The following is a 143,634-nucleotide window of genomic DNA, read 5'->3' on the forward strand; positions in this document are numbered from 1 at the left end:
AGCTAGTAGTATAGTTACAGTAGAGTTGCTGCAATACACTTAGCACCGAGGCTAAAATAGGGAAAAAAAACTCCTCACTCCACTCTTGACAAACTAAGCCAATTCCCCAAAGCAACGCACTGTTTTGGGAAAGATTAAGGGATAAGGATTAAGTCGACAAAAAATAAAAGACCAGCCTTCACTACTCGTTCCAGTGCTTTCGTTGAATCCTTCATCAAATTATAGTCTAAAATTTGAAGGAATATTTTTTGTTCGACCAATATTATTTAATTCGACCACTCCCACCGCTCCAAACTGAGTGTGAAGAAAATATGCGTATCTGAATCACGGGCAGACAAGCTTCATGCTATTGGTTCCCCGGGGATTTACCTGGAAATGGGAGTGCCCATCATCATCATCATCGTCGAGATGAGTTGTTCCTTCTTCTGATCCCTTGTAGAGTCCGTTGAAGAATTCGATTGGGAATAACTGAATCAACGTTCCCAGGACTCCAAGCATGGAGCCTATAACGTCGTGGAGCAAGGAGAGAGTAAGCGACTGGCTCAAAGGTAGGCTATTAACGGCGCCTTTTGTGTTTGCCAGGTGCGTTTAATTCGGTTTGCACGCAGGTAGTCGTAAGTAAAACATCCACAAATCCGCTTGGAAGGGGAGGTGTAGGTGGAATGAGGAAGTGAAGTTGAATGGCCATTTCATAAAGTGATCGTATGTTTTGTACTTTTGTCGACAAGGAGGACACGTTGACCAAAGCGCGAATAGGCCTACAATATTTCACGTCCTACATGTATCAGTTATTGATTATGTGTAACTAATGTGCGGTTTTATTAAAGCAGCCAAACGAGTCTAAATCACACCAGATACTGAGCTGTCATTTGCAGCGAGTAGAAACCGGACCAGTTACTCAACTGTTTCTGACATTATTAGAAACTACCACCATTTGTTATTACAGTTCAATCCTGTAAAGCTACACGGCTTCAAAGTGTCTTTCATTTGCTTGCACATGTCATGGCAGAACAATCGCCACTTAATTGATGCAAATAATCGTGATAGAGATCTGTCAGGTAAACGTACTTTACTGTTAACATTTTAATCGAGGTTTTTTGGGGGAAAGTCTTTGTCTACCCACAAGCGCGGTTATCATTCGTATCGCGAGCTGGCTACATACAGAGTAATAGACGTGCGTGCATTTTAACAGACAAACGGGCAATAAAACTGTACATTTGTTTGCAGATATTGTGTAACGTTTGTCTTTTTAATCCAATAGTGTAGTCGCTTACCAGGGGTGGGATATTGTCAATGTGGCTTTGAATGGATAGTAGCTGGGAAGCTTGATGTTTAATGACAGTTTGCGATGGAACACATACAATATGTACGTACTTTCAGAATTGATTGGCGGGCTACTGGTAGCTCGCGATCTACCTGTTCCAGACCTGGTGTAGAACATGTGATGATATGCTTGTTGTACCAGGAAACAGAGAGAGATCTTTAACACTCCAGATAGCCTTTGACATTTGAAAGCAACTCCTCCTCCAGTGTATGTTGTGTGATTTTGTACACTGCTCAAAAAAATAAAGGGAACACTAAAATAAACACATCCTAGATCTGAATGAAATATTCTTATTAAATACTTTTTTCTTTACATAGTTGAATGTGCTGACAACAGAATCGCACAAAAATTATCAATGGAAATCAAATGTATCAACCCATGGAGGTTTGGATTTGGAGTCACACTCAAAATTAAAGTGGAAAACCACACTACAGGCTGATCCAACTTTGATGTAATGTCAACAGGTCAAAATGAGGCTCAGTAGTGTGTGTGGCCTCCACGTGCCTGTATGACCTCCCTACAACGCCTGGGCATGCTCCTGATGAGGTGGCGGATGGTCTCCTGAGGGATCTCCTCCCAGACCTGGACTACGTGGCGTTGGTGGATGGAGCGAGACATGATGTCCCAGATGTGCTCAATTGGATTCAGGTCTGGGGAACGGGCGGGCCAGTCCATAGCATTAATGCCTTCCTCTTGCAGGAACTGCTGACACACTCCAGACACATGAGGTCTAGCATTGTCTTGCATTAGGAGGAACCCAGGGCCAACCGCACCAGCATATGGTCCCACAAGGGGTCTGAGGATCTCATCTCGGTACCTAATGGCAGTCCGGCTACTCCCAAAGAAATGCCACCCCACACCATGACTGACCCACCGCCAAACCGGTTATGCTGGAGGATGTTGCAGGCAGCAGAACGTTCTCCACGGCTGTCAGGCACGTGCTCAGCGTGAACCTGCTTTCATTTGTGAAGAGCACAGTGGCGAATTTGCCAATCTTGGTGTTCTCTGGCAAATGCCAAACGTCCTGCACGGTGTTGGGCTGTAAGCACAACCTCCACCTGTGGACGTCGGGCCCTCATACCACCCTCATGGAGTCTGTTTCTGACCGTTTGAGCAGACACATGCACATTTGTGGCCTGCTGGAGGTCATTTTGCAGGGCTCTGGCAGTGCTCCTCCTTGCACAAAGACGGAGGTAGCGGTCCTGCTGCTGGGTTGTTGCCCTCCTATGGCCTCCTCCACGTCTCCTGATGTACTGGCCTGTCTCCTGGTAGCGCCACAGCAAACCTTCTTGCTACAACTCGTATTGATGTGCCATCCTGGATGAGCTGCACTACCTGAGCCACTTATGTGGGTTGTAGACTCCGTCTCATGCTACCACTAGAGTGAAAGCACCGCCAGCATTCAAAAGTGACCAAAACATCAGCCAGGAAGCATAGGAACTGAGAAGTGGTCTGTGGTCCCCACCTGCAGAACCACTCCTTTATTGGGGGTGTCTTGCTAATTGCCTATAATTTCCACCTGTTGTCTATTCCATTTCCACAACAGCATGTGAACTTTATTGACAATCAGTGTTGCTTCCTAAGTGGACAGTTTGATTTCACAGAAGTGTGATTGACTTGGAGTTACATTGTGTTGTTTAAGTGTTCCCTTAATTTTTTTTAGCAGTGTATATCAAAAGTTGGGCCTTTGGGTTAACCTCTTTGTCTGCATGGTCAATTGATGCCACCCTATCTTTTTCTAATTTGGGTTCAGATTGGACATTTGTACAGTGTCCTTTGACTTAACTTACCCGCTGTTGACTTACCATTATGGCACCTGTGCTAGTGCTTATTACAATGTAGCATTAGGATAGCTGGCTGCCCCCAGAGCTTGCATCCGTCCACTTAGCTAATTAGACCAAAGCAAGCGAGTGCTGATTGGCGTAAACAACCTGATGTATGACCAGTCATTATGATGGAGTCCCAGGCTGTTTTGAATGTCTGTCCGCCGACCTTTAAGTAACCCCACAGCCTTTTAATTTGATTAGCATTAGCACACCAATTAGCCACCGACGGCGTGAACAGTTCCTGTTTTACCATGCGTGGAACAGGTAATTATTATAATTGGGTTACTACCGCAATACTGGACTAAGTAAATCATGAGGCATCCTCTCCTCTGTGATGAAAATAATGACAATGCTGATGACAATGACGATAATGGCAATCAGTTCCGGCCCTAGCCTTTTGGTGGCCCTAAGCAAAATGTTGTTTGGAGGCCCCCCACCTCGCCGGCAAAACATTTTAAATGGCCCCCCTCTTGACAGCAGAGAGGATAATTGAATTTGTAGAGTTTCCGGCAATTCTACACATTTTTCCATGGGGCTCAGAACATTTTTGCAGTTTTAAAGCAAGTTTGCTGACATTCTAAAAAAAAGTTGTCATGGGGCAGGAAGAAGATATGGCAATTTTAGAATCAATTTCATGCAATTCTACTCATTTTTTCATGGGTCGGTGAGAAAAATGTGCAGTTTTACAGCTAATTTCCTGCAATTGTACACATTTTGTCATGCAATATGCCATGTTAATATGATATCTGAGTGAGAATGACTAATAAAATCAATGGGGGCCCCCTGGAGGTCAGCGCCCCTAGCGGCCAGTTATGACCAGGGCTGGCCCTGACGGTGATGATGAGGATACAGATAATGACCCCGATAATGCTGTTGTGATATGGACAGAGATGGGTAACACTTTATTGGAGGGTCTGCTGGCTCATATTAAAAACGTGATTACTAGTTCAGGGCATTTCCATGTAAACGGACCTACGAGCACCAACATTTTAAAGTTCGTAAGAGCATGTCAAGTGAAAGCAAAGAGTCTATATTTTTGAGAAATTAAGGCATATATATATATATATATATATATATATATATTTCTTTTTTTAAACCATTTGATTTCTGATCGAACAGATGGAAAAAGGGGTCTTAGAAAACATCTACCACAAAGTCTTAAAGTGTATTAGAAATAGATCAAAACAATAATGTTGACGTAAAGACCCCTAGCAACTAATATCAAACACTTATTTTTCGTTTTTGATACATTATTTGCCTTTTTTAATGAAACCAATCATAGATGTCAGTTTCATAAGTTTGGTCAGCAAAGTACAGTAGGCCTACATTAGAAAACAGTAGAGTAAAACACAGCACAGTTGAGTACAGTCAAGTTTAAACAAGTTGATTAGAGTATAGGACAGTCCTGTGCTTTAGAATAGAGTTTAGTACAGAAACGTAGAGCACACTAGAGTTGAGTATAATGTGCTGTACTCTACTGTTCTGTGCTGTACTCTACTGAGCTGTAATGTGCTCTACTTTGATATCCAAGCTCGTGAAACATAGACTTGTTCAGATTTGATTTGGTCCGGACCAACCAAAAATTGGTTGATTAGTTGAATCAAGTGTGTTAGTGCTAGGGCAAAAAACTCAAATGTACACTAATGTTACTGCACATGTGTCACTTGCGTTTTTAATAAAAGTTTGAAAAATGATACGATTATCCATGTGTGGTCTCCCTCCAGGTCTGGACGTCCCTCTCCAGCAGTACCCCTTCACAGAGTGGCAGGTGACTGGTTTGGAACTGCTGCAGCTCTCCTCCCAGGACCTGGAGCGTCTGGGCGTCCATAAGATAGGCCACCAGGAGCTCATCCTCGAGGCCGTGGAGAAGCTCTGCTGCCTGGTGAGGCCTGGGCTGTTGCTCATAATGGTCCTCTATAGCCTAGTTGGTACTGTAGAGCGTGGTGCGTGCAACACCACGATAGTGGCTTCGATCCCCTGGACCACCCAAACATAAAATGTATGCATGCGTGATTAAGTCGATTTGGGTCAAAGCGTCTGCTAAATGGTATATATTATTGTTATTATATATTGTTAGAGGGCCCAATACTAACTTGAGATATGCATAGAGTTGATGTCTTGGTCTAAACTAATTCCAGGAGATAATACAATTGTTTTGACCTTCTTTGCATTTCACATCATTTTAATTAGGCACTAAATTAATCTCCCATTACAGCTCCACTGCTTTCCAGGTGCTAATGGCTATTTGTGGAAGGAGGAGATTGGCAATAAAGTCCTGATCCCTCCCAAATCTGCCATTGACATCCATGCATTGATGTTTCTTAAGTTAAGATTCAGCCTAGAAAGGCCATTTGCCATAGGGGATACTACTATAGATTCTTTTTGGGTTCTATAGTAGGTCAGGGCTGGTGGTGACCATTTTTGTGTCTTTTTTTTGTTTTTTTTGCGCTGATCGTCACTTTTTTTTCGTACGTTGAAATCACTAACCTTGACATACTAATCACCCGGGAACCAGGCCCTAATCCCCAACACTCGGAGGTGGAAAAGACGACGATATAGCGGGCGACGTGGGGAACCCTGATGAAACAATGGCGCCGAGTGAGTAAACTGCCTTTGCCCTCTGTTCTGTTGGCAAATGTACAATCACTGGGGAACAAACTAGACAAACTCCGTTTGAGACTATCCTATCAACGGACCTGAAGAACTGTAATATCCTATGATTTACAGAGTCGTGGCTGGACGAGGACACGGTTAAAAATAAATCTAGACTGGTTTTTCTCTGCATCGGGCAGGATAGAGCGGCAGTGTCTCGTAAACCTACATGTTTCAAGCAGACCACCAATTTAAAAGCAATGCTACCAAATACTGAGTGTATGTAAATTTCCGACCCACTGGGAATGTGATGAAAGAAATAAAAGCTGAAATAAATCATTTTTCTCATCTATTATTCTGACATTTCACATTCTTAAAATAAAGTGGTGATCCCGGCTGACCTAAGACGGGGCATTTTGACTAGGATTAAATGTCAGGAATTGTGAAATGGAGTTTAAATGTATTTGGCTAAGGTGTATGGGGGGGAGGTACTACCTAAAATTAGTACTTCCGACTTCAACTGTAGCCTTGTTACTTTCTACTCCCTATATATAGACATTTTATTTTTTATTCGTTACTCACTGTGCCACTATTTAAATCTGATCTTTAACTCTGCATTGTTGGAAAAGGACCCCTAAGTAAGCATTTTACTCTTAGTTTATACCTGTTGTCTATGAAGAATGTGACGAGTAAAATTTGATATGACGGGAAGCACTAGAGGGACCTTGAGCTGAGTGGAGGAGAGCAACACCTGAGAGCTTCACTCTACAGCTCAACTTGCTACTCATGTACTTTATTTGCTTCAAGGGTCCTAAACCGGATCTTGAACATTAAGTATCCATGTGAGTCCGTTTGTTAGGTAAAGCCAAGGTTGTGTTCATTATGGAACACCGCATCTAAACGCTTTACACTGGAAAACGAACACAACCTTGGCTTTACCTAACAAACGGCCTCGTATGGATGTTCAATGTAATTGGACAATTTTAGGTAGTACCTCCCCCCATTTTGGACAATTTTCTTACACTTCGTGCCTACTGAACAACATTCTTCCAAGTATGGCATACAGTGGGGTATTTACAGCGGAACGGCACCATTTTCATTTGGGCAAAAGAAACAGAGCTGTAGCAGCAGCAGAAACACTACTCTGGGCCTGTACCAGACCAAATAAGCAAATGGTTTTATTTTAACCTTACAAGTACTCCTCTGACATTCACCAACTATTTCTAGATTACACCACAGAGTTGAGTTAAGTTCATGCTCCCTCTGGTGATTTAATATCTTTTCATTATTCTCTGACTTTGCTTGCAGTGAACTGTGTGTGTGTAAGCGAGCGCTGTGTGTAAGCGAGCGCTGTGTGTAAGCGAGCGCTGTGTGTGTGTCTAAGCGAGCGCTGTGTGTGTGTGTGTGGTGTGTGTGTGTGTGTGTGGTGTGTGTGTGTGTGTGTAAGCGAGCGCTGTGTGTGTGTAAGCGAGCGCTGTGTGTGTGTGTGTGTGGTAAGCGAGCGCTGTGTGTGTCTAAGCGAGCGCTGTGTGTGTGTGTGTGTGTGTGTGTGTGTAAGCGAGCGCTGTGTGTAAGCGAGCGCTGGTGTGTAAGCGAGCGCTGTGTGTAAGCGAGCGCTGTGTGTGTGTAAGCGAGCGCTGTGTGTGTAAGCGAGCGCTTGTGTGTGTAAGCGAGCGCTGTGTGTGTAAGCGAGCGCTGTGTGTGTGTAAGCGAGCGCTGTGTGTGTGTAAGCGAGCGCTGTGTGTGTGTAAGCGAGCGCTGTGTGTGTGTAAGCGAGCGCTGTGTGTGTGTAAGCGAGCGCTGTGTGTGTGTAAGCGAGCGCTGTGTGTGTGTGTGTGTAAGCGAGCGCTGTGTGTGTAAGCGAGCGCTGTGTGTGTAAGCGAGCGCTGTGTGTGTGTGTAAGCGAGCGCTGTTGTGTGTGTAGCGAGCGCTGTGTGTGTGTGTGTAAGCGAGCGCTGTGTGTGTGTGTGTGTGTAAGCGAGCGCTGTGTGTGTGTTGTTGTGTTGTAAGCGAGCGCTGTGTGTGTAAGCGAGCGCTGTGTTGTGTAAGCGAGCGCTGTGTGTTGTGTAAGCGAGCGCTGTGTGTGTGTGTGTAAGCGAGCGCTGGTGTGTGTTAAGCGAGCGCTGTGTGTGTAAGCGAGCGCTGTGTGTGTGTGTGTGTGTGTAAGCGAGCGCTGTGTGTGTAAGCGAGCGCTGTGTGTGTGTGTGTGTGGTAAGCGAGCGCTGTGTGTGTGTAAGCGAGCGCTGGTGTGTGTAAGCGAGCGCTGTGTGTGTGTGTGTGTAAGTGAGCGCTGGTGTGTGGTGTGTGTGTAAGCGAGCGCTGTGTGTGTAAGCGAGCGCTGTGTGTGTAAGCGAGCGCTGTGTGTGTGTAAGCGAGCGCTGTGTGTGTGTGGTAAGCGAGCGCTGTGTGTGTGTGTGTAAGCGAGCGCTGTGTGTGTGTGTGTAAGCGAGCGCTGTGTGTGTGTTAAGCGAGCGCTGTGTGTGTGTGTAAGCGAGCGCTGTGTGTGTGTGTGTGTAAGCGAGCGCTGTGTGTGTGTGTGTGTAAGCGAGCGCTGTGTGTGTGTAAGCGAGCGCTGTGTGTGTGTGTGTAAGCGAGCGCTGTGTGTGTGTGTGTAAGCGAGCGCTGTGTGTGTGTGTGTGTGTAAGCGAGCGTGTGTGTAAGCGAGCGCTGTGTGTGTGTGTAAGCGAGCGCTGTGTGTGTAAGCGAGCACTGTGTGTGTGTGTGTAAGCGAGCGCTGTGTGTGTGTGTGTGTGTAAGCGAGCGGCTGTGTGTGTGTGTAGCGAGCGCTGTGTGTGTGTGTGTGTGTAAGCGAGCGCTGTGGTGTGGTGTGTAAGCGAGCGCTGTGTGTGTAAGCGAGCGCTGTGTGTGTGTAAGCGAGCGCTGTGTGTGTTAAGCGAGCGCTGTGTGTGTTGTAAGCGAGCGCTGTGTGTGTGTGTAAGCGAGCGCTGTGTGTGTGTGTAAGCGAGCGCTGTGTGGTGTGTGTAAGCGAGCGCTGTGTGTGTGTGTAAGCGAGCGCTGTGTGTGTGTGTAAGCGAGCGCTGTGGTGTGTGTAAGCGAGCGCTGTGTGTGTGTGTAAGCGAGCGCTGTGTGTGGTGTGTAAGCGAGCGCTGTGTGTGTGTGTAAGCGAGCGCTGTGTGTGTGTGTAAGCGAGCGCTGTGGTGTGTGGTGTAAGCGAGCGCTGTGTGTGTGTGGTAAGCGAGCGCTGTGTGTGTGTGTGTGTAAGCGAGCGCTGTGTGTGTGTGTGTGTAAGCGAGCGCTGTGTGTGTGTGTGTGTGTAAGCGAGCGCTGTGTGTGTGTGTGTGAAGCGAGCGCTGGTGTGTGTGTGTGTAAGCGAGCGCTGTTGTGTGTGTGTGTGTACGCGAGCGCTGTGTGTGTTGTGTGTGTGTGTGTGTAAGCGAGCGCTGTGTGTGTGTGTGTGTAAGCGAGCGCTGTGTGTGTGTGTGTGTAAGCGAGCGCTGTGTGTGTGTGTGTGTAAGCGAGCGCTGTGTGTGTGTGTAAGCGAGCGCTGTGTGTGTGTGTGTAAGCGAGCGCTGTGTGTGTGTGTGTAAGCGAGCGCTGTGTGTGTGTAAGTGAGCGCTGTGTGTGTGTGTGTGTAAGCGAGCGCTGTGTGTGTGTGTAAGCGAGCGCTGTGTGTGTGTGTGTAAGCGAGCGCTGTGTGTGTGTGTGTAAGCGAGCGCTGTGTGTGTGTAAGTGAGCGCTGTGTGTGTGTAAGCGAGCGCTGTGTGTGTGTGTGTGTGTAAGCGAGCGCTGTGTGTGTAAGCGAGCGCTGTGTGTGTGTAAGCGAGCGCTGTGTGTGTGTGTAAGCGAGCGCTGTGTGTGTGTGTAAGCGAGCGCTGTGTGTGTGTAAGCGAGCGCTGTGTGTGTGTGTAAGCGAGCGCTGTGTGTGTGTGTAAGCGAGCGCTGTGTGTGTGTGTGTGTAAGCGAGCGCTGTGTGTGTGTGTGTAAGCGAGCGCTGTGTGTGTGTGTGTGTAAGCGAGCGCTGTGTGTGTGTGTGTGTAAGCGAGCGCTGTGTGTGTGTGTGTGTAAGCGAGCGCTGTGTGTGTGTGTGTGTAAGCGAGCGCTGTGTGTGTGTGTGTGTAAGCGAGCTGCTGTGTGTGTGTGTGTGTAAGCGAGCGCTGTGTGTGTGTGTGTAAGCGAGCGCTGTGTGTGTGTGTGTGTAAGCGAGCGCTGTGTGTGTGTGTGTGTAAGCGAGCGCTGTGTGTGTGTGTAAGCGAGCGCTGTGTGTGTGTGTGTAAGCGAGCGCTGTGTGTGTGTGTGTAAGCGAGCGCTGTGTGTGTGTAAGTGAGCGCTGTGTGTGTGTAAGCGAGCGCTGTGTGTGTGTGTGTGTGTGTGTAAGCGAGCGCTGTGTGTGTAAGCGAGCGCTGTGTGTGTGTAAGCGAGCGCTGTGTGTGTAAGCGAGCGCTGTGTGTGTGTAAGCGAGCGCTGTGTGTGTGTGTAAGCGAGCGCTGTGTGTGTGTGTGTAAGCGAGCGCTGTGTGTGTGTAAGCGAGCGCTGTGTGTGTGTAAGCGAGCGCTGTGTGTGTGTGTGTAAGCGAGCGCTGTGTGTGTGTGTAAGCGAGCGCTGTGTGTGTGTGTGTGTGTGTAAGCGAGCGCTGTGTGTGTGTGTAAGCGAGCGCTGTGTGTGTGTGTGTGTGTAAGCGAGCGCTGTGTGTGTGTGTGTAAGCGAGCGCTGTGTGTGTGTGTGTGTAAGCGAGCGCTGTGTGTGTGTAAGTGAGCGATGTGTGTGTGTAAGCGAGCGCTGTGTGTGTGTGTGTGTAAGCGAGCGCTGTGTGTGTGTGTGTGTGTAAGCGAGCGCTGTGTGTGTGTGTGTGTGTGTAAGCGAGCGCTGTGTGTGTGTGTGTGTGTGTAAGCGAGCGCTGTGTGTGTGTGTAAGCGAGCGCTGTGTGTGTGTAAGCGAGCGCTGTGTGTGTAAGCGAGCGCTGTGTGTGTGTGTAAGCGAGCGCTGTGTGTGTGTGTGTGTAAGCGAGCGCTGTGTGTGTGTGTGTAAGCGAGCGCTGTGTGTGTGTGTGTAAGCGAGCGCTGTGTGTGTGTGTAAGCGAGCGCTGTGTGTGTGTGTAAGCGAGCGCTGTGTGTGTGTGGTAGCGAGCGCTGTGTGTGTGTGGTAGCGAGCGCTGTGTGTGGTAGCGAGCGCTGTGTGTGGTAGCGAGCGCTGTGTGTGGTAGCGAGCGCTGTGTGTGTGTGTAAGCGAGCGCTGTGTGTGTGTGTAAGCGAGCGCTGTGTGTGTGTGTGTAAGCGAGCGCTGTGTGTGTGTGTAAGCGAGCGCTGTGTGTGTGTGTGTAAGCGAGCGCTGTGTGTGTGTGTAAGCGAGCGCTGTGTGTGTGTGTAAGCGAGCGCTGTGTGTGTGTAAGTGAGCGCTGTGTGTGTGTAAGTGAGCGCTGTGTGTGTGTAAGCGAGCGCTGTGTGTGTGTGTGTGTAAGCGAGCGCTGTGTGTGTGTGTGTGTAAGCGAGCGCTGTGTGTGTGTAAGTGAGCGCTGTGTGTGTGTAAGTGAGCGCTGTGTGTGTGTAAGTGAGCGCTGTGTGTGTGTAAGCGAGCGCTGTGTGTGTGTGTGTGTAAGCGAGCGCTGTGTGTGTGTGTGTAAGCGAGCGCTGTGTGTGTGTAAGCGAGCGCTGTGTGTGTGTGTGTGTGTGTGTGTAAGCGAGCGCTGTGTGTGTGTGTAAGCGAGCGCTGTGTGTGTGTGTAAGCGAGCGCTGTGTGTGTGTAAGCGAGCGCTGTGTGTGTAAGCGAGCGCTGTGTGTAAGCGAGCGCTGTGTGTGTGTGTAAGCGAGCGCTGTGTGTGTGTGTAAGCGAGCGCTGTGTGTGTGTGTAAGCGAGCGCTGTGTGTGTGTGTAAGCGAGCGCTGTGTGTGTGTGTGTAAGCGAGCGCTGTGTGTGTGTGTAAGCGAGCTCTGTGTGTGTGTGTGTAAGCGAGCTCTGTGTGTGTGTGTGTAAGCGAGCTCTGTGTGTGTGTGTGTGTAAGCGAGCTCTGTGTGTGTGTGTGTGTAAGCGAGCTCTGTGTGTGTGTGTGTAAGCGAGCTCTGTGTGTGTGTAAGCGAGCGCTGTGTGTGTGTGTGTGTGTGTGTAAGCGAGCGCTGTGTGTGTGTGTGTAAGCGAGCGCTGTGTGTGTGTAAGCGAGCGCTGTGTGTGTGTAAGCGAGCGCTGTGTGTGTGTGTGTGAGCGAGCGCTGTGTGTGTGTGTGTGTGTGTAAGCGAGCGCTGTGTGTGTGTAAGCGAGCGCTGTGTGTGTGTGTGTGAGCGAGCGCTGTGTGTGTGTGTGTGTGTGTAAGCGAGCGCTGTGTGTGTGTGTAAGCGAGCGCTGTGTGTGTGTGTGTGTGTGTGTGTGTGTGTGTAAGCGAGCTGTGTGTGTGTGTGTGTAAGCGAGCTGTGTGTGTGTGTGTAAGCGAGCTGTGTGTGTGTGTGTGTGTAAGCGAGCGCTGTGTGTGTGTGTGTGTAAGCGAGCTGTGTGTGTAAGCGAGCTGTGTGTGTAAGCGAGCTGTGTGTGTGTAAGCGAGCGCTGTGTGTGTGTGTAAGCGAGCGCTGTGTGTGTGTGTGTGTGTGTGTGTAAGCGAGCTGTGTGTGTGTGTGTGTGTGTGTGTAAGCGAGCGCTGTGTGTGTGTGTAAGCGAGCGCTGTGTGTGTGTAAGCGAGCGCTGTGTGTGTGTAAGCGAGCGCTGTGTGTGTGTGTAAGCGAGCGCTGTGTGTGTGTGTGTGTAAGCGAGCGCTGTGTGTGTGTGTGTGTAAGCGAGCGCTGTGTGTGTGTGTGTGTAAGCGAGCGCTGTGTGTGTGTGTGTGTAAGCGAGCGCTGTGTGTGTGTGTGTGTGTAAGCGAGCGCTGTGTGTGTGTGTGTAAGCGAGCGCTTTGTGTGTGTGTGTGTAAGCGAGCGCTGTGTGTGTGTAAGCGAGCGCTGTGTGTGTGTGTGTGTGTAAGCGAGCGCTGTGTGTGTGTGTAAGCGAGCGCTGTGTGTGTGTGTGTAAGCGAGCGCTGTGTGTGTGTGTGTGTGTGTAAGCGAGCGCTGTGTGTGTGTAAGTGAGCGCTGTGTGTGTGTAAGCGAGCGCTGTGTGTGTGTGTGTGTGTGTAAGCGAGCGCTGTGTGTGTGTAAGCGAGCGCTGTGTGTGTGTAAGCGAGCGCTGTGTGTGTGTAAGCGAGCGCTGTGTGTGTGTAAGCGAGCGCTGTGTGTGTGTAAGCGAGCGCTGTGTGTGTAAGCGAGCGCTGTGTGTGTAAGCGAGCGCTGTGTGTGTGTGTAAGCGAGCGCTGTGTGTGTGTGTGTAAGCGAGCGCTGTGTGTGTGTGTGTAAGCGAGCGCTGTGTGTGTGTGTGTAAGCGAGCGCTGTGTGTGTGTGTGTAAGCGAGCGCTGTGTGTGTGTGTGTGTGTAAGCGAGCGCTGTGTGTGTGTGTGTGTAAGCGAGCGCTGTGTGTGTGTGTGTGTAAGCGAGCGCTGTGTGTGTGTGTGTGTGTAAGCGAGCGCTGTGTGTGTGTGTGTGTGTAAGCGAGCGCTGTGTGTGTGTGTGTAAGCGAGCGCTGTGTGTGTGTGTAAGCGAGCGCTGTGTGTGTGTGTGTGTGTGTAAGCGAGCGCTGTGTGTGTGTGTGTGTGTAAGCGAGCGCTGTGTGTGTAAGTGAGCGCTGTGTGTGTGTGTGTAAGCGAGCGCTGTGTGTGTGTGTGTGTGTGTGTGTGTAAGCGAGCGCTGTGTGTGTGTAAGCGAGCGCTGTGTGTGTGTGTGTAAGCGAGCGCTGTGTGTGTGTGTGTAAGCGAGCGCTGTGTGTGTGTGTGTGTAAGCGAGCGCTGTGTGTGTGTGTAAGCGAGCGCTGTGTGTGTGTGTAAGCGAGCGCTGTGGGTGTGTGTGTAAGCGAGCGCTGTGTGTGTGTGTGTAAGCGAGCGCTGTGTGTGTGTAAGCGAGCGCTGTGTGTGTGTGTGTGTAAGCGAGCGCTGTGTGTGTGTGTGTGTAAGCGAGCGCTGTGTGTGTGTGTGTGTAAGCGAGCGCTGTGTGTGTGTGTGTGTGTAAGCGAGCGCTGTGTGTGTGTGTGTGTAAGCGAGCGCTGTGTGTGTGTGTGTGTGTAAGCGAGCGCTGTGTGTGTGTGTAAGCGAGCGCTGTGTGTGTAAGCGAGCGCTGTGTGTGTGTGTGTGTAAGCGAGCGCTGTGTGTGTGTGTGTAAGCGAGCGCTGTGTGTGTGTGTGTGTGTAAGCGAGCGCTGTGTGTGTGTGTAAGCGAGCGCTGTGTGTGTGTAAGCGAGCGCTGTGTGTGTGTGTGTGTAAGCGAGCGCTGTGTGTGTGTGTGTAAGCGAGCGCTGTGTGTGTGTGTAAGCGAGCGCTGTGTGTGTGTGTAAGCGAGCGCTGTGTGTGTGTAAGCGAGCGCTGTGTGTGTGTAAGCGAGCGCTGTTTGTGTGTAAGCGAGCGCTGTTTGTGTGTAAGCGAGCGCTGTGTGTGTGTAAGCGAGCGCTGTGTGTGTGTGTGTGTAAGCGAGCGCTGTGTGTGTGTGTGTAAGCGAGCGCTGTGTGTGTGTGTGTAAGCGAGCGCTGTGTGTGTAAGCGAGCGCTGTGTGTGTGTGTGTAAGCGAGCGCTGTGTGTGTGTGTGTAAGCGAGCGCTGTGTGTGTGTGTGTAAGCGAGCGCTGTGTGTGTGTGTAAGCGAGCGCTGTGTGTGTAAGCGAGCGCTGTGTGTGTGTGGTAGCGAGCGCTGTGTGTGTGTGGTAGCGAGCGCTGTGTGTGTGTGGTAGCGAGCGCTGTGTGTGTGTGGTAGCGAGCGCTGTGTGTGTGTGGTAGCGAGCGCTGTGTGTGTGTGGTAGCGAGCGCTGTGTGTGTGTAAGCGAGCGCTGTGTGTGTGTGTGTAAGCGAGCGCTGTGTGTGTGTGTAAGCGAGCGCTGTGTGTGTGTGTAAGCGAGCGCTGTGTGTGTGTGGTAGCGAGCGCTGTGTGTGTGGTAGCGAGCGCTGTGTGTGTGTGGTAGCGAGCGCTGTGTGTGTGTGGTAGCGAGCGCTGTGTGTGTGTGGTAGCGAGCGCTGTGTGTGTGTGGTAGCGAGCGCTGTGTGTGTGTGGTAGCGAGCGCTGTGTGTGTGTGTAAGCGAGCGCTGTGTGTGTGTGTGTGTGTGTGTAAGCGAGCGCTGTGTGTGTGTGTAAGCGAGCGCTGTGTGTGTGTGTGTGTGTGTGTAAGCGAGCGCTGTGTGTGTGTGTGTAAGCGAGCGCTGTGTGTGTGTAAGTGAGCGATGTGTGTGTGTAAGCGAGCGCTGTGTGTGTGTGTGTGTGTAAGCGAGCGCTGTGTGTGTGTGTGTGTGTGTGTAAGCGAGCGCTGTGTGTGTGTGTAAGCGAGCGCTGTGTGTAAGCGAGCGCTGTGTGTAAGCGAGCGCTGTGTGTAAGCGAGCGCTGTGTGTAAGCGAGCGCTGTGTGTGTAAGCGAGCGCTGTGTGTGTAAGCGAGCGCTGTGTGTGTGTGTAAGCGAGCGCTGTGTGTGTGTGTGTAAGCGAGCGCTGTGTGTGTGTGTGTAAGCGAGCGCTGTGTGTGTGTGTGTAAGCGAGCGCTGTGTGTGTGTGTGTAAGCGAGCGCTGTGTGTAAGCGAGCGCTGTGTGTGTGTGTAAGCGAGCGCTGTGTGTGTGTGGTAGCGAGCGCTGTGTGTGTGTGTAAGCGAGCGCTGTGTGTGTGTGTAAGCGAGCGCTGTGTGTGTGTGTGTGTGTGTAAGCGAGCGCTGTGTGTGTGTGTAAGCGAGCGCTGTGTGTGTGTGTGTGTAAGCGAGCGCTGTGTGTGTGTGTAAGCGAGCGCTGTGTGTGTGTGTGTAAGCGAGCGCTGTGTGTGTGTAAGTGAGCGCTGTGTGTGTGTAAGCGAGCGCTGTGTGTGTGTAAGCGAGCGCTGTGTGTGTGTGTGTAAGCGAGCGCTGTGTGTGTGTGTGTAAGCGAGCGCTGTGTGTGTGTAAGTGAGCGCTGTGTGTGTGTAAGTGAGCGCTGTGTGTGTGTAAGTGAGCGCTGTGTGTGTGTAAGCGAGCGCTGTGTGTGTGTGTGTAAGCGAGCGCTGTGTGTGTGTGTGTAAGCGAGCGCTGTGTGTGTGTGTGTAAGCGAGCGCTGTGTGTGTGTGTGTAAGCGAGCGCTGTGTGTGTGTGTAAGCGAGCGCTGTGTGTGTGTGTAAGCGAGCGCTGTGTGTGTGTGTAAGCGAGCGCTGTGTGTGTGTAAGCGAGCGCTGTGTGTGTAAGCGAGCGCTGTGTGTGTGTGTAAGCGAGCGCTGTGTGTGTGTGTAAGCGAGCGCTGTGTGTGTGTGTAAGCGAGCGCTGTGTGTGTGTGTAAGCGAGCGCTGTGTGTGTGTGTAAGCGAGCTCTGTGTGTGTGTGTAAGCGAGCTCTGTGTGTGTGTGTAAGCGAGCTCTGTGTGTGTGTGTAAGCGAGCTCTGTGTGTGTGTGTAAGCGAGCTCTGTGTGTGTAAGCGAGCTCTGTGTGTGTGTGTGTAAGCGAGCTCTGTGTGTGTGTAAGCGAGCGCTGTGTGTGTGTGTGTGTGTAAGCGAGCGCTGTGTGTGTGTGTGTAAGCGAGCGCTGTGTGTGTGTGTGTAAGCGAGCGCTGTGTGTGTGTAAGCGAGCGCTGTGTGTGTGTGTGTGAGCGAGCGCTGTGTGTGTGTGTGTGTGTGTAAGCGAGCGCTGTGTGTGTGTAAGCGAGCGCTGTGTGTGTGTGTGTGAGCGAGCGCTGTGTGTGTGTGTGTGTGTGTGTAAGCGAGCGCTGTGTGTGTGTAAGCGAGCGCTGTGTGTGTGTGTAAGCGAGCGCTGTGTGTGTGTGTGTGTGTGTGTGTAAGCGAGCTGTGTGTGTGTGTGTGTAAGCGAGCTGTGTGTGTGTGTGTGTAAGCGAGCTGTGTGTGTGTGTGTGTAAGCGAGCGCTGTGTGTGTGTGTGTGTGTAAGCGAGCGCTGTGGGTGTGTGTAAGCGAGCGCTGTGGGTGTGTGTAAGCGAGCGCTGTGTGTGTGTAAGCGAGCGCTGTGTGTGTGTGTAAGCGAGCGCTGTGTGTGTGTGTGTGTGTGTGTGTAAGCGAGCTGTGTGTGTGTAAGCGAGCTGTGTGTGTGTGTGTGTGTAAGCGAGCTGTGTGTGTGTGTGTGTAAGCGAGCGCTGTGTGTGTGTGTGTGTAAGCGAGCGCTGTGTGTGTGTGTGTAAGCGAGCTGTGTGTGTGTGTGTAAGCGAGCTGTGTGTGTGTAAGCGAGCGCTGTGTGTGTGTGTAAGCGAGCGCTGTGTGTGTGTGTGTGTGGTGTAAGCGAGCTGTGTGTGTGTGTGTGTGTGTGTGTGTGTGTAAGCGAGCTGTGTGTGTGTGTGTAAGCGAGCTGTGTGTGTGTGTGTAAGCGAGCGCTGTGTGTGTGTGTGTAAGCGAGCTGTGTGTGTGTGTGTAAGCGAGCGCTGTGTGTGTGTAAGCGAGCGCTGTGTGTGTGTAAGCGAGCGCTGTGTGTGTGTAAGCGAGCGCTGTGTGTGTAAGCGAGCGCTGTGTGTGTAAGCGAGCGCTGTGTGTGTGTGTAAGCGAGCGCTGTGTGTGTGTGTGTAAGCGAGCGCTGTGTGTTGTGGTGTGTAAGCGAGCGCTGTGTGTGTGTAAGCGAGCGCTGTGTGTGTGTGTGTAAGCGAGCGCTGTGTGTGTGTGTGTAAGCGAGCGCTGTGTGTGTGTGTGTGTGTAAGCGAGCGCTGTGTGTGTGTGTGTGTGTAAGCGAGCGCTGTGTGTGTGTGTGTGTGTAAGCGAGCGCTGTGTGTGTGTGTGTGTGTGTGTAAGCGAGCGCTGTGTGTGTGTGTGTGTGTGTGTAAGCGAGCGCTGTGTGTGTGTGTGTGTGTGTAAGCGAGCGCTGTGTGTGTGTGTGTGTGTAAGCGAGCGCTGTGTGTGTGTGTGTGTGTGTAAGCGAGCGCTGTGTGTGTGTGTGTGTGTGTGTGTAAGCGAGCGCTGTGTGTGTGTGTAAGCGAGCGCTGTGTGTGTGTGTAAGCGAGCGCTGTGTGTGTGTGTGTAAGCGAGCGCTGTGTGTGTGTGTAAGCGAGCGCTGTGTGTGTGTGTGTGTAAGCGAGCGCTGTGTGTGTGTGTGTGTAAGCGAGCGCTGTGTGTGTAAGTGAGCGCTGTGTGTGTGTGTGTGTAAGCGAGCGCTGTGTGTGTGTGTGTGTGTAAGCGAGCGCTGTGTGTGTGTAAGCGAGCGCTGTGTGTGTGTGTGTAAGCGAGCGCTGTGTGTGTGTGTGTAAGCGAGCGCTGTGTGTGTGTGTGTAAGCGAGCGCTGTGTGTGTGTGTAAGCGAGCGCTGTGTGTGTGTGTAAGCGAGCGCTGTGGGTGTGTGTGTAAGCGAGCGCTGTGTGTGTGTGTGTAAGCGAGCGCTGTGTGTGTGTAAGCGAGCGCTGTGTGTGTGTAAGCGAGCGCTGTGTGTGTGTGTGTGTAAGCGAGCGCTGTGTGTGTGTGTGTGTAAGCGAGCGCTGTGTGTGTGTGTGTGTAAGCGAGCGCTGTGTGTGTGTGTGTGTGTAAGCGAGCGCTGTGTGTGTGTGTGTGTAAGCGAGCGCTGTGTGTGTGTGTGTGTGTAAGCGAGCGCTGTGTGTGTGTGTAAGCGAGCGCTGTGTGTGTAAGCGAGCGCTGTGTGTGTGTGTGTGTGTAAGCGAGCGCTGTGTGTGTGTGTGTAAGCGAGCGCTGTGTGTGTGTGTGTGTGTAAGCGAGCGCTGTGTGTGTGTGTAAGCGAGCGCTGTGTGTGTGTAAGCGAGCGCTGTGTGTGTGTGTGTGTAAGCGAGCGCTGTGTGTGTGTGTGTAAGCGAGCGCTGTGTGTGTGTAAGCGAGCGCTGTGTGTGTAAGCGAGCGCTGTGTGTGTGTAAGTGAGCGCTGTGTGTGTGTAAGCGAGCGCTGTTTGTGTGTAAGCGAGCGCTGTTTGTGTGTAAGCGAGCGCTGTGTGTGTGTAAGCGAGCGCTGTGTGTGTGTGTGTGTAAGCGAGCGCTGTGTGTGTGTGTAAGCGAGCGCTGTGTGTGTGTGTGTAAGCGAGCGCTGTGTGTGTAAGCGAGCGCTGTGTGTGTGTGTGTAAGCGAGCGCTGTGTGTGTGTGTGTAAGCGAGCGCTGTGTGTGTGTGTGTAAGCGAGCGCTGTGTGTGTGTGTAAGCGAGCGCTGTGTGTGTAAGCGAGCGCTGTGTGTGTGTGGTAGCGAGCGCTGTGTGTGTGTGGTAGCGAGCGCTGTGTGTGTGTGGTAGCGAGCGCTGTGTGTGTGTGGTAGCGAGCGCTGTGTGTGTGTGGTAGCGAGCGCTGTGTGTGTGTGGTAGCGAGCGCTGTGTGTGTGTAAGCGAGCGCTGTGTGTGTGTGTGTAAGCGAGCGCTGTGTGTGTGTGTAAGCGAGCGCTGTGTGTGTGTGTAAGCGAGCGCTGTGTGTGTGTGGTAGCGAGCGCTGTGTGTGTGTGTAGCGAGCGCTGTGTGTGTGTGGTAGCGAGCGCTGTGTGTGTGTGTAGCGAGCGCTGTGTGTGTGTGGGTAGCGAGCGCTGTGTGTGTGTGGTAGCGAGCGCTGTGTGTGTGTTGTAAGCGAGCGCTGTGTGTGTGTGGTAGCGAGCGCTGTGTGTGTGTGTGTGTGTGTAAGCGAGCGCTGTGTGTGTGTGTAAGCGAGCGCTGTGTGTGTGTGTGTGTGTGTGTAAGCGAGCGCTGTGTGTGTGTGTGTAAGCGAGCGCTGTGTGTGTGTAAGTGAGCGATGTGTGTGTGTAAGCGAGCGCTGTGTGTGTGTGTGTGTGTAAGCGAGCGCTGTGTGTGTGTGTGTGTGTAAGCGAGCGCTGTGTGTGTGTGTGTGGTGTGTAAGCGAGCGCTGTGTGGTGTGTGTAAGCGAGCGCTGTGTGTAAGCGAGCGCTGTGTGTAAGCGAGCGCTGTGTGTAAGCGAGCGCTGTGTGTGTAGCGAGCGCTGTGTGTGTAAGCGAGCGCTGTGGTGTGGTGTGTAACGAGCGCTGTGTGTGTGTGTGTAAGCGAGCGCTGTGTGTGTGTGTGTAAGCGAGCGCTGTGTGGTGTTGTAAGCGCGCTGTGGTGTGTGTGTAAGCGAGCGCTGTGTGTGTGTAAGTGAGCGCTGTGTGTGTGTAAGCGAGCGCTGTGTGTGTGTGTAAGCGAGCGCTGTGTGTTTGTGTGTAAGCGAGCGCTGTGTGTGTGTGTAAGCGAGCGCTGTGTGTGTGTGTAAGCGAGCGCTGTGTGTGTGGTGTAAGCGAGCGCTGTGTGTGTGTAAGCGAGCGTGGTGTGTAAGCGAGCGCTGTGTGTAACGAGCGCTGTGTGTGTGTGTAAGCGAGCGCTGTGGGTGTGTGTAAGCGAGCGCTGTGTGTGTGTGTAAGCGAGCGCTGTGTGTGTGTGAAGCGAGCTCTGTGTGGTGTGTGTAAGCGAGCTCTGTGTGTGGTGTGTAAGCGAGCTGTGTGTGTGTGTGTAAGCGAGCGCTGTGTGGTGTGTGGTGTGTGTAAGCGAGCGCTGTGGGTGTGTGTAAGCGAGCGCTGTGTGTGTGTGTAAGCGAGCGCTGTGTGTGTGTTAGCGAGCGCTGTGTGGTGTGTGTGTGTAAGCGAGCGCTGTGTGTGTGTGTGTAAGCGAGCGCTGTGTGTGTGTANGTGTGTGTGTGTGTGTAAAGCGAGCGCTGTGTGTGTAAGCGAGCGCTCTGTGTGTGTGTAAGCGAGCGCTCTGTGTGTGTGTGTGTAAGCGAGCGCTGTGTGTGTAAAGCGAGCGCTCTGTGTGTGTGTGTTTAAGCAGCTCTGTGTGTGTGTGTAAGCGAGCTCTGTGTGTGTGTGTGTGTGTGTGTAAGCGAGCGCTGTGTGTGTGTGTAAGCGAGCGCTGTGTGTGTGTGTAAGCGAGCGCTGTGTGTGTGTGTGTAAGCGAGCGCTGTGTGTGTGTGTAAGCGAGCGCTGTGTGTGTGTGTAAGCGAGCGCTGTGGGGTGTGTGTAAGCGAGCGCTGTGTGTGTGTAAGCGAGCGCTGTGTGTGTGTGTAAGCGAGCGCTGTGTGTGTAAGCGAGCGCTGTGTGTGTGTTGTAAGCGAGCGCTGTGTGTGTGTTGTGTAAGCGAGCTGTGTGGTGTTTGTGTAAGCGAGCGCTGTGTGTTGTGTGTGTAAGCGAGCGCTGTGTGGTGTGTGTAAGCGAGCGCTTGTGTGTGTTTGTGTAAGCGAGCGCTGTGTGTGTGTAAGCGAGCGCTCTGTGTGTGTGTGTGTAAGCTAGCTCTGTGTGTGTGTAAGCGAGCGCTGTGTGTGTGGGTTGTGTGTGTGTGAACGAGCGCTGTGTTGTGTGTAAGCGAGCGCTGTGTGTGTGTGTAAGCGAGCGCTGTGTGTGTGTGTAAGCGACGATGTGTTGTGTGTGTAAGCGAGCGCTGTGTGTGTGTGTAAGCGAGCGCTGTGGGTGTGTGTAAGCGAGCGCGTGTTGTGTTAAGTGAGCGCTGTGTGTGTGTGTAAGTGAGCGCTGTGTGTGTGTGAGCGAGCGCTGTGTGTGTGTGTGTAAGCGAGCGCTGTGTGTGTGTGTGTGTAAGCGAGCGCTGTGTGTGTGTAAGTGAGCGCTGTGTGTGTGTAAGTGAGCGCTGTGTGTGTGTAAGCGAGCGCTGTGTGTGTGTAAGCGAGCGCTGTGTGTGTGTGTGTAAGCGAGCGCTGTTGTGTGTGTGTGTAAGCGAGCGCTGTGTGTGTGTGTGTAAGCGAGCGCTGTGTGTGTGTAAGCGAGCGCTGTGTGTGGTGTGTAAGCGAGCGCTGTGTGTGTGTGTGTAAGCGAGCGCTGTGTGTGTGTAAGCGAGCGCTGTGTGTGTAAGCGAGCGCTGTGTGTAAGCGAGCGCTGTGTGTGTGTGTAAGCGAGCGCTGTGTGTGTGTGTGTAAGCGAGCGCTGTGTGTGTGTGTTAAGCGAGCGCTGTGTGTGTGTGTAAGCGAGCTCTGGTGTGTGTGTGTAAGCGAGCTCTGTGTGTGTGTGTGTAAGCGAGCTCTGTGTGTGTGTGTGTAAGCGAGCTCTGTGTGTGTAAGCGAGCTCTGTGTGTGTGTGTAAGCGAGCTCTGTGTGTGTGTGTGTAAGCGAGCTCTGTGGTGTGTGTAAGCGAGCGCTGTGTGTGTGTGTGTGTGTGTAAGCGAGCGCTGTGTGTGTGTGTGTAAGCGAGCGCTGTGTGTGTGTAAGCGAGCGCTGTGTGTGTGTGTGTGAGCGAGCGCTGTGTGTGTGTGTAAGCGAGCGCTGTGTGTGTGTAGCGAGCGCTGTGTGTGTGTGTGTGTGAGCGAGCGCTGTGTGTGTGTGTGTGTGTGGGTAGCGAGCGCTGTGTGGTGTGTAAGCGAGCGCTGTGTGTGTGTGTGTAAGCGAGCGCTGTGTGTGTGTGTGTGGTGTAAGCGAGCGCTGTGGTGTGTGTGTAAGCGAGCGCTGTGGGTGTGTGTAGCGAGCGCTGTGTGTGTGTAAAGCGGCGCTTGTTGTTGTGTAAGCGAGCGCTGTGGTGTGTGTGTGTGTGTGTAAGCGAGCTGTGTTGTGTGTGTGTGGTAAGCGAGCTGTGTGTGTGGTGTGTGTGTTTGTGTAGCGAGCTGTGTGTGTGTGTGTGTGTGTAAGCGAGCGCTGTGTGTGTGTGTGTGTAAGCGAGCGCTGTGTGTGTGTGGTGTAAGCGAGCGCTGTGTGTGTGTGTGTAAGCGAGCTGTGTGTGTGTGTAAGCGAGCGCTGTGTGTGTGTGTAAGCGAGCGCTGTGTGTGTGGTGGTGTGTGTGTGTAAGCGGCTGTGTGTGTGTGTGTGTGTGTGTGTGTAAGCGAGCTGTGTGTGTGTGTGGTAGCGAGCTGTGTGTGTTGTGTGTAAGCGAGCGCTGTGTGTGTGTGTGTACGAGCGCTGTGTGTGTGTGTGTAAGCGAGCTGTGTGTGTAAGCGAGCTGTTGTGTGTGTAAGCGAGCGCTGTGTGTGTGTGTAAGCGAGCGCTGTGTGTGTGTAAGCGAGCGCTGTGTGTGTGTGTAAGCGAGCGCTGTGTGTGTGTGTGTGTGTGTAAGCGAGCGCTGTGTGTGTGTGTGTGGGTTGTAAGCTGCGTCTGTGTGGGGTGTGTGTGTGTAAGCGAGCGCTGGTGTGTGTGGTTTGTAAGCGAGCGCTGTGTGTGTGTGTGTGTGTAAGCGAGCGCTGTGTGTGTAAGTGAGCGCTGTGTGTGTGTGTGTGTGTGTAAGCGAGCGCTGTGTGTGTGTGTGTGTGTAAGCGAGCGCTGTGTGTGTGTAAGCGAGCGCTGTGTGTGTGTAAGCGAGCGCTGTGTGTGTGTAAGCGAGCGCTGTGTGTGTGTGTGTGTGTAAGCGAGCGCTGTGTGTGTGTGCGAGCGCGTGTGTGTGTGTAAGCGAGCGCTGTGTGTGTGTGTAAGCGAGCGCTGTGTGTGTGTAAGCGAGCGCTGTGTGTGTAAGCGAGCGCTGTGTGTAAGCGAGCGCTGTGTGTGTGTGTAAGCGAGCGCTGTGTGTGTGTGTGTAAGCGAGCGCTGTGTGTGTGTGTAAGCGAGCGCTGTGTGTGTGTGTAAGCGAGCTCTGTGTGTGTGTGTGTAAGCGAGCTCTGTGTGTGTGTGTGTAAGCGAGCTCTGTGTGTGTGTGTAAGCGAGCTCTGTGTGTGTAAGCGAGCTCTGTGTGTGTGTGTAAGCGAGCTCTGTGTGTGTGTGTGTAAGCGAGCTCTGTGTGTGTGTAAGCGAGCGCTTGTGTGTGTGTGTGTGTGTAAGCGAGCGCTGTGTGTGTGTGTGTAAGCGAGCGCTGTGGTGTGTGTAAGCGAGCGCTGTGGTGTGTGTGTGAGCGAGCGCTGTGTGTGTGTGTGTGTAAGCGAGCGCTGTGTGTGTGTAAGCGAGCGCTGTGTGTGTGTGTGTGAGCGAGCGCTGTGTGTGTGTGTGTGTGTGTGTAAGCGAGCGCTGTGTGTGTGTAAGCGAGCGCGCTGTGTGTGTGTAAGCGAGCGCTGTGTGTGTGTGTGTGGTGTGTGTGTAAGCGAGCTGTGTGTGTGTGTGTGTAAGCGAGCTGTGTTGTGTGTGTGTAAGCGAGCGCTGTGTGTGTGTGTGTGTGTAAGCGAGCGCTGTGGTGTGTGTAAGCGAGCGCTGTGGGTGTGTGTAAGCGAGCGCTGTGTGTGTGTAAGCGAGCGCTGTGTGTGTGTAAGCGAGCGCTGTGTGTGTGTGTGTGTGTGTGTGTAAGCGAGCTGTGTGTGTGTGTGTAAGCGAGCCTGTGTGTTGTGTGTGTGTGTGTGTGTAAGCGAGCTGTGTGGTGTGTGTGTGTGTAAGCGAGCGCTGTGTTGTGTGTGTGTAAGCGAGCGCTGTGTGTGTGTGTGTAAGCGAGCTGTGTGTGTGTGTGTAAGCGAGCTGTGTGTGTGTAAGCGAGCGCTGTGTGTGTGTGTAAGCGAGCGCTGTGTGTGTGTGTGTGTGTGTGTAAGCGAGCTGTGTGTGTGTGTGTGTGTGGTGTGTGTAAGCGAGCTGTGTGTGTGTGTGTAAGCGAGCTGTGTGTGTGTGTGTAAGCGAGCGCTGTGTGTGTGTGTGTAAGCGAGCTGTGTGTGTGTGTGTAAGCGAGCTGTGTGTGTAAGCGAGCTGTGTGTGTGTAAGCGAGCGCTGTGTGTGTGTGTAAGCGAGCGCTGTGTGTGTGTAAGCGAGCGCTGTGTGTGTGTGTAAGCGAGCGCTGTGTGTGTGTGTGTAAGCGAGCGCTGTGTGTGTGTGTGTGTGTGTAAGCGAGCGCTGTGTGTGTGTGTGTGTGGTGTAAGCGAGCGCTGTGTGTGTGTGTGTGTAAGCGAGCGCTGTGTGGTGTGTGTGTGTAAGCGAGCGCTGTGTGTGTGTGTAAGTGAGCGCTGTGTGTGTGTGTGTGTTGTGTAAGCGAGCGCTGTGTGTGTGTGTGTGTGTGGTGTGGTAAGCGCGCTGTGTGTGTGGTAGCGAGCGCTGTGTGTGTGTAAGCGAGCGCTGTGTGTGTGTAAGCGAGCGCTGTGGTTGTGGTGTGGTGTGTAAGCGAGCGCTGTGGTGTGTGTGTGTGTTGTAAGCGAGCGCTGTGGTTGTGTAAGCGAGCGCTGTGTGGTGTGTGTAAGCGAGCGCTGTGTGTGTGTGTGTAAGCGAGCGCTGTGTGTGTGTGTAAGCGAGCGCTGTGTGTGTGTGTGTGTAAGCGAGCGCTGTGTGTGTGTGTGTGTGTAAGCGAGCGCTGTGTGTGTGTGTGTAAGCGAGCGCTGTGTGTGTGTGTGAGCGAGCGCTGTGTGTGTGTGTGTAAGCGAGCGCTGTGGTGTGTGTGTAAGCGAGCGCTGTGTGGTGTGTGTGTAAGCGAGCGCTGTGTGTGTGTGTGTAAGCGAGCGCTGTGTGTGTAAGCGAGCGCTGTGTGTGTGGTGTAAGCGAGCGCTGTGTGTGTGGTGTAAGCGAGCGCTGTGTGTGTGTGTAAGCGAGCGCTGTGTGTGTGTGTAAGCGAGCGCTGTGTGTGTGTGTAAGCGAGCGCTGTGTGTGTGTGTAAGCGAGCGCTGTGTGTGTAAGCGAGCGCTGTGTGTGTAAGCGAGCGCTGTGTGTGTGTAAGCGAGCGCTGTGTGTGTGTGTGTGTAAGCGAGCGCTGTGTGTGTGTAAGCGAGCGCTGTTGTGTGTGTAAGCGAGCGCTGTGTGTGTGTGTGTAAGCGAGCGCTGTGTGTGTGTGTGTAAGCGAGCGCTTGTGTGTGTGTGTGTAAGCGAGCGCTGTGTGTGTGTGTAAGCGAGCGCTGGTGTGTGTGTAAGCGAGCGCTGTGTGTGTGTGTAAGCGAGCGCTGTGTGTGTGTAAGCGAGCTCTGTGTGTGTGTGTGTGTGTAAGCGAGCGCTTGTGTGTGTGTGTAAGCGAGCGTGTGTGTGTGTGTAAGCGAGCGCTGTGTGTGTGTGTAAGCGAGCGCTGTGTGTGTAAGCGAGCGCTGTGGTGTGTGTGTGTGTGTGTGTGTGTGAGCGAGCGCTGTGTGTGTGTGTGTGTGTGTGTAAGCGAGCGCTGTGTGTGTGTGTAAGCGAGCGCTGTGTGTAAGCGAGCGCTGTTGTGTGTGTGTGTGTGTGTGTGTAAGCGAGCGCTGTGTGTGTGTAAGCGACCTCTGTGTGTGTGTGTGTAAGCGAGCGCTGTGTGTGTGTGTAAGCGAGCGCTGTGTGTGTGTGTAAGCGAGCGCTGTGTGTGTAAGCGAGCGCTGCGTGTGTGTGTAAGCGAGCGCTGTGTGTGTGTGTAAGCGAGCGCTGTGTGTGTGTGTGTGTAAGCGAGCGCTGTGTGTGTGTGTGTGTGTAAGCGAGCGCTGTGGGTGTGTGTAAGCGAGCGCTGTGTGGGTGTGTGTAAGCGAGCGCTGTGTGTGTGTGTGTAAGCGAGCGCTGTGTGTGTGTGTGTAAGCGAGCGCTGTGTGTGTGTGTAAGCGAGCGCTGTGTGTGTGTGTGTGTGTGTAGCGAGCGCTGTGTGTGTGTGTGTAAGCGAGCGCTGTGTGTGTGTGTGTGAGCGAGCGCTGTGTGTGTGTGTGAGCGAGCGCTGTGTGTGTGTGTGTAAGCGAGCGCTGTGTGTGTGTGTGTGTAAGCGAGCGCTGTGTGTGTGTGTGTAAGCGAGCGCTGTGTGTGTGTGTGTAAGCGAGCGCTGTGTGTGTAAGCGAGCGCTGTGTGTGTGTAAGCGAGCGCTGTGTGTGTGTGTAAGCGAGCGCTGTGTGTGTGTGTAAGCGAGCGCTGTGTGTGTTGTAAGCGAGCGCTGTGTGTGTGTGTAAGCGAGCGCTGTGTGTGTGTAAGCGAGCGCTGTGTGTGTGTAAGCGAGCGCTGTGTGTGTGTGTAAGCGAGCGCTGTGTGTGTAAGCGAGCGCTGTGTGTGTGTAAGCGAGCGCTGTGTGTGTGTGTGTGTAAGCGAGCGCTGTGTGTGTGTAAGCGAGCGCTGTGTGTGTGTAAGCGAGCGCTGTGTGTGTGTGTGTAAGCGAGCGCTGTGTGTGTGTGTGTAAGCGAGCGCTGTGTGTGTGTGTGTGTGTGTGTGTGTGTGTAAGCGAGCGCTGTGTGTGTGTGTAGCGAGCGCTGTGTGTGTGTAAGCGAGCGCTGTGTGTGTGTGTAAGCGAGCGCTGTGTGTGTGTGTGTAAGCGAGCTCTGTGTGTGTGTGTGTAAGCGAGCTCTGTGTGTGTGTAAAGCGAGCTTTGTGTGTGTGTGTAAGCGAGCGCTGTGGTGTGTGTGTAAGCGAGCGCTGTGTGTGTAAGCGAGCGCTGTGTGTGTGTGTGTGATGTGAGCGAGCGCTGTGTGGTGTGTGTGTGTGTGTAAGCGAGCGCTGTGTGTGTGTGTAAGCGAGCGCTGTGTGTAAGCGAGCGCTGTGTGGTGTGTGTGTGTGTGTGTGTGTGTGTAAGCGAGCGCTGTGTGTGTGTAAGCGAGCTCTGTGTGTGTGTGTGTAAGCGAGCGCTGTGTGGTTGTGTAAGCGAGCGCTGTGTGGTGTGTGTAAGCGAGCGCTGTGTGTGTAAGCGAGCGCTGTGTGTGTGTGTGTGTAAGTGAGCGCTTTTGTGGTGATGTGTAGTAGTAAGCGAGCGCTGTGTGTGTAAGCGAGCGCTCTGTGTGTGTGTAAGCGAGCGCTCTGTGTGTGTGTGTGTAAGCGAGCGCTGTGTGTGTGTAAGCGAGCGCTCTGTGTGTGTGTGTGTAAGCTAGCTCTGTGTGTGTGTGTAAGCGAGCTCTGTGTGTGTGTGTGTGTGTGTAAGCGAGCGCTGTGTGTGTGTTGTAAGCGAGCGCTGTGTGTGTGTGTGTAAAGCGAGCGCTGTGTGTGTGTGTAAGCGAGCGCTGTGTGTGTGTGTAAGCGAGCGCTGTGTGTGTGTGTAAGCGAGCGCTGTGTGTGTGTGTAAGCGAGCGCTGTGTGTGGGTGTAAGGAGGCGGTGTGGTAAGCGAGCGCTGTGTGTGTGTGTAGCGAGCGCTGTGGTGTGTGTGTAAGCGAGCGCTGTGTGTGTGTGTAAGCGAGCGCTGTGTGTGTGTGTGTGTGTAAGCGAGCGCTGTGTGTGTGTGTGTAAGCGAGCGCTGTGTGTGTGTGTGTAAGCGAGCGCTGTGTGTGTGTGTAAGCGAGCGCTTTGTGTGTGTGTGTGTAAGCGAGCGCTGTGTGTGTGTAAGCGAGCGCTCTGTGTGTGTGTGTGTAAGCTAGCTCTGTGTGTGTGTAAGCGAGCTCTGTGTGTGTGTGGTGTGTGTAAGCGAGCGCTGTGTGTGTGTGTAAGCGAGCGCTGTGTGTGTGTGTAAGCGAGCGCTGTGTGTGTGTAAGCGAGCGCTGTGTGTGTGTGTAAGCGAGCGCTGTGTGTGTGTTGTGTGTGTGTAAGCGAGCGCTGTGTGTGTGTGTGTGTGTGTGTGTGTAAGCGAGCGCTGTGTGTGTGTGTGTGTGTGTGTGTAAGCGAGCGCTGTGTGTGAGCGAGCGCTGTGTGTGTGTGTGTGAGCGAGCGCTGTGTGTGAGCGAGCGCTGTGTGTGTGTGTGTGAGCGAGCGCTGTGTGTGTAAAGCGAGCGCTCTGTGTGTGTGTAAGCGAGCGCTTTGTGTGTGTGTGTAAGCGAGCGCTGTGTGTGTGTAAGCGAGCGCTCTGTGTGTGTGTGTGTAAGCTAGCTCTGTGTGTGTGTAAGCGAGCTCTGTGTGTGTGTGTGTGTGTGTGTAAGCGAGCGCTGTGTGTGTGTGTAAGCGAGCGCTGTGTGTGTGTGTAAGCGAGCGCTGGTGTGTGTGTAAGCGAGCGCTGTGTGTGTGTGTAAGCGAGCGCTGTGTGTGTGTGTAAGCGAGCGCTGTGTGTGTGTGTGTGTGTGTAAGCGAGCGCTGTGTGTGTGTGTGTGTGTGTGTGTAAGCGAGCGCTGTGTGTGTGTGTGTGTTGTGTGTGTAAGCGAGCGCTGTGTGTGAGCGAGCGCTGTGTGTGTGTGTGTGAGCGAGCGCTGTGTGTGAGCGAGCGCTGTGTGTGTGTGTGTGAGCGAGCGCTGTGTGTGAGCGAGCGCTGTGTGGTTGTGTGAGTGAGCGAGCGCTGTGTGGTTGTGTGAGTGAGCGAGCGCTGTGTGGTTGTGTGAGCGAGCGAGCGCTGTGTGGTTGTGTGAGCGAGCGAGCGCTGTGTGGTTGTGCGAGCGAGCGCTGTGTGGTTGTGTGTGAGCAGCCAGGTCACCCGTGATACAAGTCAGTACTCAATGTCAGTCCATGTCTGAGGATGTCGGAAGATGATGTGGAAGCTGGCCACTAGGGGCAACAGTAAGCGCTGTTACTTTCAAGTAGGTTTTCGGTTTTGCTATAGTGTTGTGTATGGGGATGGAGGATGGGCGTAAGCATCTGCCTCTGGTGGCAAAGGTTCGATGTTCAAATCCAGTGATGGAAAGTTGTTTTTTATATTTTTGTTTTAAGCCTATCCCAAGCCTTATCCCTTACCTTAACCATTCAGAATGAATGCCTAAACTTAACCTTAAATAATTTGACATATGAAGTTTTGAACAATTTCGAAATGTGATGTTTGAGAAACATGGATGAACGTCTAATTCTGACGTGAGACTCTGAGAGCTTGTTGTGTGTTTGTGTAGACACGCTTCACCTGCCATCAAAGGCGATTATTCCCCCGAACACAAAAGAAGCAACCGCTTCATACTTCTCATGCAAATTATGGGGAAAGTTTGTTGTCATTGGCAAACCTTCACTTCCTCCTCTTCTCTCTCTTTTTAAGATGCTCTTCATTCTCTTGCTCCTCAAATGTTGGTATAATGAATTTGGCATTGTCTCCTTCCTCTCTCCATTTCTCGCTTTTTATTTCCGAATACTTTCTGGGGAGTCACTCTCAGGACACTAATGTAAACAGTGTGTTGCACCACTTCCAAGCTCCAGCATGCTTTTGTTTCCCCTGGGTGGATTAATTGACAGGCGGTGCCAGGGCCTGTGGGTTTGAGTGGCGTAACCACCGATGTCACCGGGGGCTAAGCTGTTGATCTGCTTGTAAAAGTCTGTTGCAGAAATAGGTTTCTGGCCTTCATGTGTTAATGAAGTGGTCTCCGAGAAGGAGTGCTGATCTAGGATCAAGTCCCCCCCCCCCCCCTGTAACCTTATTATTATGTACATTATTAACTAAAAGGCTAAACTGATCCTAGATCAGCACCCTAGATTCACAGGCCCAGGGGCTGTATGTATCAAGCATCTCCGAATAAGAGTGTTTTTCTAGCATCATGTCTCCTGTCGTTGTGATGCTATTCATTATTATCTCAAAGGCCAAACTCATCCCAGTTCAGCATTCCTCCTCATTATGAATATAGACCCTGGTCTTTCCTGTGGTCTGAATAAATGGACCCAGCATGTAGTGATTGGTAAGGTCTGACCAGCTCTTGGCAGGTATTTACTGTAATACTGTTATGGCTTATGGTTAGCCTAATGGAGGTACATTTTATGAACTACAAAGGACTCATCTTGAGATTAACAGCTACTATGTTAACATGTAGTGTGTGTGTGTCCGCGCGGTTTCTTGCTCTCCACTTTTAGTCTGCATTGGGAGTCTGGGCTGCATCATGTTAGCTCCTCGCTCATGCTGCACAGAAGTTAACACACATTACTGTTTGTAGAACACCTGTAAAGCTAAAAGATACCGGTAGCTTACAGCTATCATCAATTCATTACCCTGCTACTTTGTTTTTGATAATATGCAAAATAATACTGATTTTCAAAGCTGATTGCCACCAAAACGTCATTCATTAACTTAATCGGTCTCTCTCACATGCCTCTCCCAAACATTTATCTATTGCAACGGTAATTTTCAAGGCTGAAATCTTTAAATGACCTTAGCAATCAGGGCTTTCGAGTTATGGATTTTTTAATCCAATTTGCTTTTCCCATTGTAAACGATGTGGATGGAGAAGGAAATGCTTTGCTTTACAATTACCATCAGGGTGTACCCTTTCCATGCATACTTACATTGAGTGTACAAAACATTAGGGACACCTTCCTAATATTGAGTTGCACCCCCTTTTGCCCTCAGAACAGTGCGTGTGTGCGTGCAGTGCATTCGGAAAGTAGTCAGACCTCTTCCCTTTTACCATTTATTTTGTTTCGTTACAGCCCTATTCTAAAATGGTTAAAATAAATAATCTACACAGTACCCCATAATTACAAAGCGAAAACAGGTTTTTTGAATTATTTGCAAATGTAATAATAAAAAATAAAAAAACGTATTTACATGTATTCATACCCTTGGTTATGAGACTCAAAATTGAGCTCAGGTGTATCTTGTTTCCATTGATCATCCTTGAGAAGTTTCTACACCTTGGGAGTCCACCTGTGGTAAATTCAATTGATTGGACATGATTTGGAAAGGCACACACCTGTCTGTATAAGGTACCACAGTTGACAGTGCATGTCAGAGCAAAAACCAAGCCATGAGGTTGAATGAATTGCCCGTAGAGCTCCGAGACAGGATTGTGATGAGGCACAGATCTGGGGAAGGGTACCAACATTTTTCTGCAGCAGTGGGGACTTTCCCCAAGTGGTCTCCATCATTCTTAAATGGAGGAAGTTTTGAACCACTAAGACTCTTCCTAGAGCTGGCCCGGCCATACTGAGCAATCGGGGGAGAAGGGCCTTGGTCAGGCAGGTGGAACCAAAAATCTAAATTTTGGACTCATCAAACCAAAGGACAGAATTCCACCGGTCTATTGTCCATTGCTTGTGTTTCTTGGCCCAAGCAAGTCTCTTCTTCTTATTGGTGTCCTTTAGTAGTGGTTTCTTTGCAGCAATTTGAGCATGAAGGCCTGATTCACACAGTCTCCTCTGAACAGTTGATGTTACTCTGTGAAGCATTTATTTGGGCTGCAATCTGAGGTGCAGTTAACTCTAATGAACTTATCCTCTGCACCAGAGGTAACTCTGGGTCTTCCTTTCCTATGGCGGTCCTCATGAGAGCCAGTTTCAACATAGCGCTTGAAAGTTTTTGCGACTGCACTTGAAGAGACTTTCAAAGTTCCTATTATTTTCCGTATTGACTGACCTACATGTCTTAAAGTAATGATGGACTGTCATTTCTCTTTCCTTATTTGAGCTGTTCTTGCCATAATAGACTCTTGTCTTTTACCAAATAGGGCTTCTGTATACCTCCCCTACCCTGTCACAACACAACTGATTGGCTCAAACCCATGCCTTTGTGAAATGTCTTTCCTTCTTAACTTTTAACAAGACACACTTGTTAATTGAAATGCATTCCAGGTGACTACCTCATGAAGCTGGTTGAGAGAATGCCACGAGGGTGCAAAGCTGTCATCAAGGCAAAGGGTGGCTACTTTGAAGAATCTGAAATATAAAATATATTTTTTATTTAACTTCTTGATGCACCCATCCCGTTAGCGGGATCATTTTCGTCAACCACCGCTGAATTGCAGAGCCACAAATTCAAATTAAATGCCTAAAAATATAAAATGTCACAAGTGCAATATAGCAAAACACAGCTTAGCTTGTTGTTAATCCACCTGGCATGTCAGATTTCAGTAAAGCTTTTCAGCGAAAGCACACCAAGCGTTTATGTAAGGACATCTCAGTAGACAAAATATTACATACAGCTAGCAGCCAAGTAGATTGCTTTTCTGACTTTTGTGACCAATCAATTAAATCGCTTACCTTTTGATCTTCGGATGATTGCACTCACGAGACTCCCAGTTACACAATAAATGTTCCTTTTGTTCCCTAAAGATTATTTTTATATCCAAAATACTTCCATTTGGTTGGCGCGTTTTGTTCAGAAATCCACAGGCTCGAGCGGTCACGACATCGCAGACAAAAATTCCAAATAGTAGCCGTAATGTTCGTAGAAAAATTTCAAGCGTTTTTTTATAATCAATCCTCAGGTTGTTTTTACAATATATAATCGATAATATATCAACCGGGAATGTAGCTGCTTCAATAGGAGAGAGAGAGAAAATGGCTTCTCCAAGCTGTTGTGCATAAAAAACGCTGCTGGCACCCAGCCATACAATGACGCGATGTGATCTTTCTTGCTCATTTTTCAAAATAAAAGCCTAAAATTGTCTAAAGTCTGTTCACACCATGGGGAAGCCATAGAAAAGGAATCTGGTTGATATCCCTTTAAAAGGAGCGAAGGCAGGCTATGGAACATGGAGCTTTCAAAATAGAGGCCACTTCCTGGTTTGATTTTCCTCAGGTTTTCGCCTGCAATATCAGTTCTGTTATACTCAGACAATATTTTGACAGTTTTAGAAACTTTAGTGTTTTCTATCCTAATCTGACAATTATATGCACATTTGAGATTCTGGGCCTGAGAAATAGACCGTTTAATTTGGGTACGTTTTTCATCCAAACTTCAAAATACTGCCCCCTACACTCAACAGGTTAACACTTTTTTGTTTACTACATGATTCCATATGTGTTATTTCATCTCATGCAAGACCAATGGAGTAATCTATCTCGTCACCTGTTCATGTGGAAAAGCCTATGTAGGACAAACGAAAAGAGTGTTGTATAAATGCATAGCTGAACACTGCAGCTCAATCAGGTGTAAGAACATGGACTATCCAGTAGCAGCTCACTTTGTTGAAGCTAACCATCCCATCTCCTCCCTCAAATACACAGGTATTGAGCATGTTGCTCTACCAAGGAGAGGAGGTAACATTGAGATCCTACTACTACAAAGACAGGCTTACTGGATATCCTATCGAAAAACATTGACCCCTAGTGGTCTGAATATTGACTTTGATCCTCAGCCCTTCTTATGAGCACTTTTTTTCCCTCTTTTTATAAAATGTAAACATTTATTTTCTACAGATTATTAGCATACACCTAATATGTTCCCCCTCCTGATGATTCTCATTATACTTTAAGGTTGAACCAAAAGATTAAATGTAACAAAAATGAAATTGAATGAATAAATAATGTATGTTGACGCTAATATAATGTACAGTATTCCATTAAGTTTCTATATGATAACAATAGTATCATATATATATATATTTTTTACAGTTTCACTAATTTTAATTAACTTAATCATTATGACACACCCCTCACCACTGTCATTGGTTACACTAATTGCACTGTGTCTACATAACCTGGTTCAAGTATTCATGACATTACCCTGAGGAAGACGTAGTGATGCAGAAACATTGGTGAATACCCATTAAATTGCTGGGAGATTATACATGGAGTGTGCGACTTTCTTCATTTTGATGGTTTATTCGCCGTTAGTCAGCACCTCCACACAAACTATTATTCTGGGTGTGCGCCAGGTTATGTTTAATTATTGTAATTTTTTTTACATAGTTTTGATGCTGTCACTATTATTCTACAATATAAAGAAAAACCCTTGAATGAGTAGGTGTGTCCAAACTTGACTGGTACTGTGCATACATTGAATTCGGAAAGTATTTAGACCACTACTTTTTCCACATTATGTTACGTTACTGCGTTATTGTAATTTTGATTTAAAAAAAGAAATACCTCATCAATCTACACACAATACCCCATAGTGACAAAGCAAAAACGTTTTTATAAATTTGTGCAAATTTATAAAATATTAACTGGAATATCACATTTACAGAAATGTTCACACCCTTTACTCAGTACTTTGTTGAAGCACCTTTTGGCAGCGATTACAGCTTCAAGTCTTCTTCGTTTTGAAGCTACATGCTTGGCACACCTGTATTTAGGGAGTTTTACTAATTCTTCTCTGTAGATCCTCTCAAGCTCTGCCAGGTTGGATGGGGAGCGTAGCTGCACACCTGTTTTCAGGTCTCTCCAGAAATGTTCGATCGAGTTCAAGTCCGGGCTCTGGCTGGGCCACTCAAGGACATTCAGAGACTTGTCCCGAAGCCACTTTTGCGTTGTCTTTGCTGTGTGCTTAGGGTCATTGTCCTGTTGGAAGGGGAACATTTAGGGTAATTTAATCCATCTAAAAATCAGGCTGTAATGTTACAAAATGCGGTAAAAATTATGGGGTCTGAGTACTTTCCGAATGCACTGTGTGTGTGCACATACATACAGTTGAAGTAAGAAGTTTAAATGTATTTGGCTAAGGTGTATGTAATCTCAGTTTTTCACAATTCCTGACATTTAATCCTAGTAACAATTCACTGTTTTAGGTCAGTTTGGATCACCACTTTACTTTAAGAATGTGAAATAAAAGTAAAGTGATTTATTTAAGCTTTTATTTCTTTCATCACATTCCCAGTGGGTCAGAAGTTTACATACACTCAATTAGTATTTGGTAGCATTGCCTTTAAATTGTTTAACTTTGGTCATATGTTTCGGGTAGCCTTCCACAAGCTTACCACAATAAGTTGGGTGAATTTTGGCCCATTCCTCCTGACAGAGCTGGTATAACTGAGTCAGGTTTGTAGGCCTCATTGCTTGCACACGCTTTTTCAGTTCTGCCCACAAATCTTCTATGGGATTGAGGTCTGGGCTTTGTGATGGCCACTCCAATACCTTGACTTTGTTGTCCTTAAGCCATTTTGCCACAACTTTGGAAGTATGCTTGGGGTCATTGTCCATTTGGAAGACCCATTTGCAACCAAGCTTTAACTTCCTGACTGATGTCTTGAGATGTTGCCTCAATATATCCACTTAACTTTCCTTCCTCATGATGCCATCTATTTTGTGAAGTGCACCAGTCTCTCCTGCAGCAAAGCACCCCCACAACATGATGCTGCCACCCCCATGCTTCATGGTTGGGATGGTGTTCTTCGGCTTGCAAGCCTCCCCCTTTTCCCTCCAAACATTACGATGGTCATTCTGGCCAAGCAGTTCTATTTTTGTTTCATGAGACCAGAGGACATTTCTCCAAAAAAGTACGATCTTTGTCCCCATGTGCAGATGCAAACCGTAGTCTGGCTTTTTTATGGTAGTTTTTGAGCAGTGGCTTCTTCCTTGTTGAGCGCCTTTCTGGTTATGTTGATATAGGACTCGTTTTACTGTGGATATAGATACTTTTGTACCTGTTACCTCCAGCATCTTCACAAGGCCCTTTGCTATTGTTCTGGGATTTATTTGCACTTTTCGCAACAAAGTACGTTAATCTCTAGGAGACAGAACGCGTCTCCTTCCTGAGTGTTATGACGGCTGCGTGGTCACATGGTGTTTATACTTGCGTACTATTGTTTGTACAGATGAACGTGGTACTGTCAGGCGTTTGGAAATTGCTCCCAAGGATGAACCAGACTTGTGGGAGTTCTTCATTTTTGGCAGATTTTTTTTTCTGATTTTCCCATAATGTCAATCAAAGAGGCACTGGGTTTGAAGGTAGGCCTTGAAATACATCCAGAGGTACACCTCCAATTGACTCAAATGATGTCAATTAGCCTATCAGAAGCTTCTACAGCCATGACATAATCTTCTGGAATTTTCCAAGCTGTTTAAAGGCACAGTCAACCTAGTGTATGTAAACTTCTGACCAACTGGAATTGTGATACAGTTAATTATGAGTGAAATAATCTGTCTGTAAAAAAATTGTTGGAAAAATGACTTGTGCAATGCACAAAGTAGATGTCCTAACCGACTTGCCAAAACTATAGTTTGCTAACAAGACATTTGTGGAGTGGTTGAAAAACAAGTTGAAATGACTCCAACCTAAGTGTATATATATTTCCGTCTTGACTTTTACCACATTTTGTTGTGTTACAGTCTGAGTTTAAGATGGATTAAATTGACATTTTGTGTCACTGGCTTACACGCAATACCCAAAAATGTCAAAGTGGAATTATGATTTTAGAAATGTTACTAATGTTTTGTACACTCAGTGTAGATGTTTGCACTTTTGGTGACTTGACCTACATTGTATGAGTTATGAAAATGACTAGCTCATGATTCATGGCTTTAATGGTGTGTGGGGGTGATTCTTATTACATTGACAGCAGTAAGATTTCAGTTTGATTTCACCCGATACTTTGACTGTAGCTTTCAAATTATATTTCACTTTCTATTTTCTGACAAAACAACCACTCAGAGTTCAACAGTATGAGGCCAACAGTATGACTCCATCTGACCATCTATTCTTCTTTCCCAGATTGTATTTTTGGCTTTTGTGGTTTCAGTTGGGCCTCTGTGGAACTTAATGAAGTAGTTTATACACAGTGAAAAATGTTTTGGAAGCAGTGTAATATTTTGGCAGCTGTGCAATCTTTTGGAAGTGGCGTGTACCAGCTGTGCGTTTGTTTGCCATGTTATTAATGCTATTGTAGGTTGAGTTTACATGTGATCATTTGTGTAGACAGGCACTCTCTCTTAGATGTCATTGTGCATCATGGCTTTATGATAACAGATGCACTAAGACCTACTGTACTAGGCCTACTTTTCAAGTTGAGTAACTGTGTGTGTGTGTGTGTGACTTGTGCTTGTGTGCAATGCGTGTGCATGTGAACTCCCAGCAAACTTGGCCCCTGGTTGTCTCACTCTCAACAGCCTCCCACTGTTTTCCCCTCCCGGTCTCCCTCCCCAGACATACGGTATGGGTGGAGAGAGCCTGCGCTGCCTGACAGAGAAGCTGCGCATTGTGGTCCACTCCCTGACCATGGGCATCCAGGTCCGCTGGAGGGTGAACCCCTATGACGGGCAGACTGCCACCAGGCTACCGGCCAGCGTACTGCAGGTGGTGCTGGAGCTCATCACCTCCGCCAAGGGCCTCTTCTCTCTGCTCAACAGGTACATTAAAAAAACCTGTTTTATATTTGGCCAATTATTGGAAAAAGAGCTGATCCGATTGGTCAAAACACCAATTAGTGGGAAACAATAGACATTTAAAGAGACATCTTCATCGTCTTGTGCTCACTGTCTGTGTCCAGGTACCAGTTTGCCCAGCTGGGTGCTTACACGACCAGTAGGAACATCATCACCCACTGTAAAGAGCTGGGGACCACAGTACACAAGGTACGTCTACTGCTCCAATAGGCATCAAACAAAACAGACAAAATCCAGGAGAAACACTTGTTTTTATGAAATAAGAAATAGTTGTTTTCGTTTGGCTACAGATATTAAACTGTAGCAGCCGCACATGTGATGAGACAACGTTAGTCCCGAAAGCGTCCGTGCAGATAGTCCGGGTAGCTATTTGATCAACTATTTAACTAGCAATTTTGCAGTCTTTCAGGCATGGCTGTTCATGTTTTTTTAGTGTAGGCACTTACTGCTTTATACCAATTTGAGTAATGTCATTTACCTAATAGGTAGGAGTAAGCTAACCAGGAAAAACTCTAGGCCTTATAAAACATTTTTTGAAAAATTACACATTGAATGAGTGGCCTAAATCTTCTAGTTTGACCAAACAATACATAGCAGAATTTTTTTTGTTTTTAGAGGAAGTGTACACGGGGCAGGCCAGCTGCTTGTGGGTTAAAATGCATGCCGCCAACTTCCAAAGAGGAACCACCACTGTGTTTGTTTGGTTTGCTAGTTTAATCAGCCACCTAACACGGCACGACAACAGTAATCTCACTCCTCTGCTATTGTGGAACTCTTGTATAAGCACCGACCATGCATGCATTCTTTATCTCCAGCATACTTGGAATAGTTTAGGTTCAGGCACCTTGAAGAAGCACGGGTTGACTGCCGAAGGAGTCTATTGCTGTTGTTGATATTCCGTGTTTGTTATTTTTGTGATGGGAAATGTTGTACAAGTGGGGAAGGTGGATGAATGTGTTAAACTGGTTACTTGTGACTCGTGAGAAAGACGGCCCTGGATCTTTCCGTAGATAGTGCCTGGGGGAGGAGAGAGTTGGCGACCGGGGGAGGGAGTGAGAAGCAGGGACAGAGGCGAGAGAGCTGATGGAAAGGTTTACTGAAACTCAACTTGTGTAATTCCCTGTAGTTCACCTGCTGTGGCCTGCAGTGCAGTCGTGAGACACCGATAGATAGACAGACAGAGGGAGAGAAAGAGGACCTCAAGGTATTATATTTAGTGCTCTTACTTATAGCCCTATTTGCAACTCTGGATTGTCTCCAGCCAAGGTAGGTAATTGCTCCTCTGTAGCTGTTTTTCATTCTTTCTTTATTGCAGTAGCTAACTTGTTTGTCTGCTTGTTTGTGGTGCGCACAGTTTGTGTGAATTTAGACCAGTCTTCCATCATTGTAAGTTTGTTTTCTTGTAGAAAATTGCTTTGCTTTTAGTTTGCTCTCTCGCTTTTTTTGTGGTCCTCTTTTAGTTGTTGACATTAAAACTTAAGAGACGTGATAATAGACTCAATACAAAGCTCTTTAAAACGGACTCAAAAGCTTTGCGGTGTGCACACTCATTCGGTACATTCACTGTGCTCCAACGGTAATAATAGCACATTGTTGAAGCCAATTCATGAATATGACTGACTTTCCCTTGAGTAAAGCAGCATAGAAATATAATCGACAGTCTACTCACACTATTTCTATGGTAAGAACCCACTTACCCCTCAGAAGGGAAGGAAGGTTGGGAAGTGAGTGTGTGATGGGGTCTGCATTAGAACAATGAAGGCCCTTGAGGGATGTTGATGCTTTCTAAGGGTATTTTGTCCAGCCAAATGCTGGCTTGTTGGTTTTTGTATGAAGTCTGTCCAAACATGAGACTTTTTAAAGTAATTAGTGCGTGAAACTTTGTCAGACTTTGTCATTAGGCCAGATTGTTTTGACGGTGGATTGTTCTACGCTGAAGTTACTGGTCATTGTTTGGTTGGTTCCTGTTTTTGGACCCAGTGAGCAACCACTGGGACCCAGTGAGCAACCAAACCTGCCCGCTTCTATTGTGTGTTTTAGGGGTAAGTTGAGCCCTCCTTGTTTCTAGGAAACCATACACAAAATGTATAATTTAATTTTAAAAGTACAAAGTGTTGGTTAGGTGTTAAGCCTGTGTTAAAAGATGCTTAAAATGATTGATTCAGACAAAAAAAAAGCGATTTGTGTTGAATTATGTTTGGGGAAATAAAGATGGTTTATTAGACGTAGACATGGGGTTTTAAAAGTGACTGGGAATATTTTAATTCCGTATAGAAATGTGTCGGGCAACCTAACTCACCCTGTCCCACGGCTCTCATTACCCCACACCTGGGGTAAGTTGTGCCTAGAGACTGCTTTTGTTGGACAAGCTATGGTTTTAAAAATGTTTACTTGAATTCTGATTATTTCCAGGGATACACAACCTGCAAAATATATGTACACATTGTTAGAAAGAATACTATATTTCCCATGACGGAGTGATGCTAAATGTAAAAAAAATTTTTTTTTTAAACTTACCCCACTCTCCCCTAAATAATAAATATATAGGCCATTTTAGCAAAAGCTTATATCCAAAGCAACTTACTGTCCACGCATGCATACATTCTAGGTACCTGTGGTACCGGGAATCAAACCCACTATGCTGGTGTTGCAAGAGCCATACTCTACCAACTGAGCGACAGAAGACCTATAGTCATATGCCTCTATCATAGGTAGGAATATGTGTATCATTGAGAGATGCTGGATATTAAGGGGTCGGGATCCAAGACTCGGGTGCTTGCGGAAGGCAGCTTTGTAAGTGCAATCACTTGAGTCTCAAGGCAAGGTAGCTGAGAGTTAAGACAAAGGGCCGAGTGATGTCCTTCACAGCAGGTTTTGTACAGCGGTTTTGTCGTTGGGGAAAAAAAAAAATAAGCGTACAGCATATGTCTGAAGTTTATAAGGAATTTCTATTACACTCAATAAAAATAACGTAGGACATCCAGACAGGTGGGTTGGTCCTCTGTCCATCTCTCAAGGCATCATTTATCAAGTTGATAGCTCTAGTAAGGTTAGCAGAATACACGCTCACACACACCCCATCCCCCTCCTCTGCGTACAACAAAGTTAGCCCTTGGCAACAAACACAAATGTCAAATCTAATGTGACCTTGTTTCAGAGACTGATGCTTTCAATGATTATTACTTTGCTTGTTTCTAGAGAATTGGTTAATCTGTAACAAGAACAAGGGCCAGACAGATCGTCCCAAAAGACACCCAATTCCTATATAATGCACTACTTTTGACCAGAGCCCTATGGGCCATCCTTGTTTCCTTGCTATGTAGGGAATAGGGGTGCCATTTGGGACGCAAACCACGTCTCTCAGGGTCCTCATAGAAAATAAAGGACTCTCTTTCATTTCCGGCATGTATGAAATGTATTTATGGATGTGTGGTGCATTCATGTGTCTTTGTGGTGCATTCACATGTTTGTGCTCGTGTGTGTGTGTGCGCTCGCTCTCTCTCGCTCTCTCTGTAAGTACGTGTCCACCCGCCTCCCTCCCTCCCCACTCACAGGGTTTATTTTCCTTGGTGCCCTGAAGGATTTAGTTGGGCCAGGAGTAAGCTGCTGTGATCCTATAGTGCTCCACTAACTAGTGGCTCTGTAGGAATCTAGTGGATAGGCTCAATCGGTACTCTTAACTCTGTAGGACTGGAGAGTACAGGACAAGATCGGACTGGAATCGGTTAGAGCAACAGCAAGCAAAGTCCACTACAGAGAGCGGTACATACTAGACAGAGAGAGAGCGAGAGCGTGTGTGTGTGGGGGGGGGGGGGGGGGGGGGGAGAAAGAGAACAGATTCTCAATTCAGCTAATTTAAACGTGGAGAGAGGATCAAGCAAGAGTTGCTTGAAGGAGTCGTATTGAGGTATGTGAGAAGGAGATGGCTAACATAATGCAAAGCCGTTAGTGTTTACATCTACGTTTCCAATGGCCTGATGGTAATAATACAGAAGCGTGACAGTATATAGGCTACTGTAGTTTAGAACATTGAGTATGGCTTCTCTAAGATGTTATGCAGCGTGGAGCTTCTTACTACGGGGAAATGGGGATACCTTAGTTAGTTGCACAACTGCATTCAACTGAAATGTGTCTTCTGCATTCAACACAACCCCTCGACATCAGGGAGGTCTGGTTAGTGGTCTGGTTGACATACTACAGTGCATTCGGAAAGTATTCGGACCCCGTGACTTCCTCCACATTTCGTTACTTTACAGCCTTATTCTAAAATGTATTTGTCAATCTACACTGTCACAATGACAGTGAAAACAGGTTTCTAGACATTTTAAACGGATACCTTAATTACATAATTATTCAGACCCTCGAAATTAAGCTCAAGTGCATCCTGTTTCCATTGATCATCCTTTGTTTCCACAACTTGATTGTAGTCCACCTGTGGTAAATTCAATTGATTGGATATGATTTGGAAAGGCACACACCTGTCTATGTAAGGTCCCGTAGTTGACAGTGCATGTCAGAGCCAAAACCAAGCCATGAAGTCAAAGGAATTGTCTGTAGAGTGCTGAGACAGGATTGTGTCGAGGCCCAGATCTGGGGAAGAGGGCCAAAACATTTCTGCAGCATTGAAGGTCCCCAAGAACAGTGACCTCCATCATTTCTTAAATGGAAGAAGTTTGTAACCACCAAGACTCTTCCTAGAGCTGGCTGCCTGGCAATCGGGGGAGAAGGGCCTTGGTCAGGGAGGTGACTAGAGTTCCTCTGTGGAAATGGGAGATCCATCCAGAAGGACAATCATCTCTGCAGCACTCCACCAATCAGGCCTTTATGGTAGAGTGGCCAGACGGAAGCCACGGCTCAGTAAAAAGCACATGACAGCCCGCTTGGAGTTAGGCACCTAAAGGAATCTCAGACCATGAGAAACAAGATTCTCTGGTCTGATGAAACCAAGATTGAACTTTTCAGCCTGAATGCCAAGCGTCACGTCTGTAGGAAACCAGGCCTACAGTGAAGCATGGTGGTGGCAGCATCATGCTGTGGGGATGTTGTTCAGCAGCAGAGCCTGGGAGACTAGTCAGGATCGAGGGAAAGATGAACGGAGCAAAATACAGAGAGATACTCCTCCAGAGTGTTCAGGACCTCAGACTGGGTTGAAGGTTCACCTTCCAACACGACAATAACCCTAAGCATACAGCCAAGACAACTCGGGATTGGCTTCGGGACAAGTCTCTGAATGTCCTTGAGTGGCCCAGCCGGAGCGCGGACTTGAACCCGATCGAATAGGACTGTGGGCTCTCCTCCGTGGTCGACGTGAGTAAGACATTTAAACATGTTAACCCTCGCAAGGCTGCCGGCCCAGACGGCATCCCTAGCCGTGTCCTCAGAAGCATGCACAGACCAGCTGGCTGGTGTGTTCATGGACATATTCAATCTCTCCTATCCCAGTCTGCTGTCCCCACATGCTTCAAGATGGCCACCATTGTTCCTGTACAAAAGAAGGCAAAAGGAACTAAACTAAATGACTATCGCCCCGAAGCACTCTCTTCTGTCATCATGAAGTACTTTGAGAGGCTAGTGAAGGATCATACCACCTCCGCCTTACCTGTCACCCTAGACCCACTTCAATTTGCTTACCGCCCCAATAGGTTAACAGACAATGCAATTGCCATAACACTGCACACTGCTCTGGACAAGAGGAATAACTATGTCAGAATGCTGTTCATTCACTATAACACCATAGTACCCTCCAAGCTCATCATTGAGCTCTGGGTCTGACTTCCTGACATACCGCCCCCCAGTTGGTAAAGGTAGGAAACAACACTACTTTTCTGATTCTCAACACAAGGTCCCACAAGGGTGCATGCTCAGCCCCCTCCTGTACTCCCTGTTCACCATGACTGTGTGTCCACGCACGCCTCCAACTCAATCATGAAGTTTGCAGATGACGCAACAGGTGTAGGCTTGATTACCAACAACGACGAGACAGGGAAGAGATGAGGGCCCTGGCGGAATGGTGCCAGGAAAATAACCACTCCCTCAATGTCAACAAAACGAAGGCGCTGATTGTGGACTTCAGGAAACAGCAGAGGGAGCATGCCTCTATCCACATCGACGGGGCCGCAGTAGAGAAGGTGGAAAGCTTCAAGTTCTTCAGCGTACCCATCACTGACCATTTGAAATGGTCCACCCACACAGACAATGTGGTGCAATAGCACCTCTTCAACCCCAGGAGGCTGAAGAAATTTGGCTTGGCCCCTAAGACCCTCAAACTTTTACAGATGCACAATTGAGAGCATCCTGTTGGGCTGTATCACCGCCTGGTATGGAAACTGCTCCGCCCGCAACCGCAGGGCTCTCCGTAGGGTGGTACGGTCTGTCCTGCCGGGGGCAAACTGCCTTGAATGAGTAGGTGTGTCAAAACTGCTTGATTCTTCACAAAAAAATACAGTTTTATATCTTTATGTTTGAAGCCTGAAATGTGGCAAAAGGTCGCAAAGTTCAAGGGGGCCGAATACTTTCGCAAGGCACTGTACATAGACATGGAATCCCTGGCCACTTTAATAGTGACCCAACACTTTAACGAGTCACTCTAATAATGTTTACATGCTGCTTTACTCACCTCATATGTACAGTACCAATCAAAAGTTTGGACACACCTACTCATTCAAGGTTTTTTCTTTATTTTTTAAAATGTTTTACATTGTAGAATAATAGTGATGACATCAACTATGAAATAACATATATGGAATCATGTAGTAACCAAAAAATACATTTTATATTTGAGGTTCTTGAAAGTAGCCACCCTTTGCCTTGATAACTGCTTTGCACACTCTTGGCATTCTCTCAATTAACAGGTGTGCCTTGTGGAATTTCTTCCCTTCTTAATGTGTTTGAGCCAATCAGTTGTGTTGTGACAAGGTAGGGGTGGTATACAGAAGATAGCCCTATTTGGCAAAAGGCCAAGTCCATATTATGGCAAGAACAGCTCAAATAAGCAAAGGGAAATGACAGTCCATCATTACTTTAAGACATGAAGGTCGGTCAAAACGGAACATTTCTAGAACTTTGAAAGTGCAGTCGCAAAAACCTTCAAGCGCTATGTTGAAACTGGCTCTCATGAGGACCGCCACAGGAAAGGAAGACCCAGAGTTACCTCTTGTGCAGAGGATAAGTTCATTAGAGTTAACTGCACCTCAGATTGCAGCCCAAATAAATGCTTCACAGAGTAACATCTCAACATCGATTCGGGCCTTTATAATTGAATTACTGCAAAGAAACCACTAAAGGACACTTGCTTGGGCCAAGAAACATGAGCAATGGGACCGGTGGGAATCTGTCCTTTGGTCTGATGAGTCCATATTTGAGATTTTTGGTTCCTACCGCTGTGTATTTGTGAGACGCAGAGTGGGGGTGCTTTGCTGCTGACACTCAGTGATTTATTTAGAATTGAAGGCACACTTAATCAGCATGGCAACCACAGTATTCAGCAGCTATACGCCATCCCATCTGGTTTGTGCTTAATGGGACTATAATTTGTTTTTCAACAGGACAATGACGGACCACACCTCCAGGCTGTGTAAGGGCTATTTAACCAAGAAGGAGAGTGATGGAGTGCTACATTTTGGGGCGGCAGGTAGCCTAGTGGTTAGAACGTTGGGCCAGTAACTTAAAGGTTGCTAGATCGAACCCCCGAGCTGACAAGGTAAAAAATCATTCCAGATGAAGCTGGTGGAGAGAATGCCAAGAGTGTGCAAAGCTGTCATCTAGGCAGCTATGCGCTTCAACGCTTGGCAGTCCAGTTCTGTGAGCTTGTGTGGCCTACCACGTCGTTGCTGAGCTGTTGTTGCTCCTAGATGTTTCCACTTCACAATAACAGCACTTAGTTGACTGGGGCAGCTCTAGCAAGGCAGACATTTTACTAACTGACTTGTTTGAAAGGTTGCATCTTATGACGGTGCCACGTCATGTTAAAGTCACTGAGCTCTTCAGTAAGGCCATTCAACTGCCAATGTTTGTCTATGGAGATTGCATGTCTGTGTGCTTAATTTTATATATCTGTCAGCAACGGGTGTGGCTGAAATATCCGAATCCATTAATTTGAAGCGTCCACATCTTTGTGTGTATATATAGTGTGTATGCACCTTAAACTGACGGATTTAAGTGTTTTTTAATTTATTAAGTTACATTTTAAACCGACACCAGTGTCAACGTTGACTCCTCACTTTGATCACTCATGCTACAGTATACAATGAAGGGAAATGAGACATTTGAATTTAAAATATGAATTGTTTCCCGATTTAATGCAAAGCTTTCTAGAGCCTTTGCCTTACATCATAAATTAGCATTTGTAGTTCATTAAGGTGAAAGTTTTATTGTATTTAGTATTTGGAGTAATTATCAAATATAGAGCAAGGAGAAAAGGAACACTTTCTTTTTTTGTAGTCCCTTCACCATCATTTAAAGAGATATATATATATATATATATATATATATATATATATGCTCCTAATATTTCACATGGGTTGTTTCAGTGCAGACCTGGGTTCAAATACGGTTTGAAATCATTTCAAATGCTTAAGCTGGGCTTGATTGAGCTTGCCTGGCGCAATGGAAGTAAAATAATAATAGTCGCAAACCCTACCCATCTGTTACTTTAGACAGGCTAAAGCAAACAGTAATTATATATTGGAAATATTTCAAATAGTTGTTGAACCCAGGTCTGGGTTGTTTGGTGTTAGTGTGTTGAAGTGTAATGAGATCCACCCTAGGTATGTCCCTCTGTCTTTTTAATAGATTGTTCCTGTCTGCCCTGCTAACAGGGAACACATTCTGTCTTATTTGGTCAAGAGCAAAAATACACACGAAGAGGCACAGTGACAAAGTGAACAGAGGTACATAGAAACACACATTTCTGTATCAATAAGGGGCTTACAGTGCCTTCAGAAAGTATTCATATCCCTTGATTTATTCCACATTTGTTGTTACAGCCTGAATTCAAAATGTATTTAAAAAATAAATGTCTTACCCATCTACACACAATACCCATTTTTTTTCTTCATATTTTCAAATGTATTGAAAATGAATAGAATAATCTCATACCGTATCAGTCAAAGGTTTGGACACCTACTGATTCAAGGGTTTTTCTTTATTTGTACTATTTGTGTGCAATGCTGTTATCAAGGCAACGGGTGACTACTTTGAAGAATCTGAAATATAAAATATATTTAGATTTGTTTAACACTTTTTTGGTTACTACATGATTCCATATGTGTTATTTCATAGTTTTGATGTTTTCACTATTATTCTACAATGTAGAAAATAGTAAAAATAAAGAAAAACCCTTGAATTAAAAACCAAGTCAATACTTTAGAAGCAACATTGGCAGTGATTACAGCTGTGAGTCTCTGGGAAAGTCTCTTAAGAGCTTTCTACACCTGTATTGTGCAACATTTACCCATTTTATTATTTACAAATTCCTCCAAGCTCTATCAAATTGGTTGTTGATCATTGCTAGACAACCATTTTCAGGTCTTGCCATAGATTTGTATGTAATACTGAACAAAAATATAAACAGAACATGCAACAATTCTAAAGATTTTACTGAGTTACAGTTCATAGAGGGAAATTAGTCACTTGAAATTAAGAAATTAGGATGTGGATGTCCTGGGCTGACGTGGTTACACGTGGTCTGCGGTTGTGAATCCTGTTGGATGTACTGCCAAATTCTCTAAAACGACATTGGTCGTGAAATTAACATTAAATGATCTGGCAACAGCTCTTGGACATTCCTGCAGTTCGCCTGCCAATTGCACACTCCCTTAAAATTTGAGACATCTGTGGCATTGTTTTGTGTGACAAAACTGCCCATTTTAAAGTGGCCTTTTATTGTCCCCAGCACAAGGTGCACCTGTGTAATGAGCATGCTGTTTAATCAGCTTCTTGATATGCCACACCTGTCAGATGGATGGATTATCTTGGCAAATGAGAAATGCTCACTAACAGGGATGTAAACAAATTTGTGCACAACATTTCAGAGGAATATGCTTTTTGTGCATATTCAACATTTCTGGGATCTTTTATTTCAGCTCATGGAAAATGGGGCCAAGACTTCACATGTTGCGTTTCATATTTTTGTTCAGTACAGATTTAAGTCAAAACTGTAACTTGGGTTACTCAGGAACATTTACTGTTTTCTTGGTAAGCAACTCCAGTGTAGATTTGGCCTTGTGTTTTAGGTTATTGTCCTGCTGAAAGGTGAATTAATCTCCCAGTGTCTGGTGGAAAGCAGACTTAACCAGGTTTCCCTCTAGGATTTCGCCTGTGCGTAGCTCCATTTTCTTTTCATTTTTTTATCCTGAAAAACTCCCCAGTCCTTAACGATTACAAGCATACCCATAACATTATGCAGCCACCACTATGCTTGAAAATATGGAGAGTGGTACTCAGTAATGTGTTGTATTGTATTTGCCCCAAACGCAACACTTTGTATTCAGGACAAAAAGTTAATTGCTTTGCCACTTTGTTTGCAGTATTACTATAGTGCCTTAATGCAAACACGATGCTATTGGAATATTTTGAATCATGTACAGGCTTCCTTCTTTTCACTCTTGTCAATTAGGTTAGTATTGTGGAGTAACAACAATGTTGTTGATCCATCCTCAGTTTTCTCCTGTCAAAGCCATTAAACTCTAACAGTTTTAAAGTCACAAATGGCATCATGGTGAAATCCAGAAATCCTTCATCCCCGGGAGCTGAGTTAGGAAGGACGCCTGTATCTTTGTAGTGACTGGGTGAATTGAGAACATCCAAAGTGTAATTAATAACTTCACCATGCTCAAAGGGATATTCAATGTCTGCTACCAATAGGTACTCTTCTTTGTGTGGCATTGGAAAACCTTCCTGTTTGAAATTCATTGCTCGACTGAGGGACCTTACAGATAATTGTATGTGTGGGGTACAGAGAAGGTAGTCATTCAAAAATCATGTTAAACACACTGATTGCACACAGATTGAGTCCCTGCAATTTATTATGTGACTTGTTAAGCACATTTTTACTTCTGAACTTAGTTGCCACAACAAAGGGATTGAGTACTTTGTAGAGAAATGTTGGCATTTAAGCCCATTTCTCCAATCAATCAATCGGTCAAATGTATTTATAAAGTCATTTTTTACATAAGCTGATGTCACAAAGTGTGATACAGAAACCGAGCCTAAAACCACAAACGGCAAGCAATGCGGATGTAGAAGCATGGTGCCTCGGAAAAAGATTTGAGATAAAAAAATAAGAGTTGATTATAACAGTATGTGGCCAAGATGTTCAAAGGGTCAAATAATCAGTGGTTGTAGAGGGTGCAACAGGTCAGCACCTCAGGAGTAAATGTCATTCGAACTGTGTCATTCACAGTTCGAGACAGCAGGTGCGGTAGAGAGAGTCGGAAACAGCAGGTCCGGGACAAGGTAGCACGTCCGGTGAACAGGTCAGGGTTCCAAAGCCGCAGGCTGAACAATTGAAACTGGAGTAGCAGCACGACCAGGTGGACTGAGGACAGCAAGGAGTCATCAGGCCAGGTAGTCCTGAGGCAAGGTCCCAGGTCCTCCGGGAGGAGAGGGAGAATACTTAAATTTACCCAGGACACCGGATAAGACAGGAAAAATACTCCAGATATAACAAACTGACCCTAGCCCCCCCCCCCCGACACAAACTATTGAAGTATAAATACTGGAGGCAGAGACGGGAGGGGTTGGGAGACAGGGGCCCCGTCCAAAAATACCCCCAAACCTTGCCAACCAGGCAGGATATAACAGCCCCCACAGGGATATCTTCAAACCACCAACTAAGATGAGGCTGAATATAATGAACCCGAGAGGGGCGCCAACCCGGACAGGAAGATCGTGTCAGTGACTCAACCCACTCATGTGACGCACACCTCCTAGGGATGGCATGGAAGAGCACCAGTAAGCCAGTGACTCAGCCCCCATAATAGGGTTAGAGGCATAATCTCAGTGGAGAGAGGGGAACCGGTCAGGCAGAGACAGAAAGGGCGGTTCGTCTCTCCAGTGCCTTTCCGTTCACCTCCACACCCCTGGGCAAGACTACACTCAATCATAGGACCTACTGAAGAGATGAGACTTCAATAAAGACTTGAAGGTTGAGACCGAGTCTGCGTCTCTCACATGGATAGGAAGACCATTGGAGCATACGTGTAGGTATGTACGACAGGACCAAATCAGAGATATAGGTAGGAGCAAGCCCATGTAATGCTTTGTAGGTTAGCAGTAAAACCTTGAAATTAGCCCTAGCCTTAACAGGAAGTCAGTGTAGAGGCTGGCACTGGAGTAATATGATCAAATTTTGGGGTTCTAGTCAAGATTTTAGCAGCCGTTTAGCACTAACTGAAGTTTATTTAGTGCTTTATCCGGGTAGCCGGAAAGTAGAGCATTGCAGTAGTCTAATCTATAAGTGATGAAAGCATGGATGAACTTTTCTGCATCGTTTTTGCAATGTTACGTAGATAGAAAAAAGCTGTCCTTGAAACAGTCTTGATATGTTCGTCAAAAGAGAGATCAGGGTCCAGAGTAACGCCGAGGTCCTTCAGTTTTATTTGAGACGACTGTACAACCATCAAGATGAATTGTCAGATCCAACAGAAGATCTCTTTGTTTCTTGGGACCTAAAGCTAGCATCTCTGTTTTGGCAGAGTTTAAAAGTAAAAAAAAATTGCCGCTATCCACTTCCTTATGTCTGAAACACAGGCTTCTAGCGAGGGCAATTTTGGGGCTTCACCATGTCTCATCGAAATGTACACCTGTATATCGTCCGCATAGCAGTGAAAGTTAACATTATGTTTCCGAATGACATCACCAAGAGGTCAAATATATAGTGAAAATTAATTGTGGTCCTAAAACAGAACCTTGAGGAACATTTGTCAGAGGACAAACCATCCACAGAGACATACTGATATCTTTCCAAAAGATAAGATCTAAACCAGGCAAGAACTTATCAGTGTAGACCAATTTGGGTTTCCAATCTCTCCAAAAGAATGTGGTAATTGATGGCATCAAAAGCAGCACTAAGGTCTAGGAGCACGAGGACAGATGCAGAGCCTTGGTCTGACGCCAAGGTAATTTACCACCTTCATGCATGTAGTCTGTGTTATGATGGGGTCTAAAACCAGACTGAAGCGTTTCATATACATTGTTCGTCTTCAGGAAGGCAGTGAGTTGCTGTTGCGCAATAGTCTTTTTTTTTCTCCCATTTTTGTATTTTTTTTTTGTGAATTTTACCCCTTTTTCTCCCCAATTTCGTGGTATCCAATTGTTGTAGTAGCTACTATCTTGTCTCATCGCTACAACTCCCGTACGGGCTCGGGAGAGACGAAGGTTGAAAGTCATGCGTCCTCCGATACACAACCCAACCAAGCCGCACTGCTTCTTAACACAGCGTGCATCCAACCCGGAAGCCAGCCGCACCAATGCGCCGGAGGAAACACCGTGCACCTGGCCACCTTGGTTAGCGCACACTGCGCCCAGCCCGCCACAGGAGTCGCTGGTGCGCGATGAGACAAGGACACCCCTACCGACCAAGCCCTCCCTAACCCGGGCGACGCTAGGCCAATTGTTGAGATTGTTGAGCCAATTGTTGAGCCAATTGAGATCCGTCGCCCCACGGATCTCCCGGTTACGACAGAGCCTGGGCACGAACCCAGGGACTCTGATGGCACAGCTGGCGCTGAAGTACAGCGCCCTTAACCACTGCGCCGCCCGGGAGGCCCTTTTTCTCCATTTCTTGAGGAATGGGAGATTCGATATAGACAGATTTTTCTTTTTAAATATTTTTTTATGTATTTAAAAAAAATTATATATATATATATTTATACCTTAACCCAGAAAATATAAAAACATAAATAATCAAATTATATATATATATTTAATTAGATTATTTATTTTTATTTATGTTTTTATATTTTCTGGGTTAAGGTTTGGCTTTTTCAAGAGAGGCTTTATATTACTGCCACTTTTAGTGAGTTTGGTACACATCCGGTGGATAGAGAGCCGTTTAATATGTTCAACATAGGAGGGCCAAGCACAGAAAGCAGCACTTTCAGTAGTTTAGTTGCAATAGGGATGCAGCTTGACGGCCATGACTATTTTCATGAATGTGTCAAGAGATATTGGATTTAAAAACTCCCTTGATCCTAGGTCCTGGAAGTGTTGTGCAGACTCAGGCCAACTGAGCTTTGGAGAAATACTCCGATTTAAACTGGAGTCTGTAATTTCATTTCTAATGATCATGCTCTTTTCCTCAAAGAAGTTAATGAATTTAGCACTGCTGAACTGAAAGCCATCCTCTCTTGGGGAATGCTGCTTTTTGACCAGTTTTGCGACAGTATCAAATTTTTGGGGGTGATATTCTCATCAATTAAGGTATACTTAGCGATATGATGTAGATGCAGAAAGTAAATGCCATAGTGGGTCAATTTCCGCAACAACTACGAGCGTTGAAGCGTTTAGGATCAACTTCTCCACTGTTTTGGTGCCATGGCTTCCACACTGTGCACATGCACCGATATTGTGTGTGAGACTTGCATCTCACTATTTTCAATGTCTGCGGTGCTGCTCGTAGCAACGCAATTTCGCTGAGTCTACCTTTTAAGCGCAGGGACATTTTTGTCGTTTTGAAAGCAAATTTCTTACAATTCTACAGATATTGCCATGCGGTTGAGAGAACATTTTGCAGTTTCAAAGCATATTTTCTGCAATTCCATGCATTTTGCCATGGCTTATGCTGTGTTCTTTTGCTCAAGCATAATAACCAAATCTATACGTCTAAATTCATTGTTTTGGACATTTTCATTTGTCCTTTGCTGTCAAAGATTATATTCTTAAAAAATATACACAGTGGCCAGTTTATTAGGTACTGTTCACAAAAATGGTTATCTCCTACAGACAGTGAGTCACATGGCCGTGGCTTGTTATATAAAGCAGGCAGCGACACATTCAGTTACTGGTCGATTGAATGTTAGAATGGGCAAAACCAAGTGACCTAAGCGACTGAGCGTGGTATGATCGTCAATGCCAGGCGCTCCGATTCCAGTTTCTCATAAACAGCCTGCCTCCTGGGCTTTTCACACACAACAGTCTGTCTAGGGTTTACCGAGAATGGAGCGACAACCAAAAAACATCCAATCGGCGTCGGTCTTGTGGGTGTTGATGAGAGGTTGAAGGAGAATGGCAACAATCGTGCAAATAACGGCACAGTACAACAGTGGTGTGCAGAATGGCATCTTGGAATGCACATCTCGCCGGTCCTTGTCACGGGTGGTCTATTGCAGCAAACAGACACACCGGGTTCCACTGCGATCTGCTAAAAAGTGTGCACGCGATCACCAACACTGGACAATTTGAGGAGTGGAAAAATAGTTTGCATTGAAAGCATTTTTCCATCCTGAAAAATATCAGATAAAGGGAACCTGAGGGAACATATAACACAACAATTACATACTTATTTCATTTATTTCACAAGCAAAGTAATGCAACACCCAATGCCCCCTTTGTGAAAAAGTAATTGCCCCCTTACACAGGCTGCATGCAGTGTTTGGTTTTCGCCAGGCATAATAGGACCAATGTCATCCAAATGTTATATTTTTTGAATAATTTGTCCATAGAACATTCTTCCAAGAGTATTGATCATCATCCAGATGCTTCAAGGTGCTGTTTGGCAAACTTGAGTTAACTTTTTGGATGACATGGGTCCCATTTATGCCTGGTGAAAACCCAACACTGCATTCCACAGCAAGAACCTTATACAAACGGTCAAACATGGTGGTGATTCTTTGCTGGCTGAATCATTTCAAATACTTTGGCTGTGCTTGATTGAGTTTGCCTGTTGCAATGGATTCAAGTCCCAAAAAGTGCAAACACCAACCACTACAGGCAGGCTAAAGCAAATTCTCAGTATTTGAAAGGTCTGATAGAAACATTTTCTATTGTAACTGATACAGATTAGATTATGTTCTCTAGGGAAGAGAAATGGGATACCTAGTCAGTTGCACAACTGAATGTGTTCAACCTAAATGTGTCTTCCGCATTTAACCCAACCCCTCTAAATCTCGAGAGATGCCGGGAAGCTTCCTTAATCGACATCCATGTCATTGGCGACTGGGAAGCAAGTGTTGTTGCCCTTGAGCAAGCAACTGCCTTGCTCAAGGGCAAAGCAGCAGATTTTTCCACCTTGCGGGCTCAGGGATCCGAACCAGCAACCTTTCGGTTACTGGCCCAATGCTCTTAGCCGCTAGGCTACCTGCTGCCATATGAGTGGCAATGTGAATTAAATTATTATTATTATTATTATTATTATTATTATTATTATTATTATTATTATTATTATTATTATTATTATTATTATTATTATTATTATTATTATTATTATTATTAGTAGTAGTAGTAGTAGTACTGTTCATCTCAACCCAAGTGGTGAACATACCATATCAAAAATGGTGTTATGAGCCGCAGGATTCACCTGAGAGCCATATGCAAGTTATTTGGATGAGTAGTGATACTGATATTCATGTACCTAATGCATGCAGTGGTGGACAAAGTACCCAATTGTCAATGACTCAAGTAAAAGTCTCTAAAAGTATTTGGTTTTAAATATAGTTAAGTATAAATAATTTCAAATTCCTTATATTAAGCAAACCAGACGGCACCATGTTCTTGTTTTTTAAATTTACAGATAGCCAGGGACATACTCGGACATCATTTACAAACAAAGCATTTGTATTTAGTGACTCCCCCAGATTAGAGGCAGTAGAGATGACCAGGGATGTTCTCTTGATAAGTGTGTGAATTGGACCATTTTCCTGTCTTGCTTCAAGACATTCAAAATGTAACATACTTTTGGGTGTAAGGGAAATGTATGGAGTGGGAAATGTATGGAGTGGGAAATGTATGGAGTGGGAAATGTATGGAGTGAAAAGTACATTATTATCTTTTGGAATTTAGTGAAGTAAAAGTTGTCAAATTATAAAAAGTAAAGTACAGATACTTTAAATTTTTGGGGGTATTTTTTTACTTTTTACTAACCATCTGTTTCCTAGACAACAACGAAGCACACACAACATCGATACCACACATGTAGATGAAGCACTGGTGTCCTGGCTAAATTTCAAATCTTGCCCTCATACCATCATGGCCACCTAATCATCCCCAGCTTCCAATTGGCTCATTCATCCCTCCTCTCCCCTGTAACTATTCCCCAGGTTGTTGCTTTAAATGAGAAAGTGTTCTCAGTCAACTTACCTGGTAAAATAAGGGTAAAATAAATACATTTGTCATAACTATATTGGAGAAGTGAACATAATGTTTGAGTAGTTTTGCCTAACCTTGTGTTGGAGTAGGGGGGACTGTCTGATTTGCTGCAAATTCTCACTCAATCTTTCATTAAATTCCAATGAAGGCTCATTACATGTGTGAGAAGGCACAAAGCCTGAGGCCAAATTTCATGAAGGCTTTATTTATTATAAAAGTAATGGAGGCTTTTATATTCATTCTTCTGCTAAGAAGCAACCACAGTTTGTGCGGAACTCATGTTGAGGAAATATTTAACAACGAAGTGGAGGGGCCTGTTATGAACAGGGCTGGGTGGTGGGTGCTGTGGTGCTTTGGGTCTGGCGTGTATCCGTGCAGTACACAAAGAGGAAGTGACACTGAGAAGTGAGCTTAGGTTTACACTTGTGCTTTCTCTCACCATTACCCACCTGATCTAAGAGTAGTTTCAGGGCAGGCAGATTTTCACTCTGGTTGCGTCCCAAATGGCACCGTACTCCCTATGTATGTAGGGATATGTAAGGAATAGGGTGCCAATTGGGACACAGGCCCAGAGATGTCATATCCTGTTCTGTGGGTTCACAAATACAGAAGAAAAATGTATAATAGAGGAAGTTGTCAATATCAGTCATAGAGCTATGCTACAATGCGTCTAGTCCTACTCCTTCGATGTTATTAACCCATTGCTAGGGTATTGGGTTTTTCCTGGCTGGTGCATGTATACATTGCAAATTGTAGCTATTTGGTCTAAGGTCTTGCCTTTCACTTCTAATTTTAAAGAGGCATTCCGCTCCAAAATCAAAGTTTGGACGATATTTTCAGAGCTCAAAAGCGGTCTAATGTAGATCGTCCATGTCCCAGGCCATTTTGTTTTGTAGATGCAGCGATATGCCACAATCCGAAATGAGTAAATGTTTTTCCAGATGTGTGGTTCTTCGGGATGAGGCATATACAACCAATTGCATGGGGTTTAGACTCGTTATGAAATTAGGCTACCTTTTTGATGTAGGTAACCCGATGTAAATAAATCCAACTCAAGCGACTCTTTCTCTCTCCCTTTATCTCTTGCTTTCTCTCTCACGTCACACAACCTTTAATTAGTTAACTCTAATCCTAGCATTCACTGCTCACAGGAGTTCACAGGATTTACCCTCCCTCACAGGGCAACCCAGTTAAACACACACTCGCACTGTATCTCAGGGAAAAAATTTACCTCCCACTCGCTCCTCTATGTTGACATAACCTGGTATCCACATTGCGAAACAGTGACTTTGAATACAATTGGTCTGCCTCTCTAAAAAGGTGTTTGTCAATGAAATGACGAGTGAGGTAAATACCGTGAGTGGCCTGGATGGCATGTGTCACAGTTAGTGTTAGCAGAGAGGATTGTGGGTGTTGTAGTGTTCCTAGTACTCTTGGATTGTCCACTTCCTGGTCTTTGAGAATGCCTCAGGCCTTTTTTATCAGAGAAAGTGGGACATGAAACCATCAGATTGTCCAATTGTCAAATGATACTGCTCTCTGCAAATGGTTTTTCAGTCTCAGCGGTGTTTGTATATTATTTGTAAGGTCTACACCTGTCCCTGATCTTGTTGTTTTCACTGTGCTCTTTTGACAGGATTCAACAGTTTACGAGAAAGAAAAGGACATCATCTCCATCGTGAGTACACTCATAGCCAATGTTTTCTTTCCCTCAACTACTGCCTTTTCTTAAGACTGTTTCTAATTATTAGTTCATTGAAAGAATTTTCTCTATCTCACTGTTGTTTCTTCAATATATCGATGTTTTGATTAAATCTGTTCCTACTCAAATACACCACATTACCAAAAGTATGTGGACACCTGCTCGTCGAACTCTCATTCCAAAAGCATGGGCATTCATATGGAGTTGGTCCCCCTTTGCTGCTATAACAGCTTTCACTCTTCTGGAAAGGCTTTCCACTAGATGTTGGAGACTTGCTTCCATTCAGCAATGAGCATTTAGTGAAGTTGGGCACTGATGTTAGGCAATTAGGCCTGGCTCGGCAGTTGGCATTCCAATTCATCCCAAAGGTGTTCGATGGGGTTGAGATCAGGCCTCTGTGCAGGCCAGTCAAGTTCTTCCACACCGATCTTGACAAACCATTCCTTTATGGACCTCGCTTTGTGCAGAGGGGAATTGTCATGCTGAAACAGGAAACGGCCTTCCCGAAACTGTTGCCTCAAATTTGGAAGCACAGAATCATCTAGAATGTTATTGTATGCTGTTGTGTTAAGACTTCCCTTCACTGAAACTAAGGGGCCATGCCTTAACCATTAAAATCAGCCCCAGATAATTTTTCCTCCTCCACCAAACTTTACAGTTGGCACTATGCATTGGGGAAGTAGCGTTCTCCTGGCATCCGCCAAACCCAGATTCGACTGTCGGACTGCCAGATGGTGAAGCGTGATTCAGCACTCCAGAAAGTGCTTTTCCACTGCTCCAGAGTCCAATGGCAGTGAGCAGTGAGTGTTGAAACTGAGGAAAGACTTTTTTTTTTTTACATGCTTCAGCACTCAGGGGTCCTGTTCTGTAAACTTGTGTAGCCTCTACCACGTCTCGGCTGAGCCGTTGTTGCACATAGATGTTTGCGCTTCACAATAACAGCACTTATAGTTGACCGGGGCATCTCTTGCAGGGCAGAATTTTATGAATTGACTTGTTGGAAAGGTTGCCTCCTATGACGGTGCCACGTTTGAAAGTCACTGAGCTCTTCAGTAAGGCCATTCTACTGCCAATGTTTGTTTATGGAGATTGCATGGCTGTGTGTTCGATTTCACACACCTGCCAGCAACGGGTGTGGCTGAAATAGTCAAATCCAGTAATTTGATGGGTTGTCCACATACTTTGGTGTATGTATAGTGTGTCTACTAGATGTGCAGTGCAACCCCCCAAAACAATTTTTATTGTAATTGTTTAATTTTAATGCTAACAGCAACTGAATTTGAAGCATTTGATTTTATACATCAAAATATAGGAATGAAACATGGTGAAAGAAGGTTATATTATAAGTAAGCGTAGATCGTAAGCGGCAGTCATATCAGTCTTGTCAAAGGCGGTCTCTTCACCAAAACAAAGACTTTTCTGGCGAGTTGTTCTGCATAGTTATTCGAGGAAGGAAAAAGAGGAAGCCTGCACATCGCTCTCTCACTTGAGTATATTACCTAATTATTTTCAGATTCTTATTTTACTATTTTGTAGCTTTGTCAACTGTGTGTTTTCTATCCCTGTTCACTCCTCTTTCTGTAGGCTATACACGTTCCCCACCCGTTGGCTGTCAACCCTTCTAATTTAGTCTACCTTGCGCGCACAGCCCATGTGGAATTCCTAGTATCAGGCAGCTTTGGAACTGCCAATCTGCGGTCAAGAAGGCTGAGTTCATGTCAGCCTATTTTGCCCTTAAATCCCTCCACTTTTGGATTACCCCGAAGAACACTGCTACTCCAGCTGCTCTGTCGTCTTCTGACTAAGTGTTCCCTCATAGTCCGAGAGCATCTGGATAGTCGCGCTGGTGGCACAATGCTACTAATTTCTCCAAAGTCACATTTTTTTTTACATTTCCCCCCTCTAACCTGTATCTCCTCATTTGGATTCCTTGCTGTCACTGTCACTTGTCCACTCAAGCTTTATATTGTTGCCATCTATCACCCAATATTTGCTCTTCCTTAATGAGCTTGACACCTTGATGAGCTCATTTCCCAACAATGCCTCACCACTCATCATACTGGGTGACTTCAACATTGTAACACCTGGCTTCGATGAATTTCTTTCCACATCTTTCTTTCTTCCTTTCCTTTTTTCACTTCTCCTTTTCCAGTCCCCTCCCACTCACAAGGCAGGCAATGTGCTTGACCTCATCTTTACTAGAGTCTGTTTGCCTACTAATCTCACTACAACCCCCCTCTGTCTCTGCTCACTACTTTGTTTATTTTTCTTTCCCTCTCTCCAGCAACCTTACCAACTCAGCTCCTACCCAGACGGCCATGCACCATTGCAATCTCTCTCTCCCATTACACTCATCTTCTATCCTATCATCTCTACCTTCTGCTAAATCCTTCTCTCCTGTCTCCTAATTCTGCCTCTTCAACCTTACTCTCGTCCCTTTCAACATCCTTTGACTCTCACTGTCCCCTTTGCTCCCGACCGTCTCGGCCCTCCACTCCTACTCCGTGACTGAGTGACTCACTGCGAGCTCATAGAATAGGGCTGCGGGCAGTTGAGCAGAAATGGAGGAATCCTAAACGTCCTGAGTACCTATCATCCTTCCACTCCTTCCTCTTTACCTTCTCTTGCTTTGTATGCCCTATGCCCTTCCTCACACAAGAAGCGACGCAGGTCCTAATCCAGGCTCGTGTCATCAACCTTGTCGAATTCTCCCATGTCGCCCCGCTCCTCTGCTTACATCCACTACAAGACTATGGTGCTTCCCTACAGAGCAACAAGGGGAACTGCTCCTCCCTACCTTCAGGCTATCCTCAAACCCTACACCCCAACACAAGCACTCGGCTATGCTCAAACCCTATGGTGGTCAGCTCCTGCTCAGCCCAGTCAACGCTCTTCTCTGTCCTGGCACCCCAATGGTGGAACCAGCTTCCTATTGAAGCTAGGACAGCAGAATCCCTGCCCACCTTTTGAAATGTCTAACAACCTACCTCTTCAAATAGTACCTTAAATGAATCCTGGAGAACCCCACCGCCCACACACACACACAAAATTCCTAGTAGTATTGACTTTAAGTACTTAATTGATACCACTGTGATATGTTGTCTCACCCAGCTAGGTGAGGTAAATGTAGGTAAGGTAAATGTAAGTCACTCTGGATAAGATCTGTAGAAATCAAATTGTATTCCCATATAAGATATCAAATATAAGTGAAACCATTTTTCATATACAACATCTGTCTGTCCCGTCAGTGTCGTCAGTTGGAGGCAGTGTGCGATGAGATCCTGAACTGCAGTCCAGAGGCGCTCCTTTCCCACACTGCCCAGTTGGAGAGTGTTGACCTGGTGCCTGTCTCCCCCGGCGACCACCTGGTAACTGGTCCACTGTCAATGTCAAAATGTTTAATTAACCAATCAGATCTGGGACCGGCTTTGGCTAACCAATCACCTGTTATTGGGCTCTGTCTGTTTCTTCCTTTACCTCTGCCACGTCTCCCTCTACCTTTTGGTTAGTCAGGTTGGTCAGAGACAGAGAAAATCAGAACACCTTCTATTGAGCGCCTTCTACCTCTAACCTCTGTCTCTACCTCTATCTTACTAATCTGACATAAGTCCTTTAGGTCAGCCTGGTCGTCCTTTAGGGATGACTCATGTTGTCTCCATCTCTCTCTGCTCTACATTTCAAACGTATTACATCTCTCACTCTCTGTCCTCTTTATTTCCCATCTGTTTAATCATCCTCTCTGATCATTTCTTCAAACTTCTTGTCCACTTTCCTCCAGCTGTCACTCACTCTATGCAATTAGTTCTCACTCGACCTCCATTGTTATACAGTGCCTTCGGAAAGTATTCAGACCCCTTCACTTGTTCCACATTTTGTTACGTAACAGCCTTATTATAAAATGGATTAAAAAAAACATTTCCTCAGCAATCTACACACAATACCCCATAATGACAGTGACATTTTGTTTTTTACAAACATGAGATTTGAAATTGAGCTCAGGTGCACCCTGTTTCCATTGATCATCCTTGAGACATTTCCAAAACTTGATTGGAGTCCACCTGTGGTAAATGCAATTGATTGGACATGATTTGGAAAGGCACGCGCCTGTCAACATAAGGTCCCACAGTTGACAGTGCATGTCAGAGCAAAAACCAAGCCACGAGGTCGAAGGAGTTGTCCATAGAGCTCAGAGACAGGATTGTGTCGAGGCACAGATCTGGGGAAGGCAGCCCCAACATTTCTGCAGCATTGAAGGTCCCCAAGAACACAGTGGCCACCATATTTAAATATTTTCTCCCAAATTTTGTGATTATGATCTTGTCTCATGGATGCAAGCTGCAACGGGCTCGGGAGAGACCCGCCAAACCGCGCTTCTTTAACACCTGCTCGCTTAACCCTGAAGCCTGCTGCACCAATGTGTCGGAGGAAACACTGTTCAACTGACGACTGAAGTCAGCCTGCAGGCGCCCAGCCCGCTATAAGGAGTCACTACAGCGCAATGAGCCAAGTAAAGCCCCACCGTCCAAACCTTCCCCTAACCCAGATGACGCTGCGCCAATTGTGCACCACCCTATGGGACTCGGTCATGGCTGGATATGACACAGTCTGGACACTGCGATGCGGTGCCTTAGACCACTGCACCACCCGGGAGGCTTTTTGCCTCCATAATTCTTAAATGGATGAAGTTTCAAAGCACCAAGATTCTTCCTAGAGCTGGCTGCCCGGCCAAACTGAACAATTGGGGGAGAAGGGCCTTGGTCAGGGAGGTGACCAAGAACCGGATGGTCACTCTGTCAGAACTCCAGAGTTCCTCTGTGGAGATGGGAGCACCTTCCAGAAGGACAACCATATCTGCAGCATTCCACCAATCAAGCCTTTATGGTAGAGTGGCGAGGCTAAAGCCACTCCTCAGTAAAAGGCACATGACAGCCCACTTGGAGTTTGCCAAAAGACACCTGAAGACTCTCAGACCATGAGAAAAAAAATTCTCTGGTCTGATGAAGCCAACTCTTTGGCCTTAATGCCAAGTGTCACGTCTGGAGGAAACCTGGCATTCATCCCTATGGTGAAGCATGTTGGAGGCAGCATCATGCTGTGGGGATGTTGTTCAGCGGTAGGGACTGGGAGACTAGTCAGGATCGAGGAAAAGATGACTGGAGCAAAGTACATCAAAATCCTTGATGAAAACCTGCTCAGGACCTCCAACTGGGGCGAAGGTTCACCTTCCAACAGGACAACGACTCTAAGCACACAGCCAAGACAACGCAGGAGTGGCTTCGGGACAAGTCTCTGAATGTCCTCGAGTGGCCCAGGTATAGCCTGGACTTGAACCCGATCTAACATTTCTGGAAATAGCTGTGCAGCACCACTCCCCATCCAACCTGACAAAGCTTCAGAGGATCTGCAGAGACGAATGGTAGATTCTCCCCAAATACAGGTGTCCCAAGCTTGTAGGGTCATACCCAAGAAGACTCAATGCTGTAATCGCTGCCAAAGGTGCTTCAACAAAAAGTACAGAGTATAGGGTCGGAATACTTATGTAAATGTAATATTTAATTTTTTAGCAAAAATGTCTAAAAACCAGTTTTTTTCTTTGTCGTTATGGGGTATTGTGTGTAGATTGATGCGAGGGGAAATAATTTAATCACTTTTAGAATAAGGCTGTAACTTAACAAAATGTGGGAAAAGTCGAGGGGTCTGAATACTTTCCGAATGCACTGTAGGTCCACTTTTCTCTCTTTGCTGTTCCATTTTCTCTCGCTCTGACTCAGTTTTCCATTTTCACTCCGTCATGTTTCACCAACACCCCACTTTTTTAAATTTTATGTTCCTTGATTCTCTTTCTGTTCACATTTTCAGTTTCCTTCCTCTGACATTTTCGTTGTGCTACAGCATTGTGCAAAGTTATTGCCATGGAGACGGCACAACCCAAGACACATACTGAGTGTGACATATTTCGAGTTACATGAGGGGAAGAAGGCACATTTCCCACTCTGCAAGAAAAAAAAAAAAGCTTAAGTTAGAAATGTATATTCTTATAAATTATACTTACTTAAATGAGGATTCAAGTATTGACCTTTTCATCAAAATGGTGAAAACCAATGGACAAGCACCTAGGAAAACATATTTCAAGTTATGTAAAGAAACAATATCAATTTCTTACAGATTTTTGCCCATTTCATGCGCTCAAGTAAACTGAAAAGGTGGAAATGGGTTCTTTTTCCCCCTTTTTAGTTGACCGTTGGAGGAAGATTATTGACCTATGCTCCCCCAAGTCTAGTCAGTTTACCGTTGGTGTGATGTGACCTGTCAAAGAGTGATTGGTTAGAATGGATCATTGGTATTAGAACTTGGCTGGCATTGAGGATTTACTGCAGTCTGGTGCATGTCACATTGCACTGCAGTGATTTTAAAAACCCTGTTGCCTTTTAAATCCAGTCAGAAGAATTTCATAGAAAATGAATATAGAATTTATTTAAAAATCATAAATGTTGATCATGAGAAACCGAATATAGAAGCTCTATAATTGATCTGCTCTAGCTGCCCCAACAGTCTTTTTCTCACACAGAGATCTGGGTTCAGATAGTATCTGTATTCTTTCCCATCCTTTTCATTTTTGGTTGAGCCTGCCTGAAGTGCTAAATCTGCAGTTTTTGCAACTTCCATTGGTTCCTTCACGCCAGGCAAGCTCAATTAAGCGCAGCTAAAGCCCCTGAAAGGAAACAAATATGGGTTGTTCCACCAAATGAGTACCGTTTCACACCAATATAGAATTGTAAATGTCAGTTTTTTTAAATGAAGTGCCCTTTTAATATAGACCACATGGAAAATTCAATAAATATATAGTTTTTTTATATGAAAAAATACTTCCTAAAAGTGAAAAATTCGGCATTTTGACATGTCCCTCTGTGCACCTTCTGTGACTTCTAGGAAGATTTTAACCCACTTAACCCCAACATTTTGGCAAGTTTTCACCAACATTGTAAGCCCCTCGTTATTGTTTTGCTTTGACAGTCATTTCTGAAGATGATCATTTATTTCATGTGATTATAATCACATGGAATGCCTGTCCCTAATTTCAAGGTCAACCCTGTTACGTGAATTAAACTTTCAATTTTCATGTGGGGAAACTATTCCTTTTTAAATATATTTTTCAAATGAAACATTTCACTTCTAATAGTCAAATCAAGTGTTAAAGCATGTGAACTCTTTTTGGTCATTTTTTTTTTGTGTTTTGTGGCGGAAAACTGAGCGGGTTGAGTTTTAACACGTCAACCCTGTTACCCGTAGATAGATAGTAGGTATGTGCGTTGTTGTGGAAATTCTTACACGGGGACACTCAAAGTCCATCTTAAATCAATCATTCTGTTTATTTTCAGCGTGCTAGAGAGGTTCCAACCAACTCAATGCACCATTGTACACATGTCAATCAGGAGCTCTGCCTGGGCAATCCCAGCGGTTGTCTTTATATACAGCTATACACAGACAAGTTATATTTGCATGATTTAGCATAATTCATGAATCATTACCATTTTGTTTCATTCATGTGACTGACCAATACTGGTTCGTAACATGTGACAAACCAACACCTCACGAGGCTTCTTCTCTCTAAGCTGAGACCTTCAAACTGAGATATCTTTCGTTCTCAAAACAAGGTCTGGGCGTACTGCCAAATTGCAGGTACTTGTAGTGAGTATTCAGCCACATGCATGAACACAGAAATTGGTTTATTGAACAGCACGTGAATAGAACATAGAAATGAGTTATAAGAAAAGAACCAACATTAAAATTCCCATTACGTTCCATCCTCTTATCACTTGTGATAATAAGCATTTTATTTTCATGTAAGAGTTTAGATTTTAGCTTCTATATCAAAATATTCTATACTCCTAAGGGAGGGAACTCAACACAGGAAAAAACCCAGACAATTCATAATTTCAAACCCTTCATACTGGGTTGTACAATCAAATTAGGTTGGTAATAATATAATCATAATAAAGGTTATATTTCTATTAATGGGAGTGAGTATCAAAAATACACACACATGCTCAAGGGATCTCTAGATTCAGAGGTGAATAAATCTTTGTGTTAACCGTTGTTTCCATATCTCTTACCAGAATCGGGTTGGATTGACATATGTTTTTTCACGGACTGTCCCTGGGACATCAACTTAGTCAAAATATAAAATCCAGGTGTTTAACAATTCTGCTAAGACCTTCAAAAGGTTGGTGCTTGCTTATCAGCTCAGTGTTCCACATTAATGTAAACAGGTTAAGGGTTTAGATGACCTTACCCTCAACTTGTTAAAATAAAAAAACCTTCAATCATTACCGTCCGTATCTGCAGGGGGAAATAGGAGCTCATCCAGCTCATTAGTTTCATCATCCTCTGGAGGAGCAGAAAACATGTTAGCTGCTGAAATCTTATCAGCCAGAGAGGCACAGATCACCTTACAGCATGTTAATAACATTTCACAGGGAAGAGAGAACACGTTATAAGTTTCACACCAACCTTGATAAGAATGAGGTTGGGGCATGGTTAGTCCAATCCTCACCTTTCCTAATTATAACTATTAATAAATGATCAAACCCAAATTAATAATGACAGTCCTTAGTGCTTCACGTTGGTTCTATTACTTTCATTTAAGAACCTCAACTTAGCACACACCAATACTGACAGAATTTACATTTACATTGACATACAGTATATTCATCTTATATTTCTAGCATCAAGTTTTCTCATCACTTGTGGTAATGATAGATTGGTATCTCAATGTGTTCTTAGTCTAAATTACTATACATTTCACAGTGTGCAGACCTCCACAATCAACCTGATACCCCAAATAAACAATTTTAGATAAGCCTAAATCAATTACGGGCACTCTTGACCAAAGGCACTCATCCTTCCTGCCATTTCTTCAAGTTCTTCTTCAGATAGGGTTTCAGTTCGCCCTTTTTAATGGCATATGTTCAAAGTGGATGGCCCTTCATAATGTCTCTCACCTGAGCCGCCACTGTCCTTTACAATCCAGTATGTCTTTGTCCATTTTCCAACCAGTACACCAGCAGCATGAGAGAAGTTTGGACTGGATCTCTCTCCAAGGACCCATGTCGCACTCCCGAGAGAAAAAGCATGAGAGAAAAGACAGTTGATAGCTTCGACTGGATGCTGTGTACAGGTTGCTGGCTCGGACTCAGGTCTCACGGTAGACGTGAAGGACCATTTTGAACGCCATTGTCAACCGTTACTTCAGCCGGTTAGAGGGTGTGTTGAGGTTCACACTGTTCTTGGTCAAATTATCTTCCATGCATCTAGATACCATCTATGGTCACCTTCACCATAACCTCGAGAGAGGACAGACCGGAACAACAGTAGTTGAGGGCATTTCTAATTTACTGTATGACAAATTAGTATTACTATCTGATTTAGGAAATCCAGATTTCCTAAAACAAATGTAAAGGAGAATAACACCACACAGCTGGACCCCCCCCCCCCTCCCCAATTGGCTTATACTCCCTGATCATCTTGGCGATCCCACTGCAGAGTTACAGGTCAGGGAGTCAGAGGGCTAATCCTCAGGGAGAAATCCAGACACTCCAGCAGACCCAATATGTTGAGATTTGTTACAGAAGCAAGACAAAAACGTAAACAACAACCGCAATACACATCTTCATATAAAACTAGAGGTGTGGAAAACTTCAATCCATTTGAAATAACTGTCATCCAATACCAACATCTCTTTTTTTCTTTTACAGGTAGGCATGTGAATTTTTGGGGGGGTTATTTACTGAAGGGCCCCAGGGGACCGATAATCCCCCTCTTTGGACACATGACTCACATCTTGATTCATCCGTCCCCCAAAAAATAACACTGCCTGTTAAATCAAAAGTAAACTAATTAGAATAACAAAATGTAAATAATTGTATCCCATAAGGTAATGGTAAAACAGACTAAAGACAGGTGTCCCTCGTTGAGGTGCAGCAATCTCTCTGTTCTTCTCGTGGTCCGAATCTCACACAGACTATTGATAAATTATACACTTCTTAATTATTTGTTTTTATGTAGCCCATAAACTGTCTCCTGTCTTTCTATTGAGGGTGATCAGGCCTCACCAGGAAGACCAAACAGATCAGTCAGCCCTATTAAGTGAGTGTTAGTTTTCCTGTACCTCAGACATTTATTTAATTATGCTTCAAACATTTTAAACATTTTTGTTTAACTTCTCTAGGGTAGTGGGCAGCATTTGGAATTTTGGATGAAAAGCATGCCCAAATTAAACTGCCTTCTACTCAGGCCCACAAGATAGGATATGCATATAATTAGTATATTTGGATAGAAAACACTCTAAGGTTTCCAAAACTCTTCAAATAATGTCTGTGAGTATAACATAACTGATTTGGCAAGGGAAAACTATTCTATTCTATTCAATGCCATTACATTATCCATTGACTTAGGACTCAAATTGCAGATCCTAAGCCTTCCACTAGATGTCAACAGTCTTCAGCAATTGTTTCAGGCTTGTATTCTTAAAAATTAGGGAGTAAGCGCAGTCTGAATGAGTGGACCCTGCCGTGTCACAGAGCTTTTTCATGCGCGCGACCGAGAGAGTGCCTTTCTTTTTTACCTTTTATATTGACAACGTTATTGTCCGGTTGAAATATTATCGATGATTTAGGCTAAAAACAACCCGAGGATTGAATATAAACATCGTTTGACATGTTTCTATGAACTTTACGGATACAATTTAGATTTTTTTTTGTCTGCCTGTTGTGACTGCGTTTTTAATGGGGGTGAGTATCGGATATAAAGAGACTTTATCGAACAAAAGGAACATTTATTGAATAAATGAATGTCTTCTGAGTGCAAACATATGAAGATCATCAAAGGTAAGTGATTCATTTTGTCTCTATTTCTGACTTAATGATTTGTCTGCTGGGCATGTTCTCAAATAATTGTAAGGTATGCTTTCGCCGTAAAGCATTTTTAAAATCTGACTGTGTGGTTGGGTTCACAAGAAGTTAAACTTTAAACCTATGTAAAATAGTTGTATCTTTTCTGAATTTTTATAATGAGTATTTCTGTATTTGAATTTGATGCTATGCAATCTCACTGGATGTTGCCACATTCCCTAGAGAGGTTAAAAGGTGTACAGCATCCTTTCTAATCCCTGAAAAACCAAATAAAAAGACCCCACCCCAGAAACCAATATTAACACCACTAACAAATATGAATTAACAGGTGGGTTGTGTGTGGGTTCTGGTGTGTGTGTGTGTGTGTGTGTGTGTGTGTGTGTGTGTCAGAAATCGTAGGGTAAACACAAACAAAATGTCCAGGCCTTGCTTAATTTGGGAGATCCCTTAACAGCTGGATCTGGGAACTTTTAGCTGCTCTCCCAAGGCACATGCCTCAGGAAGCCTTTCAAAGGGAGAGATACAGAATCATTCGTAAACATGAAAAAAGGGTAATAGCAGACATTCCATCAGTCCCAAGAAAGAAAATTCACACATACTTAGTTTTTACTTTGCATTTTAATCGGTCCTAAAAATTCTTAATCATAAATCGAGTTTACTGCATCTTGGGCAGGAAGTCTTAATTAACACATGCATATACAGAATTAAACTTACATACACATGAGATGATACGGTGTCCTGTAAAGCTGAATAAGGCACATTCTAAAGTAAACCATTCTCTTGTAATTTTTTTATTTTACCTTTATTTAACTAGGCAAGTCAGTTAAGAACAAATTCTTATTTATCCCGTCAACGGGATTGATATGACAACAGCCAGTGAAAGTGCAGAGCACCAAATTCAAATAAAAATTCCTCAAACATAAATTTTTCCAGACAGTGATGAGTCACAAAAAGCACAAATAGAGAGAAAATTCATCACTAACCTTTTGATCTTCATCAGATGACACTCATAGGACTTCATGTTACACAATACATGTATGTTTTGTTCGATAAAGTGCATATTTATATTTAAAAAAATCACGGTATACATTGGCGCGTTATGTTCACTAGTTCCAAAAACATTCGGTGATATTGCAGAGAGCCACATCAGTTTACAGAAATAATCATTATAAACGTTGATGAAAATACAAGTGTTAGAAATGGAAATATAGATAAACTTCTCCTTAATGTAACCACTGTGTCAGATTTCAAAAAAGCTTTACGGAAAAAGCAAACCATGCAATAATCTAAGAACGGCGCTCAGAAAACAAATAGATATATCTGCCATGTTGGAGTCAACAGAAATCAGAAATAACATTATAAATATTCACTTACCTTTTGATGATCTTCATCAGAATGCACTCCCAGGAATCCCAGTTCCATATTAAATGTTTGATTTGTTCGATAATGTCCATTTATGTCCAAATTGCTACTTTTGTTAGCGCGTTTGAAAAACAAACGGTAAAAGTCCCGAAGCGCGTTCACTAGGAGCAGACGAAATGTCAAAAAGTTCCGTTACAGTCCGTAGAAACATGTCAAACGATGTATGTAATCAATCTTTAGGATGTTTTTAACATAACTTCGATAATATTCCAACCGGAGAAAAGCAAAGGAATGCGAGCTACCTCATGTGAAATGCGCATGACTGCCGGCAGACCTCTGACTCATTCCGCTCTCATTCGGTCCCACTTCATAGTAGAATCTTCAAACAAGTTTCTAAAGACGGTTGACATCTAGTGGAAGCCGTAGGTAGTGCAACATAGCCCCTATTGAATACACATTGGGATATTGGTTGAGTTGAAAATAGACCAACCTCAGATTTCCCACTTCATTTTTAGATTTCTTCTCAGGTTTTTGCCTGCCATATGAGTTCTGTTATACTTAGACATCATTCAAACAGTTTTAGGAACTTCAGAGTGTTTTCTATTCAATACTTCTAATGAATGCATATATTAGCAACTGGGACTGAGGAGCAGGCAGTTTTCTCTGGCCACCTTTTCATCCAAGCTACTCAATACTGCCCCTGCAGCCATAAGGAGTTAATATTTTTGACCTGTTGCATTGACATACAATTATGTACAAACTGTTCCAAATTTCCACACTGTGTCTCTCACAGCTTGTTTGAGTTCAGTGTGTACTGGCGGCTGACTACTGTTCCACAAAAAGCTTATCTTAAATCACAAACAACAGATGACTTAAACAGTGGACCAAGCCAAGAAGAGTGAGTGGCCTCTAATTTAAGTCGCAATGCTCAATCCCTCTGTCTTACTACTTCAAATTACTAAAATATTGTATTATTGGATTGCTATCTGAAAGCCAATTACCATTCACGTTGGTACTTTCATTAGTCTCCATAATCTGTTTACTTCAACCTTGACTCCCTTCTTCCCAATAGGAAGACCTTCTCAATCTACTACTTATACACATGGATCACTCTCAAACAACATTCTGCTTTTCCCACTATTGCAAGGTTTAAAACAGAACAAAACAAACATGATACTTTTCTTCATATTGGAAGGCACTGTTTAATTTTTACTATACCTTCAAAAAGTTAAGTCTATTTTATTACCAATATCTGTTGGATATTCACTTTCTGCTTCAATATATATTACATGTCTATTATTTTAAGATTAATATGTAATGCCTTGGAGGGATCAGTATGTATTAACTGGGTTGGCACTGTCTCAGTCCCCAGTAGATGGCATGCTGCCCATACTAAGTCTCTACCTAGCACCTTAAACAGTTGAGTAGGTGAATACAGAAAATCATTGGTTCTATTTAACAGGATATGGGCTTATTTCAAAATGCATTACCGGGGTGGAGGAAATCTTCGAAGCGTTTATAGTTGATCAGGGGTAAATCAAGTCCCGTACAATGCTTTAATCTTATCATACCTCATATGATCCATAAAGGAACCACTCTGAACATTTCTCCGAATACTTTTTTACGCCACTTTACGTATGTCTACGTGTGGATGTGCAAGTTGTAAAATATAATTTTTCTATTCTTACTACTTCAGTTCATCATAATAACCTATTATACTCATTATTATGGTACTTTAACTCTAACCTTTTGTTACATCACAAATTCCTCCTTTAGGCTAGTGTTCTATTCATACAGGGGTTTAGATATTTGCACTAGTTCTATTTAACAGCCTATTTTGAAATAGTTCTTCTTTCATATCTCCATTCATGACGCCACTGATGAGTCATGTTATCCTCATGTAATCTAAAGTCATGTTAACGTCAGAGACATGTTATCCTCGTTACGAACGAGACCCGTTATCCTCTGATACATTTTACGTATGACATTTCTGAGACATATTATCTCTACCTTTAGATCCTACAGCTGTGTTGGACAGACCCCTAGATAACGTTATGATCAACTCACACACAACTGGAAAACACAGCTCACATTCACTCCATATTCACACTGGAGCTTGTCCCCTGACAGCTCTGAATCACTCAATTCTTAATAGTTACATTTCAATCCATGTATTATCCAAATTTCAATCAGCTCTTGTTATCCAAATATCAATATTTCAGCTTATTCCATATCTCACAATCACACAACTTTCACTTAGTACTATTCCCAAACACACTCGGTAATCTCCTCATTACCCCATGTGCATCGTCAATGATTCTCTCTTGTCGTTACTTGCTATGAACCAAATGGATCATCATCAACGGTTCTCTTGCCGCTACCTGCTATACATATAAATAACACCCCTAATTCAAAAATATCTTGTTGTTTTGTAGTGGCTGCAGACAACAAAGACATGTCTTCTAAATGCCTACAGATAGCTGTCAGCGGGGCTTTCCATGGTACTGTTACGCCCTCGCTCTAGTCTTCTCATACAACTAGTGAATAGTCTTCTCTCTATAAGACTATGGGTACCTTTTTAATGCGTTACAGGCCTTGATTTAAAAATATATATATTATACAGATTCATATAAATTGACTTACTGAAATCAATTGCCGTCCCTCAATTGTTCGCGGATGATGTGTCTCCTCCTGGGCAGCTCACAGTAAGGGTCTGTTCTGGGCGGGTCTCATCGTCTTTTGGTCAGGTGGGAATTTCCCTCACACTTCATAAAATGCGCCACCGGTTTTCCTCGTAGACCCCCACTGGAAAGCAGAATCAATCATCCTGTTTGTTGACGCCATATTGTTGTGGAAATTCTTACACAGGGACACTCAGTCAATCATCCTGTTTATTGTCAGCGCGCTGGAGAGGTTCCAATCAACTCAATGTACACGTCTAGCAGGAGCTCTGCCTAGGCAGTCCCCAGCAGTGGTCTTATATTCAGCTATACACAGTTATATTTGCATGATTTAGCATAATTAGCATAATTAATTCATCATTACCGTTTTGTATCATTCATGTGACTGACCAATACTGGTTCATAACATGTGACAGACCAATACCTCACGAGTCTTCTCTCTAAGCTGAGACCTTGAAACAGATCTTTCACTCAAAACAAGGTCTGGGCATACTGCCAAATTGCAGCTACTGATAGTGAGGATTCGTTCAGTCAGCCACTTGCATGAACACAAAAATGTGTTTTAAAATTCCCAATACAGCATCTTTCCCTTTTTAAGACGATTTGATACGTATCTGATATGATACAGGAACGATCCGTTTTAGCTTTAAACAATTTGGTGCGATTCGATGTGATATGATTCGATGCACTAACATTTGTTGCACAAACGCAAACACATCTCAAGAGGGTAAATAAAATAATTCTATAGTAAGTGCCAAATAAAGTAACAGGGTTGATCGTAACAGGGCAATGCACTCGTATCTTAAACACTACGCAAAAGGTACTACGTTGGTGGAACGACCCAAATAATACCCAGGTCTGTTCAAGTCTCATCTGACCATTAACTCTCCCTTCCTTCATTTTCTGTAAACAAGAGCTGGGCCATGTTCATTAGGCACTAAACACATGAAAACATACGGAAAGAGGGAAGGACTACCTGAACATGTCCAATAAGAAAAGCTTGTCTTTGTTTCTATTGCAAAACGTTTTGCTACATTGTACGCACTAATGAATACAACCCTGGAGTCTGAGGGACGTGGCAATGGCCTTTCAGATCTATTTTCTAATCTGCTCCAGTCAATAAGTCATTATTAGAGGCATGTCTACAAGCCCCAGGAATCATGTGATGTGTATTGATCGTGGCTGGGCCGTGCATGATCATGATCCCCACGGCTCCCTTTAGCGTACCTGCGCAAATATCAAACAGGACCCCAAGGGAGAAATGACATGACATACAGGCAGATCACTATGAATCAGTATGCACCTGTACATACATTAGAGCTAGAGTAGAATGACATAGGAGAGAAGGATTGGAGGTTTGATTGCTGTGTGGGACGTTGAATGACATCAGCACTGCAGGACTAGAAGGTATTGTGTTGTGGCAGGATGATGGGTGATTTTTAACTGTAGTACTGACATCAGATTAGCTGGGCACAGAACGCAGGGAATTTCTCCTTATCTAGCGATCTTGTTTTTTTTTTTTTTTTTTTTGATTCTGTCTGTCTTAATGTATTTTACATTACCATGTTGTCTCCCTTCCAGGGCATTGAGATCACGTCCACTGTCTCCAGTAATCACTACATCACAGGCACCACCGCAGAGGTCAGACTCTTTATTCTCCTCTTCCACCTCAACACTGTCCTTCAGAGCCCAATGCCATGGGCTCTTACCGAACATTATCATATAAATGCACTTTTACTTTAAGCAAATCCCATAGGACTAATGGTTTGCATTACCTTGACATTTAGAAGGTCTGCTGTACTGTGTGGGTGGGTGTACAATCGGGTCTGAAATTACTGATACCCTTGAAAAAGATGAGCGATAATGACTGTGTTAAAATAAATGATTCAAATACTGAGCTATATTGTATGCTAAATAAAATTGGGAAATTCTATACTTTTATGCTAATACAATTGCTAAGAGAAAGAGATTTTGTTAAGCAAAATTGTTGACCACCCAAAGATTCCTACAAATCAAGTAGTCATAAGTTTAGTATTTGGTTCCACGTCCTTAAGCATAAAATGACTGCATCAAGCTTGTTACTACAAACCTGTTGCATGCATTTGCAGTTAATTTTGATTGTGTTTCAGAATATTTCAGCCCAATATAAATGCATGGTAAATAATGTGTTGTCATTTTGGAGTCAATTTAATTTTAAATAAGAATATGTTTCTAAACACTTCTACATTTAATGTGGATGCTACCATGATTACAGATACCCCCAAGACATGCTAACCTCATACTATTACCAATAACAGGAGAGGTTAGAATGTCTGCTATTATCTTGGGGGTATCTGTAATCATGGTAGCATCCACATTAATGTAGAAGTTTATTTACAATAAATTGCGCTCTAAAATGACACACTACATGACCATTATTTTTATTGGGGACAAAATAATCTGAAACATATGGGACCAAATGCTGAACTTTTGACACCATTATTTATGAGAATCTTTAGGGGTGTTTAGTTTTAAGTTTAGTTTTGACCCCTACCTTTTTGATTTAAAAAAAGTATGAATTGTTAAACAAAATCGCTTTCTCTGAGCAATTGTATTATTATAATATAATTTCCTCCATTTTCTTGGTGCATACAATAGCTCTTTATTTGAATGAATTATTTTTGCACATCTTTATCAAGGGTGTCAGTAATTTAGTAGCCACTGTACACACTGTGTGTGTGTTTCTTTGTGTGCACTGTAGATTTCTAAATAACCATTAGTTAATCGAGCTAACATTTAGTCTGTCATTCTGTAGAGGGACAGTTGCCAAGTGCAAGTACTCTGTTAAAGCCACAAATATCAGGGGATTACCATGGTAGATAGAATCATCAGAAAACACGGACCTCATGGCATCGGCTGTAAGCCAGTATAATGATACCACTATTTACAGTTTAGGTGGTTCACATATGTACTCCGCCCTGACTTGGCTGTGTCTGTCTGCTATTACAGTACATGTACAGAGACCTGAATGGAATGGCTGCAACGATTGTGATAGGCGGTTGTTTTTTCGAACTTACTTGAATGAGCTAATTTCTCTGGATAAGAGCATCTGCTGAATGATACAAATGCACATATAAAATAGAATTCTGATCATTCCTAGGTGATAGGTGGAGCGGCAGGTAGCCTAGTTGGACTAGTAACGGAAAGGTTGCAAGATCGAATCCCCGAGCTGACAATGTAAAAAAGGCAGTTAACACACTGTTCCCCTGAACAAGGCAGTTAACCCACTGTTCCTAGGCTGTCATTGAAAATAAGATTATTTTTTTTTAACTGACTTGCCTAGTTAAATCAAATCAATAAATAGGTTGGGGGCTTGGCTATTTTATTACTCTCCCAGTTAGATGAAGGCTTGCCAGGGAAAGGATCGAGGGAACCAAGCTTTAGTACAGGATGGTCTCTTCTCTGGGACAGCCTGGGATAGACATGTGTTTTTTCCATGATGTCATGATCAGAATATAAACCGACTCCCCTGGCTACTGCTACTGGAGTCGATCTGAAGCACTCTGTGTATGCATTCTAGAGAGAACAGCACTTGCACACTCAGTGCATGCACATGTGCACGTACAGTATGCATGATTTAGTACACAAGCCCACTCAGACTTTTAACCTCTGACCCTAAGTAAGCATTTCGCTGCTGTTTACGAAGCATGTGACAAATAAGATTTGATTTGATTCCTCTTTTAAACTAATTAAGGTCAGACGTCAAGTCCCCGCCACAATGTTACATCTGTCATACATAGTCTATAGTGGTGTGTGTTTGTGTTTTAATTATTGGCTTGTGCATTGCAGTCACCCGCTGAGTTCTGTGAGAAGATACTGGCTGGAGACGAAGTGATCCAAGTCAATGACCAGATTGTGGTGAGTGTTTTGTGTGCTTGTGTGTTACTTAGCGCCAAGCATAACTTTATATGAACTCCAACTCCCATGGTGCTCTGTATTGTCAGGTTGGCTGGAGCAGGAAGAACCTTGTGAAGAAACTGAAGGAGAACCCCAGTGGGGTGACGCTGGTCCTCAAGAAGGTCCCCGTGTCACTGAGAAGCAAAGAGACAGCCCAACAGCCCCCCTCGCCACAGGTAGGCTGCTGGAGTACAGTGGGAAGCATACATTGCATGTGTACATACATACACGCATTCACGAGGATGCACACACACACGTTTACACTCAGGCATGTACACACACCCACCAGCACATACTGAACCAAGGAAACGCATCCATTTAGACCTGTAGGCTTTCATAGAGCAGATTATCTCTGGATAACCTCTGGTCACTTGGGTTTAACTGTTTGTTATCTCAACCTTCAAGCCTTCATGCTCTTACCCTGCCCGAGGTCTTGTCTCTGTCTATATAGAAAAACAAATCAAGGACATGCACACACACATTTTTTCCCTCTCATACACACACTCTTCTGTCATGCACACACAGCTAACTACTCCGCCACCCCTCGTTACATGACTCACCGTGTTAAAGCCAGCCTGTGCTGTAGTCTGAACACTGAGACAGCGAGCCATGTCAGTCAGTCGTGTGTATTGACGCTTGCTCAGGACCTGTGTGCGTGCGGTACTCCAAACGTGGAATTTTTTATAATCCAATAATTATTATAAGCACATAACATTTTACTGGCATGGACAAATAATGTAATTCAGGTATTCAATTTGTCAAATGTAAAAAAAAATATAGAGATATATAAAAATCTTAATGCACTCCTATATAGATTTTCTTACTATATTTAAAAAAAAAAATATATATATATATATATATTGTGTTAAAATAAAGGTATATGTACCCGATTTGCATAAACACACCTGGTGTATTTGCTTATATGAATATTAACATAAAGGGGTGGGACAGGGCTGTAACCACGAACAACTTGTTCCGTCTACCCTACCTGCACTCAGCTGTGCTGTCTAGACTGCCTCGTTAATTGGTGTTGTCACATTCTCTTGCATAATTTAACAAATGTGTCAATAGCAGAATACCATTGGATTAAAAATCAACACGCTTGGCTCTAGATTATACCGGAACATACTTTACATTGTTTGCAGACATAATATCACTATAATCCGAGTGTTCATTTTCAGATGTTGCTTTCATTTCAGTGCATCTCATTTATGAACGTTTCAACTAATATTAAATTATTTAAAAAAATTCTAATCCACAAAAACTGTACACCCTTCAAAATAGTTATCTTTCTTGTGATGTCTCGAAACAGTGCACGAAGTCCCCGATGAAGCTTTACCATTCTTATAGATGCAACGGAAAGACGGTGTATTCCATTGAGCCCATTTCAGCCATTACCGGGGTGTGTTTGACAGGTCATTACAAACATTTCCATGGTCGTAAAGTGTGGAAAAAGTCGCAGGAGTAAAATAAAAGCAATCCATCCAGCGAGATGTAAATGAGAAGTGGATTTTGCACCCCTCAAACACAGGAAGTATACGGCTGAAAAAGAGGGGCAGGCGCGTTGCTAGTGTGTGTGTGCCACAGGTGAGTGGAGGCTGAAGACTAGGATTTTATGTGGATGATAAAAGCTGCCATTTGTCCTGAGGGCTCGGTCCACACGGCGCACTGTGGCTCAGCTCACACACACACACACACACACACACACACACTGTATTAAAAGGAACTGAGCAGAGTTCACAACTTCACACCCTATCTCTTAATCTGAAGTGGGTGGAGAGGGTTCACATTTTCTGATGGCTGGTTTTCAGAAAGAGGAAGAGGAGGAGGAGGAAGAAGAGGGAAACCAGAAACACTCCATATTTGAGAGAGTAGCAGCCTCAGTCAGGTCTCTGTCATTCAGGTGAGAACACACACACCAGACATGAATGCTACTACTTCAGTACTTTCTCTCTCTCTCTCTCTCTCTCTGTGTGTGTGTGTGTGTGTGTGTGTGTGTGTGTGTGTACATTTTACACAACCCTTTGAACATATTTTTTGTCTTTTTGTCATCCACCTACTTAGTATATTTTAGGCAGAAACTCTTCAGTTGTTTTGAGCCTAAAACCTATTTTCTGTCTGTACTGGCTGATTTTAAAAAGAAATGTCAGAAGTGTTTCCTCCCGCACAACTTGTCTGACCTGTCTGCAACAGGCAGCATGATTCTGTAATAGACCAATGGCTGAGGTCATGTTGCAAATGCAATTAAGGCTGTCATAGACGGTCATTGGCCATTTAACATTTTCCCTCCCACAGAATACTGGAAACCAACAAAGGCCTGGTGCGTTAGATCAATACATTTATATTGTGTACTGTGCTACTGTCTGAAAAACAATTGACTCGGTCTCATACTGATCTCCTATGGGAGTGTAGATGAATTCTGAGTTTTTGTTGAAATTCTATATCCAAATTGAATTGCACTTTAAAGGGTAAGTTTACCTTAAAATGAAAGTTTGACAGTTGCTTTCATAATCTCCACAATGGTCTTACATTGATATTAGTTTATATTCACCACCTCGAAAAATACCCTAACTTCATGTGTTGCATTTGTATTTCCTGCTTCAGGGTTTGAGAAGTGAAACATTTTTTCTTAGTTGTTAATTTTCTCAAAATCTAAAGGCCCAACCTAGATTCGAGCCAAGTAGCTGAACATCTTATTACTCCAACCTCATGAAAGTGACAAACTGACACGTTTTCTTTTTTCGTCAAGAACAATTTTATATCGAAGGAGTGCCTTTTGATTTGATGGCCTGCACATGCGCAGTTCGACCATTACACCCAATGATGTGTTTCTGCACATGAGCTTTGTCGCCATGACATCACCTACATGCGCAATGTTGAATTTCTATTAGAAGCAGTTTCTACATATCTTCATTCTAAACCATCGTTGGTGTTAGTGTGACTAAGTGTGCTCCCTCTTCCCCTCCATCCCATATGTGTGGTGTGCAGGGCTGACATATAGTGTTGTGGATGGATAGTGTGAGTGTGGTAAAGTGTGCCCCCCTCTACCTGTATGTAGGGCTGCAGTTCAAGGGCCAGTGGATATCCAGCCTATGGGCCAGGAGAAGTCGGATCTGTCCAGCGACAGGGGATTGGACGGGAGCCTGACATACACCTTATGTCCCAGGGGGTCCCAGGGGGACCTCTCATACCTGTCATCAGGTCGGAACCATAGACATGACCATAAATGGTAGAAGGGTTCCCACTCGATGCTGAAAGGTCAAAATTGGCTAAATTGTAAACATTTATGAAAACAAAATGTAGCTTTTTGGTTTATATTTAAGGTTAGGCATAAGAGTAGCAGTGAAGTTAAGTTTAGGGTTAGGTTTAATATCAAATTTAAAGAAGAGAAATTGTAGAACAACTAGCCTGGGCATCTGTCTTTGGAACTTGGCCAGATAGTGACCATCTGGTAGAACTAGTGCCGGGGCACATAGGCCAATATGATAAGCTTTAGAAGGAATAGCCGAACTGGCATTACGGTAAATGGTAATAATAGATACCTTTTTTTTATTGATTCCTTTTGTCATTTGAACAAGTGTCACTATTTATCGTTCAAGACTGTTTGAAGTGGTTATCAGACGACACCACTTATCGCCATAACATGTTTCAGTAGATAGCCTACCAGGGCCCTGTTCAGTTACTCTCGGCATCCAAAACCAGTTGGTAAAATAACGAGAGAAAAACGGGGAAGAACATTGAAGAATTAAGCCAATAAAGGGATGAATTTGTCCTTTTTGAAAACTTTTCAAAATATTTTTGCTACAGAACATGACACTAAATTCCAGCTAAAGTAAGACTGTTGGAGACAGAATGTTAGTTGTTGGCTGTTAGCAGTGATTGTAATTGTGCTGTGTTGTTGTATAAAAAGTGTTCTCACCTATGTGTGTGTGTGTCCTAGGAGAAGCCGAGGGTTTGGAGGGGTCCAGGCTCAGCCCCGGGCCGAACGGAAAGGGCTCTGCACCCTCCAGAAGTCCGTCCCCCCGGGTAATAGAACTAGGCAGAGAGAGTATCAGTTCCATCAGTTCCTGTCCTGAGATGGGCGGACACACGGTGAGAGAGACACACACACAGTTTTTTTTGGTGGTGGTTATGATGGCGATGAGGTTAGTTTCTGGAGAGGCTCTCTACATGTGATGTTTTAATATGTAGATTTGAGCTTTTTGGAAAGACAATTCGTTTTTTTTTTTAGATTGAATTGTGGACAAATTCTCTGCTGTTTTCATTTTAGGAGGATAAAGAACAAAAAAAGGGGTCTACAAAAGGTAAGTTTGGGTTTTAAAAATCAGTTTTCCTTATTTATTTAGAGTACTTTACATGTGCTGTACTTATTTTCGCAGCAGGTATTTCGATGTGCATGGAGATTGTGTCCCCATAACTTTGACACCCTCTCCCGTCTAACCCCTCCCACACACACACCACAACCCCCCCCCCCCCCCCCCCCAGGCACGCGTAAAGTGATGAGCAGGCGGCGTGTGTCGTGTCGTGAGCTGAGTCGGCCCGAGTGTGACGGCTGGCTGTGGAAGAAGAGGAAGGAGAGCAGTGTGTTCATGACCCAGAAGTGGCAGCGCTTCTGGTTCGTCCTCAAGGGCCCCTCTCTCTATTGGTACACCAGTCAGCAGGTGAGGTCCTTTTTTGTTTTATTTGTTATAAATATGAACTGTTTCTATGAACTGTGTAATTGAATGTATTAACTGTTTCATTAGTTAGAACCATGTTACCAGTTGAGCCCCAACTCCCCACTCGTCCCCCCTCAAAAAGGGTCGAGGGGGAAGAAAACTGTTAAACACTTACACACAAACCTACACAATCACGTAAGGTGCTTTTAATATTCCAGGACTTGATAACTGTTGAGGAGGGTGCATGCAGAATTGTGTAGATTGTATGGTATTGTGTAGAACAGATGGGATTGTCTGTCATGAGGAAAATGGTGAGTCGTGGCAGCTTTACTCACAATGTTTCTATGGAAAGGTTTCTTCTTCCCTGAATATACCCCAAGTGAACACAATCGTATAAGTGCATTCATCTTATTGCGTTGATAGAGACGATGCACATGAATCGGCATTCCACGCCTCACATCAATGTACAGTCGTGCTTGTATTAGCCATAAAAGTTCATTTTCATCTACAGCAGATAATAGACAATATGCTATTATATCATATTATACACTGTGTCTCATTGGCAGGTTTATGCACGTAATGTGATGGAGGCCCAATAATAACATGGCTGAGATTGTTGCATTTACCACTATGACTGACAGTATTATTGCATTTGGTTGTGAAACAGGCTTCCACTGTGCAATGTGATTTGGCATTATCTGTATGTATTTTATGCCTGGTAGTTGTGATAAGCATGGCCTCTTATGAGGCGGTCCTTATCAACATTACCATGCGCAAAATATGTTCGATAATGTGTTTTTTCAACGTCTTGTGCTCACTGGAATTGCAGTAGCCTGGTTAAAGTGGACTGAACACTCATAGGGTTCATTGTGGAGTAACCAGACTATCATGGCTGCAGTAGTTGTGTTTGATTAACCTATTCCTTTCTTTGTCATCGCCAGGAGGAGAAAGCGGAGGGCCTGGTTAAGATCTCCAGCTACAACATAGAGGGTGCAGGAGAACACAAGAGGAAGTAGTGAGTATTCATGTCAGATGGAGTGTCTAGTGTGATAAGACAAGTTATTTAGGGGCGGCAGGTAGATTAGTGGTTAGAGTGTTGGGCCAGTAACCGAAAGGTTGCTAGATCGAATCCCCGAGCTGACAAGGTAAAAATCTATCGTTCTGCCCCTGAACTAGGCAGTTAACCACTATTCTAAGGCTGTCATTGTAAATAAGAATTTGTTCTTAACTGACTTGCCTAGTTAAATAAATAAAAATACAAATTAGGATTCACTGTTTGATGGTACCTGACCTACTTGAATCCCATCTGGGTTTTTGAAATCTGGCGCAATGGAATCATCCTAAATTTGAAAGTCCCATCCATCTGACACGCCAGACAGCCGCAAATTAAGTATTTTGAAAATTATTTGAACCCAGATTTGGACTTAACCTTTATATTATTAGATTGCAATGCAAGCCCAGTGTAATGTACATCAGCAAAAAAGGGAACTGCTATATATGTTTCCAAGAGTGCAGTGTTTCCCCTATATTCATTTAGCTGCTGCTACTCCAAAAAATAAAATAAAAATATATTATTATTTTGTTGAAAATAATTTTCTGAATGGTAAAACATTTTCAGTGTATAAGCAATTAAAACCTGGTATAAAGTATGTAGTAAAGATAATGGAGCCACATATATTTTTTTAAAGATCATCTTTGAAACTAACAATTACCAAAATAAACTTAGATTTAGAATCTAAAATATCAAAAATGTCATGTCATAGGGCCTTCATTGATTTTGTTATGTTTGAGTCACTCAGATAGCATAAGAACATGGCATAAGCCATGGAAAAATTGGAGAATTGCAGCACATTAGCTTTAAAACAGCTACACTTTGTCTCTGCAGCAAAGAGTAGGACCTCTAAAAATGTGGGTCAGAGGCAAACACTGAAATGTCATATTTTTTATTTTATTTTTTAAATATTTTTTTAACCTTTTTATTTAACCAGGCAAGTCAGTTAAGAACAAATTCTTATTTTCAATGACGGCCTAGGAACAGTGGGTTAACTGCCTGTTCAGGGGCAGAACGACAGATTTGTACCTTGTCAGCTCGGGGGTTTGAATATCTACCAAAGGTAAAGGGAATCAATTGAGCAGACCTTACTAATACCATTCTGTCAAAGTGCGAGTAAGTAGTAACATCCCCCATCTCTTATTGTAGGGGTAGCTAGCTAGCTAACGTAGGGGTAGCTAGCTAGCTAACGTAGGGGTAGCTAGCTAGCTAACGTAGGGGTAGCTAGCTAGCTAACGATGGGGTAGCTAGCTAGCTAACGTAGGGGTAGCTAGCTAGCTAACGTAGGGGTAGCTAGCATAGTCGTAACTTTTATTTTATTCATATTTTTCTTTGGGGGGTAGATCAGCTTTAATATTGCATATATATTGTAGTTTCCATCAATGTAATTGTCTGTATAATTTCCAATCACCCATTATATTTTTTATAAATACATTGTACATGTATTTACATGCATTATACATATATAAAATTATTTTCCTTTATTATGTTCCCCAAAACCTATCACCCCTCCCCTAATTGGAGTAAACTAATGGGCAACAGCACTTAGTATGTATAACCTGGAAGTAGAAGCCTATGTATATTTTACAGACACAATATATTTTACAATAGTTATCTTTTTTTAAATGTATTTTTTATCCCATCCTTCACTTACCCTCAACCCATTCCATCTATCTCTGAAGACCATCCAGTTTCTATTTTCCACATATTTTTCAAATGTGCTGTGATGTTTCACAAAAGTTCTGAAACTTTTTATATTCTCGTAGTTTCTACAGATAGTGAATTTTAAAGATAATTATTATTTTAGCAATAATGTTTATATTATTGATCAATTGACTAACATTTTTCAAATCACCCAGCAGTAACCCTAACCCTAAACAAATTATCTAATGTTTGTCTCTTCGCAGGAAAATCTGCAGAGCTGGGATGATTGTATACCGTGCATATGGAAAGTATTCAGACCCCTTTTTCCACATTTTGTTGCGTTACAGCCTTATTCTAATCCTCATCAATCTACACGCAATACCCCATAATGACCAAGTGAAAAATTATTTTTTAGAATTTTTTGCAAATGTATTAAAAAACAGAAATACCTTTTTTATTTACATAAGTATTCAGACCATTTGCTATGAGACTTGAAATTGAGCTCAGGTGCGTCCTGTTTCCATTGATCATCCTTGATATGTTTCTACAACTTGATTGTAGTCCACCTATGGTAAATTCAATTGATTGGACATGATTTGAAAAGGTCCCACAGTTGACAGTGCATGTCAGCAGTAAAACCAAGCCATGAGGTCGAAGGAATTGTCCGTAGAGCTCAGAGACAGAACCTGATGGTCACTCTGACAGAGTTCCTCTGTGGAGATGGTTGTTCTTCTAGTAGGTTCTCCCATCTCTGCAGTACTACACCAATCAGGACTTTATGGTAGAGTGGCCAGATGGAAGACACTCCTCAGTAAAAGGCACATGACAGCCCACTTGGAGTTTGCCAAAATGCACCTAAAGGTCTCCCAGACCATGAGAAACAAGATTCTCTGGTCTGATGAAACCAAAATGGGAACTCTTTGGCCTGAATGCCAATCGTCACGTCTGGAGGAAACCTGGTACCATTCCTACGGTGAAGCATAGTAGTGGCAGCATCATGCTATGGGGATGTTTTTCAGCGGCAGGGACTGGGAGACTAGTCAGGATCGAGGCAAAGATGAATGGAGCAAAGTTCAGAGAGATCCTTGATGAAAACCTGCTCCAGAGTGATCAGGACCTCCGACTGTGGTGAAAGGTTCACCTTCCAACAGGACAACGACCCTCAGCACACAGCCAAGACAACGCAGGAATTGCTTCGGGACAAGTCTCTATGTCCTTGAGTGGCCCAGCCAGAGCCCGGACTTGAACCCGATTTTAACATTTCTGGAGAGACCTGCGACGCTCCCCATCCAACCTGACAGGTTGAGAGAATCTTCAGAGAAAAATGGGAGAAACTCTCCAAATACAGGTGTGCCAAGCTTGTAGCGTCATATCCAAGAAAAATCCAGGCTGTAATCACAGCCAAAGGTGCTTCAACAAAGTACTGTACTGAGTAAAGGGTCTGAATACTTATTTAAATATGATATTTCTGTTTTTCTTTTTTTGCAAATTTGCAAAAATTTCTAAACCTGTTTTTGCTTTGTCATTATGGGGTATTGTGTGTAGATTAATGAAGGGGAAAAAACTATTGAATCCATTTTAGAATAAGGCTGTAACATAACAAAATGTGGAAAAAGTCTAGGGGTCTGAATACTTTTCAAATGCACTGTATATTAACATTCTATTGGTTGCAAGAATTATGTATCATAATTTAAATTGGAAAATTATACGTTTTGAATCCGACGTCATTTTGTGTATCAGCTCATAAACCATGTGCCTCTCTTCCCAAATCTCTTCCCAACTATTTTGCAATCTATATGGCAACAGCTGTCAATTATTTATTTTTTGGTCCTTAAATGAAACTGGTATACTTTCTCAGTTATCACAATTTTCTTTAACCAATTTTGGTCTTTAATGCAGGGCCGACAGACAAGTTTCTTACTATTTCCCTTCCACTTGCCTCTTTGATTTTTGTGTTGATGCTGCAATTAGTTGGTTGAAATTTTGGATTTTCCATCTAGTTTTGTTAGCTGCATGTGTGAAATAACTCCATCAGTCCTATTTATGATATCATTTACAAAGATTATACCTTTAAAAAATATATATATATATTATTATTCCAAAAATGATTTTTTTTCTCTTTTTTTTAAATATTTTTTTTAATCAATTAGTATATTTGAGTTTAACCATAATATTTGTTGTATTATTTGTTGTGTCTTTTCTAGTGAATTAAACTGAAATTACAACCAACTTTCTATGGCTTGTCTTAAAAACGGGGATATTTTGGAGATTAGTTCATTTTCAAGTAACCGAAAGTGAGATGATGTAATCTGAATAAAGGGAAAAAGGCCATTCTTGAACAAGGGGTGAGACATTCTTACTAATCTGCTGGAGAACCAGTTCGGATTTAAGTATAACTGTTGTATGACTGACACCTTTAGTGAGAGGTCTAATGTTTTAATATTTTATCATTTCTTCCCTCCAAATTCATATTCATTATATAAATAGGCCCCTTCAATTTTGTTTGGTTTCTTTTTGCTCATATAATTTAAAAAACATTTTGCTAGGTGTAGGCAAGGCCATAAGCAAATAGGTAAACTGGGATATGACTAAAGAGTTAATCAGGGTGTTTTTCTTTCCATGGTAGCAAGATCTTGTCTATTTTTGCACATTTTCTCTAAAAATGTATTGTAGTGAATAAAAAATGTAAAAAGAATTCAAGATATGAATACCTAGTATGTCCACATCACCGTCAGACCATTTTATTGGTAAACAACACTGTAATGTAAAACATTTTTTAGGGGGTGATCAATACGTAATATAGTATACTCATCGTAATTTGGTTGTAATCCAGAGAGGTTAGAAAAAGTATCTAGATCGTCTGAGGCTGTGGAGCCGTAATTTAATTTGAATTTATCTCGCTCTCTCTTTCTCTGTCGCTCTCCTTTCTCTCTCTCGCTCTCCCTCCTTTTCTCTACCACTCTCGCTCTCCTTCTCCCAGTGTCTTCCAAATGTGCCACCAGCGCTTCCAGACTTTCTTCTTCGCCGCCGAGAACGTCAATGACATGACCAAGTAAGTGTGACCGATTTATGAACACACACAGTGTGCTAATACACACATACACACTAGGGATGGGCACGATTAATCGAATATCGAAACGGATGCTAGTATTCGAATGCTTGCGAGAGTATTAATTTTGGGGGGAAAAACAAGGCATGGAAGAAAACATAGCAAATGCTCATGAGCGCATGCAAACATTTTATACAGTCTCTGACATAAACTATTTCCCAACTCATAAATTTATAAAAAGTAACTCAAATGCTACTCACAGTTTGCTGCACGCACAAAACGTATATTAGACAGCAAGGCTCTTGATCCAGGAAGGGATTCTCTGCTCTTACTAAGAGAAGCATGATTCTGCGAGAAGCTTGATTTTGCAAGAAGCTAACCACTTAGCTAGCTAGATAACTAGCTACTAAGTTAGCAAACCAAATGCACAACTGCAGAGCATTTAGGACATTTCTGTGAGCTCCAAAAGTATTGGGACAGTGACATTTGTTTTGTTGTTTTGGCTCTGTACTCCAGCACTTTGGATTTGAAATGATACGATGACTTATGAGGTTAAAGTGCAGACTGACAGCTTTAATTTGAAAGTATTTTCATCCATGTGGGGTGTTACAGACGCACAAGTATCATACCCCCAAGACATGCTAACTTCTCACCATTTCAATAACAGGGGAGGTTAGCGTTCTTGGGTGGGTATGATATTTGTGTGTTCGTAACTTTCTCACACCATTATTCATGGTTCATTGAGGATTATCTGTAATTATTCTAGCATCCACATTAATGTGGATTTAGAAACATATTATATTCTTATTTATAATAAAGGTGACTCCAAAATTACACAATACATTAATTACCATTCATTTATATTGGGCACAAAATAATCTGAAACACAACCAAAACAAATGTAAAATGCATCCAAGTTTGTAGAGTCACAAGCCTGATGTAGTCATTGTGTGCTGTGAATATGGAACCAAATACTTAACTTTTTACTACTTTAATAAACATAAGTGAATTTGTCCCAATAATTTTGGTCTACTATAATGGGGGGGGACTATGTACAAAAAAGTGCTGTAATTTCTAAATGGTTCACACCATATGGTTGAAAATTCCCTAAAATGAAAGCTGACAGACTAAAGCTGCACTTTAACATCGTAGTCATTGTATCGTTTCAAATCCAAAGTGCTGGAGTACAGAGCCAAAACATGTCACTGTCCCCATACTTTTGGAGCTCACTGTATAAGACATTTGCTTGTCATTTCCGTACTGTAGCTAGATCACCTGGTGTGTGCTGCAGAACAGTGAGTGACTTAAGGCTCCGGTCTCTTGTCATTGTGTGCTTGTAAACGTGACTGGGGACTACAGGTAAGCTTTATCATTGACCGGTGAAATGCTTGATCTCCTAACGTATTGCACAAGTTGACTGCGGGTATTTTACTTAAAAAGTAGCAACAAATATCCATTATTTATATAAAAATTTTTTTTTAAATAGTTTCAATGCTATTCATGGTATTGAAAAAGCATGCCGTGGCTACTTCCAAATACCCCGGTATACAATATATACGGTCTACCTTCCAAGCATACAGCTGACGATTCCCCCATAGAAACGACGATGGAAATGTCCGTGATTTGATTTGCATACACTTATTATTCAAATTGCATTGCATTGAAATTATGTAGCGTGGCTAAAGAGATGTCTTCTGATTCTATGTTGTGGTTTTTTTAGGCAAAGAATGAGTGATGTTGGTCGGTCCGGCAACGTTGTTAGTCTTATAGGTGTGGCAGACCAGGGGGGGTTCGGTCAAAACGTTTACACAGATCAGACACGGACAGAGTAGGATTAGCTCAGCTTCAAGGGTGTTTATTTGAACAACAAGCCAAAAGAAAAGGTCTCCTCTCCGGGATACCGTCTTCTGGGCTCCGGGTCTTGCTGTATCCTGTGGGGAACAAAAACTGAACTCCCTCCTTTTACCTCTGGAACCGTCCCCAACTATATGGGAGTAACCTTTCTTCCCCCAGTCCTTCCTCCCGTGTGCTGCTCTTCTGGCAGCTTTATTGGGACCTGTCCAGCTGGTGAGCAATCAGCCCTTGATTACTCACCAACCACAATCAGGCCCAATTAGGCCTGGCCGGAGAGACCTGGCACGTCCAGCAGAGGGCGCCATCGCCTCGTGATGTATACTCCGTCTGTCACCATGCCTGGTGGCTGACCTGCTGTACGCCACATAGGTTACAACCATGATCAGTAATGGCTCTTACTTTAGAGAGGGTTATTATATCAGACATGGGTCACGTTAGCCTTGTCCCAGATCTGTTTGTGATTTCTTTCCATTCCTGTCATTGTCACGTGGCACAAACATGTCTAGGCCATAAAGATAAAGGCTAACCTATGAGCACAAGAAAGAGGTATTTCACCATCTTGAGCTCACTGGATATGTCACTAGGACTGTGGAGCCGGTGATTGTCAAGCAAATAACTGCAGGTTTCACACGGTAATTGACCGTTAATTAGCATAAACATGTTTATCATCTCCTGGCTTCCACGCATAGCCTACAAGCCACTGATGCAGACCTTTGGAACATCTTCATTTTAAAAAGTCAAATTTATGATTTATTTTAGACAGTTCTAAGGAAACATGATACGAAGCAAATGTAGTCAATTTTAAATCAAATCAAATTTTATTTGTCACATACACATATTCAGCAGATGTTATGGCAGGTGTAGCGAAATGCTTGTTCCTAGCTCAAACAGTGCAGTAGGATCTAATAATTCACAACAGTACACACACATCTAAAATTAAAAGAATGGAATTAAGAAATATAAAAATCTTAGATCGATCAATGTCGGAGTGGCATTGACTAAAATACAGTAGAATAGGATACAGTACATACATATGAGATGAGAAACACTTCACAAGAACAGAATAGCATACTCGTGAGTTGTCGTTAGGCCCTGATATGGCTATTTATTTGTGTTTTACCTTTATTTAACTAGGCAAGTCAGTTAAGAACAAATTTTTATTTTCAATGATTGCCTAGGAACAGTGGGTTAACTGCCTGTTCAGGGGCAGAACAGATTTGTACCTTGTCAGCTTGGGAATTGAACTTGCATCTAGTCCAACACTCTAACCACTAGGCTACCCTGCCGCTATGCCATATGGCTTTGGGCTACACTGGTTCATTTAGCAGACAAGATTTGCTTTATTATTTTGTATTATTTTATAGTATGTACAATACAATTGAACATGGCTTAATAAAAGAGAGAGGATATTTTCTCCAAACGATTTCAAAGGGAGTGCGCACATGGGGCTATTCTGTGTTGATCGGTTAACAAAGGAACTGGTCTCCCTATATGCTTCATGTATAGGTATTTATGCAACTTTTGTTGTGATACAAACGTTGTGCCATATGTTTTGATGTTTTAATATATTTTAAGGCTGCATGATGGGACTCTGATGATTTGAAGAAAGTCGCAAGCTGCACACACTCTTGGCGGCATCCCCCTTGTGTGGCCGTAATGCCCCCTAAAAAATAAATCTATGCCTTTCGCTGCCAAAGGGGCCATTTTGCCCTTGGGCTGAATACAATAGGCTAATTGTAAATCCCTTCTCCCCGGCTGCCGTGCTCTGAAGCACCTCTCACTTACATGGCTCTCTCAGATGTAGCCAATGCACGTCACGTGACCGGGTCCTTCTCTCAGGCATTTCAGCTAAGAAGTAGGCTACAAGTGAATGAAGATAGACACATCGGGGGACGCAACTGCGCCCTCTTATCGAATTTCGAGGCGCATACTAAAGATGTTAGAACAGTCCGTGTTGCCTACTTTTTGTCAGCCAACAAGATGAGTAGGCCTAACGAACAGCAATAGCACTAGCCTTTGTCAATCTACTATCTACTATCCCCCATATTACAAAAGTTCACCTATTCTATTGGTCAACTTGTTCTTCTGTGCAATAAATAGATTTTCCAAACATACTCTGGGACAATTGTAGGGTGCGATAGATCCCAAATGAATAAAACCACTCGCATCAAAAAAACTTTTTAAAAGCAAAGAGGCTGATCATTTAGCTTAACATTTTGAATGTGCACATGGCAGTAGGCTATAAGAGCGACTGTTCCAAAATGCAATCAATTAGTGGGAAGACACTGTTCTCAAAATTGATGGCAAATGTGATTATGCATGTAATGCTCTATTATAAAGGTGCATTGTTATGGTGAAAAGGATCTTCCTCAAACTCACAGCCTGTGTATGCCAGTTAGGGAAAGGGGGATACCTAGTCAGTTGTACAACTGAATGCATTCAACTGAAACGTGTTTTCTGCATTTAACCCAACCCCTCTGAATCAGAGAGGTGCGGGAGGGCTGTCTTAATCGACATCCACGTCTTCGGCGCCCGGGGAACAGTGGGTTAACTGCCTTGCTCAGGGGCAGAACAACAGATTTTTACCTTGTCAGCTCGGGGATTTGATCCCGCAACCTTTCGGTTACTGGTCCAACGCTCCTACACGCCAGGCTACCTGCCGCACGCCAGGCTCGACACCGGTTATAAAGCGGATGAATGTGCTTAATTTTAAGAAGTTATTTGTCCACTTTAGTTGTGATACGAAACATATAGGCTCGTGGGCTTGGATACACGACTATGACTTGAAAAGGTCGCAAAAAAAAGGTATGCATTGTTTCTTGCCTTTCACAAGGCATGATCTCTGCATGTGTGGTTCCCACTGTGAAGCATGGAGGAGGATGTCTGATTTAGAATTCAAGGCACACTTAACCAGCATGGGTACAACAGCATTCTGCAGTGATACGCCATCCCATCTGGCTTGCACTTAGTTGGACTATCATTTGTTTTTCAACAGAACAATGACCCAAAACACATCTCCAGACGGTGTAAGGGCTATTTTACCAAGAAGGAGAGTGATGGTTGACTGCATCAGATGACCTGACCCCACAATCACCTGACTTCAACCCAATTGAGATGGTTTGGGATGAGTTGGACCGTGGAGTGAAGGAAAGCAGCCAACAAGTGCTCAGCATATGTGGGAACTCCTTCAAGCTTGTTTGAAAAGCAATACAGGTGAAGCTGGTTGAGAGAATTCCACGACTGTGCAAAGCTGTCATCAAGGCAAAAAGGGTGGCTACTTTGACGAATCTCAAATATTTACTTTAACACTTTTTTGGTTACTACATGATTCCGTATGTGTTATTTCATAGTTTTGATGTCTTCACTATTATTCTATAATAGTACAAATAAAGAAAAATCCTTGAATGAGTAGGTGTGTCCAAACTTTTGACTGGTACTGTATGTTTGATATTAGTTTTGATTTAGAATGGACCATTATCATGCACCTGTCTCGCAACAGGGGCATGGGGAAGAAAGTACATGTCATTTATGCACTTAAATAGAGAATGGAGGACGCTTACCCAATATTCATTTTCATGCCAGCCAGGTAGGCTATACGACTGTTGCAAAGCAATGTGCTTTATATTAGGAAATAGGGCTGGGCGATATGATGACATATATCGTGTGACGATAGACATTTTTCTATCGTTTCATATTATGCTCTATCGTTTATTTCGTTGTGTTGCAAGTCACACTCTTTATGGCAATATGTTTCGTCAATTGGACGGCTCTTTGCTGTGGAAGGACATTTGCAACACAAACAAACATGGAGGAGAGTGAACGTGACACAGATCACGGAGACACTGAGCTCGTACCTAAAAGAGGAGCTACTTCAGCCGCATGGACGTGGTTTGGGTATGAAAAGTCTGACACAGACCAGAAAACCGCCCTCTGCAAAATATGCCGCAGGCCTGTCGCGACAACAGACTCAAACACCACAAATCTAGTTTCCACTTGCGCAAGAATCATGTGGGACAGTACAGAGAGAGTCTACGGATGAGACCCAAAAAAGTACAGTCGAGTGTTCAAAACAAACCCCCGACTCGGACGTTGCAAGAGGCTTTTGCCAACGGCACGCCATATGGCAAAGAATCACGAAGTTGGAAGGAGATAACAGCTGCTGTTACAACTTACATCTGCAAAGACATGGCCCCAATTTACACGGTCGAGAAACTGGGATATATATATATATATAAGGCATTTATTTTGTTTGCAACAGTAGTTGAAGTGTTTTCTATTTTATTCATTCATATTTTATATTTTGTTATATGCTTAATTGAACATTTGCACAAAGATTCTAAATGATAGGAGAAATAATCAAATATGAATAAGTACCTTTTTATTTGTTGAGTATAATTCAAAAAGAAATTGGCCTTTACATGAGGTCATTTCATATAAACTATTTATTAATTGAATTTACAGAATGTGCTGTATTGTTATCGGGATATGAGATTTTGGCCATATCGCCCAGCCCTATTAGGAAAGTTGATAAATAAATATAAACTCAGCAAAAAAAAGAAACATCCCTTTTTCAGGACCCTGTCTTTCAAAGATAATTCCTAAAAATCCAAATAACTTCACAGATCTCATTGTAAAGGGTTTAAACACTGTTTCCCATGCTTGTTCAATGAACCATAAACAATTAATGAATATGCACCTGTGGAACGGTCGTTAAGACACTGACAGCTGACAGATCGTAGGCAATTAAGGTCACAGTTATGAAAACTTAGGACACTAAAGAGGCCTTTCCACTGACACTGAAAAACACCGCAAGAAAGATGCCCAGGGTCCCTGCTCATTTGCGTGAATGTGCCTTGCCTGCTGCAAGGACGCATGAGGACTGCAGATGTGGCCAGGGCAATAAATGGAATTGTCCGTACTGTGAGACGCCGAAGACGGCGCTACAGGAAGACCTGATGGTGGACAGCTGATCATCCTCGCAGTGGCAGACCATGTATAACAACACCTGCATAGGATCGGTACATCCGAACATCACACCTGCGGGACAGGTCCAGGATGGCAACAACAGCTGCCCGAGTTACGCCAGGAACGCACAATCCCTCCGTCAGTGGTCAGGCTGTCTGCAATAAGCTGAGAGAGGCTGGACTGAGGGCTTGTAAGCCTGTTGTAAGGCATGTCCTCACTGGCAACAACGTCGCCTATGGGCACAAACCCACTGTCGCTGGACCAGACAGGACTGGCAAAAAGTGCTCTTCACTGATGAGTTGCTGTTTTGTCTCACCAGGGGTGATGGTCGGATTCGCGTTTAACGTCAAAGGAATGAGCGTTACACCGAGGCCTGTACTCTGATGCGGGATAGATTTGGAGGTGGAGGGTCCGTCATGGTCTGGGGCAGTGTGTCACAGCATCATCGGACTGAGCTTGTCATTGCAGGCAATTTCAACACTGTGCGTTCCTCCTCCCTCATGTGGTACCTGCAGGCTCATCCTGACATGACCCTCCTGAATGACAATGCCACCAGCCATTACTGCTCATTCTGTGTGTGATTTCCTGCAAGACAGGAATGTCAGTGTTCTGCCATGGCCAGCGAAGAGCCCGGATCTCAATCCCATTGAGCACGTCTGGGACCTGTTGGATCGGAGGGTGAGGGCTAGGGCCATTCCCACCCAGAAATGTCCGGGGACTTGCAGGTGCATTGGTGGAAGAGTGGGGTAACATCTCACAGCAAAAATTAGCAAATCTGGTGCAGTCCATGAGGAGATGCACTGCAGTACTTAATGCAGTTGGTGGCCACACCAGATACGGACTGTTACTTTTGATTTTGACCCCCCCCCCCCCCTTTTTGTTCAGGGACACAATATTCCATGTCTGTGGAAGTTGTTCAGTTTGTCTCAGTTGTTGAATCTTGTTATGTTCATACAAATATTTACACGTTAAGTTTGCTGAAAATAAACGGAGTTGACAGTGAGAGGACTTTTTTTTTTGTAGGCCTAGCCTGTAGAAAGCTGATGGGATCCACCTATTTTCAATAGAGGCCTATTCTATTCTACGCAATTGCATAGCCTGAAGAAATATTGCGCAACATTAACTCATGGGCACTCGTGATTTAGATTTTTTATTACATTTGCATTGATGTCCGAGTGATTAGAGGGACAATAGAGTGCTGAGTACCAGACAGTTAGCGAGTTTGGTAGGCTGCTAATGACCACCAGCAGCATCAGAGCTTGGAGAAGCCTAATAACCATGACTAAACAGTCACATGGAATTTGACTGCTGTCATGGCTCGTGACCGACGGTGTGGTGGTAATACGGTCACCGTAACAGCCCTGTATGTCACATTAGGTTTTATTGAACAAACTGGAACATTATGATGGTATATGGGTTGTTTGATACCACTTCCACTCCTCTATAATCACTGCTGTGTGACAGAATCAACAATAGATTGAATCTCTCCATCCCACTCACTAAGTCTTGCTCTGAAACATTTATACAGCTGTTATCCCTGTCTCTGCCACGGTCTGGTGCTATCTCTCTCTCTCTCACGCACACACAGGCACACGCTTAAAGCAGAGCCTTTATCTCTCCCGCACAGACCGCACATAGTTTGATCACATGCCGGTAAGGTAAAGCAATGTTATGAGTACTGACTTCTGAGCATATGCTATAGTCTTCGCTGCCACCTTCTAGTGGATTGTTAGTGCTACAGAAATAGGCAGAGAATTACGTACGTTTTTGTTGTTGTTCCAGTTTAAAATAAAGACTTGTGGGCATAAGCTGAATTTTCTTTTCTGAAATGATCCCAGTGGGGTAGTTGGTTGCTTGGAGGAAATTCAACGTGCATAACTGTACATAAAGACAATGTTTTCCCAGTAGCCTGCTTTAGCCTCACAGGCATTCGTTCAGCATGTGGTATTTTTTGGAACTCTTCCCTCCAGTGTTTTCTCCTCGTTTCTAATGAGTGCTAACAGCTGCCTGATGGCCCGGTCCGTGTTTATAAAGCTCTCAAAGTAGGAGTGCTGATCTAGGATCAGTTTCCCCCTGTCTGTGTATTCATATTCAATATGATCTTTTTTTTTTTTTTTACAATACAAAACATTCACATACAGTTGAAGTCGGAAGTTTTGCATGCAGTTGGTTGGTGTCATTAAAACTCATGTTTCAACCACTCCACAAATGTCTTGGTAACAAACTATAGTTTCGGCAAGTCGGTTAGTGCATGACACAAGTAATTTTTCCAACCATTGTTTACAGACAGGCTATTTAATTTATAATTCACTGTATCACAATTCCGGTGGGTCAGAAGTTTACATACCCTAAGTTGACTGTGCCTTTAAAAAGCTTGGAAAAATCCAGAAAATCATGTCACGGCTTTAGAAGCTTCTGATAGGCTAATTGACATCATTTGAGTCAATTGGAGGTGTACCTCTGGATGTATTTCAAGGCCTACCTTCAAACTCAGTCCCTCTTTGCTTGACATCATGGGGAAATCAGCCAAGACCTCAGAAAAAAAATTGTAGGCCTGGTTCATCCTTGGGAGCAATTTCCAAACGCCTGAAGGTACCACGTTCATCTGTACAAACAATAGTAAGCAAGTATAAACACCATGGGACCACGCAGCCGTCATACCTCTCAGGAAGGAGGCACGTTCTGTCTCCTAGAGATGAACGTACTTTGGTGCAAAAAGTGCAAATCAATCCCAGAACAACAGCAAAGGACCTTGTAGAGATGCTGGAGGAAACGGGTACAAAAGTATCTATATCCACAGTAAAACAAGTCCTATATCGACATAACCTGAAAGACAGCTCAGCAAGGACGAAGCCACTGCTCCAAAACCGCCATAAAAAAGCCAGACTACAGTTTGCAACTGCACATGGGGACAAAGATCATACTTTTAGGAGAAATGTCCTCTGCTCTGATGAAACAAAAATAGAACTGTTTGGCCATAATGACCATCGTTGTGTTTGGAGGAAAAAGGGGGAGGCTTGCAAGCCAAAGAATACCATCCCATCCGTGAAGCACGAGGGTGGCAGCATCATGTTGTGGGGGTGCTGGTGTACTTCACAAAATAGACGGTTACATGAGGGAAGAAAAATTACGTGGATATATTGAAGCAACATCTCAAGACATCAGTTAGGAAGTTTAAGCATACTTCCAAAGTTGTGGCAAAATAGAACATTTGTGTGCAGAACTTAAAAAGCTTGTGCGAACAAGGAGGCCTACGAACCTGACTCCGTTACACCAGCTCTGTCAGGAGGAATGGGCCAAAATTCACCCAACTTATTGTGGAAGGCTACCTGAAATAAATAATTCTCTCTACTATTATTCTGACATTTCACAGTCTTAAAATACAGTGATGATCCTAACTGACCTATTGTATTTGGCTAAGGTGTATATAAACTTCCGACTTCAACTGTACAACCGACAACATACAGACGCACTCGAACATACACAACATCACCCCTGCCCAGACCCACCTGCTCACACCCCCATCTCCAGCACCGCATCACTCTATACCACTTGGCCTCAAACTGCACCATTTTGTTTCTCTCCACCGCCCACACTCACTCAGCATTTAGATAATACAGCAGTTGACCTTTCCATCTAGATCAGTACTCCTAATAGCTTAATGAATACAAGCCCTGGAGTGAATGCTGTCTCTTCCTCTGCAGGTGGATCAACTGTCTGATTTCAGCCATCCAAAAACACAAGAAGTTCCACAAAGGGCCACCGGACAGCGAAGAGGGTAGGAGAAGTTTTACATGAAATCTTGAGATTTTGATTGGATGAAGATATGTATTTTGTCACCATTTTCCTTAGTTGTCCCTGACAGTAGCCAAATCAAAAAATACATTAGAGGCTGGTTTCCCAGCCTACTACTGGACTAGTTTAAATGGAGTTTCTCCATGAGTTTGCTTATCTTTGTCTGGGTAACCAAACAAATGTGTTTTAAAAAAGAGAGAGATTAGATTTAGATACAGTTGAAGTCGGAAGTTTACATACACCTTAGCCAAATACATTTAAACTCAGTTTTTCACAATTCCTGTCTTAGGTCAGTTAGGATCACCACTTTATTTTAAGAATGTGAAATGTCAGAATAATAGTTGAGAGAATTATTTCTTTCAGCTTTTATTTCTTTCATCACATTCCCAGTGGGTCAGAAGTTTGCATACACTCAATTAGTATTTGGTAGTATTGCCTTTAAATTGTTTAACTTGAGTCAAACATTTGGTCAAACATTGGGTGAATATGGGCCCATTCCTCCTGACAGAGCTGGTATAACTGAGTCAGGTTTGTAGGCCTCCTTGCCCGCACATGCTTTTTCAGTTCTGCCCACAATTTTTTTTATAGAATTGAGGTCAGGGCTTTGTGATGGCTTTAAGACATTTTGCCACAACTTTGGAAGTATGCTTGGGGTCATTGTTCATTTGAAAGACCCATTTGCTACCAAGCTTTAACTTCCTGACTGATGTCTTGAGATGTTGCTTCAATATATCCACATTTTTATTTTTATTTTTTTATTTCACCTTTATTTAACCAGGTAGGCTAGTTGAGAACAAGTTCTCATTTGCAACTGCGACCTGGCCAAGATAAAGCATAGCAGTGTGAACAGACAACACAGAGTTACACATGGAGTAAACAATTAACAAGTCAATAACACAATAGGAAAAAAAGAGTCTATATACATTGTGTGCAAAAGGCATGAGGAGGTAGGCGAATAATTACAATTTTGCAGATTAACACTGGAGTGATAAATGATCAGATGTTCATGTACAGGTAGAGATATTGGTGTGCAAAAGAGCAGAAAAGTAAATAAATAAAAACAGTATGGGGATGAGGTAGGTAAAAATGGGTGGGCTATTTATTGATAGACTATGTACAGCTGCAGCGATCGGTTAGCTGCTCAGATAGCAGATGTTTGAAGTTGGTGAGGGAGATAAGTCTCCAACTTCAGCGATTTTTGCAATTCGTTCCAGTCACAGGCAGCAGAGAACTGGAACGAAAGGCGGCCAAATGAGGTGTTGGCTTTAGGGATGATCAGTGAGATACACCTGCTGGAGCGCGTGCCAAGGGTGGGTGTTGCCATCGTGACCAGTGAACTGAGATAAGGCGGAGCTTTACCTAGCATGGACTTGTAGATGACCTGGAGCCAGTGGGTCTGGCGACGAATATGTAGTGAGGGCCAGCTGACTAGAGCATACAGGTCGCAGTGGTGGGTGGTATAAGGTGCAAACTGCATCCAGTTTGCTGAGAAGAGTGTTGGAAGCTATTTTGTAGATGACATCGCGAAAGTCGAGGATCGGTAGGATAGTCAGTTTTACCAGGGTAAGTTTGGCGGCGTGAGGGAAGGAGGCTTTGTTGCGGAATAGAAAGCTGACTCTAGATTTGATTTTCGATTGGAGATGTTTGATATGACAGACACCTAGGTACTTATAGATGTCCACATATTCAAGGTCGGAACCATCCAGGGTGGTGATGCTAGTCAGGCGTGCAGGTGCAGGCAGCGAACGGTTGAAAAGTATGCATTTGGTTTTACTAGCGTTTAAGAGCAGTTGGAGGCCACGGAAGGAGTGTTGTTTGGCATTGAAGCTCGTTTGGAGGTTAGATAGCACAGTGTCCAAGGACGGGCCGGAAGTATATAGAATGGTGTCGTCTGCGTAGAGGTGGATCAGGGAATCGCCCTCAGCAAGAGCAACATCATTGATATATACAGAGAAAAGAGTCGGCGCGAGAATTGAACCCTGTGGCACCCCCATAGAGACTGCCAGAGGACCGGACAGCATGCCCTCCGATTTGACACACTGAACTCTGCCTGCAAAGTAGTTGGTGAACCAGGCACGGCAGTCATCAGAAAAACCAAGGCTACTGAGTCTGCCGATAAGAATATGGTGATTGACAGAGTCGAAAGCCTTGGCAAGGTCGATGAAGACTGCTGCACAGTACTGTCTTTTATCGATGGCGGTTATGATATCGTTTAGTACCTTGAGCGTGGCTGAGGTGCACCCGTGACCGGCTCGGAAACCAGATTGCACAGCGGAGAAGGTACGGTGGGATTCGAGATGGTCAGTGACCTGTTTGTTGACTTGGCTTTCGAAGACCTTAGATAGGTCTATTACAGTTTGGAGGGCAGGATGGATATAGGTCTATTACAGTTTGGGTCCAGGGTGTCGCCCCCTTTGAAGAGGGGGATGACTGCGGCAGCTTTCCAATCCTTTGGGATCTCAGACGATATGAAAGAGAGGTTGAACAGGCTGGTAATAGGGGTTGCGACAATGGCGGCGGATAGTTTCAGAAATAGGGGGTCCAGATTGTCAAGCCCAGCTGATTTGTACGGGTCCAGGTTATGCAGCTCTTTCAGAACATCTGCTCTCTGGATTTGGGTCAAGGAGAATCTGGAGAGGCTTGGGCGAGTAGCTGCGGGGGGGGGCGGAGCTGTTGGCCGAGGTTGGAGTAGCCAGGCGGAAGGCATGGCCAGCCGTTGAGAAATGCTTGTTGAAGTTTTCGATAATCATGGATTTATCGGTGGTGACCGTGTTACCTAGCCTCAGTGCAGTGGGCAGCTGGGAGGAGGTGCTCTTGTTCTCCATGGACTTCACAGTGTCCCAGAACTTTTTGGAGTTGGAGCTACAGGATGCAAATTTCTGCCTGAAGAAGCTGGCCTTAGCTTCCTGACTGACTGCTTGTATTGGTTCCTGACTTCCCTGAACAGTTGCATATCGCGGGGACTATTCGATGCTATTGCAGTCCGCCACAGGATGTTTTTGTGCTGGTCGAGGGCAGTCAGGTCTGGAGTGAACCAAGGGCTATATCTGTTCTTAGTTCTGCATTTTTTGAACGGAGCATCCTTATCTAAAATGGTGAGGAAGTTACTTTTAAAGAATGAAAATTACATAATTTTCCTTCCTTGTGAATCCGTCTATTTTGTGAAGTGCACCAGTCCGTCCTGCAGCAAAGCACCCCCACAACATGATGCTTCACGGTTGGGATGTCGTTCTTCGGCCTGCAAGCCTCCCCCTTTTTCCTCCAAACATAACGATGGTCATTATGGCCAAACAGTTCTATTTTGTTTCATCAGAGCAGAGGACATTTCTCCAAAAAGTATGATCTTTGTCCCCATGTGCAGTTCAAACTGTAGTCTGGCTTTTATGGCGGTTTTGGAACAGTGGCATCTTCCTTGCTGAGCGGCCTTTCAGGTTATGTCAATATAGGACTCATTTTACTGTGCTATTGATACTTTTGTACCGGTTTCCTCCAGCATCTTCACAAGGTCCTTTGCTGTTGTTCTGGGATTGATTTGCACTTTTCGCACCAAAGTATGTTCATCTCTAGGAGACAAACCATCTCCTTCCTGAGCGGTATGACGTGTTAAACAAATCTACATTTATTTTATATTTGAGATTCTTCAATGTGGCCACCCTTTGCCTTGACAGCTTTGCAGACTGTGGCATTTCATTTTTAATACGTACATTTTGAAGCATGTTCTAAAAACCTGTTTTTGCGTTGTCGTTATGGGGTATTGTGGGTCAAATCCATTTTAGAGTAGGGCAGTAACGTAACCAAATGTGGAAATAGTCCAGGGATCTGAATACTTTCCGAATGCACCGTATATATTAATAATAATGTATGCCATTTAGCTGACCGTTTTTTATCCAAAGCCACTAACAGTCGTGTGTGCATACATTGTTTCCCTTATCGGTGTCCCCAACGGGAATCGAACCCACGACCCGTGGCGTTGTAAGCGCAATTGTCTGGACAACTGGTATGGACAAGTGGAAATAATAATAATGCTACGGTTGATTTATTTATTTATTTTGTCTTTGTGGACAGATTGTTACAGTGAGACCGAGTCAGAAGATGAGGGGACTTCTCCTTCTCCACACAGAAACAAGATCTACACGGTGAGGAGAACCACACACAAACACATGCATTGTTTCTGTCTTTTTGTGTTTTGTTGTCTTTCTTATTCTGCACTGTACTATTCTTCTTCTTATTTGATTAGTTTTTTTTGTCTCTTGTTACTTGCCAGGCCATCATCGTACCGGTAAAATAACAATTTGTTCTTAACCGACTCAGTTTTTTCTCGTCAGAGGACATGCTCAGGAAAAAAATCTTGGCTCTAGTAATCCCGTAGAATAGATGTCCAAGTCAGAACTCTCCCTAAGTCTGCCACACTTACCTGTTCTCTGGTTCTGGTTACTCGTTCTCTCTCTCTCTCCCTCTAGCCCTTTCCCACCTCTCTACCTCTCGCTCTGTCCTTCCCTCCATCCACTCATTTAAAAAAAAGCAAGTGATGTTCCATACAAATCTAATGTGTTGTGTTTGATGGACACCAGAAAACCCTGTCCAACACACTGCCTCGGGCCAGGAAGGGCAAGGACAAGGACAAGGGCAAGGACAAAGAGAAGAAGGACAAGATGCACGTTCCTGGTCCACCCACAGGGCGCAGCAGAAGCCCAGGTACTGTATGGTGGAGCGCAACACTTCTGTTTCACCACAAGGTGGAAGAAGAGAGTCATATAGGCCTATAGGGGGTTCCATTTATGGATACGTTTTAATTTCTACCAGATGGCGGGGGCTTCGCCAGCTTCATCATGGCTGTTGTCTGCCTGTCTCTCCCCAGTGTCTTCAAATTGTGCCACCAGGGATTCTATAATGTGTTTATTTGTCTGCCTCCTTTCTGTCATGATATCTAATAAGCCCCCCTCCTTCTCAATAAGTTTTATTGGTGTCGAAAGCATGACAAAATACAATGCCAAAAGTGTTAGTTTATAGCGGTACCCACTGTTTGTTTTTTTTTCAAAGTTAGGCAGGAAGAGGATGAAAGAAGTGATGAGGTTTTGGATATAGTGATGTGGGATTTTGTTTTGTATCGTGAGGTAGAGGGCAAGGTGAGTATGCAGCACAGGGGATATTTGTTTTTTAAAGAGGGGTCGGGGGTGGGGTGGTGCAGTTTTAATGAAATGAGGATGTATCATTAAAGAAAGACAAAAGGTCTCGCGCTCTCTCTCTCTCTCTCTGTACATCTCTCTCTCTCTCTCTCTGTACATCTCTCTCTCTCTCTCTCTCTCTCTGTACACTCTCTCTCTCTCTCTCTGTACATCTCTCTCTCTCTCTCTCTGTACATCTCTCTCTCTCTCTCTCTGTACATCTCTCTCTCTTCTCTCTCCTCTCTGTACATCTCTCTTCCTCTCTCTCTTTCTTGTATCAATCTCTCTCTCTCTCGTCTGTACATCTCTTCTCCTTTCTCTCTGTAACAGTCCTCCTCTCTCTCCTCTCTCTGTACATCCTCTCTCTTTTCTCTCTGTAAGTCTCATCTCTCTCTCTCTGTAACATCTCTCTCTCTCCTCTCTCCTGTAACACCTCTCTCTTCTCTCTCCTCATTCTACTGGTACAATCCTCTCTCTCTCTCTGGTACAATCTCTCTCTCTCTGCTCTGTACATCTCTTCCTCGCTCCTCCTGTAAAACATCTCTCTCTCTCTCTCCTCTGTACATATCTCTCTCTCTCTGTACATCGCTCTCTCTCATGTAACATCTCTCTCTCTGTTACAATCTCTCTGTACAGTTCCTTTCCTGCTCTTCTCTCTTGTACATCGTCTCCTCTCTCTCTTCTGTACATCTCTCTCTCTCTTCGTCTCGATACATTCTCTCTCTCTCTCTCTGTACATTCCCTCTCTCTCTCTCTCTGCTACATCCCTCTCTGTACATACGTCTCTCTCTTCTCCTGTACCAATCTCCTCTCTCTCTCCTCTCTGAACATCTCTCTCTCTCTCTCTCTCTGTACATCTCTCTCTCTCTCTGTACAATCTGCTCTTCTCTCTCGTCTCTTCTCTGTACATCTCTCCTCTGTACATCTCTTCTGTACATCTCTTCTCTCTCTCTGTAGCATACTCCTTCGTCTCTCTCTCTGTACATCCTTCTCTCTCTCTCTCTGTTACATCTCTCGCTCTCTCTTGTACATCTCTCTCTCTCTCTCTTATTACATCTCTCTGTACATCTCCTCTCCTGAACATCCTCTCTGTACCTCTCTCCTCTCTCTGTACATCTCTCTCTCTCTCTCTGTACATTCTCTTCCTCTCCTCTTACATCTCTCTCATCCTGTACATCTCTCTTCTCTCTCTGTACAACTCATTCTCTCTCTCCTCTCTTGTAATCTCTCTCTGTACATCTCTCTCTTCTCTCTGTACATCTCTTCTCTCTCTCTCTGTACATCTCTCTCTCTCTCTCTCTGTACATCTCTCTCTCTCTCTCTGTACATCTCTCTCTCTCTCTCTCTGTACATCTCTCTCTCTCTCTGTACATCTCTCTCTCTCTCTCTCTCTCTCTCTGTACATCTCTCTCTCTCTCTCTGTACATCTCTCTCTCTCTCTCTGTACATCTCTCTCTCTCTCTCTTCTCTCTCTGTACATCTCTCTCTCTCTCTCTGTACATCTCTCTCTCTCTCTCTCTCTGTACATCTCTCTCTCTCTCTCTCTCTGTACATCTCTCTCTCTCTCTCTCTCTGTACATCCTCTCCTCTCTCTGCATCTCTCTCTCTCTCTGTACATCTCTCTCTCTCTCTGTACATCTCTCCTCTCTCTCTCTCTCTGTACATCTCTCTCTCTCTCTCTCTCTACTCTCTCGTGTACATCTCTCTCTCTCTCTTCTCTCTCTGTACATCTCTTCTCTCTCTCTCTCTCTGTACATCTCTCCTCTCTCTCTCTCTCTGTACATCTCTCTCTCTCTCTCTCTCTGTACATCTCTCTCTCCTCTCTCCTGTACATCTCTCTCTCTCTCGCTCTGTAATCTCTCTCTCTCTGTACATCCCTCTCTCTCTCTCTCTGACATCTCTCTTCTGTACATCTCCTCTCTCTCTCTCTGTTACATCTCTTCTCTCTCTTCTCTGTACATCTCTCTCTCTCTCTCTCTCTCTGTACATCTCTCTCTCCTCTCTCTCTCGTACATCTCCTCTCTCTCTCTGTACATCTCTCTCTCTCTCTCTGTACATCTCTCTCTCTCTCTCTCTCTCTTACATCTCTCTCTCTCTCTCTCTCTCTGGTACATCTCTCTCTCTCTCTCTTCTCTCTCTGTACTCTCTCTCTCTCTCTCTCTCTCTCTGTACATCTCTCTCTCTGTACATCTCTCTCTCTCTCTCTCTCTGTACATCTCTCTCTCTCTCTCTCTCTCTGTACATCTCTCTCTCTCTCTCTCTCTCTGTACATCTCTCTCTCTCTCTCTCTCTCTGTACATCTCTCTCTCTCTCTCTCTCTCTGTACATCCTCTCTCTCTCTCTCTCTCTTGTACATTCTCTCTGCTCTCTCTCTCTCTGTACATCTCCTCTCTCTCTCTCTCTCTGTACATTCTCTCTCTCTCTGTACATCTCTCTCTCTCTCTGTACATCTCTCTCTCTCTCTGTACATCTCTCTCTCTCTCTCTCTCTGTACATCTCTCTCTCTCTCTCTCTCTCTCTGTACATCTCTCTCTCTCTCTCTCTCTCTCTGTACATCTCTCTCTCTCTCTCTCTCTCTGTACATCTCTCTCTCTCTCTCTACTCTCCTCTCTCTCTCTCTCCTGTAACATCTCTCTCTCTTCTCTCTCTCTGTACATCTTCTCTCTCTCTCTCTCTCTGTACATCTCTCTCTCTCTCCTCTCTCGTACATCTCTCTCTCTCTCGTACTCTCTGCTCTCTCTCTCTCTCTGTACATCTCTCTCTCTCTCTCTCTGACATCTCTCTCTCTCTCTCTCTCTCTCTCTCTCTGTACATCTCGCTCTTCTCTCTCTCTCTCTCTCTCTCTCTCTCTCTCTCTCTCTCTCTTCTCTCTCTCTCTCTCTCTCTCTGTACATCTCTCTCTCTCTCCTCTCTTGTACATCTCTCTCTCTCTGTACATCTCCTCTCTCTCTCTCTGTACATCTCTATCTCTCTCTCATCTCTCTCTCTCTCTGTACATCTCTATCTCTCTCTCTCTCTCTCTTCTCTCTCTGTACATCTCTCTTCTCTTCTCTCTCTGTACATCTCTCTCTCTCTCTCTCTTGCTCTCTCTCTCTCTCTCCTGTACATCTCTCTCTCTCTCTCTCTCTCTGTACATCTCTCTCTACCCCCAATCCCCCCTGCCACCAGGAGCTCCGGAGGATGAGATGGGCGTGCTGTTCCACCGGCTGAATGAGGGTGGCGTGTCCCTGATTGGCAGCGACAAGCTCACAACTCACGACCACTTCCGCAAGTCCTTCATCCGGCGCAACAAGAACCCGGTCATCAACGAGAAGGCCCACACGCTCCGCGTGCTGCAGAGCACCCTCAAGGTTCGGGTCAACCCTTCGAGCTCAGAGCCTCTTCAGCTAAGCAGTGTCCCCTGAACTTGACCCACATCGCTACTTATGTGTACTCCTTATTTGAACGCTTTTGTATAAGTGACCTATATGGGGATTGTATCCACAAGTAGTCTCACTTTTGACCGATGGTATGCTCTTATTGTTGTCTTAATTTGTTCTCTTTCATACAATTTGAGCCGTTTCTAAATTGGGTTGTCTTTGAAAGAAGATCTCTTTCCACAAGTGGTTTTCCCCATGACCTAGAATGTTGTGAAAGGAACAGGCATAGCAGCAGGAGGTATGGCCCGGTCTGTGTGACTTCACCTGGAAAAACTCCTGGCCCCAGTTCACGTAGCCAGGGAAAACTCCTGACCCTCATTATAGTGTACTAATATAAACATTTCATTTACTATTATGATGTGAATGACCGTCTGTTCTGAATGTGCTTCTAGGATAAAGAGGCGGAGCTCCAACTCATTAACAAGGTTCTGGAGGACTCTGATCTGACGTCGCAAAAGTACCGCCAGTGGAAAGAACATAACGAAGACCTTCACCTGGTGATCGAGAAACTGGCTGTCCAACGGGCTAAAGCTGTAGCCACGGCAAGGGTGGGGCACAAAGAGGACCAGGACACACCCCCCGAACCGTCGCCCGGGAAGCAGGTCGCTGTGGAGACGGGGGGGTGTGTGTTTGGACTGAGCCTTAGTGACGGGGAGATGCTGGTGGATGCGGAGCCGTTGTTGTCAGGCCCGGTGAAGAATGTGGGTGACTTGGATGTAGAGCCACAGTCCGAACACTCATCGACTGCTGAGAGCAGCACAGACCAGCAGAGCAGCAACACAGCCGACATAGCTAGTCAAGCTAGCCCAGATAATTACTTCTACATATGAGACACCAATGGACTGATCTGATGATGGTTTTTCTAGTTTCCATCAATGATTATTATAAGGGCCTGGTGTTTTTCCCAACCATATGACCTAAGCAGGAAAAACTCATGGCTCTAGTTACAGCTGTGATACGTTCCAGGAGATTTTTCTGGTCAGTAAAAAGTGTGGCCCCTCAGGATTTTTGCTTGGTTTTTGTTGATAGGAAAGACGGGCTTTGTCTATCCAAACCTGAATTCGGTATTCATATAACAAAAAACTAACAATTTTGCCAAGTATCACTCTATTGATATATATATATATATATATATATATATCTGTATTCATGGGATATTATGGGCTGTCTTAGTTTTCTACTATTGCATTATTATTGCAAATTTTAAAGGAGATTTTACAGGTAAATGATATCTATGTGCTTTATGCCTGTTATATACATAGAATTTTAAATGTCATGTAACAAGATGTATTGGCGTTTTAAAACTTAGATTGTATGTATTTTTGCACAGAATAAGGTCCGATCTTGCCACATTATGAAAATTGTTATTATCGATCAAAGACAATTATTCATTTTAATCTGAGGTTAACATTGAAGACTGTTCCAAGATATGTTCCCAAGTGTGTGTGCGCGTACGTGCTTGTTTTCAGCTGGGTTTGTCCAATGCATCTTGAATACACTGATGGTACAAAACGTTAGGAACACCTTCCTACTATTGAGTTGCTTCCCTTTTTGCCCTCAGAACAGACTCAATTCTTCGGCATGGACTTTACAAGGTGTCGAATGCTGGCCCATGTTGACCCCAATGCTTTCCCACAGTTGTCAAGTTGGCTGGATGTCCTTTTGAGTGCTGGACCATTCTTGATACACACTTGGAAACTGTTGGGTGTGAAAACCCCAGCAGCATTGCTGGTCTTGACACACTCAAACCGGTGTGCCTGGCACCTACTACCATACCCTGTTCAAAGGCACTTCAATCTTATGCGCATTCACCCTCTGAATGGCAATACATACACAATCCATGTCTCCGTTGTCTTGAGGCTTAAAAATCCTTCTTTACCCTGTCTCCTCCCGTTCATCTGAAGTGTATTTGACGAGTGACATCAAGGAGGGATCATGGCTTGCACCTGGATTCACCTGATCAGTCCATGTCCTAATGTTTTGTACACTCAGTGTAAATTGATTCAATATATTCTGATTGAGCAATAGCGATCCTCACTGGTGACTGAGCAAGCGACTGCTGTAAAGAACAAATGATGAACGCAATACATTTGATAAAAGTTTCATGATCTATTTCAAGTAGCCATTGTCCTACACTCTAAGAACAAAAGGGTTCCAAAAGGGTTAGGTCTCCATAGGAGAACCCATTTTGGTTCCAGGGAGAAAGAGCCCTTTTTGGTTTCAGGTAGAACCCTTTTGGGTTCCATGTCGAACCCTCTGTGGAAAGGGTTCTACATGGATCCAAAAACAGTTCTACCTGTAACCAAAAAGGGTCCTTCAAAGGGTCAAAGACCATCTTCAGTCCCCCCCCACCCCACCCCCACCCAGGCAAGTAGAGCGACCCGGCCGGGTGCAGAGTAAGCTGGGGGGCAGCCTATGATGAGGTCTGTTGGGGGGTGTCTTCTCCAGCTGTGTGTGTTGTGATGTCCTATGTGATGATGAAACTGTCAATAAAATGACATTACACTTATTGATGAAATTTGTATTGATATTTGTCTGGGACTTTAGTTTTGCATTCATTGCTGAAAAAAGTGATGAGAAAAGTGTTGACAAGGTTGTGGTAAAACTCTCATTGTATTTGTCACATTCTTTGTAAACCACAGATGTAGACTAAGAGCTTCCTTATGGGCTCTTCCCAACAATGCAGAAAGAAAAAAAAGGTAATACCATGAGATATAAATACACAATGAGTACCTTGGCTGTATATACAGGGTATTTGCTAAGAATTTGCATGATAACAGCGGGCACCTTCTGATAATTTCTTTGGAAATCAACACAATTGGAAACAACATTGTTACCTCTAGTATCAAACGATGCCTACTTGTTTTTGGTAATGAACCTCAAACAAACAAGCACTTAATAGGTTGTTGCTGTATACAACATTACCATGTAATTTATCAGTAAATATATTGAACTGAATATCAACGTAACATGAAAAATGTTGGTCCCATGTTTCATGAGCTGAAATAAAAGATCCCAGAAATGTTCCATACACACAAAAATCTGAATTCTCAAATTTTGTGCACAAATTTGTTTACATCCCTGTTAGTGAGCATGTTATCCTTTGCCAAGATAATCCATCCACCTGACCGGTATTGCATATCAAGAAGCTTATTAAACCACATGATCATTGCACAGGTGCACCTTGTGCTGGGGACAATAAAATGCCACTCTAGCCAGCAGCATACCACCCTGCATACCAAGCAGGGTTGGTCCTGGTCAGTCCCTGGATGGGAGACCAGGTGTTGCTGGAAGTGGTGTTGGAGGGCCAGTAGGAAGCACTCTTTCCTCCGGTCTAAAAAATATTAAAATGCCCCAGGGCAGTGATTGGGGACACTGCACTGTGTAGGGTGCCGTCTTTCGGATGGGACGTTAAACGGGTGTCCTGACTCTGAGTTCATTAAAGATCCCATGGCATTTATCGTAAGAGTAGGGGTGTTAACCCCGCGGTCCTGGCTAAATTCCCAATCTGGCCCTCAAACCATCACGGTCACCTAATAATCCCCAGTTTACAATTTTCTCATTCATCCCCCTCCTCTCCCCTGTAACTATTCCCCAGGTCGTTGCTGTAAATGAGAACGTGTTCTCAGTTAACTTACCTGGTAAAATAACGGATAAATAAATGTAAAAAATCAAATGAAATGTACAGTTTTGGCACAATGCCACAGATGTCTTAAAATAAAATTTGATTTGATTTGAAGTTTTGAGCGAGCATGTAAATGGCATGCTGACTGCAGGAATGTCCATCAGAGTTGTTTCCATAGAATTTAATGTTCATTTCTCCAACGTCGTTTTAGAGAATTTGACAGTACATCCAACTGGCCTCACAACTGCAGACCACGTGTAAGGACCTGCACATACGGCTTCTTCATCTGTGGGATCGTCTGAGACCAGCCACCCGGACAGCTGAGGAAACAGGAGTATTTCTGTCTGTAATAAAGCCCCTTTGTGGGGAAGACCTAACCCAGGCCCACCCGTGGCTGTGCCCCTGCCCAGTCATGTGAAATCCATAGATTAGGGCCTATTGAATTTATTTCAATTGACTGATTTCCTTACATGAACCGTATATTTTTGTTCAGTATACATTTCTGTGCTGTAAGATCGGTTTTTATCACTGACAGCTTTGAATATTGTTTAGTTCCCTACATTTCCTCCTCAAATAGTTCTCCTAGACACTCGCTGCCATGCAGTGGTGTAGTCCAGGGTTTTCTAACTTTCTTCTGGTGTCCCCCTGGGTGCATGTTTAGTTTTTTACACCTAGCACGACACAACTGATTTCAAATCATCTAAGCTTGACGATGAGTTGGTTATTTGAATCGGCTGTTGGGGCAAAAAAACGAAACGTGGCCCCAGGAAAGTTTCTAAAATGCCAATAGGCTCAGATAGAAATATCCATAGAAATATCCATTCTAAATTTAGAACGAGTTGAAATAATAGATGCAACAACTATCATGGGTTGCAAATATGTCTAGGATAATGCATTTGGCTGCAAGACAATGAAAGAAAATTCATTTGAAAACCAATAGAACAGAATAGCCATATGAGGAAGTCTTTAAAATAATTGCCTTGGTGTTTCTATGGTGGGATTTTGGCTATAGTCTACTTTGCAGCAAGGTAAGACATGCCTCATAATACGAAGGAAAACATCCAGGTTTCCAACCATTAAGAAACAAATATAATGATAGACCTAACCGTCTTCTGGTAGATGGAAAGGCTTTCACGTTCTGAATTAAATATTAACTAGCTACAAAGTAGCATATGCCTTCCAGGCAGAATGATATCATGATTAATTGCATCGATGTTTGGCCATTTGTTTTGCAAACTCCATCTCGTGCATAGCCGCGGGGAGTAGGGGTGCAGCACCCCCTGAAAAATCGGAATATAATTGTTGTTTTTTTAATGTAAATGCTCATGTGTGTTACACAAACAACAGTTGTAGGTGCCTGCGCAGTTGAATTGAAGGGTAACTACACCAAAAAATCGAGTAAATGTATTGGATTTTTCCCAGACCTCAAAAGTCATCTCCCATTTCTGACTCAGTTGACAGCTTCATTTATCTATTTCAATAATAGGCCTACTATTAGCCAACTTGAACAGTATAGATTAGGTTGGCTTGACTGTGAAAGACCAATATGGGATTTATAATTTTAGGTAATCCAGAGTGTATGTCACTGTTTGTTATAGAATTTTTAACACAGGGCTCCTTTCCTTCGCCGGGTGGGCAATTTGGAAAATTGTTGGCAAAATTAGAGTATACCCACTTCTCCAGGTACCACTACACCACTGCTGTGATGGTTACCTCCCCGACAAAAACTTGTAAATCTCATTGGACAGGACGGGTGCCAGTGTGTGTGTGTGTATGAATTTTGATGAGCAATGTGTTTGGGTTTCTTCTTCCTCATTGTGTGATTTGAGAAAATGATCTTTGTGCTGGGCCAAGAACACAAATATTAAGATAAAAGTTGGTAGCGCATATCTTTACAAACCCACCCGTTCCATGTGTCTAAAGACACTTAAACATATTTTTATTGATAATTACCCTCTTTGCAGGTTTCAAAACAGGATGTCCGTATAGGGCTCAATTAACTAGGCTACAATACTTCACAGCCTGTTGAAAGTTAGCCTGCGATTAGCTTTCTTTATCGTTAGTCCCTGAAGGCAGCTTGTGCTTAGAGGATTACATAGCATTTACACTATACAAGCAGCAATCGCCTAGCCATGCTAGCCTCGCCCTCATGTGGGTACTAAGCAAGCTAAGTAGTGCCACAGATCAACAGCCATTGTCAGCCAGTCCAGTAGGGATTGGAAGTTATGGTGAGCTTTGATTGGTCACTCGCAATATCGCGGAGGATTTGAATTATAGTTCCGCTTTCCCCAACTTTAGTCCCGCCCTGTTCAGCTCCCTCGCTCGTGCTCTCATCACTCAATGGTCCCGGCCCACTCCGTTTCTCCCACTTTCCTTCCGTTGAACGTGAATGGCTCCCGATGTTTCGCCGTGCATTGGCGCTTCCTCGTGTAAATGGCCCGTTACACAGCAGGACCTGTGAACATAAAGCATCTCAGAGTAGGAGTGCTGCTCTTTGATAAAGGTCCCTGTGGTCTAAAAGTCCACTGTAAACTGATCCTAGATTTGCACTACATGCTTTATGAATACAGGCCCAGGAATCTAGGTGTAGCCTGGCGTTAGTAGGGCTAATCATTGTAAGTACACGCTAGATTCTTCCAAGGTCTTGTCACATGTTTGCTAGTCAGTATCAATGAAATACCCAAGACCCATTCTGTTTCTGTGGGGCGTATTTTGAAATCACTTTTCTCGCAATGGATGTGGATTTCTGTGTCCCATAGGTCAGTGACGTGAGTTCTTCAGATATTTGCTCTGTAATTAAAAAGTCCATAATAGTTCATTCTGTGCATTGCAATTTCTCGTGGACAGACGCATGTAACACAACTGGTATTGTAGGACGTGGGATGCAATAAGTTCACCACAGGAGTGCACAGGTTTTTCAACACTAATGATTTCAATGCTCTAACTGCAGACCTCATCTCTCAGCCCCGTCTGTATACTGCCACCTACTGGAGACCTCATCTCTCAGCCCCCTCTGTATACTGCCACCTACTGGAGACCTCATCTCTCAGCCCCCTCTGTATACTGCCACCTACTGGAGAACTCATCTCTCAGCCCCCTCTGTATACTGCCACCTACTGGAGACCTCATCTCTCAGCCCCCTCTGTATACTGCCACCTACTGGAGACCTCATCGCTCAGCCCCCTCTGTATACTGCCACCTACTGGAGACCTCATCTCTCAGCCCCCTCTGTATACTGCCACCTACTGGAGACCTCGTCTCTCAGCCCCCTCTGTATACTGCCACCTACTGGAGACCACATCTCTCAGCCCCCTCTGTATACTGCCACCTACTGGAGACCTCATCTCTCAGCCCCCTCTGTATACTGCCACCTACTGGAGACCTCATCTCTCTGCCCCCTCTGTATACTGCCACCTACTGGAGACCTCATCTCTCAGCCCCCTCTGTATACTGCCACCTACTGGAGACCACATCTCTCAGCCCCCTCTGTATACTGCCACCTACTGGAGACCTCATCTCTCAGCCCCCTCTGTATACTGCCACCTACTGGAGACCTCATCTCTCAGCCCCCTCTGTATACTGTCACTTACTGGAGATCTCATCTCTCAGCCCCCTCTGTATATTGCCACCTACTGGAGACCACATCTCTCAGGCCCCTCCCTCTCATCTCTCAGGCGCTCAGTGACGAACTGCCCAGGGAAGACAAATCCCCTCTTTCAATTAGCTCCTGAATGCTTCTCTTTCTATTGGCTTCAAAATCAAATCAAATGTATTTGTCACATACACATGGTTAGCAGATGTTAATGTGAGTGTAGCGAAATGCTTGTGCTTCTAGTTCCGACAATGCAGTAATAACCAATGAGTAATCTAACCTAACAATTCCAAAACTACTACCTTATGCACACAAGTGTAAAGGGATAAATAATATGTACATAAAGATATATGAATGAGTGATGGTACAGAACGGCATAGGCAATATGCAGTAGATGGTATCGAGTACAGTATATACATATGAGATGAGTACTGTAGGGTATGTAAACAAAGTGGCATAGTTTAAAGTGGCTAGTGATACATGTATTACATAAAGATGCAGTAGATGATATAGAGTACAGTATATACAGTGGGGCAAAAAAGTATTTAGTCAGCTACCAATTGTGCAAGTTCTCCCACTTAAAAAGATGAGAGAGGCCTGTAATTTTCATCATAGGTACACATGACAGACAAAATGAGAAAAAAAATCCAGAAGATCACATTGTAGGATTTTTAATGAATTTATTTGCAAATTATGGTGGAAAATAAGTATTTGGTCACCTACAAACAAGCAATATTTTTGGCTCTCACAGCCCTGTAAATTCTTCTTTAAGAGGCTCCTCTGTCCTCCACTCGTTACCTGTATTAATGGCACCTGTTTGAACTTGTTATCAGTATAAAAGACACCTGTCCACAACCTCAAACAGTCACACTCCAAACTACTATGGCCAAGACCAAAGAGCTGTCAAAGGACACCAGAAACAGAATTGTAGACCTGCCCCAGGCTGGGAAGACTGAATCTGCAATAGGTAAGCAGCTTGGTTTGAAGAAATCAACTGTGGGAGCAATTATTAGGAAATGGAAGACATACAAGACCACTGACAATCTCCCTCGATCTGGGGCTCCACGCAAGATCTCACCCCAAAAATCCCAGAACCACATGGGGGGACCTAGCAGAGAGCTGGGACCAAAGTAACAAAGCCTACCATCAGTAACACACTACGCCGCCAGGGACTCAATCCTGCAGTGCCAGACGTGTCCCCCTAATTAAGCCAGTACATGTCCAGGCCCTTCTGAAGTTTGCTACAGAGCATTTGGATGATCCAGAAGAAGATTGGGAGAATGTCATATGGTCAGATGAAACCAAAATATAACGTTTTGGTAAAAACTCAACTCGTCGTGTTTGGAGGACAAAGAATGCTGAGTTGAACACCATACCTACTGTGAAGCATGGGGTTGGAAACATCATGCTTTGGGGCTGTTTTTCTGCAAAGGGACCGGGACGACTGATCCGTGTAAAGGAAAGAATGAATGGGGCCATGTATCGTGAGATTTTGAGTGAAAACCTCCTTCCATCAGCAAGGGCATTGAATATTAAACGTGGCTGGGTCTTTCAGCATGACAATGATCCCAAACACACCGCCTGGGCAACGAAGGAGTGGCTTCGTAAGAAGCATTTCAAGGTCCTGGAGTGGCCTAGCCAGTCTCCAGATCTCAACCCCATAGAAAATCTTTGGAGGGAGTTGAAAGTCCGTGTTGCCCAGCAACAGCCCCAAAACATCTCTGCTCTAGAGGAGATCTGCATGGAGGAATGGGCCAAAATACCAGCAACAGTGTGTGAAAACCTTGTGAAGACTTACAGAAAACGTTTGACCTCTGTCATTGCCAACAAAGGTTATATAAGTATTGAGAAACTTCTGTTATTGACCAAATACTTATTTTCCACCATATTTTCCACCATAATTTGCAAATAAATTAATAAAAAATCCTACAATGTGATCTTCTGGATTTTTTTTCTCATTTTGTCTGTCATAGTTGAAGTGTACCTATGATGAAAATTACAGGCCTCTCTCATCTTTTTAAGTGGGAGGACTTGCACAATTGGTGGCTGACTAAATACTTTTTTGCCCCACTGTACATATACATATGAGATGAGTAATGTAGGGTATGTAAACATTATATTAAGTAGCATTGTTTAAAGTGGCTAGTGATATATTTTTACATCAATTTCCATCAATTTCCATTATTAAATTGGCTGGAGTTGAGTCAGTGTGTTGGCAGCAGCCCTCCATGTTAGTGGTGGCTGTTTAACAGTCTGATGGCCTTGAGATAGAAGCTGTTTTTCAGTCTCTCGGTCCCTGCTTTGATGCACCTCTCCTGACCTCACCTTCTGGATGTTAGCGGGGTGAACAGGCAGTGGCTCGGGTGGTTGTTGTCCTTGATGATCTTTAAGGCCTTCCTGTGACATCGCGTGGTGTAGGTCTCCTGGAGGGCAGGTAGTTTGCCCCCGGTGATGTGTTGTGCAGACCTCACTACCCTCTGGAGAGCCTTACGGTTGTGGGCAGAGCAGTTGCCGTACCAAGCGGTGATACAGCCCGACAGGATACTCTCGATTGTGCATCTGTAGAGGTTTGTGAGTGCTTTTGGTAACAAGCCGAATTTCTTCAGCCTCCTGAGGTTGAAGAGGCGCTGCTGCGCCTTCTTCACGACACTGTCTGTGTGGGTGGCAGCGTAGCCTGGTGGTTAGAGCGTTGGACTAGTAACCGGAAGGTTGCGAGTTCAAACCCCCGAGCTGACAAGGTACAAATCTGTCGTTCTGCCTCTGAACAGGCAGTTAACCCATTGTTCCCAGGCCGTCATTGAAAATAAGAATATATTCTTAACTGACTTGCCTGGTTAAATAAAGGTACATTTTATTTTATTTTTTTTATAAAAAATTCTGTTTGTCTGTGATGTGTAAGCCGAGGAACTTAAAACTTACTACCCTCTCCACTACTGTCCCGTCGATGTGGATAGCGGAGTGCTCCCTCTGCTGTTTTCTGACACCACACTCCGAGGGCCCTCACCTCCTCCCTGTAGGCCATCTCGTCGTTGTTGGTAATCAAGCATACCACTGTAGTGTCGTCCGCAAACTTGATGATTGAGTTGGAGGCGTGCATGGCCACGCAGTCGTGGGTGAACAGGGAGTACAGAAGAGGGCTCAGAACACACTCTTGTGGGGCCACAGTGTTGAGGATCAGCGGGGTGGAGATGTTGTTACCTATCCTCACCACCTGGGGGCGGCCCGTCAGGAAGTCCAGTACCCAGTTGCACAGGGCGGGGTCGAGACCCAGGGTCTTGAGCTTGATGACGAGTTTGGAGGATACTATGGTGTTAAATGCTGAGCTGTAGTCGATGAACCTCTTGTCCAGATGGGTTAGGGCAGTGTGCAGTGTGGTTGCGATTGCGTCGTCTGTGGACCTATTTGGGCGGTAAGCAAATTGGAGTGGGTCTAGGGTGTCAGGTAGGGTGGAGGTGATATGGTCCTTGACTAGTCTCTCAAAGCACTTCATGATGACGGAAGTGAGTGCTACAGGGCAGTAGTCGTTTAGCTCAGTTACCTTAGCTTTCTTGAAGCATGTGGGAACAGCAGACTGGGATAAGGATTGATTGAATATGTCCGTAAACAAACCAGCCAGCTGGTCTGCGCATACTCTGAGGACGCGGCTGGGGATGCCATCTGGGCCTGCAGCCTTGCGAGGGTTAACACGTTTAAATGTTTTACTCACGTAGGCTGCAGTGAAGGACAGTCCTCAGGTTTTGGTTGCGGGCTGTGTCAGTGGCACTGTATTCTCCTCAAAGCGGGCAAAAAAGTTACAAAGTCTGTCTGGGAGCAAGACATCCTGGTCCGCGACGGGGCTGGTTTTCTTTTTGTAATCTGTGATTGACTGTAGACCCTGCCACATACCTCTTGTGTCTGAGCATTGAATTGCGACTCTACTTTGTCTCTATACTGACGCTTAGCTTGTTTGATTGCCTTGCGGAGGGAATAGCTACACTGTTTGTATTCGGTCGTGTTTCCGGTCACCTTGCCCTGGTTAAAAGCAGTGGTTGGCGCTTTCAGTTTCACGCGAATGCTGCAATGTTTTAATCGATGCTATGGGTACGACATCATTCTAATGAACTCGCTCACCGAATCAGCGTATTCGTCAATGTTGTTGTTGGACGCAATGCGGAACATTGAAGCATAATCGAAGCAGTTTTGAAGCGTGGAATCAGATTGGTCGGACCAGCATTGAACAGACCTGAGCGCGGGAGCTTCCTGTTTTAGTCTCTGTCTGTAGGCTGGGAGCAACAAAATGGAGTAGTGGTCAGCTTTTCCGAAAGGAGGGCGGGGGAGGGCCTTATATGCGTCGCAGAAGTTAGAATAACAATGATCCAGGGTTTTACCAGCCCTGGTTGCGCAATCGATATGCTGATACAATTTAGGGAGTCTTGTTTTCAGATTAGCCTTGTTAAAATCCCCATCTACAATGAATGCAGCCTCAGGATATGCGGTTTCCAGTTTGCATAGAGTCAAATAAAGTTTGTTCAGGGCCATCGATGTGTCTTCTTGGGGGGGAATATATACGGCTGTGATTAAAATCGAAGAGAATTCCCTTGGTAGATAATGCGGTCGACATTTGATTGTGAGGAATTCTAAGTCAGGTGAACAGAAGGACTTGAGTTCCTGTATGTTGTTATGATCACACCACGTCTCGTTAATCGTAAGGCATACCCCCCCCCCCCGCCCCTCTTCTTACCAGAAAGATGGTTGTTTCTGTCGGCGCGATGCGTGAAGAAACCAGCGTGAGCCATGTTTCTGTGAAGCAAAGATCGTTACAGTCTCTGATGTCTCTCTGGAATGCTACCCTTGCTTGGATTTCATCAACCTTGTTGTCAAGAGACTGGACATTGGCGAGTAGTATGCTAGGGAGTGGTGCGCGATGTCTCCGGAGCCTGACCAGAAGACCGCTTCGTTTGCCTCTTACGACGTCGTTGTTTTGGGTCGCCAGCTGGGATCCGATCCATTGTCCTGGGTGGAAGGCAGAACACAGGATCCGCTTCGGGAAAGTCATATTCCTGGTCGTAATGATGGTGAGTTGACGTTGCTCTTATATTCAGTAGTTCCTCCCGACTGTATGTAATGAAACCTAAGATGACCTGGGCTACCAATGTAAGAAATAACACGTAAAAAAACAAAATACTGCATAGTTTCCTAGGAACGCGAAGCGAAGCGGTCATCTCTGTCGGCGCTGGAAGTGCCTCGTTCTTCTATGGGTCGCAGTAGCAGCCATATTTTTTTAAAACTTAATTTCGATTTGCATATCTGAATCATAATATCCTACTGTTCCAGCTTTATATGCTTATAAGTCTTTTAGTTCATGGAAGGCTGTTTGTGTCACTATCTCAATGTTTTTTTGTCTTGTTTATTTCATTATATTTGGGAGATAACTTTAACCATATTATGTATTATTGAAATATTATAAATTATGTTGGATGATGACAAGGGGAGAGGGGCATGGGAGATGAGGGCGGGGGGCCTGATAGATGTGAGGGGCCTGAAAGATGAGGGGGAGGGGCCTGAGAAATGAGGGGCCTGAGAGATGAGGTGGACCCCTCTCGATCATTTGGAAAAATCTAGATTTCGCAAGGGTTTGCAACTTTGGAATTTCAGAAGGGGAGGTGCAAAGAGAGGGGGTGGAGCTACTGCCCTGCTTCCACTTAAATGTTCTAACAAGTCTACAGTCTGCCCCCAGAACTTAATCGAGCATCTGATGCAAATGCGCAAGATTTTAGTTCTGACCTTCCCGAGATGATGTGCATTGTATTCTGTTATATATTCTCTTCTACCTCTGCCAGCTTCTGAATGAATGGAAGGTGTGCGTGTGTGTGCGCGGGCGTGCGTGCTCGCTCGCCAGTTCCGTCTTCACACAGACACTGTTATTGTTGGCTTTTCAACCATGGCAGTGCTAACGTGTTGACAGTGTGAGTTGTGAATATTACAGTCTCACTAAATAATCATTACAAACTCCGATGACAGTGTTTGTTGCACAGTTAACAAACCTGTTTATTCACAGTAGAATCATAGTAACAATACATTACATACTGACAACTACTATACAGTTCCAAATGACATAGAAATAATATGTTTTCCCCGTATATTATCTCTACACTACAAATAGTATCAACATCTTGATAAAATCTTCACAGTCATCAATAGGATTTGGCATCTGTAATGTATGCCTGACTTAAAATTCTATACAATCCGCGATTTCATTCTTTGAGGTATTGTCAAAACTGGTCAACAACTAACACGGCTTCTAAAGCTTAAGTCCTAAATATGCCCTTAGATCTAAGATCATCCCTAAATCATATACATTTAGTTTGACACAGAAGTAGTAGGGTCTGCTGTATGCTCAAATATTGTGTCCGACAGAAACCATGACTTAATGAAAATCAGGACAGAAAGAGAAAGTATTAGACAAAGGGCAAAGAGTTTGCGAAGGCATGGGTAGTAGGCTACTACAACTACCTACAAGGCCGACATCAAAACGTTGCTTTGTGACAGTTCTATACTTTTTTTTGCAGTTAAAGGCAACATGAATACTTTTTTTTAAGGTTATCATCTCCAAGTTAAACAACACAGTGCCATACAGCTTCCTTTACAAAAGTTCAAGTTCATCATCCTTCATACACCCTCTGTGCCAAATGAACAAAAGCACTCCCACCACTGAACCCAAACCATCCACAAACACCCTTTTCATACTGTTGTGTTAACCAGGGGCAGAATGGCCAGCTGGCGTTTCGGGTACAACTAAATAATTGATCATTATTTAGCTAATAATGGGGGCCTCGAGGAAAATCAATGGCCAGTGTTTTAGAAATGCCAGTGCCAATTTCTGGTCCCAGTCTGCCCCTGGTGTCGACCTGAACCTTACTGTGTTGGCTTAGATATGTTCTTTTCACAATGCCCTTTCCAGCATTGTTCTAGCAACTATGGTGGAAACATACCAAGCAATTGCAGTACAGCTTGGTTCGGCTTTTGCTTGGCTTTGTAGTGTTAAGGGTAAATCCAATTCATCATCTTCTCTCACAGTAACTCTCCCCCAGTCTCCACTAACAGCTGACGTCGTACACCTCTGTGTCCTGCTTGTTCTTCAGCTGTGAGCAGGAGGGACATCTGGGCCGAATCTTGAAGCTGAGCAGTAGCGCCACCCCCCCCACCACCTGTACACATCCCCCCACCCAGCCGAAGTAGAGCGACCCGGCCGGGTGGAGAGTGAGCTGTGGCAGCCTATGATGAGGTCTGTGGGGGGGTGTCTGCTCCATCCCCAGTATTCCAAGGTTGTGTGTGTACACCCCCAGGGCGGTTAGACTCAGCAGGCCTGACAGTGCCACTAGCAGGCCTCCCGCAGCCACCACGCTTCTCAGAGGCAGGTCGGTCCAACACCTCACCCCCACACTGGCCAGCACAATGCCGGCACCACACAGGAACAAGGAGCTGAGCACAAGGCCTTGCGCCAGCCTCACCTGTGGGTCGCTCTGGTAGGCACCTTCTACTGGCCAGCACTGCTTCAATTCCGAGTGGGCCACCTGTAGGCAGCTCTCCCATAGGCCATCGGTGCGCAGGAGGAGGCGGGGCTCAGCCCCGGCCACACCCACTAGCTGGGTCTGCCCCTCCCTCCACTGGGGCGTGATGGCTGCCATGAAGACCAGCACCAGGCCCAGAGGGGCGAACACGATGCCCATCACCATGGAGGCCGGGGTTTGCATGCTGCTGCAGGGTAATTTTGGAGGAATTTCTGGGTAATGGAGTTCTGGATGTGCTTCTGGATAATGTTCGACTCTAAGTGACGGTGTTTATGAAGGTCGACCTGTGGTGTAGGTTGACCTTGTTCAGAGACAAAGGATGGATGGTGGATCTGAGATCGTGGCCAGGTGAGTCACAGACAGTAGACGTCAGTCACACCTTGAGGTAGGACACCGTCAAGCTACAAGGAGGAAAGAGGAGACATAAGACATTACCTCACCCAGTACAAAACCTTGCACTGACGCAAATATGACTGACTGTCCTCTGACCACAAACTCCAATTGACCTGATTTGGAATGTGCTGGATTTCATCCCCATCTCTGAGAGATCTAACGGTCTTATATCTGGTGTAACTGTCTACGTGACAGATCTAAATGGTTCCCTTCACCTTGCTGTGGTCTTCTAAGCATCCTTCACTCCTCACTGGGCTGAGAGAGAATATGTACATTGTTACGTCATGCCAATAAAGCGAGAGAGAGAGAGTTAGAGAGCATATGGCTTCAGTGGTCTGCTGGAGGCTAGGAGAATCTAGATGCCCCTCTGTTGCTAAGATACGCTAACCTGGCCAGTCTCACAGCCGCTTTATTACACTTGGAAACATCTGATTGAAAGATACATTAGTCAATGAGTGTGTGTGAGTGCATGTATATTTATACAGTTGAAGTCGGAAGTTTACGTACACTTAGGTTGGAAAAACTCAGTTTTTCAACCACTCCACAAATTTCTTGTTAACAAACTATAGTTTTGGAAAGTCAGTTAGGACATCTACTTTGTGCATGACACAAGTAATTTTTCCAACAATGGTTTACAGAAAGATTATTTCACTTATAATTCACTGGATCACAATTCCAGTGGGTCAGAAGTTTACATATACTAAGTTGACTGTGCCTTAATTAAACAGCTTGGAAAATTCCAGAAAACGATGTGTCATGGCTTTAGAAGCTTCTGTTTGGCTAATTTACATCATTTGAGTCAATTGGAGGTGTGTCTGTGAATGTATTTCAAGGCCTACCTTCAAACTCAGTGCCTCTTTGCTTTACATCATGGGAAAATCAAAAGAAATCAGCCAAGACCTCAGAAAAAAAAGTGTAGACCTCCACAAATCTGGTTCATCCTTGGGAGCAATTTCCAAACGTCTGGAGGTACCACGTTCATCTGTACAAACAATAGTACGCATGTATAAACACCATGGGATCAAGCAGCCGTCATACACTCAGGAAGGAGATGCGTTCTGTCTCCTAGAGATGAATGTACTTTGGTGCGAAAAGTGCAAATCAATCCCAGAACAACAGTAAAGGACATTGTGAAGAAGCTGGAGGAAACAGGTACAAAAGTATCTATATCCACAGTAAAACAAGTCCTATAGCGACATAACCTGAAAGGCTGCTCAGCAAGGAAGAAGCCACTACTCCAAAACCGCCATAAAAATGGACAATGACCCTAAGCATACTTCCAAAGTTGTGGCAAAATGGCTTAAGGACAACAATGTTAAGGTATTGGAGTGGCCATCACAAAGCCCTGACCTCAATCCTACAGAAAATTTGTGGGCAGAACTGAAAAAGCGTGTGTGAGCAAGGAGGTCTACAAACCTGACTCTGTCAGGAGGAATGGGCCAAAATTCACACAATTTATTGTGGGAAGCTTTGACCCAAGTTAAACAATTTAAAGGCAATGCTACCAAATACTAACTGAGTGTATGTAAACTTCTGACCCACTGGGAATGTGATGAAAGAAATAATAGCTCAAATAAATAATTCTCTACTCTTATTCTGATATTTCACATTCTTAAAATGAAGTGGTGATCCTAACTGACCTAGCCAGGGATTTTTTACTAGGATTAAATCCCAGGAATTGTGAAAAAACTGAGTTTAAATGTATTTGGCTAAGGTGTATGTAAACTTGCGACTTTGTGTGTGTGTGTGTGTGTGTGCGTGTGCGCGTGTGCGTGTGCATGTGCATGTGCGTGTGTGTGTGTTACTTTATGGTAGGGATAGTTAGGAACAGTGAGTAGTGACCTTGGTTTTATTGAGGCTAGGATGTAATTGGGTTGTTCTACTGTCTGAATGCTGAATGAGTTGATCAGTGACAAGAATACTCAGGGGGCACACCTAGGCACACACACGGAAAATCCAGGAACAAACATCCCCCGGGTACAAACAACATCAGTCACCATCAGAGGGCTGCATGACAAACGTGTCCTTATAAAGGGATGTTCTAATCAAAGACATCAAGGCCATGTTCAGTAGGGCACACCATATTGAAGTGTTTTGAAATTGAAAATAAAAATGAGCATTTCTTATTAGTCAAGTCCCTATTTTCAGATATTTTTCTCAACTTGGTGCCTGATAACACAACCCAGTTGTTTGATCCCAGTTTTGTGACAGTGTTTTATCCACCCCAAGATAATTACCCTCTTAGTTAATAGCAATCTAAAAGTATTCCTTTCATGATTTGCCACATAATAGCAATTACCACGCATGCATTAGACATTTGATACATTGTGTGAAGTGCTACAAGGCATCAATTAATTGCGTTGTGTGTGACAACATCATATTAGCATCTAAGTGGCTGCCATCATAGAAATAGAATTACTAGAAGGGACATTCCCATTCAAGCCAATTATGCCATAATGGTTGGACTGGTAATTATTTTTCTATGACGGCCATACAGCAGATACAGATGCTGATAGGCTGCAGCATAGAGCGTTAGAAACAGTTGCTCAGTCTGTATCTCTTTGATTCTTCACTGCTTCTGGTGATTTATTTATTGAAGGAGTCCTACTGAGCCCCTTCCCACTGGTAGGGTGTGTGTTTATGAATTTGTGATTGCGTATGTGCACGTGTGTGTGCATTCACGCATGTGTGTGTTTGTAGTATTTTTCACTCCCGCTACTTTGAAATAACCTTGTTGTGTATTTCTATTTCCCCTAACACTGCTGTGTGTGTCTATATGCGGATCAGACTAATTACAGACAACATGGGGAGATTGCAATGGGAGTTTGTCTGCAGCCTCCCAGGCAGATTGTTGATCTGTGGGTTTGGATGCAGGGTGGATGCGAGTACATTGATGCTCTGGGGAGATTATATAATAATTGTTAATTAAAAAATTGTTACTCAATTGCAATCCTCTCTCCTCGGGTTATCACTAGTTAACACAGCTAAAAGTTCAAATTGGCTGTATCGTAAAAAAAATCATGAAAACAAAAATTCACTTTTTGGTGTTCATTTAAGGTTAGGGTTGGGCATAAGGTTAGCATTGTGGTTAAGGTTAGGGTTAATTTTAGGTTAAAAATTATTGCATTTTAAGATGAGAAATTGTAGAAATAGGCACGGTTTAAGACTTTGTGGCTGTGGTAACTAGTGATGACCAAGCATAGTTCCTCTATGCTGTTTATTCTCTCAGCATGCTGTCAACTCATGCACAACAGATTCTTACAAAACAAGAATGATGTTGCATTCCACGTTGCTTGCAAAAAGAAATCTCTATTATAGGCTCTATTATATCTCTATTATAGGCTGCTATTAGTTTCTGTATATTTCTCTTTGCAAAATGTGACATGATCCAAACATAATGCTAATCGCTATTATGGCTGGCTAGCTAAATGCTATTTAGCTATTTGTGCAACGGCATGTTCTGAATCAAATAGCCTATTTTAAAATCTTTGTTTGAATGTAACACCTATTCAAATGTGATTAGGGTCCCCTGGGAACCATTGACCAACACTTTGGTTCCTACCCTGTCATTACTGCAACCTGGCTTTTTCATTAGTTGTCATGCCAAATAACAAATAACATACCAATATGGCCAATAATCATGGCAATAATAATTATATTTTTATGATTCTGTCACGTCTACTCCCGCTCCCCCTCTGGCGTTCGATGTTGCCGGTTTACTAATCACTGGCTCTGACAACGTTCATTACGCACACCTAGCACCATCATTATGCGCACCTGCGCCTCATCATGAGACACACCTGGACTCCACCATTTCACTGATTACCTCCCCTATATCTGTCACTCCCTTAGTTCCATTCCCCAGATAGTATTGGTTATGTGTTCCATGTCCAGATGCTACTCTTGGTTTGTATTGTTCCATGTATTATTAAATTCACCACCTGCTTCTTGACTCCGAGCGTCTCTGTCACAGAATACTGCCTCAACAAATGGAAGCAGCAGGGAATCAGAACATCTCCCAGATGGTCCATGAACAGGAATATCTACTTCGTCTGCACCACGAGCAGCTGGCACAACTGGGACGGCTATGGAGGTCCTTTGCGTTCTTCATCGTCTCGAACATACCCAGAAGGTGTTACCTTCACCTACCGGAAGATACTCTACCACCAGTCAACCCAGCAAGCCAGGACACCAGTCTATTCAGCAGTCAGCCCAGGTTAGCAATGCCCGTTTGTACCTCCTGGACAAATGACGGAACCCCATCTAAATGCTGTGGCTTCATACTCCAGTCCTCCCTCTATTTTACACACCAGACGGACCTCTCGGTGGTGGGAGCTCCCAAGGTTTCCAAGGTTATTTCTCTGCTGGCTGGGCAGGCCTTGGAGTGGGCTACGGCCATCTGGGAAAGAGGAGGGGTTCATGTCTCTGTTCAGAGGTATCTTTGATCATCCACCGGAGGGCAGAGAGGGGGGGTGAGCACTTATTCCAACTACGGCAGGATGACCAGACCGCTGCCGAGTACGCGCTCTCATTCGGGACAGTAGCAGCATCCAGCGGATGGAATGAGCCAGCGGTCCAGACGGAACTGGCATGTCGTGATGACAACCTCTCCTTGGATGCACTCATCGCGATGGCCATCCGTCTGGATAACTTACTTCAGGAGAGTCGGTAACCTCATCGCTTCTCTCCCTCCCTCAGTGACCACTCTGGATCAGAGCCTGAACCCATGGAGGTAGAGGTCACATCCCTCCTCGCAGCTGAGCGACGCAGGCGGAAACAGCTGGGGCTCTGTCCCTATTGTGGTCAAGGGGGGCACCAGCTTCAGCAGTGTCTGGTACGTCACAACTCGGGATACACAAGAGCAGAAGGATAGTCTTGTGATCTTCCACCTCCTGGGGCAGGTGTGAGTATCCTTCATCATTTTCTGCCAAACCCTTTTTACTGTCGCTCACATTAGCTAGCTGTCCCTCATGTACTGTTTCTACAGCGTTAGTGGATTATGGTGCCCTGGGGAACTTTATTGACCAGACCCTTGCCTCTCTGAACATCACCTCATACCCCCTCTCCGTTTCCGGTTTCAGCCCTTGATAATTGGCCACTAGGATCCGGCACCATCACACACCACCACACCACTCACATTCACCGTGGAGTCCATTAATCATGAAAACATTCCCTTCCTCATTAGTGCACCAGCTCACAAGATCATCATTGGCCTCCCATGGCTCTGACGCCATAATCTCACCATCTCAAGGTCGAGGATGTGAATCACGGCCTGGGCAACTGAATGCCGGAGGACCTGCTTTCCCATCCCCTCTCGAGTCATAGCCCATGTGGTCTGGTACGTAGATATTCTCCAGGCTCTGGAGAGGGAACACGCACCCACTACCTGACCTCCTGAGCGTATCTACATTTCCACAGGGACAAGGGATCGGCTGCTGACCTGGGTGCCCACAGCTGTTGTTGCTGGCCATCCAGGGATCACCTGTACTATTCAAGCCCCCCCCGAAAAGTATTGGTGGCCCACCTTGGCCCTGTTCTATGTGTGACAAACTAAATTCCCCCGGCATGCTCCAGCAGGGAAACTCCTTCCCGTGCCTCAGCATCCCTGGTGTCACGCCCTGACCTTAGTTATCTTTGTTTTCTTTGTTATTTTGATTAGGTCAGGGGGTGACTGGTAGTATGTGTGTTTTTGCTTTGTCTAGGGTTTTTTGTATTCTATGGGGTTTTGGTATTCAAGGTATATGTAGGTCTATGGTGGCCTGAATTGGTTCCCAATCAGAGACAGCTGTTTATCGTTGTCTCTGATTGGGGATACTATATAGGTTGCCATTTTCCATTTAGGTATTGTGGGTTATTTTTCTATGTGTAGTTGCCTGTCAGCACTCTTGTTATGTAGCTTCACGTTCGTGTTTTATATAGTTTTGTTCAGTGTTCGTTATTTATTAAAGTAGTATTTACGCCTATCACCTTGGTCTCATCAATATGACGAACGTGACACCTGGTCTCATCTATCCATTGATTTTGTCACTGATCTCCCCTCTGACGGATTCACCACCATTTTGGTGGTTGTGGCTAGATTCTACAAATCCTGTTTTATCCCTCTCTCTGGTCTCCCTACTGCTCTCCAGGTCACTGAGACACTGTTCCAGCAGGTCTTTCGGCATTAAGGCCTTCCGGAGGACATCGTCTCTGACCGTGGCCCCCAATTCACATCACGTGTATGGAGAACCTTCATGGAGATGATCGGGGTCACGGTCAGCCTCACGTCCAGGGATAGGCGTCAGTCTAACGGGCAAGTGGAGAGGATGAACCAGGAGCTGGGAAGGTTCCTGAGGAGCCACTGCCAGGACCAGCAGGGGGAGTGGGCCCGATTCCTTCCCTGGGCGGAGTATGCCCAGAATTCATTATGTCACTCCTCCAACGGTCTGATTCCCTTCCAGTCTGTTCTGGGTTATCAGCCAGCCCTGGCTCTGTGGACCCCGGGCCCGACAAAAGCTCCTGCGGTGGATGAGTGGTTAAGACACACAGAAGTGTGGAGCGATGCCCTCCGCAGGGAGGCTGCTGTGTTCCATCCTGGTGACCACGTCTGGTCCTCTACCAGGAACCTCCCACTCCGCCTGCCCTGCAAGAAGCTGAGCCTCCTGTTTGTGGGACAGTTCAAGGTTCTCCGGAGGGTCAACAAGGTGATGTATAGATTACACCTCAATAGTGACTACTGTATCTCACCTTCCTTTCATGTCTCCCTTCTCAGGCCAGTGGTTACTAGTCACCTGGCCGAGGCTGTCCCCCACGACACCCCTCCGCACCCTTTGGACATCGAGGGAGGTCCCGCCTATGCAATCAGATCCATACTGGACTCCCGACGCCGTGGGGGTCGGCTCCAGTACCTGGTGGACTGGGAGGGGCACAGTCCAGAGGAGCGGTGTTGGGTTCCGATGGAGGACATTCTGGGTGCCAACATCATCCGTGATCTTCGCCGCCCGCTCCTTGCCCTCGAGGCCATCCCACTGGCCAGAGTGGGGGGGGGTTACTGTCACATCTACTTCTGCTCCCCCTTCGACAGTTTACTAATCATTGGCTCTGACAACCTTCATTACGCACACCTGGCACCATCGTTACGCGCACCTGCACCTCATGAGACACACCTGGACTCCACCATTTCACTGATTATCTGTCACTCCCTTAGTTCCATTCCCCAGGGAGTATTGGTTGTGTGTCATGTCCAGACGCTACTCTTGTTTTGTATCGTTACATGTTTCTTGTATTATTACGCACCTGCTTCTCGTTTCCCAACATCACTGCTACAGATTCCAACTTTTGACCGAAGTGTGTTGCTCTACACTGAGTGTACAAAACATTACTAATATTGCGTTGCACTCCCTGTTGCCCTCAGAGAAGACTAAATTCGTCGGTATGGACTCTATGAGGTGTCGAAAGCGTTCCACAGGGATGCTGGCCCATGTTGACTCCAATGCTTCCTACAGTTGTGTCAAGTTGGCTGGATGTCCTTGGGTGGTGGACCATTCTTGATACACATGGGAAACTGTTAAGTGTGGAAAACCCCAGCAGAATTGCAGTTCTGGACAGGCACATACTACCATACCCCGTTCAAAGGCACTTAAATATTTTGCGGAGCACCAGTGATACCAATGAAAAATATACATTTTTAGCCTGCTTGTGACTGGCTTCGATTCCATCAGATTGAGCGTTAACCTGCATTGGCATTCGTCTGCATAGTGGATGTTTTGGTGGGGTTGGAGGTGTAACTGTGGTATGAGCAGACAAATAGGTGAGCGGCTGCTCTCGTGTCAAGACACTCCCTTATTATTCCTACAAAGTTAGAAGTTTGAAATGGCGATAGAAAGTGTAGGCTAATGCATGTTTTCATGTTTAGTTGATGGGGGATTTACAGCCTATCAGTCTTATCTGTCTTAAACAATAGAGCATGGCGCTTGTAAGTGTTTGAACTTGTAGCGCAGCTGCATGAGATTCTAATGAGGCTGCATGAGATTCTAATGAGGCTGCATGAGATTTGTCGGATTATAAAGTCGGTGGTATTGTTGCATCCAATAGCCGTGTCCGCGGTAAACTAGCGTAAGGAGCCGCTTGTGGATTTGACAGCTCTAAATCTAGGTCCAACTCAGACATGGCCAAAACAACCCCTACGCGGGTGTCGGCTAGCTCAGATCTGATAGAATCTAGCCCTGAGTGAACATGGGCACTTGGGCAGTGACATTTTCACTATGAGCATCTGGCTTTATCGTTGTCGTTTATTTTTTGATCCTGGCATTATCACTGAATAATGGATGATATACCACAAATTCAGCACATACAGTATGGCCGCTGTTGACCAATTTAAAGTAGCTGTCCAGTGTTCCAGATATCTAATATGACTTAAAGGCCCAATGCAGCGGTTTTTATATCAACATCAAATCATTTCTGGGTAACAATGGAATAATATATTTCCAATAAAAACCTTTTTTTTTTTTGCTAAAATGTATCAAGAATTTTTCTAGGACTGTTTGGGAGTGGTGGGGAGGGGGAAATGTGAAACTAGCTGTTATTGGCAGAGAGAGTTGGAAATCTCTTTGTTAGTGGTCTATTTACCGCATGATAATCTCACAAAAACCGAAACTCTTGCCCATGCAAACCTGCCGATTAGAATGTCTTGTTTAGATTGTATTTTCAATGAGCAACTGTCAGGAAATATTACTGTTAAAAAACATTGGACGTTTACAGTGTTCGTATCATCAGCTTTTGTACAATATGAAACAAAACACAGGAAAATTGAATTTTGACTGCACTGGGTCTTTAAAATGAATTACAATATTAATTAAGTCGATTTTCCAGAACAGCTTCAATGCGCCTTGGCATAAATTCTACAAGTGTCTGGAAATCTATGGGTGTTTTGTTGATGGTGGTGGAAAACACTGTCTCGGTATTCAATTGGATTGAGATCTGGTGAGTGAGACACACACACCCTTTAAATCCCCTATGCTCCTTTGAGATCCCTCTTTAAAAGTCACTGAGATCTCTTCTTCTAGCCATGCCATCCAAAATAATGGGCAACTGGGCATGATTATACATGACCCTAAGCATGATGGTTTGTTTGAATTTCTAAATTAACACAGGAACCACACCTGTGTGGAAGCAGCTGCATTCAATATACTTTGTATCCCTCACTTACTCAAGTGTTTCTTTTATTTTGGCAGTCAACAACAGCTAAATAGGTTTCATCTTCATCCAACTTTTAGCTACAAACCACAGGATTTGAAATAGAAGGGAATGGCGAGATGGCTGTGTGGAGGATTTGCCTTGACTTGCTTTGTCGTTGGCTTGCCAGCTACACTGAACAAAAATATCAACTCAACATGCGACAATTAAAAAGATTTTAGTGAGTCATGTAAGGAAATCAGTCAATTTAAATAAATTCATTAGGCCCTAATATATAGATATCACATGAGTGGGAATACAGATATGCATCTGTTGGTCACAGATACCTAAAAAAAAAGGTAGGAGCGTGGATCAGAAGATTTGTCAGTATCTGCCTCATGCAGAATGACACATTTCCTTCGCATGGGCTTCATCAGGCTGTTGTTGTGGCCTGTGGAATGTTGTACCACTCCTCTTCAATGGCTGTGTGAAGTTGCTGGATATTGGCGGGAACTGGAACACATTGTTGTACATATTGATCCAGAGCATCCCAAACGTGCCCAATGGGTGACATGTCTGGTATACAGGCCATGGAAGAACTTGGACATTTTCAGCTTCCAGGAATTGTGTACAGATCCTTGCAACATGGGGCCTTGCATTATCATGCTGAAACATGAGATGAATGGCACAACAATGGGCCTCAGGATCTCATCACAGTATCTCTATGCATTCAGATTGCCATCGATAAAATGCAATTTTGTTCATTGGCCGTAGCTTATGCCTGCCCAAGTCATAACCCCACTGCCACCATGGGGTACTCTGTTCACAACGTTGACACGAGCAAACCGCTCGCCGACACCACGCCATCTGCCCGATACAGTTGAAACCGGGATTCATTCCTGAAGAGCACACGTTTCCAGCGTGCCAGTGGCCATCAAAGGTGAGCATTTGCCCACTGAAGTCGGTTACGTCGCTGAACTGCAGTCAGGCCACGACCCTGGTGAGGACAACGAGCACGCAGATAAGCTTCCCGAGACAGTTTCTGACAGTTTGTGCAGAAATTCTTCGATTGTGCAAACCCACACTTTCATCAGCTGTCCAGGTGGCTGGTCTTAGCCATGTGAAGATGCTGGATGTGGAGGTTCTGGGCTGGTGTGGTTACACGTGGAGAAATGCTAACTAACAGGGATGTAAACAAATTTGTGCTCAACATTTGAGAGAAATAAGCTTTTAGTGCATAAGAAAAAAAACATTTATTTATTTTTGTTCAGCTCATTGAACATGGCACCAACACTTTACATGTTGCATTTATATTTTTGTTCGGTATAGCTAAGTTTGCCACCATTCTAGCTAACTGCTTCTAAACAAAGAACATGATGTCATGTTGCAAGCAGATTTCAAGCATTTTTTGAAAGTGTTTTTTCTGCAAGTAAAGGATGAGTCAGCAACTTTATTTGGGTATGAGTTAACAGAATGAGCTTTTAAAAATTAGATTTCTTGGGACAGTTACTTTAACCTACTTTACACTTTCACTCTGGCAGGTATTGGAAACTGTGACATATTTACCAGAAATGTTATTACAATGGCTTGCGAAAGTATTTTTCCTATTTTGTTGCCTTACAACCTGGAATTAAAATATTTTTTTAAGGGGTTTGTATCATTTGATTTACACAGCATGCCCACCACTTTTAAGATGCAAAATAGTTTTTATTGTGAAACAAACAAGAAATAAGACAAAAAAACAGAACTTGAGCGTGCATAACTATTCACCCCCCCAAAGTCAATACTTTGTAGAGCCACCTTTTGCAGCAATTACAGCTTCAAGTCTCTTGGGGTATGTCTCTATAAGCTTGGCACATCTAACCACTTTTTGCCCATTCTTCAAGGCAAAACTGCTCCAGCTCCTTCAAGTTGGATGGATGGGTTCCACTGGTGTACTGCAATCTTTAAGTCATACCACAGATTCTCAATTGGATTGAGGTCTGGGCTTTGACTAGGCCATTACAAGACATTTAAATGTTTTCCCCTTAAACCACTCGAGTGTTGCTTTAGCAGTATTCTTAGGGTCATTGTCCTGCTGGAAGGTGAACCTCAACCCAGTCTCAAAGCATTCTTTTTTTTCACTTTTATTTAATGAGGTAGGCAAGTTGAGAACAAGTTCTCATTTTCAATTGCGACCTGGCCAAGATAAAGCAAAGCAGGTCGACACATAAAACAACACAGAGTTACACATGGAGTAAAACAAACATACAGTCAATATTACAGTAGACAAATAGGTCTATATACAATGTGAGCAAATGAGGTGAGTTAAGGGAGGTAAAGGCAAAAAAAAGGACATGGTGGCGAAGTAAATACAATATAGCAAGTAAAACACTGGAATGGTAGATTTGCAGTAGAAGAATGTGCAAAGTAGAGATAGAAATAATGGGGTGCAAAGGAGCTAAATAAATAAATACAGTAGGGGAAGAGGTAGTTGTTTGGGCGAAATTATAGATGAGCTATGTACAGGTGCAGTAATTTGTGAGCTGCTCTGACAGCTGGTGCTCAAAGCTAGTGAGCTAGATAAGTGTTTCCAGTTTCAGAGATTATTGTAGTTCGTTCCAGTCATTGGCAGCAGAGAACTGGAAGGAGAGGAAGAATTTGTTTTGGGGGTGACCAGAGAGATATACACCTGCTGGAGCACGTGCTACAGGTGGGTGCTGCTATGGTGACCAGCGAGCTGAGATAAGGGGGGACTTTACCTAGCAGGGTCTTGTAGATGACCTGGAGCCAGTGGGTTTGGCGACGAGTATAAAGCCAACGGCCAGCCAACGAGAGCGTACAGGTCGCAGTGGTGGGTAGTATATGGGGCTTTGGTGACAAAACAGATGGCACTGTGATAGACTGCATCCAGTTTATTCAGTAGGATATTGGAGGCTATTTTGTAAATGACATCGCCGAGGTCGAGGATCGGTAGGATGGTCAGTTTTACGAGGGTATGTTTGGCAGCATGAGTGAAGGATGCTTTGTTGCGAAATAGGAAGCCAATTCTAGATTTAACTTTGGATTGGAGATGTTTGATGTGAGTCTGGAAGGAGAGTTTACAGTCTAACCAGACACCTAGGTATTTGTAGTTGTCCACATATTCTAAGTCAGAACCGTCCAGAGTAGTGATGCTGGACGGGCAAGCAGGTGCAGGCAGCGATCGGTTGAAGAGCATGCATTTAGTTTTACTTGCATTTAAGAGCAGTTGGAGGCCACGGAAGGAGAGTTGTATGGTATTGAAGCTCATCTGGAGGGTTGTTAACACAGTGTCCAAAGAAGGGCCAGAAGTATACAGAATGGTGTCGTCTGCATAGAGGTGGATCAGAGACTCACCAGCAGCAAGAGCGACATCATTGGTGTATACAGAGAAGAGAGTCGGCCCAAGAATTGAACCCTGTGGCACCCCCATAGAGACTTCCAGAGGCCCGGACAACAGGCCCTCCAATTTGACACACTGAACTCTATCAGAGAAGTAGTTGGTCTACCAGGCGAGCCAATCATTTGAGAAACCAAGGCTATCAAGTTTTCCGATGAGAATGTGATGATTGACAGAGTTGAAAGCCTTGGCCAGGTCAATGAATACGTCTGCACAGTATTGTTTCTTATCGATGGCGGTTAAGATATCATTTAGGAACTTGACCGTGGCTGAGGTGCACCAATGACCAGCTCTGAAACCAGATTGCATAGCGGAGAAGGTGCGGTGGGATTCGAAATGGTTGGTAATCTTTTTGTTGATTTGGCTTTCGAAGACCTTAGAGAGGCAGGGTAAGATTGAAATACAGTGGGGAGAACAAGTATTTGACTTGTTTTCCTACTTACAAAGCATGTAGAGGTCTAATTTTCATCATAGGTACACTTCAACTGTGAGAGACGGAATCTAAAACAAAAATCCAGAAAATCACATTGTATGATTTTTAAGTAATTAATTTGCATTTTATTGCATGACATAACTATTTGATACATCAGAAAAGCAGAACTTAATATGTGGTACAGAAACCTTTGTTTGCAATTACAGAGATCATACGTTTTCTGTAGTTCTCGACCAGGTTTGCACACACTGCAGCAGGGATTTTGGCCCACTCCTCCATACAGACCTTCAGGTTTCGGGGCTGTCGCTGGGCAAAACGGACTTTCAGCTCCCTCCAAAGATTTTCTATTGGGTTCAGGTCTGGAGACTGGCTAGGCCACTCCAGGACCTTGAGATGCTTCTTACGGAGCCACTCCTTAGTTGCCTTGGCTGTGTGTTTTGGGTCGTTGTCATGCTGGAACACCCAGCCACGACCCATCTTCAATGCTCTTACTGAGGGAAGGAGGTTGTTGGCCAAGATCTCCAGATACATGGCCCCATCCATCCTCCCCTCAATACGGTGCAGTCGTCCTGTCCCCTTTGCAGAAAAGCATCCCCAAAGAATGATGTTTCCACCTCCATGCTTCACGGTTGGGATGGTGTTCTTGGGGTTGTACTTATCCTTCTTCTTCCTCCAAACACGGCGAGTGGAGTTCAGACCAAAAAGCTCTATTTTTGTCTCATCAGACCACATGACCTTCTCCCATTCCTCCTCTGGATCATCCAGATGGTCATTGGAAAACTTCAGACGGGCCTGGACATGCGCTGGCTTGAGCAGGGGGACCTTGCGTGCGCTGCAGGATTTTAATCCATGACGGCGTAGTGTGTTACTAATGGTTTTCTTTGAGAATGTGGTCCCAGCTCTCTTCAGGTCATTGACCAGGTCCTGCCGTGTAGTTCTGGGCTGATCCCTCACCTTCCTCATGATCATTGATGCCCCACGAGGTGAGATCTTGCATGGAGCCCCAGACTGAGGGTGATTATTTTTTTCTTTAAGCAATGGCATTTTTCTGGCCACTCTTCCGTGAAGCCCAACTCTGGAGTGTCCGGCTTAAAGTGGTTCTATGGACAGATACTCCAATCTCCACTGTGGAGCTTTGCAGCTCCTTCAGGGTTATCTTTGATCTCTTTGTTGCCTCTCAGAATAATGCCCTCCTTGCCTGGTCCGTGAGTGTTGGTGTGCGGCACTCTCTTGGCAGGTTTGTTGTGGTGCCATATTCTTACCATTTTTTAATAATGGATGGGAAACTTCAAAGTTTAAGATATTTTTTTAGAACCCAACACTGATCTGTACTTCTCCACAACTTTGTCCCTGACCTGTTTGGAGAGCTCCTTGGTCTTCATGATGCCACTTGCATGGTGGTGCCCCATGCTTAGTGGTGTTGCAGATTCTGGGGCCTTTCAGAACAGGTGTATATATACTGAGATCACATGACAGATCATGTGACACTTAGATTGCACACAGGTGGACTTTATTTAACTAATTACATGACTTCTGAAGGTAATTGGTCGCACCAGATCTTATTTAGTTATTTTGTCCATTACATGAAATCCAAATAAAAATCTATTTAAATTACAGGTTGTAATGCCACAAAATTGGAAAAATGCCAAGGAGGATGAAAACTTTTGCAAGGCACTGTAATTTACTATTTTGAATCATAGAAAGTTCCAAACTTTTAAAAGTAATTTCTATCATTTTCCCTCTCATTCTTTTGACATGCTCACCTTCATGGCCACCCAAAGATGATCAAGTACAAATGAGCAAATGCGGCCCCTGATGACACCTGTGTCTCTAAGGCTGTGTTTAAACAGGCAGCCCCATTCGGATATTCTGCCAAAAGATCAGAGTTGGGCTGTCTGTGTAAATGCTGTCTGTGTAAATGCAGCCTAAGACATTGAGCAGCAGGACACATTTTACATAAGATACAGAAGTTGGCAAAGCAACTTTCAGAATAATAATCAGGGGAAACTATTAGAAATGCGATTAAGGTTTGAATTGAAAGATGAGAACCAGGGAGGAAGAGGTGAAGCGAAAAGGGTAACTCGGTCCACAATCGGTCTCCTCCAGAAGGTGGCGTTTAAAAAAAAAAAATTGCCCAACAAGCGAGTCATTTTTGTATGGAGGTCCATGAGAGAATGTCGAATTTGGTCCCCAGAAACTGTAATAGCTTATTTGCTATGTGAGGCTTATTTGATTGAATAGAAGTGTTGTGATGTGTAGGTTGTTACGAATGTACTAATATAAGTACACACACTTGGCATACCGGCAACTTTTAGAAAAACTATTTTATATGGTGTTGTGCCTGTTTTTCACACTATCTTCCTTCTCATTGGCTAGAATGGTCCCACATGGTATTCACTTCGTCTCTCCTGCCTCTTCCTTTCCGAGGACAGCGAATCCCATTGTTAGACATGAGACTTGACCATCTCGTCATTATATACGTATCATTGTGACGACTCAATACTCTCTCTAAGCGTGTTTAGTTTCTCACAAAATTTTCTATGATTCACAGACATCCTACATCCACACACACTCTTTCCCTCATTAGCTGTCATATTGATTGCACTGTAAGCCAAACCGAATTAGAAGGACACACGTACCATTCAGGTGAGGTAGTAGCGGGCTCCACGTCTTGCCTGCTCATCCTCTGTCTGTCTGTACTCCTTACGTTATTCCTTCTAGTAGGATCCTATGATTGCCCTATGCATCTCTTACCCTTTCTCTCTCCTCCCCTCTTTCTCTTGTCTCGATCACGGGTCACGGGAGGATGGCTGTGTTAGATTTCAGATGTAGCCGAGTGTGCACTCAGCTTCTCTCTCTCTCGCTCTCTCCCTCTCTCTCTCTCACTTCTATTTCTCTCGCTCTCTCTTTCCTTCTGTCTCTCTCATCTCTGGTACCCACTGGATTCACAAACCCTCTCTTGCTGTCTTTCGCTTCTCTTTTATTCTTCTCTCTTCACTTTCTCTCCATCTCCCTCTCTCTCCCCTCTCCCGCTCTCTGTCTCCTCTTTGGTACCCAGTGAAGGATGTCCAAACACTCCACATAGGTACGTGTGCTGCCTGCTATATAAGTTGTGTCCGCACTAGAAGGAGCTCGCATGCTGGAACAAACGGGTAAGGATAAGGAAGAGGCAAGAGGGTTCATCCAATAAACTGGCTAAACAGACAGACAGGCACACACGTGCACATAGACACAGACTCATGCATACAGTACACTCATGTATACACACACACACTTAAGATGATAGAGATACTTAACCTTATTGTTAACAGAATAAGAATTTGGTTTGTGATGTCTGATATAAAATAAGCAGACAGGACTAGACACACACGTGTACATGAATTAAGCAACAAGCTCTCACAGTCTCAGTGCAGAATAAGATGTTTCTCCAAACGTCAAATTTCGAAGAGTATTTGACACTCTGGGTTGACTCCTTCAGAGTCCTCCAGCTCAGTATCATTCCGTTTCTCAAAACATCCAATTTTGAAGTTGCTCCAAATGTCAAATTTGTAAGGTTAAGGGTTAATGTGTAGGATAGGTCTAAAACAAAAAAGCATGGAGTGAGTGAACACTCAACCTTCTGATCGAGAGTCATGGGATTATTGGCAAAACCCAAGCCTACTTGATGGCAATAGAGCTCACTGTTGCCCCTAGTAGCAGGTTTTAAAGGCATTCCCAACGTCCTGAGGACATGGATAGACATCCAATTTTTAAGTCACTTTTGAGCAATCTGTCTGGTATTAACCCAGCTAGCACATTTGGTTCCTTGGAAGTTGTGGGGACGTATGTTTTTGGTTTCCCATTGGTTCTGGGAACTAAGTGATACATTTCCTGACCGGCAAAATTGAACATTTTTTTAAAATTTCTGAGACCATAAGTGAAAATTCTGCCTGTTCTGGGAACGTTCATTTTTTGGTTGCAGGGAGGTTCTGAGAACAGACATGATTGGTTATTTGAAGGTAATTAAATAACGTTCTGGGAACATGTTTCAATAAGACTTAACACTGCTAACTGAAATTTCCACCGAAGAAACATATGGTTCCCAGAATGTTGTGGGAGGGTTGTATTCAAAATAAACATAGGACAACCACGTTCTCACCAACCTGGAAGAAACATATAGTTCTCAGAACGTTACGTGCTAGCTGGAAAGGGCCTGTGCTATAGGCTATAGGCCTGCACTGGTCTAGGGTATTCTTATCATGTCATCATTCAGTAAGATTTGAGTGAATTTATTTTAAGTCATCTTCAAACTTTAGCATACTAAAACCACTAAAAGACAACATTTTATTTCGTATATTTTTTATATTCTTTCAAAAACAAAAAAAACTAAGAAGAGTATCAATACAAAAGGGTCGCCATGCTAAAAACATAATATACATTACAGGGATATAGATAGAGAATTGAAATGTTGCAAAAACATACAAGTAAACTCAACTGAAAGATTTTGACAGGGGTTGATCAGGTATCAAGTGGTTCAGGCACAGGTCCTTAGGGGAAAAATGTGATGGTTACAATACAACCTAGAAATGTGTACAGTCCTCTATGAAAGAAGGCCACTCAGGTTTTTGTGAAGGCAAGACTCGCCGAAGTGGGAAATGTGTGACTTTGGTTCTAAAAAAAGTCCCTGGTTGGAGAATTCTGGGGTGTGAAACTAACAGGCTACAGCATTATACTATTGGTAGCACTATAATAGCAAACATTATGGTCAGAGAAATACACAGTTGTAGGATCTTAATTGATCACCCTATTGCAGGAAATTTTTAACTCGTAGTGTATTTGAGGTTTAAAAAGGGGTTTTAAAGTTTGCTTCCACTTAGAAATGTCACTTGATTTTCCCTTATGCAAAATGTATCAACCCCTACAGAAATGTCAATTTATTATAATCCACATAATACTTCACATTCCCTATTGCTGCAGGATTATTTTCCTGCTGTAGCAAACTGGCACAAATTAAGATCCCACATCTGTAATATAGTGAAAAACATATATAATCCAACACAATGGCATCATTCCCATTACTTGAGATCCCTTGGAAGAAATTATAAGTACATGAAAAGCAGCAAGAATGGTAGTCTTTTTGAATAGTTGACAGCATACATGGACGGTATGTCTCCTGAAATGGAAATACATAGCTTTGGATGTTTGTGGAAAATGGGTGATACTATCACTCATATGTCATATTAATTTCTATTTACATAAAATATTTACAGCATAATTCATCAGAATCACTCTGTTATAAAATATATACTACAGTAAAAAGTCATAAGGGGGTTAAATTGTATTTACAAAGGAAGTGACTGGCATTGGTATAAAGCTCTTGGTCTGAAGTCGGTTCGATGGTTGAACTAATGGTGGGTGTAGCTGGTCTTCTTTGGCCTCATTGGTCTTTGTCATCTTGGGCTAGCCAATCGAGTCTCTCACAGAGTAGTGCTTAAAAAGTTGAAATCGGCAGGCAGTTTGATTGGCCACACTTTGCAATGGGGTGGGCCGAACATCAAAAATGTCCGCCCCCTCTCTTCATAACTCCATGAGAGTGACCTGGAACTGACCGCACATGATTTCAGAGATCTCTATGAGGAATGCTGAGTGGTTGCTGTAGTGTTCAATGATGTTGTCATCCATGTTGACGAAAATCCTGAAAAATAAACAGACAAATAACAGATTAATGTCTTTGTAGGGGGGAACATGCTATGTAAATGACCTGTTTTCTGCTGTCTGGCTGATACATTTTGTAGTCACGAAACAAAAAGAGTGAGAAGCCTACAATTCCCTCAACACTGCAGACAATTTATCAGGCCAGACTACTTTTCCCATAGGGCAACCCGTCTTTACGGTAAGTAAAGCTCTGTTGATAATCAAGCGAACTGCCTGCTCACGCTACCCGGAGGGAAGGGACTGATAGAACACTATAAGCGGAATGAGACATAACCTGTTAGGTTCTCCATCCAAACCCCAGGGCAAACTCAACTTCAATCAAAGTTATTAAAGCCTTTCAGGCAGTGTGACAGAATAAACCACACAACATTCTAGGTGACAGTGATCTACTCCATCAAGTCAGCTTCAACAGATTACTGCCTCGGAACATGTTAGTTACACATCTTCATTGGTATGAATGCTTGTGTGAAGACACCTACAAACAGGCCTACTTTACTACGAGTGGTAGATCTGAAGCTTAGGGAAATGTCACCTATTCAGTAAACATAAAGACCTTCGATGTACACTATAAAATTAGAATAGTACAGAATTGTTCCCCAAAGACTATGGTGACGTCCAAATACGCATACATATACTTGCATCTAAATAGAAGGCATTTTAGTTATGCGAAAAGAGTACGTTTTATAGTATGCGAAATGAGTACGTTTTATAGTATGCGAAATGAGTACGTTTTATAGTATGCGAAATGTCTCAAATCGAGTATGGTTTAAAGGTGCAATATGCACAAACAGTTCTGCCATTTTCTGGTTGCTAAAATTCAAATAGTTAATGTGACACAACAAGCAAGTGTAGAGAATCATTGTACCATCTAAAGTACTGTGAAATATATTTTTCAACAACCAAAAATATTGTATTTTCAGCTTTTTGAAGCTGGTGTACAAAACCAAATATAAAAAGATGCAAAAACTAAACTTAAGAACGGGAACCATAGAAATAGTGCACATAGAACAGATCTACCACTTCTTAGACTTGCTTTCAATGAGAATGACACATCAATATACTTCACGTTTCTATGTGAATTTGATCTGGTTGCCCAAAAAGTTACATATTGCAGATTTAAATGCCAGGATGCTATACTCATTACTGCTTTTCATCTAGTAGAACTTGCTGCACACTATTAAGGAAGAGAATTGTCTTTCCAGACTTGCGTGTGTTTGATAAAGACCTTCGATAACGAAATAAGTGGACGCGCTGTGACCAAATGGCGGGAATCAACGCAATTGCACACTAGATGACAAGTTCTCAGGAAGGGTGAGCCTAGTATGTGGATATTTGTTGATAACTGCATTCGTTTTTACTAAACAGTACATTCTAAATAGTATGTAGTAGAATTAGTACATAGTAGGACATTTTAGTAAGTATTTGGCAAGACCGATTTCGGACACAGCCTTTGGCGCAAGCATTGAAAACAAAATGGCCACCATTATTTAATTTCATGGTTGACATGCTGCCAATAGGGAGACCAGCTCTTTTTCAAAGGCTAGTCCTATTTAATGTCAACCACCTGGCCTCCACATTGTTGCTCAATAAGGTGCCACCCTCTTTTCACTCTCTGAAGTAAATAGACCAGAACACTTCTTGGTGTAGTTATGGGATGGTTAGATCAGATTAGAGGAACATAAATACTGTAAAGTAAAAGAATAGGGTGACTCATCCAGCCTAGTTTTAAAATCTTTCCATCCTGTGTTTTTTGGAAGAGCTGCAATTATCACATTCCAGGAGACAGAGCTAGATAGCTCACCTAGCCGGTCTGTCAACTTTAGTTGCCTTCCTTACTGAGGAAAGACCAAAATTCAAGCAAGATTCAACTTCGATTCAACCTACCAAGATATGTAACTTTCAAAATACAGAAATCATCCCGTATGATGCATTTTGCAGCATTATACAGGGATGATTTCAGTATTTTGAAAGTTATATGCTGCATGACCAAAAGTTTGCTCGTCGAACATCTCATTTCTAAATTATAGGCATTAATATGGAGTTGGTCCCCCTTTGCTGCTATAACAGCCTTCATTCTTCTGGGAAGGCTGTCCACTAGATGTTGGAACATTGCTGCGGGGACTTGCTTCCATTCAACCACAAGAGCATCAGTGAAGTCGGGATGTTGGGCTATTAGGTCTGGCTCGGAATCGGTGTTCCAATTCATCCCAAAGGTGTTCGATGGGGTTGAGGTCAGGATTCTGTGCAGGCCAGTCAAGTTCTTCCACACCAGTCTCGACAAACAATTTCTCTATGGATCTCACTTTGTGCAAGGGGGTCATTGTCATGCTGAAACAGGAAAGCGATTTCTTCAAACTGTTGCCAAAGTTGAAAGCACAAAATGATCTAGAATGTCATTGTATGCTGTAGCGTTAAGATTTCCTTTCACTGGAACTAAGCCCAAACATTGAAAAACAGCCCCAGACGATTATTCCTCCTCCACCAAACTTTACAGTTGGCATTATGCGTTCTCCTGGCATCCGCCAAACCCAGATTCGTCCATCAGACTGCCAGATGGTGAAGCGTGATTTATCCCTCTAGAGAACGTGTTTCCACTGCTCCAGAGTCTAATGGTTGCAAGCTTTACACCACTCAAGCCGACACGTGGCATTACACATGGTGATCTTATGGAAACCCATTTCATGAAGCTCCCGAAGAACAGTTCTTGTGCTGATGTCAATTCCAGAGGCAGTTGGGAACTCGGTACTGAGGTGTTGCAACCGAGGACAGGCGATTTTTTCGCGCTTCAGCACTCGGCAGTCCCATACTGTGGACTTGTGTGGCCTACCAATTCGCGGCTGAAACGTTGTTGCTCTTAGACGTTTCCACTTCCCAATAACAGCACTTACAGTTGACCGAGGAAGCTCTAGCAGGGCAGAAATTTGATTAACTGACTTGTTGGAAATGTGGCATCCTATGACGGTGCCACATTGAAAGTCACTGAGCTCTTCAGTAAGGCCATTTTACTGCCAATATTTGTCTATGGAGATTGTATGGCTGTGTGCTCGATTTTATACACCCGTCAGCAACAGGTGTGGCTGAAAAAGCCAAATCCACTCATTTGAAGGGGTGTCCACATACTTTTGTATGTATAGTGCATCTTGAAAACATGAAGTAAAACTTTTTGGAACTATGTCAACAATAGACTAATTATTTTTGGGTGGAGTTTTCCTTTAATCAAATCCGAAACAATTTCCCTTCAACTTACTGTATCTTGCTAATGTTACATGCTAATACTATTGGTAATTATGTAGCATAGCTAATGCTAACACTTATTCCTCCTGATGTAAACCCCCCCAAAATAAAATAAAAACACAGATCAATGCAGGGCCTTGGTTTAAAAAGTAACTTACCCTCTTTTGCATTTCTTGTAGATGTTCCCAATGGTGTCCTGTTGCATGGCGTACTTTTCAGAAATCTGAGAAAGGAACAAACGAAAGATGAGTGTCACGGTCAACTCCCACGGTATCTTCTCCTGGTTGCTGGATGAGATGCTTGGAGCATGACAACAAGATTGGGTAAGGAAGGAACAAGTATCATGAGTGTACTACCTACCGCTTGTCTTAGGCCTTTCAGGGTTGGGCTGCTGAGCATGAGAGCATCGAACACTTCCTCTGACTCGGTTCTCACGTACAGGAGTACTGCAAAAACAAGGTAACAGAATACTTCAGGTTGTGTGTGCCAGACAAGGACCACAGCAGGGCTTTGCTTTGCATATTGACCACTTATTCTTTGCCTCATACTATATGTATTGTCTGTACAACAGGTTTGGGTTTGAGCCAATTCCATTTCAATACAGGAAGTACATTATTTTCAATTCAGAAATTCTTCTTTACCTCGCTGCTGCTCCTCGCATCTGGCCTGCTTGCTTGGTGGTGGGCTACCATTGCTTTGTTCCAGTCGATTAGGGTAAAGTCTCTTCAGTGAGCTCTTTTCAACCTCCTCCAGTGTTGTGGGGGGTGCCTACACGGAGAAATAGGAGATATGTAAAATGATTAGGTACAACTCCTCCGTAGAATATTATTGCTTCATTTCCCATCCCCAGTTATTGCATGGTTGTAACACTCATGAGTATGAATGTTATTATCACAAATCTGTCGATGTGCACATGAATGGTGACGCAGATGCAGACAGATAAAAGGTTCCAGACAAGACGTTTGTCTGACGTGCAGAGATGTTTGTCTCACAACCGGTCAGCGAGTCACATTGTATATTATAGAACAGAACATTTCCAGACTCTTTTACATGTTGATGTCGCTCCCCTCTAAAGAAGCTGACCTTTTCTAAGAAAGTTATCGAAGACATTTTCTTTGAGCGATGGAATGATTTACGATACTCAAGTCTTGCAACCCACCCCCCACCTCCAAAATGCAAGGTACCCCCTTCACCTTTAGCCTGAATTAGGTCACATCTCTACCTTGCTTTCCTCTCTTAAAGCTGTGAAGATGTATATAATCTACGTACTGTCTAATAAGTGTGTGTTCATTAACACTAGGGAAGTAATGCTGGAAAGGGGCTGGCATGCAGACCTTACTAGGCATACTGAGCACATACACACTCTCCTTCCCCACTCTCTAAAGCCCAGACTGTGGGAACTAAAGGCCTGTCAGGACAGCAGCCCTTACCACCTCCACTGGCTTGTGTCAACAACACTGAAAAGGGGGACTTGTGTGTGTGTGTGTGCGTCTTTGTCTAAGCCCCCGCAGGTTAATCCGTGTGTCAGTCACACTTGAGTCGAGTTTCGAGTCGAGGAAACTGAACGACCCACCAATTAGATCGTCTGATCTCGGCGTCTGTCTCTCCTCACTCTCCCATCCCAACCCACTTTTCCCACAAAAAATTTTTTCCCACACTATCCCTTTCCCCCCCCACTCTGTGCGCCGTCAGCCTGGAGCTACAGTCCAGGGAAAGCAGGGAACATGACTCAACTCACTCTTGTGGTGGTGAACTCCAAGATCCCTCAATCCCAGAAAAAGAGAGAGAGAGAAAAGAGAAGAGAGGAAAATAAAGGCGGAGTGGATAAGGGATGGGGGGGAGGGAACCTACCAGGCCGCAGCGCTGCATGTTGGAGAGGTGCATCTCTGGGATGAAGAGGACAGGGTTGGTGACGTGGTCCTCCAGGGTCTTGAA

General features: G+C 44.4%; 3 protein-coding genes across 7 annotated transcripts in view; 1 reads left to right on the plus strand and 2 right to left on the minus strand.

The window, feature by feature from the left end:
* Positions 1–290: 290 nt before the first annotated feature.
* Positions 291–107,143, plus strand: LOC109878140 (connector enhancer of kinase suppressor of ras 2). Of its 4 annotated transcripts, none has more exons than XM_031788419.1 (22): positions 293–548; positions 4,875–5,032; positions 36,892–37,094; positions 37,235–37,319; positions 56,071–56,112; positions 59,385–59,504; positions 72,671–72,730; positions 74,918–74,986; positions 75,073–75,201; positions 76,837–76,928; positions 78,084–78,226; positions 78,966–79,117; positions 79,296–79,329; positions 79,511–79,686; positions 80,625–80,698; positions 85,359–85,430; positions 95,951–96,024; positions 100,107–100,177; positions 100,306–100,320; positions 100,613–100,736; positions 104,375–104,556; positions 105,018–107,143. In XM_031788419.1, the coding sequence occupies exons 1-22, from the start codon at positions 497–499 to the stop codon at positions 105,453–105,455; spliced, it is 2,565 nt and encodes an 854-aa protein (XP_031644279.1). In that variant the 5' UTR covers positions 293–496; the 3' UTR covers positions 105,456–107,143. The 4 variants fall into 4 exon arrangements, with proteins under 4 accessions (XP_031644280.1, XP_031644279.1, XP_020325946.1 ...); XM_031788421.1 differs by lacking the exon at positions 293–548 and adding an exon at positions 1,936–1,972; XM_031788420.1 differs by lacking the exon at positions 59,385–59,504 and having other exon boundaries at positions 291–548.
* A 10,724-nt stretch (positions 107,144–117,867) lies between these two features.
* On the minus strand, positions 117,868–119,836 carry cldn23l (claudin 23-like). Its single transcript, XM_031788422.1, has one exon. It carries the CDS (start codon positions 119,573–119,575, stop codon positions 118,919–118,921), a length of 657 nt encoding a protein of 218 aa, XP_031644282.1. The 5' UTR covers positions 119,576–119,836; the 3' UTR covers positions 117,868–118,918.
* Positions 119,837–137,023: 17,187 nt separating this feature from the next.
* grhl3 (grainyhead-like transcription factor 3) overlaps positions 137,024–143,634 on the minus strand; it is a 16,497-nt gene continuing 9,886 nt past the window's right edge. For both annotated transcript variants that reach the window (XM_020470367.2, XM_020470368.2), the window contains exons 11-15: positions 143,551–143,634; positions 142,341–142,467; positions 142,060–142,145; positions 141,858–141,922; positions 137,024–138,445 (exon numbers count right to left, since the gene is read on the minus strand). The exon at positions 143,551–143,634 is cut by the window's right edge and continues 47 nt beyond it. In XM_020470367.2, coding sequence (XP_020325956.1) covers positions 138,328–138,445; positions 141,858–141,922; positions 142,060–142,145; positions 142,341–142,467; positions 143,551–143,634 — 480 coding nt within the window. In that variant the 3' untranslated portion in view covers positions 137,024–138,327. The remainder of the gene's footprint in view (positions 138,446–141,857; positions 141,923–142,059; positions 142,146–142,340; positions 142,468–143,550) is intronic.

Source organism: Oncorhynchus kisutch, linkage group LG14 (assembly GCF_002021735.2).
Source record: "Oncorhynchus kisutch isolate 150728-3 linkage group LG14, Okis_V2, whole genome shotgun sequence".
Classification (NCBI taxonomy): Eukaryota; Metazoa; Chordata; class Actinopteri; order Salmoniformes; family Salmonidae; genus Oncorhynchus; species Oncorhynchus kisutch.

Excerpts from the sequence above, each read along its gene's own strand:
- LOC109878140 (XM_031788419.1), top strand. The coding sequence starts at position 497 with ATGGAGCCTATAACGTCGTGGAGCAAGGAGAGAGTAAGCGACTGGCTC. Across the intron at positions 549-4,874 it reads AGTAAGCGACTGGCTCAAAG|GTCTGGACGTCCCTCTCCAG; the intron begins GTAGGCTATTAA and ends GTCTCCCTCCAG. Across the intron at positions 85,431-95,950 it reads AACGTCAATGACATGACCAA|GTGGATCAACTGTCTGATTT; the intron begins GTAAGTGTGACC and ends CTTCCTCTGCAG.
- cldn23l (XM_031788422.1), bottom strand. The coding sequence starts at position 119,575 with ATGCAAACCCCGGCCTCCATGGTGATGGGCATCGTGTTCGCCCCTCTG.